At 43.0% G+C, this 144,179-nt stretch overlaps 2 protein-coding genes across 4 annotated transcripts in view; one reads left to right on the forward strand and one right to left on the reverse strand.

The window, feature by feature from the left end:
- The first annotated feature begins 35,299 nt into the window (after positions 1 to 35,299).
- Positions 35,300 to 100,178, forward strand: PDK3 (pyruvate dehydrogenase kinase 3). Its single transcript, XM_056861752.1, has 11 exons — positions 35,300 to 35,416; positions 65,978 to 66,119; positions 76,116 to 76,187; positions 82,229 to 82,413; positions 85,485 to 85,574; positions 88,522 to 88,599; positions 92,550 to 92,626; positions 93,460 to 93,561; positions 94,924 to 95,034; positions 98,832 to 98,945; positions 100,029 to 100,178. Exons 1-11 carry the CDS (start codon positions 35,311 to 35,313, stop codon positions 100,170 to 100,172), a joined length of 1,221 nt encoding a protein of 406 aa, XP_056717730.1. The 5' UTR covers positions 35,300 to 35,310; the 3' UTR covers positions 100,173 to 100,178.
- Positions 100,179 to 130,164: 29,986 nt separating this feature from the next.
- Positions 130,165 to 144,179, reverse strand: part of PCYT1B (phosphate cytidylyltransferase 1B, choline) — a 68,647-nt gene continuing 54,632 nt past the window's right edge. For all 3 annotated transcript variants that reach the window (XM_056861917.1, XM_056861918.1, XM_056861916.1), the window contains 3 exons: positions 140,516 to 140,658; positions 133,905 to 134,093; positions 130,165 to 130,384 (listed from right to left, as the gene is read on the reverse strand). In XM_056861917.1, the coding sequence (XP_056717895.1) occupies positions 130,172 to 130,384; positions 133,905 to 134,093; positions 140,516 to 140,658 (545 nt within the window). In that variant the 3' untranslated portion in view covers positions 130,165 to 130,171. The remainder of the gene's footprint in view (positions 130,385 to 133,904; positions 134,094 to 140,515; positions 140,659 to 144,179) is intronic.

Consider the following 144,179-nt stretch of genomic DNA (forward strand, 5'->3'; position numbering starts at 1 on the left):
GGTGTTCCATCCGGAGGGTTGCCGGGGGGAGGCTGTACCTTCAGCGCGTCCATGGCAGCTGCCATCTCACCCATCACGGCTTGCATGGCATCCATCCGCTCCAGCATAGCTTGGCGTTCCTCCTGCCAGAGCCTCCGTTCCTCGTCCATCAGGACCTCTTTACGCGCGGGGTCGTCCACGAGCCCCGTGCCGGACAATCCCAAACGGCGATGCTTCGCCTCGGTCCGGGAAAGCGACCAGCCCTTCGGAGAGTCCAGCCAGGAGTTGAAGGTGTTCTTGGGCTTCGTACCCAAGCCCGGTCCCGGGTGTGGGGCGCCGGGTACCTTCCGCCTGGCATCCTCCTCCTTCGGGTCCGGTTTCTCCGGAACCTCGGGTTTCCCCGGTGAAGCCGGGGGGGAAGAGGGATCCTCGTCGCCTGGCATCACTGTCCCTTAAGGTACAGACGCAGAGCGAAAAGGCAAGGTCTTGCAACTTAATGTGAGAGTTCCCAACTCCCTGGGCTAACTTCGCAAAATCACTGCTCAGGCTTGAATGCAGAAACAATAGATTTATTGAAGGCTTCAGACAGATGAGACAGACACGGATTCAAAGTTGCAAGTGAATTGGCATAGCCGGGTTACAAAATATATCTATTCCAGGGCACTAGGGTTCACACTGATGTTATGGGAAGTTACAAGATAGATTGGTGCAATACAAAACATCAAACGGGTCCCAGCAAGGCTGCTAGGGCTATCAGATCTTCAAGGCCGGACTCGGCCTGAGGGAGTGCTCACAGGAAGCGCGGTAGGGGAGGGCACCTGGGAAAGACAGCAGAGGCGCCGGGTTGCGGGGAGGTGTGAACCGCTTTTACGAGTTCAAAGAGATAGGCAAGGATCAAAGTGGGGAAGGGGAGTAAAGAATACCAGACCCTCACACCCACCCTATTCTGAGGCCTGCCAAATTCCCTTCCTTGACCTCCACTGCAGCATCCCCAGGGGCAGTGACCAGGGGGAGAAGTGTACCAATGGGTGAGAAAAGAGAGCAAGGACCCGCCGTCACCAGTATGGACGCGCCTCTACTCGGCACTGACCCTTGCGGAGCTCCAAGGCCCCACATCAGTGCACCACAGGTAGTGCACCACCATTGGTGAATGGCTGAGAAGATGAGAATGAAGAAGGGAAAGGTAAGAAGATACAAGGGTTGCCAGGAGAAGGGAAAGAGGAAATGGTGTGGGGAGGGGGATACAGAGGAAAGTGAGGTGCCCCCCACAAGTCCTTGAGGGTACCTAGCACGCAAGTGGGCCTGGCCCAGCAGCCATCACCACACAACTGGACCATAGATTCCTAGGCAGAGGCTGCTGGGAGGATGGGAGCTGAAGACAGGGGGCAGATAAAGGTAGGCTGGCTATTGGGTGGGAAGCCCTTGCGGGTTCCCACTTGATTAAGGTATTTATGAACATATTCATAACAATTCTTACATGCCTTACCAACAATACAGAATTTAACATAATCTTTAAAAAATCTACATGTAAAATAATTAAAACACATAAGAGAACACACAAAATGAGAACAAATAAAACAAACAAAAATGAGAGGCACACATACTGGATGGGGGATACACTCCTGGGTAACAGTGTGTGTGAACAGGATTTTGGGGTACAAGTGGACTGTAAGCTAATCATGAGCAGTCAGTGTAATGCAGAGGCAAAAAAGGCTAATGTGGTCTTGGGGTGTATCAACAGAGGCATAACATCCAAATCACAAGATGTCATAGTCCCGCAGTACACCACATTGGTCAGGTTGCACCTGGAGTACTGTGTGCAGTTCTGGAGGCCTAACTTCAAAAAGAAAGTGGACATAATAGAGCAGGTTCAGAGGAGAGTGAGGAAGAGGATCAAGGGTCTGGAGATGAAGCCCTAAAAGGAAAGGCTGAGGGACTTGGGAATGGAAAAGAGAAGGTTGAGGGGGGACAGGATTGCTCTCTTTAAGTATTTGAAGGGCTGTCAGATGAGAGCAGGGAGCTGTTCCTATTGGCAGCATAGGATTTAAATTACGGGAGGAAAGGTATCGGCTGGATATTGGGAATTTTTTTTACAGTAAGAGTTGTTTAGCAGTGGAATTGGCTGCCTAGGGACGTGGTGCCCCTCACTGGCAGTCTTCAAGCAGTGGCTGGATGAACATTTATCAGGGATGCTTTAGGCTGATCCTGCTTTGAGCAGGGGGTTGGACTAGATAGCCTGTATGGCCCCTTCCATCTCTCTGCTTCAGTCATGGTGAAAACCTTTTCACATAAAAACATGAGTGGAAATCATCCAGTGAAGAAGCTAGTCTAACATCCTCAGGGATGGATCCAACCAAACCAGAGAATGAGCTGATATGCATCCAATTAAATGATTCACTCACAACTACAGTAAACAGTGTGGGTCCACAGAAAAAGACTGGGATCCAGCTCAAGGATCACGTGAGGTCTGCACAAGGATTCCCAATCTTCCTTTCCCCCTGCAGCCATTTCTGACCACAGGAAAGTGTATTCCTAGGGACTTGTGTGCAGTAATAGCCCTGAAGATTGGTGTGGCTGCAGACAGGGGAAAATGTATTCCCTTCTTCCTCGTCTGTTGGTGGAGCTCCACGCACAGAAGAGGCAGGGAAGATTTATTTTTTCACTCCCCCTACTGCAGCCTCCCCACCCACTGGGCTATTACTTTTAAGGTTGCCAATGCTGGCTTGGGAAATTCCTGGAGGTGGGTGGAGTTGGCGAAAGGAAGGGGGCTTAGCAGAGATGTCCTTCCATAGAGTCTATCCTCTGAAGCTACCATTTTCTCTTGAGGAACAATTCTCTGTAGTCTGGAGGTTAGTTGTAATCCCTGGAGAACTCCAAGCTTCCCTTGAAGGATGGCAACCCTACTCTAGATCGTAGGAATAAATTTTCCAAGGTCTAGAAATGGTTGCTCAAAGGAGGAAAAAGCCAGGAAGACCAGTGGACATCAGCATCTTCTGCTGACAGATCATGGGATCTGCCTAATGAGTACTAGAATGAAGAAGAGCTTAAAGCAATTTATGAAGAGTGCCTAAAACATCTTGTACAGCAGTCTCACAGCCTTGTTGTAGAGCTAACTAAAATTAGGGTGCAGTGTTGGGATGCTCTAAATTGGGCCCATCTAATAGGCTATTTAACCGTATAAATCTTTCCCAGGTGTCGCGGTTCGGGCCGTTAAGTGCCTACACTCTTAGAAAGGACCCCTTCCTAAGAAGGGATATGTTATCTTATTCAGCGAGACACCACTAGACCGGAATCAACGGTTCCTAGAAACTTGTTATTGTTCCTAGGACATCTCTTGAACACGCCAATAAATTTATAATAATGGACAAGAGTAGAAGTATATAAAAAACACATTTATTTACATTATATAATATATGTTTTGGTTTCAAAGCCTTAAAATATCATATAAGGATAGACATCATTAGTCTTAAACATGTTTATGTAGCAAGTAATCATTCACATTCTCTATGCCTCCTTAAAGGAGTATTTTAGTCAGAATATACTCATAAAGTATCCTTAGTGCAATGCACCTTCATTCAGAATAAAAGGTTACAGAAATCCTGTCAAAATATGGTTAATTCTTTGAAGAAAGATTTGGTTAGAAGCATCCTAACTCAAACCATTCAAAACATCATAACATTTCTGTACAGAAGACACACTATACCTTGCTGTGTCATCTGGAGTCCTTTAAGAGTCTAAGCTCTATGAGAACATATGAAGTTATCCCAGAGCATCTGTATTTGCTAAGTCTTGAATCCTTTAAAGACTTCTATTAATATTCTTAACTGATCATAATTAAGATCAGGCATTGTCTATGTACATGCTATGCATGCTCTTTCTAGTTCAAGACAGTAATGCTGAATGTATAAATACTATGTGTTAGCTTAAGGCTGTTTACAGTCTCTTTGACTGTGCCAATCTGTGTATGTGCATTGTGCATATCTCACAGAGTACAGAGAGTCTCCTTTCCCTTCAGGAACTTCTCTGGGGAGAAGTTCCCTTCAGGAACTTCCTCTTGCTCTGAGGAGGTTCAGAAGTCCCTCTGTTAAGTAGAGGACGTTCTGACACAATCTCAGAGGTATAGCTATTAGCCCTGTATTCAGGATGCTTCTTAGCATTGGTAAGCCAAATAGGCTTAGTTTGTAAGAATCCATAAATCTGATGGACTCTCAGTGTTCCAATACATGGAAAGATCACTGCACTTAGATTCCCATTCAAAGAATAGGAATTCTAAGGGTCTCTATCCTCTTCTAGGAATAGAGCAGTCTCACAAGAAGACTGTAAGTAAGATATGTTGAAATATCCAGATCTTGATACTTCAAGATATCTGAGAACTACTGTCCACACAAGGACAGAGTTTCAATGTTTTACATCTCAAGCCTTTTGAGATGGAGAAGTGTTACTTCAGACAGCTGCAGTCTGTCAGTCATAACACTCTAAAGTGCCAGCTGTTCTGCAGCTGTATTTATGCTGTTTCTAGACCCATTAAGAGTGTTCCTTTATCCCCTCTTCCTTATCCTTCAAAAGGGTACCTTTATTCTCTTTTATCAGATACCAGGAGCTTAGTGGCATCTGCTCCTGTCCTCTGATATCTTATTGTCCAAATATGGACATCCTTCCCTTTCACTCCTCTGTGCTTAAAGTATAAACACTCATTTCTGAGTTACATGATCACGTTACATATTTAATTTCTATACCATCCTCTTCGTTAGGACAATACGCATTAAATGAGACTACTTAGAAATCTGTAGCACAACATTTAACTATATAACTCATGAAACACAATTATAGCTGACATTGTCACTTGCAAAGTGTCATTGTTTACATTAGTTAGCAGGATTGCCTCTAGCAAGATTACAGTAGAGCAAGGAAGCATATTACTCTTATCTTGAGAGATCTATAATGCCTTTAGGCTATATTAAGCACAATTTCAGCTATTAATGCACTGTTAGTACATTAAGATAACTTAAGACCTTGAAAAGGCCTTTGAGATTCTGACATCTGGCAGCTGAGTCAGAAAGGTGAGTTTTGCACACTTTATGGACAAAGTGCTTTACGCTGCCCCTTCAAGGGAAGGTGCTCAGCTCTGCCCCTTCAAGGACAAAGCCAGAGTAACTTTAGTAGTTAGCTTTGATAGAGCTAACCTTGAGAGTAGTCTGTCAGCCTGACACAGAGCTAGCCTGTCAGCATGACACAGACTTTCATTATACATTACACAATCCTCTATAGTGGCTCAGTTTGCATGATGTGTTTAAGCTCTATATGGAATTAATTCTGCACATGTTCACAAAATACCATGATCATGTCAGAGACTGCTACACAGGCTAGCCTGATCTTGTCAGATCTCAGAAGCTAAGCAGGGTCAGCCCTGGTTAGTATTTCAATGGGAGACCACCAAGGAATGCCAGGGTTGCTATGCAGAGGAAGGCACTGGCAAACCCCCTCTGTTAGTCTCTTGCCATGAAAACCCCAAAAGGGATCGCCATACGTCGGCTGCGACTTGAAGGCACTTTACACACACACATAGGCTATTTAACCAGATAAATCTTTCCTCTCGTTGAATACCCTGTGTGTGGGCCTGATCCAAATTGGCCTGCACACAGGGTATTTAAAAGGATAAAGGTTTTTACCTGATGGCTGGGATATGTTCCCTCACTCAGTTTTGTCTTCCCCCTCCAAATTTTGTCTTCCAAAACTTAGCAACTCTAGGGCTTCTGTGTGTGTCTAACAAAAAAGCCACAGAGCACCATATAGATTCTCTGTTCCAGAAAGACACCCAAGGCATCAAATGACATGGAAAATGATCTAGAGTTTTCATGTAGCCTCATTCCATGTGCATGTGCCCAGAAGCAAGTGTCACTAAGTTGAACGGAACTTACTCCTAGGTAAGTGTGAACAGCACTGTTGCATAAATGGCTGAAATGAAAGATGAATATTTCTTCTTCTGAAATGAAAGATGAATATATGATTTCCCCTACAGAACCCTGCCATGTTCAGCCAGCAAAGGGAGTGAGCTAATTGTTAAATTCAGTTCAACAAGTTCCTCATTAAGAACAAATTACCTGAGTTTGGAATCTGCTAATTTTCCAATCAGGGTGAGTGTTTGCACTTATGATTTGGAAATAATTACCACAATGTATAACATCTGAACCTATGTGGAGGCTAATGAGAGAGGGAGTCATTTCTTTGGGATGAGAAAAGAGCTGAAATAATCTACACACACACAGGCTTCTCATGCACTCGATCAGTTGTAGAGAGACAGTCATATAACTATTGCTTTGACCCGACCTGAGTCTCTTTAATACTCTGTTTTAGGTCCAAAGTATATGATCTTTAGTAAGCGGTCTTTTTTGTCCAATTTTCAAGACATTTGGGCCCATTTACATGTTTTGCATAACAGTGATTCCAAATCTACAGACTAGAGCTAGAGATTATAAATTGGGGGAAATCTCCTGAATATTCTGGCATACCCAGCGGCCTGATGGAATGGGTCAAGGGCAATCAATCAATCTATTATACTGCTCAGCTGATTTCATCCCTGGATGAAATCAGGCTGTAAAATAATATACCATCATCTGCAATCTCTCATGTGTTTCAAGTCATAGACTGGTCTTCAACAACCTTCCATTCTTTTCTGTCTTTTCAGGTTTGCTTTACACAGTTGTATCCAGATCTTCCTCTTGCTTTTCTTCCTTCCAATTTCCCTTCGTTTGTACTTGGAACCCAACCACCATTTCTCTGTGCTTGGTACAAATTTGTAATATGGTCCCACTTTCTGATTGTCCATGATCCAACCCCATGCAGAGAATCTCATGAATCATTTTTATTTTGTTTTTCAGTTACAAAAGTAGATCTACCACTGGCATTTACTACACTCCTTTATTTAAGTAGCACATTTATATCCTGCCTGTACAGATATCAGCTCACTAGTCCACATCTTTTTAAAGTCAGGAAACTAGATAGAACTTTTTAAATTGGGGGCAGATGTATTTAAGGTCACCAGCCTTGTTATTTAAGGGAAAACATGAAAAAACATAACATTATTCTTTTTATAATATTTTATAGATGGATAAACTTTCTTCTGAGTCTAGTGTGACTGAGGGTGAGGGTGATATCATTCCCAACTATTCTTTTTAATAACTAGATTATTAAATTATCTGGCTGTTTATTAAATTATCATTTGCCACTGACACAGCCTCTACATTTAAATTATTTTCATCTTTCAGTTTTGTTCATTTAGTTTTATATTTCATACATAGTCTGAGCCAAATTGTCAAAAAGAGGTGTATTTCAAAAATCTGATGAATTGACTGGAGTACTTGAACTTCTTTTAGTCCTCTTTGTTTATGATCCCACTTACATTTTTTTTTTGCTACCTTGATTTGTATTTATAATCAAGCATGATAGTATGGTACATATGTATTGAATTGTAGGGTGGCCAACCTCCGGATGGGAACTGAAGATCTCCCTGAATGGTAACTATCTCCAGGCTACAAAAAACAGTTCCCCTTGAGAAAATGGCTGCTTTAGTTTGTGGACTCTACGGCATTATACCCTGCTGAGGTCCCTCCCCTCCCAAGGCCTCCCTAGGCTCCATTAAGTTGACAGGAATGGACTGGCAACCAGCTTGAGATAGGGGACAGGGACATGGGGGTCCACCGTCAGTGACATTACTTCTAGGGGAAACCTGGAAGTGGTGTCATGCCTTTCTAGGAATCATCAGAAATTCTGTGGTAAAACCTAGAGGGGACTGATGTCCCTTCCAGGTTTTTCCCTTGAAGTAATGTCGACGACCATTTATTGCTTATTTTTCTCCCCCTGCTGCTCAAAGCTGAGAACAGTGGATCCCCTGCCAGGGGCTTGGCAGCCCTATGCTCAACCACCAAATCTTCAGGCATTTCCCAACCAGAGTCAGCAACCCTAATTGATTGTCCAAGGGACACTGTTGATTCTGTCTCCTTCTCTGAGATCTAGTGTCAGGTCTTCTGTATGTATTGTGGAGACTAGATGCCTGACTCATTTATTCCCATTTTATTTACATACTTAACTATTTTAATTTTTAATATCTATTGTGCACTTTCTCCACAAAATGTAGAGTCGAGGCATTAGTTTGCGGGGCTGTAAACCCCACCAACAGTTTGGACTGTTCTGTTCCTCTTCTGTTGCAGGTATATAATCTGGGAGTGGCTGGATTAGTGCTCTTGATCCTTGTCTCTTAGCTTCTGGCACTCCTTGGTCTAGAAGGCTGAGATATAACTTTGTTACATAAATATAGCAGTACTATGTACACCTATTTGAGATGGATTTTAAAAAAAATTTAGGTGATTTCTATACTGCCTCATAACATAAGGTCCCTATAGTGCTATTCAAGGATAGGATGAAAGAAACCAGAAAAGAAAGCATTCTCAGGCCCCTTTCAAACTGCCCTTATAATCCGTTCGAGCAGCTGATTGCTAATGGATTTTTGTATAATTTCAGACAACTATTTTGGCTTGTGGCTGTTAACAGATTTTTTTAACCTATTCAGACAAAGGTGCTTGAGTCCCATTGGCATCCCGGGGCTCAGCCATTTTTTTTTATAAAACTGCTTTCTCCGATTTTCAGTTCTTCATTGTACTTCTGAATTGCTCCAGTGTCCTGTTTAAAATATCTGGAGCACTTTTGAAAGAACCTCTTTCCCCCCCACCTTTTTTAGCAGCGTGTTCTTTATCTTCTTTTTTGTAACGTTCAAAGATTAGTGCTATAGTGCCATATAGCACTGAATTGCTATATCACCAGCATTCGAATACATTGGCTTGCCCTAATCTTAGAACATTAAAAAAAAAAGCTGAAAAAGACAATGCCACTAAAAAGGGGGAAAGGGGGTGCAGCACTGTTTGAAACGGCCAGAGCGCTTCAGAGTGCTTTAGAGACTGCTCACAGATGGATTAAAATGAGCTGTATGAAACGTCCATCCCTGTATTGCTTTTCTTAGAGTTGGGCCAACAACGGATAACATCCTGTTTAGAACAGTAATCTGAAAGGTGCCTCAGCAAAAATAATCCGTGAAGCAAGCAGCAACAACAGTGAAACACTAAATGTTACGTGTGTGACACTTGCCTGTCGAGAATGAATACCACAATGCTGTGAGTGGGACTGACTCTGTGGGTCCTTTCAAACTGATTGACCCCCCACTGAAGAATTTCTACAGAAAAATTCATGGTACTGTAATATAAACTGGCATACAAACATATCACAGACATTTTGCCATTATTTCTAGGGCTGCTGCAAGCTTCACATTGAGCATGTTAAATAGGCAAACATAGCATATTTCACAGCCGTGTCCCACATGACTTGAACCTCTTATCTGTCTGCCATCTGCCTTGAACAGCTGTTGGACAGCTTTGCAGCTGTGCAGTAGCTGTGGTAGTGGAGATGCTTTCCTTGAAGGCTTGAGTTCCTTTTCCTGGCCTTGCAGGGAATTTTCTGTCTGGGCAGTAGGTGAGATGATTCTAGCCAGGGGCATGGATGGATGGGTTAGATCACTGGTTCCCAACCAGGGGTCCGTGGACCCCCAGGGGTCCGCGAGAACTAAATTGAGGCCCGCGAAACAAAGTTATAAACCCATAATAAATTAATATTTTCAATTAAAAGTTCTCTATATTAAAATATATATATTCAAATATTATTCTAAGTTTAATGTTTAACTAACAGTTATGATTAAAGTTTATTTTCAAATTCTCAGAATTTTTATTTTGAACCTTGGGGTCCCTGAACCGAACAAAAAAGTCCTAGTGGTCCCTGGTCAAAAAAAGGTTGGGAACCACTGGGTTAGATAAACAAATGATGTGAAGTGAGAACTATGCCTCCCATAAGACAGTATGAAAATGCACACGTGCAAAATAACATTGATAGCAAAGATTTAACACAAACACCAAGAAGGTAAGTTGGGTTGTGTGTTTTATTAATGGAGTGTATATAATTGTGGGCTGATTGAGTGATTTGCCCACTGTTTACTTATATGACTGGCTGCTGAGCATGCAGTAACAGCAGGTCTGTGGAGGGGTGGGAGTGGGGAATGTGGGACTCCCATCAGACTGTGTGAGAAACCACATGTTTGAAACACTGCCTGTTGTACTGTACTGTACTGTTAGAATGTGAAAAGTAATCCAACTAGCAACTTGAACTGTTCACAAGCAACTAAACTGATTGACAAAAAACATCTCTCTGTTGGCAGGCAGAACATGAGTTGAACTGGACGGTGTTTAAATATCCATAATGACTTTAATCTTTAATGCATGTGTCTCTGAGAAAATGAAACATCTGTGAAGCTGGAGCTTGGTGTTGTTGTCATGGTCAGTACAAATGGTATATAAATATCTTTGGGCACACAGTCACCAATCATATGTATGCATGTCTGTCAAGCAGCAATAGTGCTGTGCGAGTGGCAACATTAGCTAGTTTTATCTAACCACAGAAATTCTCTTACAATGTCTTGTGACCCTCAGCTTCACTGACTCATTATCTCCAGATTGTTGTTGGTCCTTGGATTCAGCATTCCAGTTCCATTATCTTTTGTCTATCACATTGTCACCATGTGCCTACCTGCTGCTGTCAATGGCAGTAGCAGCCACTACCTGTGTACTATGTACAATAGAAATCTTTCATATGTGATTTGGTTGCTCTGGATACAGGCAGTTTGCTATGTGTTGAGTCCCTTAGAGCCGTAAATTAAAGTGCTTTTTTGCTGTCCTGTTGTTTTTTTTAAGCGTAAACATTCTCTCTGGCTTTATGCAGCGCATCCAGCTTCAATGAACCTTCCGTACTAGCTACAGCTCAGATTACAAATATGTGTCAGCTTCATGGGTGAAAGAACTGAAACATAATTTTATTTTGATAAGGGTTTTCTTATTCTTTTGGTCCCAGCAGGGAAGAAGAACCAGTGACAACTGACTTCAAAGGTAATTTCACTATTCGATGTTTAGCTGATGAAATCCATCTATGAGCTACTGCATAAGTCTTCATGACATCAGCTATTTATTTACAAATTTGTATTCTGTTTCTTCAAAACAGTCTGAAGTGGCTTACAATAGATCAAATTAAAACTAGGAAATATTTTTAAAATCACATTAAATCTAAAACCCATGACCCAGTCTAATCTCTAATCAACATTTTCCAGTCCAGTTTGAAACAGAACACTTTTACATACTCTCCAGAATAACAGGAGGGAAGGAGTAATCTGGACTTCCTCTGAAAGCTGTTCCAAGGTGAAGAGGGTGTTACCACATCCTCACAAACACGTTAACATACATTCAGACTAACGTGGGGAAATAGCTTGTATTTTTGTGCAAGGAGTGAAAACTGGAGTCTTTTTATCTAAAGGGTGGCTGAGAATAGCAAGTTTCAACAGGAAAACAATTACAGAAAACTGATTTAAAGATTTAAAAAGGAATATATGGATAAAAGTGTAAATGTGGAAACAATGGCCGTTTATGCCATTGCTATTCATGCATGGGAGGTTTGGCCTTGGATTTGCTGCTCTCTAGATGCACATTTTCCCCATCCAAATTCTCAAAACTAAACCCCCATGCAGAGTTTTGATAATTTGGATGGGGGAAATGTACATCTAGAGAGTGGCAAATCCAAGGCAAAACCTCTCATGCATAAATGGCCAATGGGGAAAAATGATAGAGAAGTGGGTCTGTTGGAGTAGAGGTGCACAGTCTTCCAGATGTGAGGCCTAAATGGCAAAGAAGAGCAAAGTGCCAGCTCTCTGTGTGGTGTAGTTTGGAAAATAAAGGGAGATAGATATAGATGGGGGGCAAAGATATACCTTTCTTAGTCTGTGTAGAAATCAGATGAAAGGAGGGATCCAGTGTGTTGGAAGCCTGAGTTGCAGTCCAGTTTGTAGCCAGAATCAGACTCAAATTAGTGCCTCTAAATCCAGGCTAGATATATTGTTTTAGACAGGTTTTTTTCAAGAAACAAAAAACTGCAACAGAGGATAAAGGAATATCTGTGATTTGGGCAACTTATCAGAAGAAAATTATAGGACTGATTAAATTAACCAGGGGAGGACAGCTGGAAGGGAAGATTTTGATTGTATTATAATTACAAAACAGAAGACATGATGCCAAGTCATGTATTCAGTAACAACTTTGGAGCCAGTGGGATGATTTGAATCAGAGGTTCCAGCTGGTCACAGAGCATTGTCCAAATTATGTTAATGGTCAGTGATCCCAACACAATATGGGGAGAGGCAACTTTGTCTTCTAGCTTGGCATGGCTAATTGCTTTCATCCTGTTGGCACTCCCTGATTTCTCCCAAAAAGGCTTCCTTGAAAGCTGAAGTCACTGCAAGATCATTGCTGTGTTTGTTGCTGCAAGATCCATCTGGAGGCACAAGACATGTTGATTGCTGTCCATGTTCTGTGCTTGCCGTGTGGGACTTGCTCACAGTGTTGCACATGCAGTAAATATATTCAGGCTGAGAGTGTGTGTGAATGAAAGGGGGGGGGCTGGCAACGGTGAAGGAACAAGCCTTGAGTGAGGCAAAAACCCACTTGGTGGACTGATGGAATCACAGGATATTTAATGGCTGTCCTATATTGGTGAGCTCTTTTGTCTTTTTAGAAGTAAATGATAGTTGAGACTTGAAAAGAACTGTACTTATGACAATATTGTCATAAGAAACATCTCTCACTAGAGCTTACTTTTTTGTCTTGACCACTCAGTAGATTCTGATCTTTCATCAGAGAGTATATCAAATATGTTCTGCAATACTTAAATAGCTTCCTTAATGCATTCCTAGACTATTACAAATAATTGTTGGTACACTAATATAAGTTTGGGGTTTATCTTTGGAGAAATTGTGGCCTTTCCAATAAACCAAGTGAACAGTTTTTCTTGTTCTTTTCAACTTACAGTGCAATCCTGAAGGGGTGGTGGTGGTGTTATGTATGTAAGGCTCAGATTGAGTTTGCCATTTCCCTCCAGGCTCCTTCGCACATACTTCTCATTGGACCATGAACTCTAGCCGCCCAATCAAGGACTTGGGGTCGTGGCTCCTGGTGGTTGGGATTGGCATATAAGCAGTTGTTGAGCATTGGTGGTTCAGTTCAGTTCTAGGTTGTTAATAAAGCAGTTGTTGTTGGAACTCTGTCTCCGGTCTCGTGTATCACCCACGCGTACATAATAGGGGGCAAAAGGAGTTTGAAGGTGGCGTGACCCCTACAGCGCCCTAAGTCCCACTTGCATCATCCAAATGGGCACTGATGTCACTGCAGGGCCACCTACGCTGGTTCTGGGGAGCTGCGTGGCAGTGCAAGGCACAGGCGCCAGCACAGCCTCAGCAGCAGCATTTCTCCAGCACAAGGGCTCGCGCCAACACCAAAGGGGGCATTCCCAGGGCCTTTTCGCTCCCGGAATACTCATTTTTGCCGGTGTGAACTTGCACCAGCAAAAATGGTGACCAAGACTTATGAGGAAAGGTTGAAGGAGCTGAGTATGCTTAGTCTGGAGAGGAGACGACTGAGGAGATATGATAACCATCTTCAAGTATTTGAAGGGCTGTCATATAGAGGATGGTGCTGCGTTGTTTTCTGTTGCTCCAGAAGATCGGACAAGAACCAGAGGGTTGAAATTAAATCAAAAGAGTTTCCGGCTAACATTAGGAAGAACTTTCTAACAGTTAGAGCGGTTCCTCAGTGGGACAGGCTTACTTGGGAGGTGGTGGGCTCTCGTTCCCTGGAGGCTTTTAAGCAGAGGCTAGATGGCCATCTGTCAGCAAAGCTGATTCTATGACCCTAGGCAGATCATGAGAGGGAGGACATGCCCAGGGTAGTGCCAATTGCCACTTTGGGGTCAGGAAGCAATTTTCTACTAGGCCAGATTGGCCAGGGATCCTGGAGGGTTTTTTTTTTGCCATCTTCTGGGTGTGGAGTAGGGGTCACTGGGGGTTGGGGTGGGGGGAGGCAGTTGTGAATTTCCTGCATTGTGCAGGAGGTTGGACTAGATGACCCTGGTGGTCCCTTCCAACTCTATGATTCTATGAACTGCATAGGCTAGTTTCAGGGGGCTTTTGGGGATTTTCACTTTCGGCTTGCTGAGCTTGGAATAGCAAACCTCAGAAGTACCCATCCCAGAAGTACCCCCCCTTTAGGATTGCTCTGCCAGATACTGGTAAAATGACACACAAATCCACAATAAAACTCAGCGAACACCTAGTTCTAAATATGCCTTCGTGGAGATAAATCTGTTGATTTACGTGGAAATTTCCTTCAAAACCACAACAACACATGCAAGACTGTTCATATGGAGGAAAATCCAATGCATGTTTACTCATCTCTGAGTATGTATTCAATTGGGCCAACTTTCAGTTTCGTATGAACTGGATTGCATCCTTTTTGTCCTGGTGAGAAAAGTCCTTTTTCTTTTTGATAGAATAAAAATGGTTCTGAAGAGCACATATTACTTTAACCAAAAATTTATGGTTTTGAAGAGGGACTCATTCTCACTTGATTTCCATATAAATGTATAGACAGATTTTGAAACAATGCTGTTCTTCAGTAGGAAAGCATGTGCAAATTTCTGCTGCTTATAGCTCATGATTTTTTCTACAAGATCACATAGATTTGTTATTATATGTTTCCACTTGTAGCTCTCCAGAAAAAAAAGGTCCACTGGAATTGTCTCACGGTATATCTCCACCTTCAGCTTATGAGACATCCTGAAAATTAAAGCCTTATTTCATTCAGTAATTTGTAGTGCAATCCTAATCAGAATCATTATCAGAAGCATATATAATTCTCAATGTGTCGCCATCTTTGGATACATAAATCCAGAGACTGAGGCCGTGGATGGACAAGACATTTCTTTCAATAAACCCAGGAAAAGGCCCAGGTTTGCAGAAAAACCTGAAATCTTTTTTTAAAGTTGGGGATCAATCCCCTCAAACAATAGAAGTAGCACCTGTAGCTATAAGAAACTGATACTCTCAGTGGCCATTACTAGGCAACCTTTCTATTTGTTCTCCATTAAACAACTAATAACTCCTGTACAGTATCAGTTATAAAAAAAAGTCTTATTGTATTTACCCATTAAGGAAAGGAAAACGACACTGAATATAAGATAATCCCCCTTTTAAAAAATTAATACATAATACTATATGTACCTGGAACTTGTATGTGATTTTAAAATAGCCTTCTCTTTTTCTTGGCATCACATGTGTAAAAAAGCGTACTCAAAACTGCAAGGGAAATGTGTGTGGGCTCCCTTACGATATAAATGGTCACTAGATGGCACACTAAATTCACCACTGTAGATTTCTAGAATGCTTCCACCATAGAAACCCTCTCAGCAAACCAAATGTAGGGGAAGTAAATAGGTAGGAGGCCTTATTACTGACAAGTGTTTATATTTGGTTTTGTTCTTTAATTGATAATCTGTCATTTCTAATTAATGCACAGCCTTTCTCTTCGTTTTAGAGAGACATTTTCCAAAATCTCTGAAGGATACCAAGATTAAACTTTTTATGGAAAAGGTACTCTTTAATCCCAAAAATCTTGGCCAGTTGTATCAAATTTAGCCTTTTCTGGGCAAAGTGATTAAGAGGCTGAAGGTGCAGTGACCAAGGTTTCCTGGATAACACCCATCAGGCTGGCTTCAGGCCTTGTTTAGGAAGAAGGTGTTAGCTGCTCTGATGATGTCAATTTATAAAGGAAATGTACAACTTCTGATCTTGACCACTCCATATTACTGACATGCCTTGTAACCAGAGTAGGTATTAAGATATGAAGATGGTGTCGGAGTGGTTTCAGCCTCTTTTAGCTGTAAATACTTAGTATCATCAGGGACTCTGAGTCAGCAATGTGGGATTTGTCCTGAGCGATTCTATGGGAATCAGTTCTTTCACTAATACTTTTCAACAGTCTCAACCTCTATATAAAATTGTCTGGGTGATGGCGGCTTTTAATATAGGAGTTGGGTAATAGGCAACTCAAGCCCTTTACAGATGCTAAGAGGTTGTAAAATGCACATGAGAGTGGGGAGAATGTGATTGGTGTTCGGTCCCTGACCTGTGCATATGCAGTGGAATGTGTGCACAGAGTCTGGGCACATAGAGATGAATGTGTGCAGGGTAGTCTCTGCCCAATTGGGAATCCTCCTTTTTTTAGCATGCAAAGAGAGCTCTACTCATGTACATCTGTTCTATGCATATGTTCTAATGAATGAATGTAAATTGGAGGTAGAGTTCACTGCCATGGTCCCACTTCCCTCCCATATGCACATTAATGATACACTTTCCACATTGGAAAGGGCTATCATATTCTCACTAGCCAGCTAATTATTTTTGTACTCGTAGGCAAGATTTTCATCCTTCTTCTACCTTACCTGCCTATACTGCCAATAACAGGGCTTCTGAAATTTGTTAGATACAACTAAAAAACCCAAAAAGGTTAGATGTAAGTGGTGCTCCATCTTCCACCTTCTACCTATTGTTTCTGGGCTTCACATGAGGTAGGTCCAAATAGCTCCTACTGTGAATGTAGCCAACCAACAGATTCAGAACCTTATGGACTGAGCAGTGTATAGTACAAATATCTGCACAAGCACAGTGTAAGCGAGGTGGGTGGACCCCAGGCTATCTGGAGCAGTAGGGAGTGCAGCAGACTAAGTGTTGGGCATAGCCCCCTCTCATCTCTGTCCCACAAACTTCTCTCCAGTGAAGTTGCAAGAAAACAGTTTGATTAAACAGTTGGAAAGACTAATCCAGGTGTACATAGAGGCTTCACATTGCCTCACATGCCTCATGAGTAGCTTCCCTCCCTCTCTGTCCGGGGTAATGCTGAAACCACGCCCAGCTCACAGGTTGCTGCCTGAATTTTGGTTCACCTGTCCTATCTCTGTTTTCACCATCTATACCACTATCCCTTCTACCCCAGCTGTTGTCTCCACTTGGCTGGCCGGCTGGTCTCCCAGGCTCCCCTGGCTATGCAGAGTCTACATGCAAAATTAGTAACTAATTAGTAAATTAGTCCTGATGACTGCAGTTTTCTTTTAACTATGAAGATAGGCTTGACCAATTCAGTGGACTCAGAAGGGTGTAGCTCTGCTTAGGAATGCAAACACTAATTGTGTCCTTGTGTTCCTTCCTTGTTGTCCTAAGTAGCAGATGCAAAAGAAATATGTGCGAGTTAATCAAATGTCCATACATTTGTTCTTGTTCAGTTCATAATATTTATATAATTTCTAGAATCCATTGCCTCATCTTTCCAGCCCCAACACTTGGCTGCCTGAGGCTAGTCCATCTGCTCCTGGCCGTGTGAGTGTGGGTGGCCGTATGGCGATGGAGGCGGTGGCGGACAGGCGGGTACAGAGTAAGGATCAGAACCCTCCGCCTGTCGGACAGTGATTGCCTGGACCACTTCTGACTGGACAGGGCTGCCATTCAGAGGCTCTGTGAGGTGGGTCCTGCCTTGCAGGGTCATCTCCATCACCCACATCCCATTCCAGTCCTTCAAAAGGTCCTCCTGTCACTGCGATATCTGGCAGCCAGAAGCTTTCAGGGGGTCATTGCGGACATCTTGGAGGTTTCCCCCTCCTCTGCCTGTCACTGCCTGCATGCCTTCTTGGACGCTAAGGTCGCCAACATCTGATCCCATGTGCAGTTTCCCACCAAGGAAGGCCATCTGGCCTCCATCCAAGCACGTTTCCAGGCCATTGCTGGCTTTCCGAATGTTGTTGGGGCCGTGGACTGCACACACATTGCCCTCCTAGCCCTATGTGAGGATCAACATGTCTATTGCAAATGCCACCACTTCTTCAGCCTCAGTGTTCATGCGGCATGCGACCACCATGGCATCTTCACCAACCTGGTAGCCAAGTTCCTGGGCAGTGTTCACGATGCGCAGATATTCAACGCCTCTGGCTTGCATTGCCTCCTAGAGACCTGGCCAGAGGGGAAGGGGTGGCTTCTTGGTGAGTGGAGCCCAGGGTTGGGGGATGTGGAGGTGCCCTCCACCTGGGGCCAGCCTGTAGGTGATTGGGGATACCCTCTGAGGTCCTATCTGCTGATCCCCTATTCCGCCACCAACCCCCCTAATTGCGCCATCTACAACCACACCCATTGGAAAAACCGTCTCATCATTGAAAGGGCCACCAAGCAATGCAGCTGGAGCGCTATGGGCAAGCTGTTCATGGTGTGTGCTATGCTGCACAACATCGCCATTCGACAAGGGCAGCATGCCCTTATCCCAAACCCCATGGAGGGCCCACGGGGTCCCAGATGAGGAGACCGGTAAAGTCGCTCAGAACCTCCCAGGACAGCTCATTAGAGAGCGTGTGCAGGAGGCATTGTGGTAGGAGAGCCAGGAGAGCCTTACCTCCTGTGAGCCCACTGCCCCGGCCATGCCCTGATTGGCCAGGATTGGGCATTGCCCACCACCTTCCCAGGGTACACGATGGGTCACCCCTGCCTTACACCGCTGGCTGCCTGTGGAGCCTGGCCTGGGCTGCCATGACCCCGCACATTTGCTGGAGGCCAGGAGACAGAGGGGGAAGGGGCTGGTGGTTGTGGGGGAGTGACCAGGCTAGGGGGACAGCGGGATCACTGTCATAAATCAGGGGGCTGGGATTGGCTCTTAGCTGTTGTGATGAGGCGCATGGGTCCCGTGGTGCTGGGACACCTCTGGGAGGGAACAGGTACCCTCCCCAATAAAGGCCTTTGATAGCACCTACCCGGCCTAGTGTGTCCAGTGCTCTCCTCAACCCTGGTATGGACTGGTTTCTGTCGATGGCTATGATAGGGGGCATGCAGTGCCACAACCAGGGCGAAGTGCAGTCACAGCAGCGAGCTGGGGGGAATGGGCAGGGTGATCAGCTGGCAAGATGATTGGGCAATTCTCAGTGGGGGTTTGCGCCCATTCCCAGCACGTTCCCCCGACGGCCATGGCAGCCGCGAGGAGCCATGCAAGGGGCCGATGTCCACTCATCAGCTTTGACATGCCCCTGACCCAGCTCGACCCCAAACCTCAGGAAAGGGCTGTTTGTGTGCTTTGTGGCTAAGTGGAGATTTGAACTCTGGTCTCCCCAACTTTAGACCAACACTCTAACAACTACACCACTTACCTACTGGATACTCAGTACAAATCATCTAATGCATCTCAAAATCCACAGTAAATACTGGATTCCCAGATATCCTGACCTGAAAATATGAGAGGATGTGATTGGTTGAAGTAGGGTCCAGGACAGCAGAATCACCTCACTTTCCATATTTGGGGAACCAGCTTTATCTCTCCCCCACCCCCATGTACAGATATACAGAGACAAAAAATGCTAAAAAGAGAAATATTCCCGTCTCTTCCTTACTGTTATATATGCAGCAGGAAGCTGGAAGCATGTGAGCTTGGAGTCTCTCCAGTCTCCTGCCCTTGCATGTTCTAATTGGTTCAATGGGTTTGCAGCTGCCCAATCATGGACTTGGGGGACGTGGCCCTGGGCGGCTGGGTTGGCATATAAGCCAGGTTTGTTGCACAGTTCCTTCGTTCAGTTCTTGGTCACCTAATAATGCAGATGCTGTTGGAACTCGGTCTCTGGTCTCGTGTATCACCCAAGCATACATAATACTTTTTTCTCAAAAGTTATAAGTCCTATGATACCAAAATCACCTTAACTTTCAGTATTTGATCCTCAGGCCTCTGCTTTCCCCTCCCCCCAACACTTATGGCTAAAGACATAAATATTCCCAAATCAACCGTTTCTTTTTTTCTAAAGCTGCAAGCCCTGAGATACCAAAATCACTTTAACATCCAGTACGATGTCTGTTTCAATAATCCACAAGTCCAACAGAAAGAAAAGTGGAGCTGGCAGCCTCTGAGCAAGTAGAGGATGAGACAGCACAGTATTGGCTGGCAGAGCAGCGATAGTTATAGGATCCAGCGAAAGAAATAAGGTCCAGGAATTCAGGATGAGTCCAGGATGAGAATCTACGGATTTCCAGGCTCTGACTGAGTTATTGGGGGAGGGGCTTCACAGAAAAGTGCCCAACGTTTTACTTACTCATTAGCATTGCATTCAGGCAGGGTGGACAAAAAGGCTGGCAGGGTGGATGCTTCACCCGTGCCTGGAGCAGTGAATCAGATTCCTGCCCAAGGTTTTACCCACTCATTGGCATAGACTGGGGAGAGCCTTGACCTCACTTTCTCCAAAGCAAGGCATTGCTAGCTTCTAATGTGGCTGCCAAGGCAACTTTAGCCAGTGTGGAATCGGGGCAGACAACACACATCTAGGTAGGAGGTCCTTGGTAACACTTCCCCACATCCATAGCTAAAGATAAAATGGAGTTGGGACCATTTCTTTCTCTAAGGCAGAGCCACTAGGACACAGTAATAATGTAATTATTAGTAACCCATCTGTGAAGGCAAACCATAATTCTCTTGATCCATTACTTATTTCAGGTATAAAAGAGCAAGAGTCCAGTAGCACCTTGAAGACTAACAAAATTTCTGGCAGGGCATGAGCTTTCATGAGTCACAGGTCACTTAGAAGCTCATACCTGCCAGAAATTTGGTTATTTCAGACAGTTTCAGAAGGTAACTCTGTTGGCCTGCAGTAGAACAAGTATAAGGGTATAAGATTTTGAGAGTCAACGGTTCCTTCATCAGATATCAACAAAGGAAGCTTTGCGAAGGCTGATACCCAAAAAATCTTGTTGCTACTGGACTCAAATCTAGCTGTACTTACATCAGAGTTTGTGTTGCAGGCTACAGGAAATACATTCTTCTGTCCAATCACTGAGGACTCCTGATTACTAGCTGGATTGAGCTTTCCCATCCCCCTTCCAATGCTCTCTCTCTCTGTGTGTGTGTATTGCTTCTTCATAGATAGTACTGTCCACTGACGGTTCCCTCCCCCTTTTATCTTTACAAAAACAAACAAACAAACAAAACCAACCTTGTGCCTCCAAGGAACTTGTTAAGTTGCTACAAAGACAAACAGGACTGACTGAACTTGACCACCTGAATGTCTGAGCAGCTTCATGATGCTACGTGGCAGCCCCGGGGGAGAGCATTGCCCCTGCTGGGAAATCCTGGGGAGGCTTAAGCTCCATTGCCCTCTATACTTTATGCCCCTGATTGTACACGATGAGATGCAGTCATGCTTTATTTTTAAGTTATCGCCCTATATTTAATTCTGAACCAGAACCTATGTGTGTGGATCATTAAATCCACACACTGGGGTCAGGCAGAGTATGGGGGATGTTTGTCCAAACCTTTCAGACCTCACAACCTACCCACCCCAAATTAATAAGAATAGAAGTTTACATTACAGGTGGGAAAAAATGAGATCTTATGATGCTATGGGGGTAGCCTCTTTTTGATGGTGGGTGGATGAGAGGAATATGCTGGGGGGGACACCTGTTTAATCTTTTAACAGGAACTCTCTCTTCCAGAGTTGGTAAGAAATAGTGCATAGCCTACAGCTATTTTTTTTAATGGTTGGGGATCTCTGTGGGGGAGGAACCTGAAAGAAAAGACAAAATTCTTTAAGATTTTAATTGAAAAATTATTGTCACAGAATAAAAACTATTGAGCACCCAGGTGTTTTGATCATACATTTTCTTAAGGGCAATGGGATCTGATATCATTTTCTTGAAGTTGTTCCTCTTCTTTCTATGTGCAGCATCCCTCCCACCTCCCCCAGGGCAGATCCTGAGAGGAAGGAGTCTTCCATGTATTTGCCAAACCCACCCCCAATGCACAAGTGTTTCCACTATCATAGTAAAGTGGGAGTGCTTAGTATGTAAAATAAAAACTTTAAAAGGCCAACAAATAGCAAGCAAAGAAAATGAGTTGGACATCACGAAGGATGTCATAAGCTTTAGTAACAGGATGCCTTTCGTAGTCACACAGCCCCAATAAATGTAGCACTCCAAATGGCAAAGGACATGCTAACTGTGGGGAAAATTGCATTTTGCTAGTGAAAAATATTGATGTTTAAGTGCTAGGAAAATCTGAAAGAGATGTATTGGCTGGGGGGAGAGTCATTAAGATAAATACTAACAACTATATATTTGTCGCACAATAAAGCAATTACCTGGGGGAAAAAACACCTAAGACTCCCATGCAGACTATTTACTGTAGAACCTCTCTGTGACTTTGCACCTTTCCAGTCACTTATCTTTTCCTACAGGAGATAATGTTTCTCTTTGTTAGCACCAAACTAACATCAGCCACAGCTGGTGACATTCCTATCCCTTTGAAATATGCCATTTAAAAAAATTACAGGAGGGCTGTCTTTGGGTGCAGGAAAAGCTGCGTGCACAGCCCCAGGAGAAAAAAGGCAAAAAAAAAACCATTACAAATTGTGAGCCACTCTTCATGTAATCAGCACCATCCAATCACTCCTTATGATGCAGGTGCAACCACCAGCCCCACAAAAAAGTAATATCAAAGTAAACATTTTGTATGACAGTGTTTCTTCTGACCTCTCCCTGTTTAAACTAGAGCTGTTTACACTACGATAAGAAGTCAAATTTCTGGTGAATTTCTTCTCAGAAGTTGCCCTGTATTATCTGAAGGGGGGGAAAGTGAGATGGCAAGAACAGATCCGCAGGTCTATGCACAATTACTTGGGGGTAGGGTTGCCAATTCCATATTAGGAAATTCCTGGAGATTTTTGGGGGGAGGCCTCAGCACATTATAATTCCATAGAGTCTGCCTTCCAAAGCAGCTATTTTCTCCAGTGAACTGTTGTTCCTATATGCACAAACAACAAACACCATCATATTAATTTTTGGACACATTATAACGTTTTGGCATACATAGCACGCTTGCTAATTGTGTATGCGTTGAAACTGAAAATTTTGGCACAAGTTGTATGTTACGTGATACTTTGTATCTGTACCCTTGTTTATACTTGGGTCTGTCTACTTCTGTAATAGAGTTCACTAGTACTTTCATATCCGTTTGGCCACTGTGCTGTTTGTATTTTTTGCTTAGCCCATTTGGCACGAATACTGCTTTTATTACCCATATGGAAGCTGGCAACCCTAGGGAGTAAATCCCATTGAACTTAGGGTAATTTTAAAAAAGGTAAAGGTCCCCTGTGCAAGCACTGGGTCATTTCTGACCCATGGGGTGACGTCACATCCCGACGTTTCCTAGGCAGACTTTGTTTACGGGGTGGTTTGCCAGTGCCTTCCCCAGTCATCTTCCCTTTACCCCCAGCAAGCTGGGTACTCATTTTACCGACCTCAGAAGGATGGAAGGATGAGTCAACCTTGAGCCGGCAACTTCCGTTGGGATTGAACTCAGGTCAAGAGCAGAGCATGGACTGTAGTACTGCAGTTTACCACTCTGCGCCACGGGGCTCTTCTAGTGTGATTTACATCTCTATAAACATGGATAGGATTGGGATTCATGCTAACTAAGTAGGTAGGTATAATTTTGTCAATGAGAACTGAAACAATCATTTATTTATTTATTTGCTTGCTTGCTTATTTAATATCCTGCCATCCCCAGCAAAGCTGGGGAATTTGCAAATATTGCACAGTTTTGTGGGGAACATTGAAACAAACTTCAGATTTTCATTCCAAATGTGAGCTGTCCAAAAAAAAACTTCAAATCTGAATGCTTCAGACCTGATTTATTTTGATTTGGGCAGACTTCAACTATGAAATCTCATAGGATTATCTTTTGCCAATGTCCACTGCATCCTATATACATCCAGCAAGAGATGGAGCTACAATTCTCCCTGTCCATAAGAAACACATGTACAATATTTTTTCTCTCACAAAGGTAGAGTTATGGGGTGTACATCTTGGTAGGGAAAAGTACAGCTGTCTTCCAGCTCCTAATCATAGCAGCACACAGATTGGGGAAAGGTAGTGTCCCAAGCTGCTTTTCCCAGACAGGCACAGTATCTGAATACCCATGAAGGGCAGGCAGGGAAACTGGTTATCCATCTCATAGAAAAAATGCAGCAGTGTTTGCCTCTTTTTGCACTTTGCAGTGTTTTCTCTATTTTTCACATATAGCTGGATAACTCTGAGTCTGCGCAGGGATCCATCAGAACAACTGAGGGCATCTTTTTAAATAAAATCCTCAGAACTATAATAAATTTGATGTTTTCTGTGCTTTTGGAAAGCCTATAAATAAATACACTCTATTGACCATTTAAGCTATTTTGACTTCTTATTTTCAAAGGAAACATTACATCTTTTCTCTTTTAATCTTCTGTTTTGTTTGAAATTAAAAAAAATACCGTAAGTTTTCTTTTGTCTGTGAGGAAAAACCATTTCAACCTGCATGTCAGCTGGATGTTTCAACTGTAAATCTGGAGAACAGTGATTAAAAAATACGCCCATGTTGTGTTACCATTGAAAAGATGGCAGGAGGTGTATTTAAATTATACTGCTTAAAGGCTCGACAGCTCTTCTGTCTCTCAGTAATGCTAATATTTATATTCTTGGTTATTTTCTTCTTCTCTAGCAATTCAGTTCTTAGGTAAGGAAGAATGCAAATCACTCAGCAAAATTATGCTCTTTAGTTAAGAAACTGAAACAGAAAACAAAAGAAGTGGACAGAGAATGTCATAAATATGGTAGGTTGAATAGTAAAGCTGTCTTCAGTTGCTGAGTTCTGTGGGAGAGAATATACAGGTAACACAGAGCAAGAATACATTCCTCTAACAGGGCAGGGCCTAATCCTGTGGATATTTCACATTTCGTTCTATAACTAGTTGCAAAGGGTGTGAAGTCGCAAGTCTTGTTCTTGGTCTTATTGTATGTACAGGGTACAGCAGTGATACTCCTCAGTGGCTTGGGAAACACCAACGACCCTCTGACATACCACCTGTGGTCCTTCTAATCACCATTCCCCCATGTGGCGCCTACCCCTTGTTTCAGGAAAGCAGGCAAACTTTTGCTCAGTGGGGCTTTTGGTTGGTTCCCTGACGTACAGGCCTCATGCCAGGGATAGAAATAAATGTTACTCTTCTGGTTGATGGTAATTGAGCCATACAGTGGCTTTCATTGAGCCATAGAGTGAGTACCGTTGGTCTACAGGATGGTGCCTGGGAAGCAAGGTTATGGCCTATAATAAAATGGGAACTCATCTCTTTACTTCATTTCCAGCCAGACATAAGTCGCATCTACAATGAGGATCTAGAAGCTTCACTGTGTATTTATTATTATTTTATCTGAAATTTCCTCTCAGTATCCTGCCAGTTTTTGAAGCATCATAGACAAAGCGAAGAGTGACTGAAAACAGAGATGGGTTTTAAATTTGGGAGAGCATAAATAATGACATCGTCTCCTGCCTTCAGAAAACATACAAGAAATGATCTCCTGGTGGCTCTTATACCTTTTGACCATCTATTGCTATAATCCATCTGGAAAGAACTGTACTTTTCCTAGCAGCTTGTCATAGAATATTGTTGAGGGGAAAAATGAACACTGTGAAGATATAATTTGTAAGAGATAGATGTTCCATGTTTCTAAAGGGAGGACAACTGTATAATTCCCTGGTATCTGTTTCTCTACCTCTTTTTCTGTAATTTTGAAAAATGCCATTTCAAACTATAATTCTTTCTCCTTGGTGGGAATATGTCCCTTCCCCTCACTTCCATGCCCTGTTATTGGTCAGTATTACTAATTTTTCAAATGTATTATTTCTATTCTCATTATTTGGCAGTCTGAATTTGAAAAAGCTGTAGAGGAATTACAATAATGTAAGTGCAGCCTTTTATCAGGAAATGATGAAATAAAAGAATTAACAAGAGCCAGAGTAAAATGTTTACAACAGCATCTTTGCTTTAGGGTTTAACTACTATTTAAAAAACGGTAACTGGAAAAGGGAAGGGGCAGATACTTGCGGCATTACTATATATATTACATTTTCTTCACAACCACCCTAGGTCTGCCCCAAGTCTTGTCCATCAGATGTGCTCTATGAGCTGCATGCTTGGAACTCAGTTCCCAGGTCCATGGGGGCCCTGATTGGGATTGGAGCAGACATACAAGGAACTGACATACAAGCTTAAGCCTTCGCCCTGCATTATTTTCCCAAACTGAAATGGGCCTGGGGAGCTGCTATTTTCCCCATCGGGCAGAACCTACCCTCTCAAGCTGCCATTTCCTCCAGGAGAACTAATCTCTGTAGTCTGGAGATCAGTTGTAATTCTAGGAAAACTCTAGGCCACACCTGGAAGTTGGCAATCCTATGCTAGACAGAGAAATGCCATATGTTTGGAATGGATAGAGTGGGACGGGGAAAATGACAGGTGGGATAATTTCTTAACAGACTGTGCTGTTTTTAGATATATTAGTGTCATAACAGCAGAACTAGAAGCAGAACCGGCTGGGAGATGTAGCATGATAAAACACGAAACAGGAAGTAGAAGGGAAAACTTTTGGCCTTGGTTTTCACTGACTTACTGAGTGATGCAACAGTAGTTAAATTTGTTTAAGATCTACTTAAATTGTACTTGGTTGCTTGATACAGCACTGCTGGTGGTGGTGGTGGGAAAAGCCCAAATGACCCAATGAGGACTGCTCTTCCTCTTCCCCACCCAGAGCGATTGTGGTGACTGAGATGTCTCCTTCCTACCCTTTTCTGAAACTTGGGTCCTTGCTGCTGCTCAAAGGAAAGGGCAGAGGACGTTTCTGAAGCAGTTTATGTGTATTATTACTGGTGCAAAAATCAGTATTTTAACCACAAAAAAGGATATTGGTGAAACTGATAAAAGATTTTTCCTATGTTTTTTTTAAAAAAACTCTTTATTTTAAGTATATTTTATAATAACATCATCAACAACAAAATAAAAATATAACAGTAGGTTAAACATTGCACAGTTGATATGATTCAATACCCGGTTCCAATATATGTTCCAATATAATACATTGATGCTTTTTACAGAAATCATACCACTTAGCAGAACTTAATAAATGCAAATCATACTATATTTTCATGGGCATTGTTTACTTCTTGATGCCCCCTTTTCCACATATTCTAGAAAAGGCAGCCATCTATTTAAAAAGTTTGTAGAGTAAGATAAGTTATTTATTACTTTGAGTTGTGAAGATACCTTATCTAAAATTAAAAGGTTCCACACCTTCTCATACCACTGTCCAGTAGAAGGCATCTTTGCTTTTTTCCAGTATGATGCAATCAGAAATTTTGCTGCCAGTAGCAGTATTGAAATCAGTTCCCTTTTTTGGGTAGAGAGTTGTTGGATATCAAATTTTCCTAGCAGAACAATTAAGGCATCATGAGGGACTTTGTATTGCGTGATTAATTCTCTCTCGCAAGATCTTGTCCCAAAATAAACTAACTTTTGGGCATGTCCACCAGCAGTGTAGAAAATTAGCTGAGTTGCCACAGTCTTTCCCACCTAATCAAAGGAATATTGTATCCCAAAGTCTGTGCCCAAGTTATCATCGTAGGTTTTATTTGTTCTTGCTCTGTATATAATATCAGCAGGACCTTGTACATCTTTGAAATTAAATGTTCGTTATTTTCCAATAACATTTGTTGTAAAGTTGATTTATCTTTGTTAAAACCTACTTTCTTGTCCTGTAGATATACCGATTTGACTTGATGATATTGAAACCAAGTCAAATGTTCTTTTAAATCGTCATGTTCTTTCAGGGCACATTTATTATCTTGCCATGTCAGAGGTTCTTGGTAAGTTACAAACTGGGATGGTCTCAATGGTTATAACGTTAACATTTCTTGTGTAGAGATCCATAGAGGTGTTCTGGTTTCTAAAAGATGCTTATACCTTAACCAAGTTTTTATCAAAGCAGATTTTACAATATGATGTTGAAAAGCCGTATAAATAACCATGCCACCCGAATCTATTATCAAAACCTTCTAAGTCCAATAAACATGTGTTCTTTAGTTGTATCCAGTCCTTTAGCATACCAAAGCCGATGCTTCCACATACAGTTTAAAGTTAGGAAGAGCAAATCCTCCTCTTTCTTTGGAGTCCACTAGATATTTATAGGCTATTCTAGGTTTTTTCCCTTGCCATATAAAATTCAACCTTTCCTCCACACATCAAAATATTTTGTTTGTGTAACAATTAGTAAATTCTGAAACAAAAACAACAGTCTTGGTAAAATATTCATTTGTATTATTGAAATACGACCCAGAAAAGAAATACTTTTATTAAACCACAATATCAAATCTTTTTTAACTAGTTCCCATTACTTAACATAATTATTAACTAAGGTCTTTACTTTTATTTGTGATCCAAATACCTAGATATTTCACTTTATTTGTTTTCTCCAATCTTGAAATATTTATAGTCATTTTGTTCTTCTTTTGAGAGATTGATTCAGGTCATTCAAAATAAGTAATAAATCATCAGCAAAAGCTCTCACTGTGAATTCTTGTTTGTTTACTTTAAGACCGTGGATTGCATCTGTATCACGTATCTTACAACATAAAGTTTCCAAAGTCAAAATAAAAAGCAAAGGAGACAGCGGGCATCCTTGTCTAGTTCCGTTTTGTATTTCACAATTATCTGACATGGATTCATTTACTAATATTTTGGCTTTTTGCTTGCTATAAATAGCATCGATACCTGTCCGAAATCTTACGCCAAAATTCATTTTTTCCAAAACTTTTTTCATATAATCCCAAGAAACCATGTCAAACGCTTTCTCAGCATCCAAAAAGATAAAAGCTGCTTTATGTTGATTATTTTGTTCATAATATTCCAGTGCATCTAATAAAATCCTCATATTGTCTTTAATCTGTCTTCCAGGAACAAAGCCCACTTGGTCTTCATAAATCAAAGTTGTAATAAGTTGCTTTAAACGATTCGATAATATAGAAGCGTACATCTTGTAATCCACGTTCAGCAAAGAGATTGGTCTATAATTATTTTTGGTTTATAATTACTTTTCCCAGGTCTTTCCGTTTTATGAATTAAAGATATGAATGCATGAGACCACGTCTCAGGAGAGAGTCCCGTATCTAATATCGTATTGCACACCTTCAAAAGAGGGTTCTTCAAATCATCTTTAAACAACCTATAAAACAAAGCTGTAATTCCATCTGGGCCAGGTGTTTTATCTGTCTTTTGTTTAGATATTGCTTCTTTCATTTCTGTTGTTGTAATTGGGGCATCCATAACTTTATGTTGTGCGGAGGTTAACTTGTTGATATTTACCATTTGCAAATATTTATCCATTTTTTCTGAAATGATATCTTTTTGATACAGTCTAGTGTAAAATGATACAAATTCTTTCTGCATATCTATTGTAGAATAAACCGGTCCTTTGTCAGTCTGTATTTTACTGATTATCTTCTTCTGCTTGGAGTCTCTCAATTGACTGGCCAAATGTTTACCTGGATGATTTGCATGTTCAAAATATCTCTGCTTCACATATTTCATTTTTATTCATTTATTCCATTACCACCAGGTTAAGTTGATGTTTAACAATCTTGATTTTTGTCAAAATATATTTCCTTTGATCTTCTGTAGATTCCAAAATAAGTTGTTGTTCTAAATTTTGTAATTCCCATAGTATATCATTTGTTTGTTGTAATTGTTTTTTCCTCCATGCAGTATTCTTCTGAATCATAAATCCTCAGCACAGCTTTAAAATCATCCCAAATTATATTTAAGCTAGTTTCTCCATTCATATTGATCTCAAAAAAGTCTTTAATAAGAGTATGAACTTCTTTTTTATATTATCCTTGTAAAAGTTTATCATTTAATTTCCATCTGAATGCTTCTCTGTTGTCCCATTCAAAGGAAACCGGGTTATGATCTGAAAAAGTTCTAGGTATAACTTGCACCTTACGTAATTGTGTAAATATAGTTCTACTTGCCCATATCATATCAATACGGGAGTGTGAATCGTGTCTTGCAGAATACAAGGTGTATTCTTTCGATGACGTATTCATTGTTCCCCAAATGTCTTGTATTTTAAATTCCTCAGTAAGTTGAAAAAAAGTCTTAGGAAGGCAACCTTCCTTATCATCTTTGGCCTTTGATTTTTTGTCAATCGCACAATCTATAACTCCATTAAAGTCACCCATTAATAAAATTTGTTCTTCTGCATGTTGCAGTAAAATATCATGTAGCTGCTTATAGAATTGTACTTTTCCCTCATTAGGTGTGTAGATCCCTACCACCAATGTTTTTTGGCCTAATATTTTGGCTCTAATTATAAGTATTCTGCCCTCTTTGTCTTTATATACAAGTTCTGGAGCAAATGAAGCATGTGCATAAATAGCTACTCCTTTAGTTTTTGTATTTGATGAAGAGATGAAGATTTGCCCCAAGGAGTTTCGTTCTAGGTATTTCTTGTCTTTCCTAGCAATGTGAGTTTTCTGCAAACATATTAAAGAGTACCTTTGTTTTTGTAAAAATTTAAAAATCCGTCCTCTTTTCACCTTTTCATTTAAACCATTCACATTCCACAAAATAACTTTAGCCATACTGTCAGAATATTAAAATGTAATTTATAGTCCACCTACTGCTTCTTTCTCTGAGTCATCCTCTTCTTCTTGACTTGAGTCTTGCTTTTGGTCTGGTGTAAGACCTTTTAAGGTCCTTTCTATATTTCCTCAGAAATTTCCCAACATCTTCCATTGTAGTGATGGTATATTTCACTTCTTTGAAGGTCAATGTTAGTCCTTGTGGTATTAACCATCTGTATCTTATTCCACTTTTCCTCAAAGATGCTGTAAAGTCTTTAAACATATTCCTTTTAGTCATCAGGTGTCTTGGTATGTCCTTGAGTAGTATTAATGCATTGCCTTCCAAAACAATTGGGTCTCTGTAGTGTTGTTGCATAATTGTGTCTTTCATCCTGGCATCATAAAAGGATATCATGACATCTCTTGCTTTTGCTCTCTTCAATTTAGAAGGCAAGGGCATTCTATAGATTTTATTAATTGCATGGTCTAATTCTTGTTCTTCAATGTGAAATAAGTCAGCTAATGTCTTCACCAGTGATTCTCTCGTTGCACCACAATTTCAGGCAAGTTTCTCAAGCATAGGTTAGATTCTCTGACTTTCAAGTCCATCATTGCGGTTGATCTTTCGTGGTTTCCTCCTGTATTTGCAGTTTTTCCAGTTGTTTTTCATGTCCTTCAACTTTTTTCCTCACTTCTTTATGTTCTTCAGTCATTTTCTTTACTGAGGCATCCATAGTCTTCATATCAGCTTGCAGTGAAATAACCTGTCTTCACCTCCATCACTTCTTTTGTAACAATATCTGGTTCATTTGCTTTTCTTGTTGTTTAGACATCTGTTCCATTTGTTTAGTAAAAGTGTCAGTTTGTTTGGCTAAGAGGTCTTGCATCTTTTTGTCTTGTTTCTCCATTATTGTATCTGTAGAGGGTTTTGGCAATGCAGGGCTATGGAATGATCCAGAGCGTTGCCGTGGAGCAGACATAAAAAAACTAGCAATAACCTTGGTATAAAGGCAGGTCTCCAATCTTTTAATCCTTCAATAGATTAATTCCAATATAGTCTCCCAGCTAATTCGCCTTTCTTTCTTGTTTTTTGGCCTTCTAATTTGTAGTAAAAAGCAAGTTTTTAATATTAAGGCACCATAGAATATTAGGACTCTCTAGGTCGGCTCCCAGGACAGGAAATAGGAAGTACCGCAGACCTTCTGTCATCTCCTTTCTATGATCAAGCAGGATGGTAATACCTGTTACACAGGGAAACGCACTTCCGGTCCTACGGTGTCGCTTTGCAGCCGGTATTCTCTGTCCACGCTAATTGCAGGGTGCCTCTATCTTGCAACATAACCGAAAGTCTTAGCGATGGAGGCCATTTACTAAGGGTGGGACTTCTTGGACTTCCTCCTTCTCTCCCGATAATCCCAGCATTTTTATTGGAGGTTAGTATGCCATTTCAAAAATTCATTTGTTTAGTCTATATTCAGATAGCGTTGAAAACCTCCTGCCGTCTTATTCAGTTGATTTAACAAAGTCCAATATAATTATATTTTAGGGTGGGAAGCTAGAAATCCATAGCAGTTTGTTGCTCAAGTTCCGTTTATTTTTTCAGAGTAACAAAGGGTTTTTTGGCACTCACTCAGATTTCGGAGGATGAGGCTTTCGTTTCTTAGATGTTGTTGCTTAGATGGTATTGAGTAGGGGAGAGCGAAGCCTTATTCCAAAGATACGTCTGCGGCGATGAAAATCCCCTCAAGCCGACGGGACAAGCATCCGAATCTCCGGGAGTCTTAAAAAAGCACTCTCGGAGAATTCAGGAGTCAAACCGCTCTTCTTTGGCAGCAGGAGCATTCCTATCACCCGTTCCACTGTTTAGGAATGGGGGGGGCACTGCCCCCCCCCCCGATTTTTAGATGTTTCTTGGTTCTCCGCCGGGAGCACCCGGGAAGACACTGTGCTTCGGTCAGCAACTTTACCGGAAGTCTCTTGAAGGCCGAGGCCTTGAGGAGCCTGTTAAGCCCTTCTGAAAGTTTAGGATTGTCCCTGGTGTAAAGCTGTATGATTTTTCTGAGCCATACTATTGAGGCTCTGGCCATAATTGAAGTTGCTGAGGAGGCTTGTATGGCCAAAGCAGAAGCCTCGTGGACTTTCTTGGATAGGATTTCCTTTACTGTCTAGCAGATCCCTAATAGTCCCCACCCCATCCTCAGAGGGAAGGTCCGGGGAGTGAACCACTGCTACAGGAGTGTCTATGAGGGGCAGTTGGAAAAGAGCCATGGCCTGTGGTACCATGGTGTAAAGCTTTTTAGTGCTAGCGGGGAACTGCCTATTGGCCAAAGGCTTGCACCTGAGTGCAAGTTCGGCTTGCACCTGAGTCTCAAATAATTCCAGAAAGGGAATTTCCCAGATACGTGGTTTAGTACTTGGGAAGAATTCCTTGGTTCCCTTTTTCCTGGATTTGGGTTTGTCCTCGGTTACGGGATCTGGGTCCTTGTTAAGGTCCAGGGCTATCAGGGCCTTGTTTAGTAACCCTTGGAAATCCTCTGCCAGGAAAAGGCAAGGATGTTGCTCCTCTAACAAAATTGGGGTGTCCTCGTTGGAATCAAATTCCTTCTTCTCTGCTCTCTGCATCAGAAACTACTGAAGAGTAGTCTTCTGCAGGCTGAAGGGGTTGAGAGGAAAATTGAGCTTTTAGGGCCGCTTTGGTGTGCCAATGTGAGCCAGTACGCCCTTCTTGATTCCCCTGGGCCCTGCTGTGGGGTGGAATGAGGGTGACTTGGATCGTTGCCCTGTATAATAGGAGCAATGGAGTCCCTAAAGGCATTCATCATTTGAGCCTGTTTGTCTAAAACACCATTAAATAAGGCAAGCATTTCGCTCCGCGTAACAGGAGCCTCAGGCTCATTCTGAAATACATTACCCCCCTGTTGTGGTTTGATCACAGATGAGGTGCCTTCCATCAGTGGGTTCCTTGGGACAGCGGGTGCACTAGGTACCGTTTTGTGCTCTTCGCCGCTCTTCGCGCCATTATGAGGCGGCTCATCCAAGACCGCCTTCTTTGCTGCGGTTGGCCCTTCGACGCCGCATGCCGTGGAGCCGCCGCTCCGCCCGTTAGCGTTCTCCCTACGACGTCACACTGTCGAGGCGACGAGGGCTGAGTCGTGGTCCTCCTTGGACAAAAGGTCCGAATCAGAGTCTCTCCTGCCGTCCACCATCTTGCCCAGCGGGGCGAAGTGGGGGGGGGGAGAGATGAAAGGCAGGAAAGGTTGAGGCATAAGAAAGGCGGCCGCGGCCGGCGGGCGGTAACGAGGGGGGACAAGACAAACGAGTGTAAGGAAATGGGGAAGACACAGCCAGAAATACACAAGGAAAGATTCCAATTAGACGGAGTTCAATAGCGAAGCTGCCACCCTAACCAAGTCAGGACGGAAACTGGGTTTCCCGCCCAGGGAGACGGGAAGCGGAAGAAAAAAAGATTTGGTCCTGCCTCCCCGGGCACGTGATGGTAATACCCGCGATTGACAAGAGGCCCTTCCACCCAGAACCGAGAACACTAACATGCATTGATTTGAGAGGCGCATCGTATGTATTTGGACTCTGTTGGGAATAAATAGTATTGTCGAAGGCTTTCACGGTCAGAGTTCATCGGTTCTTGTAGGTTATCCGGGCTGTGTGACCGTGGTCTTGGTATTTTCTTTCCTGACGTTTCGCCAGCAGCTGTGGCCGGCATCTTCAGAGGAGTAACACTGAAGGACAGTCCTTCAGTGTTACTCCTCTGAAGATGCCGGCCACAGCTGCTGGCGAAACGTCAGGAAAGAAAATACCAAGACCACGGTCACACAGCCCGGATAACCTATGAGAACCAATAAATAGTATTAATAACGGGGGGAACCCCGGCAACTGCGGACTGCCCAGGTCTCTGGTGCAGCAAAGCCGAAATTTATGTAAGGCGCAGTAATGACCGCTTGGGGGAATCTTCCCCGCTCCTTTGGCCTGCGCGTTGTTCACTTGCTCTCCTTTCTGTGCAACATTGGCCGAAGACGCACGGCCGCTTGAGCCTCCTTTCTCCCCTGTTCCAGCCAGGATGCAGCCAGGATTGAACGCACGGCCGTGCGTTCGATCCTGGCTGCATCCTGGCTGGAACAGGGGAGAAAGGAGGCTCAAGCCACCGTGCGTCTTCACCCAATGTTGTGCCTCAGGAGGCTCCTGGGCGGCCTCGGAGTACATTTCCAGAGGGCCATGCAGGCGCCTCGAAGGCCACCGATGCAGGTAGAGGTTTTGCCTTGGCGTCGCCCCTCCCTAGGTGCGCCTTCCCCCCATCCAAATCCTTACAACTCAAAAATAACCCCCCCACCCCCATGCAGAGTTTTGAGACTCGGGGGGGGGGGAACGCGCGCCCACAGAGCGGCAACCAACCCACGGCCAAACCTTCCACGCCCGTTTCCTTCCGGTCCTCCTGTAGGCCCCGGGGTGAGGCCGGATTTCCGGAGGACCCCTTCCGGCGCCCGCGCGCACCTTCGGTCGCCATGGTGACGGCGGGCGAGCGACGGAAAGGGCGGGCGGGGCGGTGGGGGACGCCGGCTGTTTTGTACCCAATCAGGAGGCCGCGTCGGTCCGGGAGGCGGGCGCTGGCGGGGACGAGTCGGGTTGCTGCTTGCAGGGGGGTCGGTGCCGGCCGCTTTCCGCGAGAGGGGGCGGCCGCCGCTGCCGCCCACTGGCCTGGCCGCCGGGCGCTGGGCGGTGGTGACAGGCGCCTCAGGGCCGCGCCCGCCCCTCCCCCCGCCCAGGGCCGTTTGTGTGCGTGAGTCCCCTCACGCGCCAGGCGGTTGCTCGGCCGGCCCGCGCTCCTTCCCTCCGCCCTCCGTCCCTCCCTCAGCCCACCATGCGGCTGTGCGGGGCGCTTCTGAAGAGCCCCATCCCCAAGCAGATCGAGTACTATTCCCGCTTTTCCCCGTCGCCGCTCTCGATCAAGCAGTTCCTGGACTTCGGTGAGTGACGGGGTGTGTGTGTGTGTGTGTGTGTGGCGCAAACAAGCCCCCCCCTCCGCATCTCTTCCCCCCTCCGCATCTCTTCCCCCCCCTCGCCTTTCCTGTGGGGGGGGGGCTGAAGAAGAGACCGGGGGGAGGGGGATCCAGGTGGGGGTGCCGAAACGGGAGAAGCCGCGGGGGCTTCCAGGGCGAACAATCCAGCGGGGCCTGCTGAGGAAAGAGGCGGCCGAGGCCCCGTGGGGAGCCTCCCCTAAAAAGAGGGCTTGAGTGGGGATCTACCGCTAAGGAAGTTGGGGGCGTGGCTTCTCTTTCCTTTAACAGCTGTGGGGCTAGGCAGAAGTCCCACCCAGGGGGGCTTTTCTCCACTGGGGGGAGGGGTGACACCTGTGGGTGTTATTGTAGCGCCTTTTATTCCCTATTTCCTCCAAGGAGCGCAGGACGGAACACGTTGTTTTGCGTTCTTTTATTTTTATCCAGGCCACAACCCTGTGAAGCTTAGAGTGACCGGCTCAAGGTCACACAGCAAGCTTCTTGCCAGTGTGGGTGTGGGTGGGGGGTGAACCTGGGCCTCCCAGATCCTAACTCTGACATTCTAGTCAAAAAGGGCAAGAGTCCAGTAGCACCTTAAAGACTCGCAAAAATATTTTCTGGCAGGGTGTGAGCTTTCGTGAGCCACAGCTCCCTTCGAAGTGTTAGTCTGCCTGCAGTAGTAGAAAAGGGCAAGAGTCCAGCAGCACCTTAAAGACTAACAAGAATATTTCCTGGCAGGGTAGGAGCTTTCGTGAGCCACAGCTCACTTCTTCAGATCTGCAGTAGTAGAAAAGAGCAAGAGTCCAGGAGCACCCTAAAGGCTAACAAAGATGTTTTCTGGCAGGGTGTGAGCTTTCGTGAGCCACAGCTCACTTCTTCAGATACAGCTAGAATGTGAATCCATCGGTCTTTAAGTAGAGGAACAGTATGTCAATGTGAATAGCAGGCTTGATGGGATTAGGTGTGATATGCAGAAGAGTCTGTGATGTCCAGGGGAGAGATGGGTGTGGAGAAATCAGCATTGGTAATGGGCCATGACTGCAAGGTCTTTATTCAGCCCAGGTAAATGCATTGACTTTAATTTGAATATCAAACATTCTGACATTCTAATCACTGCAATGTGCAATTGTTAGTGGGAGAGGGGTCCTGTCTGAAAAAGGTGGCCAGCTTCTGTGGTTCCGTTCACATGGTATATTCTGGTCCTTTAAATGCCAGAGGATTGGAGTCATTCCCCAATCTAGTGTGACACCCCCCCTTTTTTTTCTGGGTTTCTGATAACCATAGTTTGTTATGTTGCCTGATTGGGCAGTACAGTTACTGCTAATCACCAACCTGTGATTTAAAACCATGGATTGAAGTGGGACTGTAAAACATGGTTTGGAGATTGGCATGAACCATGCTTGTGCAATTTGGATGTCATGGCAGATGAGAAGAAAAAGTTGGAACTGAAGCAGTAATTATTTATTTAAATAATGCAAACCTGGATTCCTTGAACTGAGTCATGGGCTTCCTTCCTCCCTATTTGGAATATTTTCCCAAAAGTGTAGATTCCCATAGGATGAGAGGGCTCTTATTAAAGTTCCTTGGGACAGTTACCATAGAATAGGAGCAATATTGCATCTTTCTGTAAAGCTAATTCTATTGTATTTCTTTGTCCCTTCCTAAAGTTCCTTTCCCCCCTTACATTCCTCTGGTGCTTCCACAACTCTCTGGCCCAGTCTATACTGCTACACTCTTGTCTAGCAAAGTCCAGTGTGGTATAGTGGTTAAGAGCAGTGGACTCTAATCTGGTGACCTGGGTTTGATTCCCTGCTGCTCCACTTGAGCAGGGTTGGTTTCCCCACTCCTACACATGAAACCAGCTGGGTGACCTTGGACTAGTCACCATTCTCTCCAAACTCTCTCAGGAGATTGTAAGCCAGTTTTATTCTCCTTAAAAGGTAGAGAAAGTAGGCATATAAAAACCAACTCTTGTTCTTCTTGAACACATGAAGCTGCCTTATACTGAATCAGACCCTTGGTCCATCAAAGTCAGTATAGTCTACTCAGACCAGCATTGGCTCTCCAGGGTCTCAGGCAGAGGTCTTTCACATCACCTACTCACCTAGTCCCTTTAACTGGAGATGCGGGGATTGAACCTGGGACCTGCATGCCAAGCAGATGCTCTACCACTGAGCCACAGCCCCTTCTTCTTCTTTTTCATCGCCACTCAATCCCTCTAAACCCTATAGGAACCCTTGTAGGGCAACTCTGCTTAGAAATTCACTGTTATGTTTGATGGTCTGTGGAAATTATGAAACCAACCTTTGTTTTAGTTTTTGACAGTTTGGATAATGCACACAACTTTCTGTGCATATAGATTTTTACTGCATTGGCAAGAGAAGCTGCACTACCCACTAAAATGACCTCCGAAAAGGATTCTAGAGATGTTGGTATAGAAGGAAAAACATAATGTGCAGTGAGATGAGAAACAACTGGGCCTTCAATATGTGCAATGAGAACTGAATGTAACCAACTTAGTGGTAGGTTAGGTGGCCTTTTGCTAGCTGTCTAGGAAGCCTAGCTTACTAAAGGCAAGGATATATGAAGTTCCTACCAGTTTCTAAGGCAAGTGCAGCCTCTGTTTGGGTAACCCTCCTATAAACTGATTGGAAATTGTTGCTATAATTTATGATGATGCCCTGAAAGACAGAGTGGGCTTTAGGATTATCAGCCTGTGTTGGGTAGCAGTGTGTAAAACAGATAAAATGTTTAAAGGTATAAGATTGTAGATTTCAAATAATTCTGTGGTTCCATAATCTGTTTGTTTAAAGGCTAGCCCAAATAAGTCTTGCACCAGTTCGGAAAAATACTTGACTTTGAAGAGCTACCAGAGGAAATTCTGAATAGTTCATCTTTATAGAATATGCCATTCAGATTTGGCACATCGAAAAGGTGGTCAAAATATTTTCTAACAGATAAAGGGAGGAGGAAGTTATTCAGTTAGAATGAATTGTTTAAGAACTGGTTCGTCAGTTATTTTACAATGGCACTGGGAAATAGTGCAGAGTTATTTCGAAGGAACATTCTTCTAGGCTTTACATCCAGATTAATCACAAAGGAACAACCTTGGAAACAGCAAAGGTACTTACAAGTGCATGTTGCATAGATTACAGTGCAGCATGGTTCTGAGCCATCTACTCAGACTTACTAACCATGTCTTGATTGAATTGGAAGCAGGTTTTATGCAGCTTGGACAAGGTGTTCTTCTTGAATGACCAACCAAGCGGCAAAGACCATGCCTGAGTAACTTCAGTAAATATATATACATAGATTTTTCATCAAGTTACCACAAAACATATGCCTGTAAGAATCCCCTTCTAATATATTGCCCTTCAAAACATTTACAAAGGTCATTCGTTCTTTGGGGAAGATTATATAGTAGCATCTTCAGACTTTCAGGGCAGAAAGTTCCACATTTAGACCATTTATACTTGGGAAGTTTGCGTTCGGTTTTCCGCTCTCCAGATGCACAGTTTTCTGATCCAGATTCTCAAAACTCTATGCATGGGGGCTTTTTGCATCCCCACACGGTGCTTCTGACTCCCTCCCACCTGACAGCGTTGCTTTGTGATTGGCTGTAGTGCATTTTTTGAAATACATCATCTGCCCCCGCCAGCCCTGCAGCCGGCTTCTTGAATTTGTAATTAACTGAGTGACCATTTTACAGCCAAAGCAGAGAAGGAACCCACCACCAATTAGTTTCTGGCTATTGCACTGCAAGGATCCTAAGAAAACTCCTGCTGTGAAACTGACCAAGGGGGGAGGGAATCAGCCCAGCTCTGCTCAGGGATGACTGCAAGCATCATGTGAAATTGACCAAGAGGACGCTTAGGAGGATTTGGGATTGAGGCAAACTTTAAATTTGTGGCAAAACAGGTTCCTGAAAATGCAGGACAAGTATGCAGCGGCTGCAAAGTGACTTCCAAAGATTGGAACAATCATGAATAACTTTGGTGGTTGCGTATCAGGGGCAATAGAGACGATTAGACTCGTAATGTCAGCTCTGGGTCACCACCTAAATCCCACAAACGAACTCCTAGGCAGGTTTTCCATAGGAAGTTGTTTATTGAGAAAATAAGCACAGTGGTAAGCAGAAAGTGACTTGGGAAAAAGCAACGAGTCTAATGGGGAATTACTGAGGGTGCAGGAAATATAATAGAAAGCAGACTTTCGGAACGGCACTTGGTTGCCACGGCAACTCAGATAGGCCCCTTCTTCCCAGGGCCAAGTTTCCAGAATAGGACGGAGCACAGACATAACAATACAGACGATGTACCAACAACATAGCGACCTTGGGGCTAGCACCTGGCAAGCCTCTGAACAACAGGCCGGTGCCTGACAGTATGCTTCCAGTGAATATCCACAATGTGTTTCTTGTGTGAACACAAAAGTAGCAAATACTTGATGGTGGGAAATATGTGTAGTTATTTGGTTTTAAAATATACCCTATATACACACAAACCAAAACAGTAATATGACGTCAGAATAAAAGCCCCATCAGTCCATGTATTGATCTAGCAGGAATTCAGTTTTTCATATTTCACCATGGATGTCATGGTTGCCTGTCATATGCAACAAAAAGCCATGCACTGATTGTTATGGGAATGAGCCTTGAAAATTCTCAGGCTTGCATATTCTCTCTCCTCCTTCCTTTCCCCTTTTGGAAATTAATCACTTCAACTTTCATGGCAAATTGTAGTTTATTATTTCATCCATAATTTGAAACCATAGTTTAATCGTGGTTTGGAGGCAAGAGGGCCAAGTGTAGTTTAGAGACAACAAGCGTAGTTTAGCTTCCTGAGCTTCCAAGGAGGTCAAGGGGATCTCCTGTCTGCAGACGCGACTCGCAGCACAGTGGGGAGCCCTCTGTTAGGGCTGGCAGCAGCAGAGCTAATGGTGGCCATACTTGCCCCGCCCACTTTATCCAAACAGGCCAATCAGGGCCCACCAGTATTGCTGCCTCCCGGCTGGCTTGCAACTGGACCTGAGGTTTTCACTCAGGTCCGCCGGCCGGGGATATAAAGCTGGCCTCCTTCTCCTCCTGCTCAGTTCTTCACTTAAGCTTGTCCCACCCACCCTCCCTATATTCTGCTGGTTATTTCAGTTCAGTTCAGATACCTTTATTGGCATATCCAACATTCATCCAAGTACAGTAAGGACATAACATAATTTATTAAAAGGAAGAGCGAATTGCCATCACACCAACAAAAAATTAGCCACAATTTCTATGATTTTAGGGTCCTGGTTATTAAGAAGGGTGAGAACCTTTGAACAGTTAGAAAATCCCTCCAACTGAATCAGACTAGTATTTAAGAGTTTTAATCATAATCTGTGATACAGAGGGCACCGAAGAAGAACATGTTGAATAGTTTCCGTCTCTTCCATAGAGCAAGGACACAGTCTATCGGGAAGGGGGACACCAGTATAATGGCCAGTTAGTTAGGCTGATGGTAATACATTAAGTCTGGCTAGAGAAAAAGCCCTGCGCATTTCTGGAGTATACAGTTGATATAAATATGTGGCAGTTTCACCAGATTTAGGGAATATTCCATGGTGGAGAGGTGAGCATGTCTTAGTAGCAGACTCATAATAAATGGAGCTCATGTTGAAGTAAATTGGCTCTTATAATTGAAAAGGCCGCAGATTCAGTAAGTAGAAAAAGGAACTCTATAGTGATGCCGATGGACCTTATTTTTGATTCTATGTAAGAGATCCAGTTCGAGTCGTTAGAGTCTAAGAGGAATTGAAACACATAACTAGAAGGATTTGAGTGGAACAGAAGGCGAAGCCAATACTTAATAGTAATAAGCCACATTTTAGTTATTATTAGATTCTATCCTAGGCAAAGAGCCGCATAGGGAACACATGGTGGTACTCCAAAAACTTTTCTCAAAAAGTATGATTGTGATATTGTCAAAGGCTTTCACGGTCAGAGTTCATTGGTTCTTGTAGGTTATCCGGGCTGTGTAACCGTGGTCTTGGAATTTTCTTTCCTGACGTTTCGCCAGCAACTGTGGCAGGCATCTTCAGAGTAGTAACACTGAAGGACAGTGTCTCTCAGTGTCAAGGGTGTAGGAAGAGTAATATATAGTCAGAAAGGGGTTGGGTTTGAGCTGAGTATTGTCCTGCAAAAGTATTGTCCTGTAAGTATCAAGATAATGTGCTAATGAGGGTATGGTATGTTAATATGGAACCATTGTATCCTGAAGTGATCTGTTAATGTGTGTAATCCAAAACTAATCTGTATGGCTATTGTTGAATGTTGTCTTTGTCTGGAGGTTTTTCAGGGCAGGAAGCCAAGCCTTATTCATTCTTAAACTCTCCTCTTTTCTGTTAAAGTTGTGCTGAAATTCATAAACATCAGCACAACTTTAACAGAAAAGAGGAGAGTTTAAGAATGAATAAGGCTTGGCTTCCTGCCCTGAAAAACCTCCAGACAAAGACAACATTCAACAATAGCCATACAGATTAGTTTTGGATTACACACATTAACAGATCACTTCAGGATACAATGGTTCCATATTAACATACCATACCCTCATTAGCACATTATCTTGATACTTACAGGACAATACTTTTGCAGGACAATACTCAGCTCAAACCCAACCCCTTTCTGACTATATATTACTCTTCCTACACCCTTGACACTGAGAGACACTGTCCTTCAGTGTTACTACTCTGAAGATGCCTGCCACAGTTGCTGGCGAAACGTCAGGAAAGAAAATTCCAAGACCACGGTTACACAGCCCGGATAACCTACAAGAACCAGTATGATTGAGGTTGTTCTATGGATTTATCAGATGCTTGGATCCATATAGGGGCACCATAAAGTAATTGTGTCCCTATTTTGGCATTAGAGACTTTTAAAGCTACCAGAATATACTGATTTCCTCTTCCAGAAAAATAAAATTTGGAGATTGCTGTACTATTTACCTTGGCTGTGTTAATGGCCCTTTTCCTGTGATGAGTCCAGGTAGCGTTATATTGGTAATGAACCCCAAGATATTTAAAGAATTTAACCTGTTCCAAGAAATGTCCCCTAATTTTCCAGTTAAAAACATTTCAAGATTTGGAGAAGACCATTATTTTGGACTTTCCATAATTTAACTCTAGATGGTTGGCTATACAATAATTGCAGCAGCAATATAATAAACGTTTAAGGCCCACACGGGAAGAAGATAAATGAACCGCATCATCAGCATAAAGTAATAAGGGAATATGTACAGTTCCTAATCTGGGGCTGTGGCCATCCACAGTGGACAAAAAAGGGGCAAAAACGTTTACAAAAAGATTAAAGAGATGAGGTGCCAATAAACATGCCTGTTTCACCCCTTTATTAATTAAAATCATTGGGGTAAGTCTCTGCTGGTTACCGTATATACCCCTGTATAAGCCGACCCGCGTATAAGCCGAGGTGCCTAATTTCTCCCCAAAAATGGGGAAAAATTAGGCACCCGCGTATAAGCCGAGGGTCGGCTTATAACCCCTCCCCCCCCCCACAGGCTTACCTGACAGGGCTCTCCAGCGGCGAGGGTCTGGCGGCGGCGCGGCCCGGGGGGCCTGGGCAGCCTTCCTGCGACAGCAGGAGGCTGCCCCAGGCCGCTCCCGGCGGGATGAAGCGGCGGCGAGGCCCAGGGGGACCCGGAGCAGCCTTTCTGCGGCTGCAGGAGGCGGCCCAAGGCCCCTCCCGCCCGGGAAAAATGGCGGGGGGGGCGGGGCAGCCATCCTGCGGCTGCAGGAGGCTGCCCAAGGCCCCTCCCGCCCGGGAAAAATGGCGGCGGGGGGCCTTGGGCAGCCATCCTGCAACTGCAGGAGGCTGCCCAAGGCCCCTCCCGCCCGAAAAAAATGGCGGGGGGGGCGGGAAGGGCCGGGGCAGCCATCCTGCGGCTGCAGGAGGCTGCCCAAGGTCCCTCCCGCCCGAAAAAAATGGCGGCGGGGGGCGGGGGGGGCCTTGGGCAGCCATCCTGCGGCTGCAGGAGGCTGCCCAAGGCCCCTCCCGCCCGGGAAAAATGGCGGCGGGGGCGGGAAGGGTCGGGGCAGCCTTCCTGCGGCTGCAGGAGGCTGCCCATGGCCCCTCCCGCCCGGGAAAAATGGCGGCGGGGGCCGGGGGGGCCGGGGCAGCCTTCCTGCAGCTTCAGGAGGCTGCCCCAGGCCACTCCCGGCGGCAGGAAGCGGCACGGGCCCGGCGGCGGCGACGACGGTGGTAAGTTTCCCCCCTCCCTTCTTCCTCCCTCCTCCCTCCCTCCCCCCGTATTGACCCGCGTATAAGCCGAGGCCGGCTTTTTCAGCCCATTTTTGGGGCTGAAAAACTCGGCTTATACGCGAGTATATACGGTATTTGTTTTCTTGGCACAGTTTTAGTGGTAGGCAGTTTGGGCATGGGGCCTGATCCAGTCTGGGGCTAAAGCCTGCCTGCGCATCCCCTTTTCCCCACGATGGAGACTCTAATAAGGGGGTTTGGGGGAGGCTTTGTTTGGTCCAAGCCCAGCTCGGGGGCTGCAGGTTTGGCCTCCTAGCCAAGTGGCAGTGGACCACACAGCAGGCTTCCCTCCACGTGGGTCCCACATACTGCCATCCCAGGGCTGGGTTGTAAGAGGTTTTCAGCTGACAGTCGAGTCATCAGATGCCTGGATCCTGCCCCATGCTACGCCAATGCCTAATTATGTAACCAATAAAGTTGTGGCCAGTTTTCTCCAGCAAAGACTCTGTGTGTTATTCACTAAAGCATAATCGGACTCTGGTCTTGGGGGAGGGGTATGGGTGCATACCGGTTAACAGGATTGTTTGCCAGGCATGGCTACCTATTCAGCACTGGGCCTACAATAGCTCCAGTTAGCACATAATAAAATAAATACATAGACCCATCCAATTGTATATAATCAGCAATAAAATCATTTTAACATAACTTTAAAGAAACCTTTGCAACACATCAAGTTATTTCTGGGTCAGATATTTAGATAAAATAAGAGCAATCCAGATAGCCCTGGGTGCAATCCATTTATCACAGAATAGAAACCGGTGGTCTATCGTCTCTATTGCCCCTGATACGCAACCACAGAAGCGATCTGAGAATGGAATCTTACCAAATCATCCTCTCAGTTCTGCTGTCAGGGCATTTAATCTGGCGAGCATAAAAGTGCGCCTATGACTAGGGATTGTGAGGAACTTGGCCATCTTGGCCATCTTCTGGTCACTAGGTGTGGGGGGGAGGTAGTTGTGAATTTCCTGCATTGTGCAGGGGGTTGGACTTGATGACCCTGGTGGTCCCTTCCAACTCTATGATTCTATGGTTCTATTCTATGAACTTCAAATATGAAGGGAGGGTAATTGGAGGAGAAATTCCTTGTGCAAAAGTCGAGCACACTCTCCTTGCCCGACTCAATGTACTAGCTTGGTCAAGGTCTATCCCCCTCGTATTAATCAACTTCAGCACTTCCTGGATATCCATATTCCTGAGGGTTGTAAGGGAAAATTATCATCTGTTATCATCTATGCACTTTACCCTGGCACTTCTAAAATTGTCTTCCTTTAAGAGGTGCAAAAGTCCCCCATAGTTATTGGGTACCGCAAAAAGAACCTTCATTCTCAACTTAAAAGCAGCAACCCAAGCCCTAGACCAGGGGTCTGCAAACTGCGGCTCTTTGGCCCGTTGAGTGCGGCTCTTGGAACTTGGTTCGGAGCCCCTGCTCTTGCACCTGCTCGCGCCGTCAGCCGGGCTGCGGAACCGGCACGCCTGAGAGAAAGAGAGAGTGGGCGAGCGGGCGCGCTGTCTCACCCCCCCCCCCCCGCCATGGAGAATGGCCGGGTCCCCCTTTCCCTTGCCCTAAAGCCTCCCCTCCCCTCTAGCCGCGCAATTGCTGGGTGGGCGGCTCGGCGGTTCCTGCCCCCCCCCCCCATCAGCTGTTGGGCGGGGTGGGCTTCCTTTGGTAGACCTGGCCTCCGGCTGAGTCCCATTGGGAGGCCATGTCTACCCACTGGTTTTCTTGGCGGTAGACCTGGACTCTGAGGAGGGGGGAAAATCCCTCTTCAGAGGCCAGGTCTACCAATTGGCTTCTAAGGGCCTGCGGAGGCCAGGTCTACTGCCAAGAAAGCCAATGGGTAGACCTGGCCTCCCAATGGGACTCAGCCAATAGGCTTTTATGGCGGTAGACCAGACGAGGACTCCGGACGGGGAGGGGGAAATGGCAGGGACTTACAATTTAATTTTTATCAATAAATAAGATCACTATTAAGTATGATATCAAGTTTTATTCAGTGTACCTATAGCTTAATTAAGACTTAAAACTTTAATTAAAGTTTATTAAGTTAATAAACAGTGTACCTACCTATATAGTTTAAGTTTAAGAAATTTGGCTCTCAAAAGAAATCTCAGTTGTTGTACTGTTGATATTTGGCTCTTTTGACTAATGAGTTTGCCGACCCCTGCCCTAGACTCAAATGAGCGCTGTGCAAACGCCACCCAAAGTGCTGTTCCTGCAACACACTAGGGACTCTTGCCAACTTCCATAGGAACTGGAGAACTGTGTGGACCAAATACTCTGAAACTCCACCTATCCAAATTCCTGGCCCAAACAGAACCTGAGGGATTATTTTTTGCATTAAAAGCCTCTATGGCTGCAGGCCACCTTTTGAATATTGGCCACCTTTTGAATAAAAAAGCCTTAGGAGTGCATTTGCATTAATCCTAGCAGCATTAGTTATTGAGCGTACATGAGCTTTCCGATGCCTGCTTGCCTCCTCGCGGCCCTACCAGCCCCGGACTCCCTAGTCGCACCCACAAAAATGGGCTAGAAGTGAGTCAGAGCCCGTATTTATCATATTTCATTGTTTATATTTGTAATATGATAATGTTCTAAGTCCTTTAAGATTTTATCATGTTTTAATGTTGTTTGATCTTTTATGTATTCTTCATGCTCAAGATCTTTGGCCATATGAACTTAATAATAAAGAAAAAATGCTTGGTGCACAGCAGGAAAGGTGTTGGTGGGCACCATGGTGCCCATGGGCACCACGTTGGGACCCCTGGGCCAGATGAGTGGCAGCCTGAGAAAGGCTTTCTCGGTCATGACACCAAAACTGTGGAAGTCCCTCCTGAGGGAGATTTGTCTGTCTCCCTTTATTGGTGTCTTTCACCAGCAGGTGAAGACTTTTCTAGTTTCGTTTGGCATAACCCCAGTAACCATCATTGGCCCTCTCCCTGGTTCTGGTATAGTTTGTGTTTTTATTGAATTATTTTATATGTTAAATGTTCTTTTTAATTGTGCAAGTGTTTTAATGTTTTTATGTTCTCACTAGCTTCTCACTAATTTGTGTTTAAATTTGATTGGCATGTAATGATTAAATATGGTGAAAAAAGGAGGAAGTGAGGAATGGAATGGCAGGGGTTATAGTGCAGGGCACACACAAACATGGGTTTTGGAAAAAGATTTTTCAAAAAGTTCCAAACAATTATTTAAGAATCTAAGTTATTCCCACCTTCAGCATTTCATGTTGCATTGCAACTCACAAACAACTTGGACATGTTTAGTTCCATTTTTCTTTTTTTCGCTGTGTTAGGGAGGATACGGCCAGAGCCCTGCTGAGATCTCATAGAACTGAATAAGACATTTCTGAGACTGTTCCTAAATAACTGGCTTGAAATAATTGACTTTACAATATACTTATTTCTGTTGATCTTTTTCTTCCAAAATTTACCAGTGTACAATACATACTATGGATTAAATTAACTGGACATTTTGTAGAAATTACGTGATTTGAAAATAACTCTTGAGCATATTCTGTTTGGAGTCCTTTTGATTCTACTTAATCCTTACATTCCAAAATAATTGCAGCAAAACGAATGAAGCTTTTTTCGTGGATTAATGTATTGGATTGCAGTCTGAATGTCTGTCCTGAGTAAAGGAAAAGCAATAAAAATACAGTTCCTCTTTTGTTCTAGTTTTGAAATTACCTCCGTTGTGTTCTCAAAATCAAAGTCATCAGCTAGAAACAAAGCTTCACACTCAAATGTGTAGTGAACAGCAACAAAATCTATTCTATACTCTCTAGATGATTGAGTTTTTGTGTTTATAAAAGGGTGAATAGCATATGTCAATGAGCAGTCAGATTGTGTAAATAACAGTGTGTATCCTGGGCTTGTTGTGGGAAAAAATGGTATAGGTTCATCTTGTTCTTGTGACTAGCATCTGGGAGACTTAGGTTTGAATCACCAATCTGCTGTGGAAGCTCACTGTGTGGCCTTAGGCTGAGAATGTGTGACCAGCTCTGGGGTCTCCAACGTTGTTCCCCTGGGTTCTATGGCACCCACCAACACCTTTTCTGGTAGCTGCCAAGTGTTTTTAGGAAGTGAGTGGGGCCTGTTGGACTTGTGCCCGGCAAGGCTTCTGATTTGCTATGGAAGATTTGATTGGCTGTGCAGATTTTTTAAAAAGTTGTTTTGGCATCAGCTGCCACCACAGCACAAGGATCTCCACTGTGTTACTGAAGTTAAGCTGTGGCAATCAATTTGTGGCTGACTCCGCCTCCTGTGGCAACCATTTTGTTGCTGCACCCACTATGCTTTGTCAGAATTCCAAATGTGCTTGCAGGCTCAAAAAGGTTGGGGACCCCTTGACTCGCCCAAGTTAAATGGAGAAGAGGACAGTGATGTAAGCTGCTTTTGGTCCCCATTGTGGCGTAAGGTAGGGTATAAATAAAGTAAATAATAACTGAAGATGGGGGGGCAGATTAAAGGTAGGTAGGTAGGTTGGGTGGCAGGTGGGAAGGAGAGAAGGAAGCAAGGAAGGTTAAGGATATGGGATCCGCCAGGAGGAGGGAAAGAGGAAATAGTGTGGGAAGGGCATAACAACATGCTCCCTCAAGTCTTTGCAGGTTCTCTGTGCAGTCCTTCAAATATATGGGTCCCAGGTTGTGAAGGGCTTTAAAGGTCATAATCAGCACCTTGAATTTAACTTGGAAATAGACTGGCAGCCAATGTAGCTGTTTCAAAATGGCCAACATATATTCCAAGTAATCCTGCCAGTAGTTGAGCTGCCGCATTCTGAACCAGTTGTGGCTTCCAGGTTTCTTTAAGGGTAGCCCCACATAGTGCATTGCAGTAATCCAGCCATGAGGTTATAGAAGCATGGATCAGTGTGGCCAGATCAGCTGTGTCTAGGTGATGAGGGAGCTGGTAAATCAGCTGATAAAAGAAGATCCTGGCCCCATGCCAAACAGCTTTTCAAAGAGCAAGGCAGGGTCCATGAGCACCCCTAAGTTCTTAACTTGCTTAGAAAAAGTCAGTGGCACTCCATCTAGGATAAGTGGATTCAGTCCTTCTTAGAACACCAGCCATCCTGACCAGAAGACGAAGAAGAGTTGGTTTTTATATGCCGACTTTCTCTACCACTTAAGGGCGATTCAAACCGGCTTACAATCGCCTTCCCTCCCCACAACAGACACCCTGTGAGGTATGTGGGGCTGAGAGAGTGTGACTAGCCCAACGTCACCCAGCTGGCTTCGTGTGTAGGAGTGGGGAAACAAATCCAGTTCTCCAGATCAGACTCCACTGCTCCAGCATTATCTCTGTCTTGTCTGGATTTAGCTTTATCTTGTCCTGCCTTTGCTTCCTGACCACATTTTGTAACAGTGACTCCTATAGCAACGTTTATTTAAAGTACCGCTAGGAACATTTTGAGCATATTGGATTGACGTTTAGTAGGTTATTAGTTTACTAAGGCAAGGACAGATTGGGGATAGCAGGCTATATACTTAGGATACAATCTAGTCCAGAGATAGATATACCTAAGCCCAATGAAATCAGTGGGTTTAATCAATACTGAGCCCTGCCTGGATCATGTTCTTGGTATTTCAAGCACTGTTGCTATTTAATTTCTTGAAATGGAGAAATCAATAAATGTGCCATTTATCTTGTCTTGTGCAGTGTGATATGCTGGTCAGATATGTTACTTTCTAAGCCGAAGCCACAAAACTACTCTACATTTGCTCCTTGTGCGGTTTCGTGTTACTTTTGAAAGAAGACTGTAAATGTATGACCTGATTGACTTGCTCTCCTTTGCTGTGCCCTTGACAAGCATGGTGAATCAGAGAGAGCAACAATAATGTGTATAGTACTGATAATGACTCTCTTAACAGTATTGCTCCTTACTGAGAGCCAGCTTGGTATAGTGGCTAGAGTTTGGACTGTGATCTGGGAGACCCAGGTTCAAACACCTGCTTATGCCATGGAAGCTTTCCTGGGCGACCTTGGACCAGTCACACACAGACACTCTCAGCTGAACCCACTTCACAGAGTTGTTGTGATGATAAAACCGAGGAGAGGAGTCTACTTTGAATCCCCATTAGGGAGAAAGGTGGTACTAAGTAAATAAACAATAAATATCAATAATTAGTTACAATAGCTTTGTAAGTTAAGAAATATATGATAAATTATTAATAAACACATTGGGATGCATATTTGCAATTTTTTAGCTAGTCAGCAGCTTTCTGTCTCTGGGTAGGATTCTCACTTAAAGATATAATAGCAGAAATAACATAAATTTGAAAAAGCAAGCAGAAGAATGTAAGACATTGAAGAACGTACCGCACATACTTGCATTGCATTAATTAGTTTCTATGGGTTAGATATATTAATGAGCAATCAGTTCTCACTAGAAAATCAAATAGCCCATTTGTGTTGCTAAAAATGATTACCCATATTTAGTTGTAATACATGCCAGCTCCTTAGATGGTTCTGCTATTGCACCTTTTAAAATTTGGTTTTAATTTTAATTTTTAATTTATATAACAGTAATTTTTTGACCACTCTTGTCAAGAGAGTGAATTGTTTGTAAAAAGCTTCATTGCTGTATACCAGTGGTTCCCAAACCTTTCGGGCCACCAGCCCCTTGGTTCCACAAACTCAACCCCAGCATCCCCTACCCTATCCTATAAAATGCATTATTCAAAATAGGAGTTTGCATGAGTCACTAAAGAAGATAATAACAATAAAATGTCAAAACAGTAACAAAATCAAATTAAAACTTTTTAGTTGAAATTTATTCCCCAAAACTTGAGGAACTTGATCCAGTGGTACCAGCTCTTCAAAGTCTGGAAAAAAATCTGATGGTTTCCACCAAATTTGCCAGCATGGTGCCATAGCTTGATCTGTTGTAAATTAGTGAACAACAGAGTTGAAGGGGCCCGCCTCTAGCGCCCCCTGCTGCCCTCTTGCCTCTTAGTGTCCCCCTAGGTAATCCCACTGCCCCCCAGGGGGTGGTACTGCCCATTTTGGGAACCACTGTATACAATGTAGACAGATACTGTGTCTAGTTGTCATGCAGTGAAAATGTAGGGGGGTGAAAGCAAAAAACAATTCTCCTTTTATTTCATTTTAATTTCTTTGCCTATATATCTGTTTTTATTAACGTTGGCTGTAGTGTAGAAAATGTTGAGGGTTTTTTGCACATGCTTACTCCCTATCAAAGGGGTTCCCAGTGTGGCTCGCATGGGTGCCACGGAGCCTGCTGACACTTTTCCTGACACCCACCTAGAATTTTTAGAAAGTGGGTGGGGTCAGATGGGGCTTTTGCCCAGCAGGCTTCTGATTGATTGTTAGAGATCTGATTGGCTGTGCAGATTTTTAAAAAGTGTTGCAGCTGCCACCACAGCACGTATCTTTACTGCATAACTGAAAATAAGCTGTGTATGTATGCAAGAAAATGCTTTAACATAACAAAGTGCAGATGTACTAGAGGTTCTAATACTAAAACTAGGTGTATTGTAAACATTACACAACTACAATTAACCTTAGGGCATTCGTTAGTAGAGAATAGAATACAGGTGAGAACATGTGCAATATAAATACAATATAAAATTGTACCCTCATAAATAACACTGGTTGCCTGTGTGGAACCTATATTTGTGAGGTTTTTTGTCACTGTTGGTGTGTAATAATAATCATATAAAATTGTTCAATCTTATCAAAGTGTGTGCTGCAGTATCACTTTGTATGTCTGCCATATTTAATTCTGGGCATACTAGGAAAGGCAACCCATTTTAAAGAAAAGTTGCCCGCTTCCTTACATATAATTCACAAATCTGTTCCTTGAACCTCGCCTTTTTTTCAGTGATAGGTACCTTTTCACTTACACATAAGGGAAACTCTGGAGTTGAGCTTTGTTGTAGCAGAGGTGAAATGCTGTCTCTTTTATGAGGAAGTGTGTGAAGAATACATGAATACCATGGATCATGGTAGAAAGTTTTCATCAAAATGTGCCTGACTTGTGAAAGAGGCGACATAGTGGCGGTATTGTCTTACTTGCCATCTTGGTCCTGATGAATGGAAAAGAGCATATTGGACAACTTTATATGATATTTTAATTTTCTTTTTTTTTTAATCTGCTAAAATGTTCTGAATAATTTTACTTTAAAACAAGCAGCTGGTTAATTGATTTAGACCACTGGTTCCCAACCAGGGGTCCGTGGACCCCCAGGGGTCCATGAGAACTAAACCAGGGGTCCTCGAAACAAAGTAATAAACCCATAATAAATTAATATTTACATGGGCGGCATGGCAGCAGCTCGCAGGCACAGAGTTCGGCGGCGTGTGGTGGTGACTCGCGGGAGCAGCACGTGACAAGTAAGGAACATGCGGGGGTGGGGAGGCCGGGGGAGGGTGCAAGCGAGTCTCACACAACCACACACAATGGGAGAAACATTCGTCAAACCTTGTTTGATGATAGCTGTCAAAGAGGTTTTAGGGATGGAAGCCAAAAAGAAAATACAAGAAATACCTCTATCGAACAACACGGTAAAAGCTCGAATTGAAATTATTTCAAATGACATCAAGGAGCAACTTGTTTCGAAAATAAAAAATTTGCCATGTTTTGCTTTGCAGTGTGATGAATCGACAGATGTTTCTAATTGCAGTCAGTTGCTCGTATTTGTGCTTTTTAGACAACAACACTATTAAAGAGGAATTATTGATTTCGTGGAAACTGGAAACGACGTCAAAAGGTATCGACGTCATGAATATAATAGCGGAGTATTTTGAGAAACATAGCATTATGTGGGAAAAGCTCGCCGGCTTCTGTACGGATGGCACTCCAGCCATGTTAGGATCACGCTCCGGTCTAGCAACATTAATAAAACAGAAGAATCCTTCAGCAATAACAACTCATTGTATCATACATCGTCAGGCGTTAGCTTCCAAGACTCTTCCTAAAAGCCTTGTTAATACCATGGAAATGGCCATAAAAGTGGTCAATGTTATTAAAAGCAGCGCCTTAAATACACGCCTTTTTAAAAAACTGTGCACTGAATTGGACTTTGATCATGAGACTCTTCTTTTCCACACCAAAGTTCGTTGGCTATCGAAAGACAATATGCTGGGAAGGTTATTTGAACTAAGAAAAGAGGTTGAGCTGTTTCTAGCAGAGAAGAAAATTAAAGATTTACTAGAGCTATTTTCTGATTCGAAAAGTCAGATGCATTTGGCTTATCTTGTGGATATTTTCTCACATTTGAATAAACTAAACTTACAGTTGCAAGGTTCTGGAAACATAAATTTAGCAGGTGTGGGAAACATTTTTATGTTTGAAGACAAACTGTGTGCCTTTATTTGCAAACTTCAATTATGGGTAGGCGAAAACAATTATTCTGCGTTTGTGACGTTAAAAGCACTGGTCTATGATAGTAAAGATGACATGATCACTGCAAATATACAAGACAACATCAGAAATCATCTGCAAATGCTGGTCTATGAATTCCACCGTTACATCCCGGAATATAACCAGACAGAATCAAAAGATACCCAAACGCTGATTCGCAATCCTTTTGGTATTGCTGTTGAAGAGGTTGCAGAAGAAATCCAGGAAGAGCTCATTGAATTCCAAAATGATAGGCACTGTAAGGATGCGTTTGAATCAGTTTCTCTTGAAGAGTTCTGGTGTAAAAAAGCAATTTCATATCCTACAGTTCGGGGATTCGCCTTGCGATATCTTATGCTCTTCTCACAACTTATTTATGCGAACAAGGGTTTTCTGCTTTGCTTATAATTAAGAACAAGACCAGAAATCGATTGGAAGCAAGTGATAATATTTGTATAGCTCTGAGCAACAGTATTAGCCCCAGAATTGCCCAGCTTGTAAAAAGGATGCAAGCTCAAAAATCACATTGATTTAAAATTAAAAGTTCTCTATTATAAAAAATATATTCAAATATTATTCTAAGTTTAATGTTTAACTAACAGTTATGATTAAAGTTTATTTTCAAATACTCTGAATTTTTATTTTGAACCTTGGGGTCCCTGCACCGAACAAAAAAGTCCTAGTGGTCCCTGGTCAAAAAAAGGTTGGGAACCACTGATTTAGACTGAAGACATTTTGTAGAAAGAAAATTGGCAATGTAATGGATTTTGGTGCATCCACAAGTGCTTGACAGATTTTGTTTGCTTATCATAAAATAACAGTGATCATGTTTTTATGGGGAGTAGCAGCCTGAGTTAAGAAAGGGAATACTGGAAGAGAAATATACAGAAAGGCTGTTGGAATATGTATGTATTAACTCAATGGTCTGTCTTCCTTTTCTATACTTTAGTTTTTACTGACTCCCTCTGTGACAGACAAAGCCAATTCAGTCCCCTTTTCCAGTATTTTCCAATACCCTTTGTACCCTGGTGGTCTGGAGACAAAGCCAGAAATGATCAATCAGGACCCTTGGAACATTTGGAAGGGGAGGGGAGGAACAGCAGAAAATGAGCCATTTAATGGAGGTGTCTGTCAGGTAGGATTTAGAGGTTCCTTAAACAGGGCAAGGATCTTGCTCTGTCTCCAGTCACTTGTGATGAAAGTGGACTGTTTAGTGCGGTGGCCTCTGGTATAGCACGCATGGGTATATGGATCTCATATGCAGTCTTACTACTTTGATAGCTGTTGGGACAGGCTGAGGTCAGCATTTTAAAAAGGCTCTAGTTAGGGATGCCAGCCTCCAGGTGGGAGCTGGGGATCCCCCAGAATTACTGCTCATCTCCAGACTACAGAGATCAGTACCCCTGGAGAAAATGGATGCTTTGAAAGGTGGACTGTATGGAATTGTACCCCACCAAGGTCCTTGTCCTCCCCAGGCTCCATCCCCAAATCTCTAGGAATTCCCTAACTTGGGTCTGGCATCCCTACCCCCCCATCCCCCACCAGTGCCCAGGGGGGACCTGGCAACCCTAGCTGTTGTGGTCATCTGCCGGGTTAAGAAACCTGAGGTGAACTTGGCAGTTCCTGGCTAATTCTCTCTATTTCAGTAATATGTACAAAGGTATAATTAGATTTTACCAAGGCAGGGTAGAGGGTACCTCAGGAACGCAATCAGAGTTTATCTCTGGGATGACTATTATTAAATAAACATTGCTTTGGCCTCTTTCACAGGTGTGCTTGATGGTGTGATGGGGAATGTGTATGGGCAGATAGTCCACAATCCCAAAACCTATATGTGCTGCCATTTTGGGGACAATGGCACTGGGCTATGTGGGGGTTTTCCTGCCAAAAAATGTTTTAGTGACTGTTCCTGCCACACTCTCATGTTGCCATATCTAGCTTGCTTTTGATGTGATTGTATTTTTTTATTTGTATGTGATTAGATTATTTTTATGCTTTTGTAAACTACTTTGGGACGTATTTTAGGTAGAAAAGCAGTATCAAACTCTATAGAATTTTAATGTATGAAACATATTTATTTTTTAAAAAATACAGAGTTGTTAATTATGTTTCCTAAACACACCTGGTTTCTGCTGGGGAGGGTGGCTAGAAATATAATAAATAAGTCTCTGTACATTTCAGGGAATTATAGGAGGCTAACCGAAGCAAATGTCAGTTGGTATAAAATATGGCAGTGAGACTCCTGTCTGGGGCCATCAGCTCAGAACATTACCGCTCAAGTGCTACGTGAATTGCACAGGTTGCCTGTTTGCTTCCAGATGCAATTCGGAGTGCTGGTTATTACCATTAAATTCCTTTGGAGCCTTGGGCCCTCACACTTATCAAACTGCAACTCCTGGTATATACAAAACAGATAAAAGGAAGTATTTCTTCCCACAACACATAGTTAAATTGTGGAACTCCCTGCTCTAGGATGTGGTGATGGCTGTCAACTTGGAAGGCTTTAAGAGGGGAGTGGACATGCTCATGGAGGAGGGGGGTATTTCATGGCTACTAGTAAAAATGGATACTAGTCATGATGCATACGTATTCTCTCCAAGATCAGATGAGCATGCCTATTAGGTGCTTTGGAACACAGGCAGGACAATGCTGCTGCAGTTGTCTTGTTTGTGGGCTTCCTAGAGGCCCCTAGTTGGCCACTGTGTGAACAGGCTGCTGGACTTGATACACCTTGGTCTGATCCAGCATGGCCTTTCTTATGTTCTCTCCCACACCATCCTTAGGCAGCCATCTCCTTGTGGTGCCGTCTCTTGGGATTGTGTGTATAGCAAGAGTTAGGTTAACGGCATTCTCTGCGGTATGCTCAGTTCTCTGGAATTGACTACCAGAGTAGGTGCAGAAGGTGCCTTCACTGGCTGTGTTTTTAGAAAAATTGCTCTGTTTCACAAGACATTTGGTGGTGGGTTAACTATTTTGGCAGATCTGGCTGCATTTTTAATCTGTATGTTTTTTGTTAGTGAAGTCTTATATAATTGTGTCCTTGCAACATGTTGCTGCATTGTTAGTTGCCTTAAGTCTAAGGAAGTAAGGTGGAATATAGATCTTTTAAATACATGTTTTAAATAAATGCATCCAAGTTGTTGGGGCAGTCATAGGGGCAGTGCCCAGTGAGAAAGGGAAGGCCATTAAATGGGGGTTAAAAACACAGGGAAAGGGCAGCTCTGAGGACAAGCTGAATACCTTCCTGGTTGTTGTAGAGACGGGTGATCTGTTATTCTGTATATGTGGTCCTGTGTCTGAGCTGATCTTGCTGTTCTGATGCCTGGGCCATATTTGTCCTCTGTGTGATCCTGCCCTGGAAGTGCCAGAGCTGTCCTTGCTGTTTGGTGGTGGAGGAAAATACCTTCAAGTCATAACCGACTTGTGGCAACCCTGTAGAATTTGTTGGAAGACCTGAAATTCTAGTGGAGAGAAATCATAATCTTTAGCCATATAAGTGGTTCAGATAACTGTGGTGGAAATTTGGCTTCTTGTCATAATAAGAAATGTTTTCCCTAACTCAACAAGATGGGCAACTTGTTGAATTTCAAGTCAGCTGTGCCAGAAAAGTAGAGACAAATGATTGCAGACAGCTCTGGTCTTTGAGGAAACTTCTCACAGATTAATTACACAGTAGAATAGAGCTTCCATTTTACATCATTTACTAATTCATGACAAAAAAAACCCTCTGGCAGAAAGAATATGTACATATATGCAGGTGAACAGGCAAGGGCATGCATCAATAAAATGCTTGCAGGATCATATCTAAAACAAAAAAAATACTGAGCTATAACAAGCCATTGTCAGGCATGTATTAAAGGAGCAAGAAAAACTGAGTACTTAAGGGGGGGGGAACTGATTGGGCTCTATCCTGCCAATGTACATTATCTGTGAACAGATGCTGAATGATGTGCTGTTGAACTGATTATAATGGGACTGCCTTAAAAAGTATGACCTTGATTGTGCCAGTTGCACTACACTTAAGGATTTTTCAAATTGCAAATCTTAGTTATTATATGCATAGCAGTGCTTTTAACATTATTTCCTGGGCTGCATGAACATAACTTAATCAGTACCTTGCAGCACTTGTTCATTTTGCAGGCGGTTGTCTTTTGTGACCATGACTAACACATTTGCAATCTTTCTCTTGCCTAAAGTGGAATACTGACAGCTCATTACAGGTAAAACACAGGTCTGCGAGTTTACCTGGCCTTTTTGAATATTACTGTGGAGTTGTCTGCTCTTAGGGAGGGGGTCAGAAAAGAAAATATGTGTAGTCTCTAGTCTGAAGCATAAATGTCTGACTGCTGGGTACTGTCTAAAACAGCCAAGTTGTTTTAAAATACTAGCGAATGAGCCTTGACCAGAAAAAAAGAAATAAATAATTTGAAAGCTGCTTTACTGAGTGCCTGAATTTTTTATGCTAGAAAGTGTTCCTAGAGTAAGGGTGTAGTGCGATAAAAGTTGGCCCTGCAAAGTCTCACTGAAATCATTAAGTAGTATGTAGTTCAGTGCTTTGTTTTTATTGATGTCAGTGGGAGCAGCCCACCTCAACATAGTACTCTTTTATCTTTGACCTACCTTTCAGACATATTCTTCCTCCCATTCCAGAATCAGCCATTGTACCACAGTAATGTGTATAAAGATTGTTGCACATAGTTGCATGCATGCAGTCTGCATAGTGGTAGGTCCACGGCTCAGTGGTAGAGCATCTGCTTGGTGTGCAGAAGGTCCCAGGTTAAATCCCTGGCAACTCAGTTAAAAGGATCAGGTACAAAGTGATGTGAAAGACATCTGTGCCTGAGACCCTGGAGAATGGCAGCCAGTCTGAGTAAACAGTACTGACTTTTATGGGCCAAAGTTTGATACTGTATAAGTATTTTACAATTGTAAAATATTCTAACAATCATTCTCTAATAAAGTTATGTGTATTTTAATGGCAACAGCGCAGAACTTGGCAGTCTGGTGCATAAGCTGAGGGTCTTCTTCTAATAGGAGCTTCTTTGCCAAAAGCTCAACTGACTCTTCAGGGAATTTACTAAGTAGGGGGGAAATAAGCTTTGATCTAACTTCGTGGTAGAATGGGCAACATAGTGCATGTTCGATGGTTTCAGTGTCCCCTGTTCCACACGGACATAACCTCTCTGATCTAGGGATCTTCTTATATTTCCCTTCTAAAACAGCCAATGGTAGGGCCTGGCATCTGGCAAGGGTAAAGACCTTCCTATAATTAATAGACTCAAGATGATAAAAATAAGCTGCAGGTGAGACTAAGTATCTAGATTTATCAGGTACTAGGAAAAATGGTGATTTTCCAAGGTCTGCCTGGTGTTCAATGTCTTCCACCCTTTGCTTCAAGAAACTTGATGCTTGGTCTACGCCCATGGCTAACAGGGTAGGTGGAGAAAGGCCCAGGCAGGCCATTTTATTAAGGACCGTCTTTAGCCATGTTGACTGGAACTTATCCTGTAGAAGCAGGGGTAGCAGTCCTTGAGGGATAAGATTTAATTTAAGCCAAAGAATAATGGAAGCAGTACAAACCCTTGCTCCACCCTCACCAGTCCTGCCTCCAATCTAGCAGTAGCATTTGCTATACAACGAGGTAAATGGAGGGCTGCTCTCAAGAATTTAGATTGAACCTGTTCCAGTGGGACAAAAGTAGATGAAGGTGGCCCAAGTAAAGTCCCATATGTCAGTTGTGCCAGTGTTTTCACTTGGTAAAGCTTAAGAGTGGCTGGAAAGTAATGCCCTCCCTTAGTTCTTTAAAATTTAATGATGTTTAAGGCAGATTTTTGCCCTTTCTCTGCTGTGTAATCGCTGAACTGTGTTTTTTAGAACCAGAGGTTTGTAAGACAACTACTAAGTATATAAACTTGAGAACCTGGAAAGTGTCACTCATTTTGGATGGGGTTGCATTTCTCTTGAGGGAACAGGTCCATAATCTGGGGGTGTGCTTGGACAGGTGGCAGCTGTGTCCAGGAGTGCCTTTTACCAGCTTCAACATTAGCCAGCTGTGGCCTTTCCTGGGCAAAAAAGATTTGGCCACTTTGATGCATGCCCTGGTTATATTTGGATTAGATTACTACAATGCACTCTACATGTGGCTGTTCTTGAGAAACATTCAGAAACTCCAATAGGTACAAAATGCTGCAGACAAGAAGTTGACTGGAGTGGGTTGTAAGGACCATATCACTCCAGTTTTGGCCCATCTACACTGGCTCCCAATTTGTTTCCAGGCACAATTAAAGGTGCTTGTATTGACCTTTAAAGCCCAGTATGGGAAAAGGGCCTCAAGAGGAACCCTGGCCCATACGACCACCAGTTCGGGCCAGAGCAGCTACAATGATGAGCCTGCTCCTCCGGAAGACACCTGTTCGACCTAGTTGCCAGCATCGGAGCTACAGAGGGGTAACTTGCAGCCACCTCCCCCAAGGCTGTGGGTGGGTGGCCATCTTGCCATCAGAATTAATTGAAGTGGTTAGACAGGCCTTAAGGGAAGAGCTACAGCAAATTCAAGGGCACTCTTCCCCATCTTCAACCCAGGGGTCCCATTACTCCCCAGCAGGATTACTGCCCCAGCATGTCTCCATGGAAAGGTCCAGACCAACAAAAGGACAAACCACTTCTTATAGAGATGAGTCCTATCAGTGGCCCACCAAAGCAGCCAAAAAGGCCCTATTCATTAGCACTAGCCACTGTTCAGGCAATGAGACATCCTCTTCATTGTCAGACAGTGAGAGAGAGGAAGGGGAGTTTTCTTCCAAGGAGGAATCCATTGTAGAAGAGCAACCTTCCTTTCTTTTTAATGGGGATGACTATTAGCCATTATTTGCTAAGGCCATTACAGCAATGGATCTTTCTGAGGAGCCTGACCAGGGAGAGGACATAAAAGGGGGCAGAGATCCCGTCCAAAAGGGATCAAGGAATTTCCCCCTAGACTGCCTTGTAGAGAGGTCGGTTCCCTTCCCTGAGTATTTCAAGAGGCTAGTGAAGGCAGAATGGGCCAAGCTGTTATCTAATAGGCAGTTTTCCAGTGCTCCTAAAAAAGCTTTATTCTCTGTTCCCGCATGCCATGGTTTCCTTAGTGGATGCTCCCATAGTGGCACTGCAATCCACAGATTTGCTCTCAGAGGATGGACTGGGGGATATTAAAGACTCCCTAGACAGAAAAGCAGATTATGCAGCAAGGAAGGCTCATGAGGCCACAGTGTTGACTATTAGAGCAGCAGCCATGACAGCCTTGATCTCTAGAGCCTCCACTGTACGGGCCAAAAAAATGAGTCAGCTAATTCCCAGTGACAACAAAAGAGCATTGGAAGGAGTGAACCGTATCCCAGCAGACGCATCCCTAGACTTCTTGACATTTGCAGCTTGCTCAGTGGTGGCAGTTTCCACTATTAGATGTGCTCTGTGGCTGAGGGCCTAGCAAACAGACCTCCACTCCAAATCCGTCGTGATGGCCTACCCCTTCCAAGGCAGAAGATTATTCGGAGATAGGCTGGACAAGATCCTGGTGGAGACTGGAGTCAAAAAGAAGGTTATGCCCTAGAAATCTATGGAAGGATGACAGGAGGACGTTTCTGCCCCACTTCTTTTGTTCCCATCATACACTTTCATGATCCAGACCAGATCAGAGGAGAGTACATTGGCCAACTAATGGGGTCCTTTTGAAGAGGATCCCACTTCAGCAGGTCCCCTCAATTCCAGCTGTTCCAATCCAACCAATCTGATTGATCGGCAAAACAAGGAAAACAGTGGCACCAGGCACCTGCCAGTGGGGGGCAGGGACGACGACTACAAGCGTTTCTAGCACAGTGGTTGCTGTCACAACCAGACCACTGAATTCAGCAAACCGTACAGCACAGCTATGTCATAAGTTCATCAGTCTTCCCCCAGACCGGGTTTTTTCCACTTCCCAGATCTCTGCAAGGAAAAACACAAGAACCTCAACAGCCATAAACCATCTATGTAAGGTAAGATCAATAGAACCTATTCTTCCTGGCGAGCGTCACTCAGGAGTCTACTCTATCATCTTCACCTTTCCCAAGAAAAAGGGGAACTGGAGAGCAATTCTCGACCTAAATTACATCAGCAGGTTCGTGGCACACAAGCATTTTCGAATGGAGACCCTCCACTCCATCACAGAAGCACTAATACCCGGATATTAGGACTTCAGTAGACCTTAACAAAGCATACCTACACATTCCTAGCTATTCAGGACATTGAAGATTCCTTCAGTTCTCTTACCTAGATCATTGTTTTCAATTCAGAGCCCTCCCTTTCAGGTTGGCATCAGCTCCCTGAGTCTTTTCCAAAGTGCTGGTGACACTTGTGGCACTGACTCGAAAACAGGTCATCTGAGTTCACCCTTACCTGGATGAACTTAGGAGTCATTATAGACACAAGGAAGATGTTATTTCTTCCAGAGGACAAGGTGAGCAAGATATTCCATATGGCCAAATCAATAGCCAAGGCCAAATCTGTCCTCTAGAACCATCTAGAGTCAATTGCGGCCAGGCATATTCAAGGTTCCCTCAGCACTCAGGCAGACTAGCTGAGCAGACAGAAGATCGATGAGAACAAATGGTCTCTCAAGTGGGAGACCTTTCAGCAGATTGTAGACAGGTTTGGACAGCTGGAAATGGACCTCTCCGCCTCTGCGTCCAACCATCAAGTAACAGTTTTTCTCCAGGTGCCACCATCCTAGCTTAGAGCAGGTGTATGCACTGACATCTCAGTGGCCTAAAGGCCACTTTCTGCCGTTACCAGTGATTCCAAAGGTCTTACGGAAGATACGCCAGGAATGAGTGGAAGTGATATTCGTGGCTCCAGAGTAAGAACATAAGAAAGGCCATGCTGGATCAGACCAAGGTCCATCAAGTCCAGCAGTGTGTTCACACAGTGGCCAACCAGGTGCCTCTAGGAAGCCCACAAACAAGACAACTGCAGCAGCATTACCCTGACTGTGTTCCAAAGCACCTAATAGACATGCTCTTCTGATCCTGGAGAGAATAGGTATGCATCATGACTAGTATCCATTTTTACTAGTAGCCATGAATAGCCCTCTCCTCCATGAACATGTCCACTCCCCTCTTAAAGCCTTCCAAGTTGGCAGCCATCACCACATCCTAGGACAGGGAGTTCCACAATTTAACTTACGCGTTGTGTGAAGAAATACTAACTTTTATCTGTTTTGAATCTCTCACAGCTTTAGCAGATGACCCCGCATTCTAGTACTTTGAGAAAGGGAGAAAAGCTTCTCCCTGTCCACTCTCTCCATACCATGCATAATTTTATAGACCTCTATCATGTCTTCCCTTAACCACCTTCTTTCTGAGCTAAACAGCCCTAAGCGTTTTAACCGCTCCTCATGGGGCAGTTGCTATTATCCTGATTTTAGTTGCTTTTTTCTGCACCTTCTCAAGCTTTGCAATATCCTTTTTTAGGTGTGACCAGAACTGTACACAGTATTCCAAGTGTGGTCTCATGATAGATTTGTACAAGGCAGTATGATAGCAGCAGTTTTATTCCTTGTCTAATTATGGCCACCATGGAATTTGCCTTTTTCACAGCAGCCACACACTGGATCTTCATCGAGCAATCCACTACCATCCCAAGATCCCATTCTTGGTCTGTTGCTGTCAGCGCAGATCCCATCAGTGTATATGTGAAGTTGGGATTTTTTGCCCCAATAAGCATCACTTTACATTTGCTCACATTGAATCCCATTTGTCATTTTAATGCCCATTCCTCCAGTTTGAAGAGATCCTTTTGGACCTCTTCACAATACGATTTTGTTTTAACCACCCTGAATAATTTGCTGTCATCTGCAAACTTGGCCACCTTGCTGTTTACCCCCAATTCCAGGTCACTGATGATCAGGTTGAAAAGCACCGCTCCCAACACCGATCCCTAAGGGACCCCACTGCTCACATCCTTCCATTGGGAGAACCGACTGTTGATTCCTACTCTCTGCTTACTATTTTTCAGCCAGCTCTCAATCCATAAGAGGACTTGCCCTCTTATCCCATTACTATGAAGTTTGCTTAGCAGTCTTTGATGTGGGACTTTGTCAAAAGCCTTTTGGAAATCTAAATACACAATGTCCATGGGCTCATTCCTGTCCACATGCATACTGACACTTTAAAAAAAACTCTAAACTTTTAGTGAGACAGGACCTACCTTTACAAAAGCCATGTTGGGTTTTGCTCAGCAGGTCTTGCCCTTCTACATTCTTGACAATTCTATCTTTAATAATGCTTTCCATTAATTTACCTGGAACAGATGTTAAGATAACTGCCCTGTAATTTCTCCAGTCCTCTGGCACAGAGGCTGATCTAAGGGACATGTTACATATTATTATTAGAAGTTCTGCAATTTCCCATTTGAGTTCTTGAAGAATTCTAGGAGGTATACTGTCTGGTCCCTGTGATTTGTTAATTTGCAGTTTGTCTAGACATTCCAGGACCTCCTGATTGTTACCCCAGTTCTGTGTTTTGCAGTAGCCATATGAATGTCAAGGAGTTTGTTAACTATTCTTCCATTTACAGTTCTTAGAAAGAGGCAGGCGCCAGCAATTTGTAGTTTTTCAGGGGGTAGCTTTGTAGAGCATATTACTTTTCGTTCCTTAAGTGTATAGGGGTGGGTGGCCAGCTCTCCTTTCTCCACAAAAAGATGTATCCTGTATTACAGGAATCTGTTGTAAAGTATTTCTAGACAGAGCCTACAAATCCAGGAGTTGTATTAAGCTACAGACAAGTTCTCAGGAGTGGAAAGACTACCAACATTAAGCCTCTCCCATCTCACAGATGATAGAGGACTATGTGCCATCATTGCTCCTCTTTTGTCAAGACTCAGTTCAATCCCCCTTCACTCAATCATTATTTTCAGGCATTGGTTGAAGACTGAATAGATTGGAAAAGGAAGATTCAATCTGGTGTCATAATCAGAGAAACTGCCCATCAGGCATATAAACAGCAAAATCTGTGGAAATAGTAGAACAGCCTGTAGGAATCGAGCGCACCTTGTGGGAAACCATCTTTTCCCTTTTTCTAGTAATGAAATTCTTTGCAGGTTGACATTATAATCCCACTTGGGATGCAGCAAATGACAAATATTTTTCATATAAAGGTAATAAAATTGATGCGCACAAGGGTAAAATCAGGAAGATTAGTTAGACTCTAATTAGTGCTCTTACCTAATGGACAGGAAGCACCCTTTGGAGTTCTGGGTTAACAGTGTGTGTCAAATGTTATATGTGTGGTTGACATTGAATTCTCACTGACTTGATTCAGTGCAGATTTAATAGACAAGTATTGTGTATTGCTGATGATACTCTGTTCAGTTGGTGTGTATGTGTATATAATCATGTCTTGGTTTTTGAGTTTATTGTTTGGTGCATATTGTAAACCACCTTGAGCGCACATTTGTGGGTAAAGGAGGTTTAGAAGTATTGTAAACAAACAAAAAGGAAATAAGACAAGCACAGTCTTCCTGGTCCAGTGTGATGCAGTATGCAATACATTTTTCATCATACTTGTTATTTATTTCTTATTAATAGCCCTCCCTCATTCCCAGTCAGACTGGATAAAATCTGAACAACTCAATCCAACAGTGTAGTCTCCTTAAGTACTTGGGCGTTACTTTTAAAGAGACACTAAACTTGAATGCTCATATAGCCACAATCAAAGCGTCTGCTCTTCGGATTGTGGGCTCTATTGTGAGGTTTTACTATTCAAAAGGGGATTTCCTTATTGACCCAGCAATAAATTATTTAAGAGCAAGGTCATCCCTCATGTGCTATATGGCGTGGAAATATTGGGGTGGATGGACACTACCCTCCTTAGTATAGAGGGAATCCAAAACTACTTTCTTAGGTGCATCCTAGCCCTTCCGAAAGGAACCCCAGCAGCCCTGATGAGAGCCGAAACAGGTCTCCCATCTCTCAGGGCCCCTGCACATCTCGCTATAATAAAATATTGTAAAAAACATGGACTATCAGGCCAGACGGGTTTGGTAGCAAAGCTTTTGATTACTTACTGGCAAAAGACCAAGCCCGCCAGAGTCTCCTTAATAACATTTACCATTGCAGCTCTGTACCTGATGATCTTTTAGATGCTGCTTCAGATAAATCTTTACTTGGTGACTGGGTATTTAGGATGGATGCCTTAATTGACAAAGTAACAATCCGAGAATCTAATTTCCCCCCGGTTCCATAACTATAAGAAAGACCATCTTAGATCTTCCTATTTAGTTAATCTCACATCTCAGAACCTTAGGGTGGCTTTCACCTCCCTAAGATTTCAGACCATACCTTCAGCCTTTCTGACAGGGCGGTATAATAAAATCCCAAAGGAACATTGCACATGTATCTGTGGATCTTTATTACTGGAGGACATTTTTCATTATGTGCTATCATGTCCATTGTATAGTGAGCCTAGAGCCAAATTCTAGGATGGAATTTTGAAGGGAGTAAATTTTTGTTCTGAAATTGATAAAAGAATTTTTTAATCTGACTCTGATTTGCATGTCACCTTTAGAATGTCTCAATTTGCTATAGCAGCCAGGAAGATTAGAGCTCTTGAAGCTATTAGAAAATTTTTGTATAGGAAGGCAAATGAGTGCGATCTTTGTTTTAATAGAGATTTTGTATGAAATAGTTTTTATCCAGGCAATGTATATTGATGCAATTTTATCCCTTTTTTGGTTTTTTGTACATATGTAAGGATATTTTGTAATGGCCTATGGCTGAACAAATAAATGAATTCTCAGTCAAATCTGAAGTAAAATCTTTTAGTTAATCTGTTTTTTTTTCTTATCACAGGGCGTGATAATGCATGTGAGAAAACATCATATATGTTTCTGCGAAAAGAACTTCCTGTACGGCTTGCTAATACCATGAGAGAAGTAAATTTATTGCCTGACAACTTGCTGAATAGACCTTCGGTTAAACTAGTCCAGAGCTGGTAGGTAAAGGGAATTGGTATGATTCTGTGACTTTGGCAAGTAAGAGTAGTTCTGCAGCTTGGACAACTATAGTGGCTCCTTGTCCCTTCCTCATAGCTTCTCTTCCCATCCCCTTGTTCCAAATCTATTGTCTTTCCTACTCTAGTATATGTACCAGTATTTCATCTGAAACGAGGGGTACTTCATGCATGAGGGTAGGGCGAGGGGGGCAGAGTTAATTATTCAACATTATATTGCATAAGTAAGCATTAATACTTTCATCCCATTTTACAGCTGAAGAACACTGAGGCACAGCCATAAGTAACTAGCTAAAAATCACTCTGTACATCCATGGCAGAGAATTCTTGAGCACAAATAAATTTAAGTGTCCTTGAGCATATGCAGAATTTCCCCCCCTCATCGCTGAGCAGCTGCAGCTTTTCTCTGTCCACCAAATTTTGAAGTAATACATAATTATCATCACCTTTATTAGGCATTTACCACACCATAGTTATAAAACAAGATTATAAAAACCAAATAGTCTATAAAAGATTTAAAATAACTTTATTAATAACATTATCTAGGGGTGTGTATAAGCAGTTCGCATATCTTTGATACAGCTAGCAGGTATCTGGCTACTTGTTGAGTGATAACAGAATTTCTGTCTGATAAAAGATACACCACCAACTGCTGGTCTGAGAAACTGAGCACTCGACAACAAATGTCTGATATAAACCTCAGCCTCAAATAAAACTTACAATGGAATAACATATGAATTAAGTGTTCAGGTACCCCAACCATGCACGGACAACACCTGTCACTGAGAGGAATTATATCTACCACGTAAAATGGTTGGTGGAAGAATATTAAACCTGGAATGCATAAATGCTCTGCGGACATCAGGTGATTCCAAACGAAATAAGTAAGCAGCTACAGTTCCATAATCCGGAACAACATCATGAAACATGGGAGAACAAGGTGTATTTGCTAAAGAAAATAAAGTTTGCATTTCTATATCTAGCAAGCACTGATACAGCAATCTAAAGGCCTGCTCTTTTCCAATACCAATAGATGAAATAGTGGTGAAAAAGCTCTCCCTGGTAGCTATTTTAGGTTCAAAAAGCAGCTCCAGACTACTGTAGCTCAGAAAAACATGTAGCATTAAAGGAAAGACAGAGATTAATATACAATGCATCACTAAATAACAACCTTTAAGATACATAAAACCACAAAACAATTTAAAACATTAAAACCATAAACCAGGTGGCCTTAAAAGCAACTCAGATGCCACCATGTAACCGTGTTTCAGCAGGTCAACCCCCCACAGATGTCAGTAGTGGGGGAAAGGATGGGGAGGCCAGCAATGATGGATAAACCTGCGGTTATCTATTGAGTTCTGTACAGGAGGCCCAGAGGTTCCCAGCTCAGAGTCCTCAAGGTAGTGGCTGTGTATCTTGTCCCTGTGTCACTTAGCAGTAGCAGAGGGAAGAGTAAAGATGTATTCTTTAAGTGGAGAAAATTTGCTGTCTGTAAGGGGTACCCCTGAGGAATTAGGCAAGATAGAGGGTGGTAAAGCTGGAGTGGGACTGGATAGAACCACCTCTGCATTAATCGCTACGGGTGTGCAGGGCTGAGGCAATACAGAACTACTGTCCTTTATTCTCAGGAGTCTGTTTCAATTGCTCCAGTCTGCCAATGATCTCCATTTGCTCTGCAGCAGAAAGAGCTATAAAGAACTAACCAAATCCTACTCAATGTTGTCTTCGAGAAGGAGACACTCTTCCTCTGTAGGGGCAGGTGGATCAGCCCAGCTAATTAAATCATGGTGAAGGGCTCTGGTTTGGATTCCCTCAGGAGGCTTCTCCACTGCTGCCGAACCAGAAGGGTATGATGTTTTCAAATTAAGAAGCAGAGCTAGCGTTATATTCTTAAACACCCATGATGGAAAAATTCCTTTGGCGTTTAGAAGGCGTTTCTGCTGAAGAAGTAGTGAGGGGATAGTTGACAGTCAAAGGTTAGTAACAGTTTGCGTGCCTGGTGTTAAGAGTCTTGATTGATTTCAAGTCCAGGTGTCTAATTTTGCTGCCAAGTAGAGTTCTCAAATGCTGTATGGCGTGGAGCTTTGTATTCCAAGGAGGAATGCATCCGTTGTGCCGGTGGATGTTCAGACAGATCTTACGAGGCTGTAAAATTAACTGATAAGAATCACCTGCTCTACCAGGTTGGAGTGAGCTGGAACTCGTATGACTCCATGGAGCAATTCCTTGAAATGACTCAGCATAACTTGGGTCTGGGAAACTCGGGTTGTTAGGCTTTGTTACCAGCTGAGTTAGGTGGTCAAGCTTTGACAGCACTGAATTTAGTTGTTCAAAGATACTTTCCACGGTTTTGGCAGTCAGTAAAGAGAGCTCTTTCAAGGTTTTGCTAGAGCTTTCAACGTTTTCCTCATCTTCCCGTGCAGTAGCATTTGGATCTCCACTTTGATCTACACACATAGCATTTAAGTGAAACTTCAGTGGTGTTAGATAAGACTGCAAAGTGGTTTGAAGTAGGTACTTAATATGTGAGGCTATTAGCAGGAGCAAAGTATTCTCCAATCTAGCTTTGCTTACACACTGGAGGGGAGATTGAAAACATATGTTTGAGCCGGGAGATCCAAACTCCCAGCTTTTGCACACCTGATTTTACACACTTCAAAATCTCAGAGACTCAGGCTTCAGACCTCAGTGTTCTGTCTGACGCAGGTTGCTGAAGCCTTTATGAGGCCTAATTTGGGGGTTTGATGAATTCACACTGGTAAATGCCTCTAATATAGTAATGGAATAAATCAGAGCAGCTCAGGAGACAGCAACAGATATACATTTTTGCTGGGCACAGGCACTGACAACTGGATGCAGCTGGATGCGGCTATCGACAAGTTTTCTTGCCCTAATTACAGGAGGCTTGGCGATAGGCTTAGAGATAACACCAGCATCTATGAATCCCACACAATTGTAAACAAGCTGAATTCATAAAACAACAACTTACAATTAATTAGACTGTCCTCCATCTCGTAGGCAGGAAACTTTCTACAGAATCACCGCATCCTGGGAACTGATGATCTGGAGCTCTTTGTTTCCCAGAGAGGAACCTCTCTTAACACAAATTCTCAACATAGCCCTCTCTTTAGCTACTTAAATCCAGAGATTGGGGCCATGAACTGATAAGACAGATCTTTGTACAAACCTAAGAAAAGCCCAGATTTGCAAAAAAAATCTGAAATCTTAAAAAAAATATTGGGAGGTTAAACCCCCTCCCCAAATAATAGAACCATTGTTTGTAGCGTCAAGAAACAAATTCCCTCTCAATGGTCATTGCTAGGCCACCACTACAGTGTTGCCAGCTTTCAAGCCTTGGTTTCACTCAGTAAAAGGCAGGGGGAGGAGGCAGGGGCCTCTTCAGGGAGAACTTATTAGGAGCAGGCATATCAGCAACTACCAGGTGACTTGCTATCACTCAGCTTGCATGACTAACCCAGGTCCTCACCTAGGCCTGGCTGCTTGCTACTGTTCAACAGCAGCCACTTCATGAAAGCCAGTGTGGCACGGTGGTTAGAGTTTCAGACCAGGATCTTAGAGACTCAAGTTCTAATCCCCATTCTGCCATGGTGCTCACTGGCACTCCATCTGCAATTTGTTCCATACCAGTCCAGCAATTTGTTTTCAGTACCAGGATTGAATTTATTGTTAGTAGTACCTTTGAGCATGAGCAGAGTGCCTTTCCCTCCCCACTGAATATCAAGGAAGGTAGGGTTGCTGCACAGGTATTGCAAATGTCACTGTGTGTGACAGCAGCTAAACATCACAAGTTTCAGAATATGGAAAAAATAAGAACTATATGAGCCCTCATAGAAAATATAACGGGGGGAAAGACTTAATTGGTGATTTTGTAAAAAAAAATAAAGCTACATATGCTCTTAAGTAGCCAGTTAGTTATGCATAACTTCTGAGCTTGCTCCTCTAATAAATTTCCCGTTGATGTCTTAACATTTTGAGGAACAGATCTCTTGTTCTATTTCTAAAGAATTTACCATTTTGTTAAACAGGAGAAACCTGCAGAAGGAATGAAGCATAGGGGGAGATTTTTAAAATACCAGTTTATTACCCAGTTCTATTGGAACTGTTGAAGGAATGTATTGAGAAAGCTATGACAGAGTTTCACTTTACTGTTAATAAATGTGGGAGATGAAATTTAGAAACGTAAGCTGAGTACAGGTTCTTTTGTGCCACGAGAGAGAGAATATCTGCAGTTATGGTAGATACACCATTTAATAGTTACGGCACATTGTGTGCACTGTCATTTGTTATTTTTCTTCATATGGTTATTTGTACTGCTGTTTGATGAGAAGAAATTAATTGAATTAAATTTGAATTAATTGGTTTGACTGTTGATTTGACAGTTATCTTTTATTATACTTAAAATGTAACTAATGTAATAGGCAGTGCTGAACAAAATTTAAAATATCTGATCGTTACTGTATTTCAGAAATATGTGATTTAACTAGGTTGCAGCCCCATGGGTATTTTTGCTCTGTCTTTGCTCTCACACTGGAATTGTGTTTTTCAGAGGATCCCTTCACCTTCGTCCTCTAGTCATCCACTTTTCAGGGTTTCTTGTGCTTTGTTCTGATCTTTCCCAAACCTGCTTTCTTACAATTTATCTTGAAATGTTACCATATTTCCTGAGAGATCACAATCCAAGCAGGTGTGCATAGGGCATAAACAGGAAGGTGTGCATTTTTTAACCTCCTGCCTATGTCAACACTATATTACTGTGATTATCCACATGTGGCTGCCACCACCCCTTATGCCACTGCTGGGCTTTTTGCTAGCTTTTGAAATAATTGCTAGTTGCTGTAGCGTTATACTGATATAGCAACTATCAGTGTTTTTTAAAGCCAGCTTATTGACTTCTGGTAGTGGGGGTGGGATGGTGAACATGAAGGGGTAAGTGAGTAGAATCATAGAGTTGGAAGGGACCACCAGGGCCATCAAGTCCAACCCCCTGAACAATGCAGGAAATTCACAACTACCTCCCCCCTCCACGCCCCTAGTGACCAAAAGATGGCCAAGATGCCCTCCCTCTCATCATCTGCCTAAGCTCACAGAATCAGCATTGCTGACAGATGGCCATCTAACCTCTTCTTAAAAACCTCCAGGGAAGGAGAGCTTACCACCTCCCGAGGAAGCCTGTTCCACTGAGGAACCGCTCTAACTGTTAGAAAATTCTTCCTAATGTCTAGATGGAAACTCTTGATTTAGTTTCAACCCATTGGTTCTGGTCCGACCTTCTTGAGCAACAGAAAACAACTCGGCACCCTCCTCTATATGACAGCCCTTCAAGTACTTGAACATGGTTATCATATCACCTCTCAGCCTTCTCCTCTTCAGACTAAATATACTCAGCTCCTTCAACCTTTCCTCATAGGACTTGGTCTCCAGACCCCTCACCATCTTTGTTGCCCTTCTCTGGACCCGTTCCAGCTTGTCTGCATCTTTCTTAAATTGTGGTGCCCAAAACTGAACACAGTACTCTAGCTGAGGTCTAACCAGAGCAGAATAAAGCAATACCATCACTTTGCGTGATCTGGACACTATACTATTGTTGATGCAGCCCAAGACTGCATTTGCCTTTTTAGTTACAGCATCACACTGCTGACTCATGTTCAGTGTTTGGTCTACTAAAACCCCAAGATCCTTTTCACACACCCTACTGCTCAAACAAGTCTCCCCCATCCTATAATTATGCATTTGATTTTTCCTACCTCAATGCAGAACTTTACATTTGTCTTTGTTGAAGTGCATTTTATTAGTTCTAGCCCATTTCTCCAGCCTGTCAAGATCATCCTGCATCTTGGCTCTGTCTTCTACCGTATTTGCTACCCCTCCCAATTTAGTATCATCTGCAAATTTAATAAGCATCCCCTCTATTTCTTCATCCAAATCATTTATAAAGATGTTGAACAACACAGGGCCCAGCACAGATCCCTGAGGAACTCCACTAGTCACTTCTCTCCAAGTGGACGAGGAACCATTAACTAGCACTCTTTGGGTACGATCTGTCAACCAGTTGCAGATCCATCTAACAATAATAGGATCTAACCCACATTTTCCCAATTTGTCAACTAGAATACTATGTGGAACCTTATCAAAAGCCTATGTGGAACCTTATCAAAATCTAGATAAACTATGTCTACAGCATTCCCCTGATCCAGCAAGGTAGTAACTTTCTCAAAAAAGGAGATAAGATTAATCTAGCATTACTTATTCTTGAAAAACCCATGCTGCCTCTTAGTGATCAGATCCATCCTTTCTAAATGCTCAAGGACAAACTGTTTGGTGATTTGTTCGAACACTTTTCCTGGTATAGAAGTCAAGCTGATGGGTTGGTAGTTACCCGGATCCTCCTTTTCCCCCTTCTTGAAGATGGGGACAACATTTGCCCGCCTCCAATCTTCTGGCACCTCACCTGTTTGCCAAGACTTTTCAAAAATAATGGACAGAGGTTCCAAAATTACATCTGCAAGTTCTTTGAGTACCCTTGGGTGCAATTCATCTGGCCCAGAGGATTTTGTTTCATTTAAAGAAACCAGGTGTTTGTGTACTACCCCAACGCCAATTCTAGGCTTCAAATCCCTTCCCTCATCACATGTTCTGTTTATGCCATGTTGAGCACCACTTCCCTCACAAGAAAAAACTGAGGAAAAGTAGGAACTGAGGAGTTCTGCCCTCTCTTCATCTCCTGTTACAATTCCACTTTCCGGTAGACGCAATGGGCTTATCTTGTCCTTGTTCTTACTCTTACTCTGTACATAGGAAAAGAACCCTTTTTTTGTTGTGTTTAGCATCTCTCGCTAGCCTAAATTCATACTGAGCTTTAGCTTTCCTAACACTGTCCCTACAAGCACTAGTTATTTGCTTATAGTCCTCTTTGGTTATAAGGCCCTCCTTCCACTTCCTAAATGAGTCTTTTTTATTTCTCAACTCTTTAAAAAGCTGTTTATGGAGCCACCGTGGCCTCTTTAGGCTCCTCCCATTTTCCCTTCTCATAGGAATGGTTTGGGATTGTGCCTTCAGTATTTTATTTTTAAGAAATGCCAACCCTTCTTGAACTCCCTTCTGCTTAAGTATTTCTGACCATGGGATTCTACCTAGCATAAGTTTAAGTTTGTTAAAATTTGCTCTTTTGAAGTCCAACCTACATTGGTTCTTGTGGGTTATCCGGGCTGTGTAACCGTGGTCTTGGTATTTTCTTTCCTGACGTTTCGCCAGCAGCTGTGGCAGGCATCTTCAGAGGAGTAACACTGAAGGACAGTGTTACACTGTCCTTCAGTGTTACTCCTCTGAAGATGCCTGCCACAGCTGCTGGCGAAACGTCAGGAAAGAAAATACCAAGACCACGGTTACACAGCCTGGATAACCCACAAGAACCAATGAACTCTGACCGAGAAAGCCTTTGACAATATTTCCAACCTACATGTTTGACTACGTACAGGTTTTCCTCTCCCCAAGATTGTAAATTCCAAGAGTACGTGGTCACTACTACCCAGGATGCCTACTACTGTAACCTCATCGACCAGTTCTTCCCTGTTGGTGAGAATCAAGTCTAAGATATCAGACCCCCTTGTTTCCCTGTCCACCTTCTGGAATAGGAAGTTGTCAGCAAGACAAGTCAGGAATTTATTGGATCTTGCATTTTTAGCAGCGTTGGACTTCCAATAGATATCCGGGTAATTAAAATCTCCCATGACCACCATGTCCTGTCTCTTTGAGAACTTTGTGATCTGGTCTAGGAGCATCCTATCCAAGTCCTCTGCCTGATTTGGCGGTCGATAGCAGACCCCCACGAGAATATCACGATTATTTCTTATTCCTTTTATGTTTACCCATAGAGTCTCGACTGCACTACCATGCTCAGATTCATGTACTTCTTCACAAGTGTACACATCTTTGACATACAGTGCTACTCCTCCCCCTTCCTTATCAATATATCCATTTTAAACAAGTTGTACCCTTCAATCTTAATATTCCAATCATGAGTGACATCCCACCAAGTTTCAGAAATGCCTATTAGGTCAAAATCCCCTTCCTGTATTAGGGCTTAGAGTTCTTCCTGCTTGTTTCCCATAGTCTGCGCATTAGTGTACAGACATCGGAATCCGTGGTTTATGTGCCCCGTGGTTTTCGTTTCTGTACTTAACTGTGAGTTTATGATTCCTTGCATACATGCCACTCCCTGCAAATCTTTATTGTTCTCGTCTCCAGATATTATCAGCATACAAGGCTTTAAATTGTTGTCTCGCTCCCCCATAGGATTTAGTTTAAAGCCCTCCTGATCAGGTTTGCAAGGCTCTCACCAAACACATTTTTCCTACCCTCGAGAGGTGTAAACCATCCCCCGACAGAAGAGCTTCTTCTCGATAGCCTAAGCCATGGTCCAGAAATCCAAACCTTTCTTGACGACACCACCTACGCAGCCAGTCATTAATTTGGAGTATTCATCTTTCCCTTCCTAAGCCACGACCTTCAACAGGCAGAACTGACGAGAACACAACCTGCGCCCCCAAGTCCTTCACCTTCTCACCCAGAGCCATGTAGTCTCTTTGAATACGTTCTGGGCTGTGCCAGGCAATATCATTTGTTCCCACATGAACAAGAAAGGGTAATAATCTGTGGGCTTGATGAGTCTTCCTACCCTTTCTGTCACATCCTGGATGCGTGCACCCGGTAAACAGCAGACCTCTCAGGACAAGTCAGGTTGGCATACTTTAGACTCTACCCCTCTCAGGAGGGAATCCCCAATTACGAGAACACGCCTCCTCCTAAATTGTGGGGCGGAAGATCGAGTCCTCTCATGTGCAGGAGCCTGAGGAATTTCTTTCATGCTTTGGGGGGATAGCCCTTGTTCCAGTGGTCCAGAATCAGTATCTGTTGGGAGATCCTGGAACCGATTGCTGAGCAAGAGAGGATCTGGATGTGTCCTGATTTTCCTACTCCTGTGGGCCACATTCTTCCATGCATCCTCCTCCTGTGTTGCTTGTACCTCCACTTGTTCAGATTCCTTACTCTCCTGCTCCTGTTGCTCGCTAAAGAGAGCTTCATGAGTTCTGTCCATGAACTCTTCACCTTGCTTTAAAAAATGGAGTGTGGACAAGTGTGCCTCAAGACCCTGTATCTTCTCCAGCAAGGCTACCAACTTATACTTGCTGCAAGCGTAATTAATGTTACCCTCAGGTAAAAAGACAAACATGCTACAGACCTTGCATGTTACTGCCTCAGCTCCCTCACTAGTCACAGTGCTGTGATCTATTTCTGAAGTTTCTTTCCTAGGCTACTCTGATAGTTTCCCTGGCAAACCTTCTTTCAAGGCTCCCTCCTTGAAGAAGTAAAACACTCAGCACATAAAAAATATATATTACAAAGCCCCCAGGCCAGACCCCCAGGCCACTCTCATACACACAGCAACCTCAACTACTGCTCCCCAGCCACTGAGGAAAACACAAACTTTACAGTAAAACTTTCACTGACCGTTCTCTAAGCTCCTCCTCTGTCTCTCTCCCAGCTGCTCAGGCCAGCCTCTGGCAAGCAGAGCCTATTTAAATACTCTCAGCCCCACCCTCAGCAATCAACAGCACAGCAATTACCTTCAGCCAGCTACAGCTTTCTCTAAGCTCCTCCTCTGTCTCTCTCCCAGCTGCTCAGGCCCAGTAAATCAAGGAGGAAACTTCCACGTGGACACTTTGTTGCTACTGAGAGTTTTTCCGCATTTGCAGCTGCAACCTATCAACAATTGAGAATTGTTGCCATGTGGATACAGCCCTAGTCCATTCTTTGCAGATTTCATTAACTCCATAGTTTCAGGACCATTTTTAAATAAAGGACAAACAAAATCTCCTATCTTGCTTCTTTGGGAAATTATTTTTCATGGCTTCTCCTTGAATAGTTCTATGTGAAACGTTGTATTCCTATCTATTTCAGGTATATGCAGAGCTTTCTTGAGCTTTTAGAATATGAAAGTAAAAGCCCTGAAGATCCACATGTTCTAGATAAGTAAGTGATTCTTTTTTAAAAAATTAAAGTTGGGAAAACAATTTATTAATCTACTGTCGTATATCAGTTTCCGAAATTATCTGTGGTTTTAGGAATATTTTAAACTGGGAAATGATTTTAGGTTTGTCCTAAACTAAAAGGCTGCTGGTTTTCCAAAAATGTTTTACTAAATAACATATTAAGTAGTTTCTGTTTTTCATGCAAACCTAAAATAGTTTAAAATGTGTGCGTGGTCTTTCCCTGTACAAGCCCAGGGGGGCACCCTAGCACCTGATCTATCAGGCAGAGATGCACATTCTAATCTCTTATCCTGGATTAATGGTGGAATGCAGAAGGAGCTCCAAGCTTCCGTTGCTATAGTCATGGCTAATCTTCTGGAGCAAGCCATTCAGTCTGTCCAATCTAAAAAGCACAAGAAAAGATAAACATAAATCTAAAAGCAGAAGCTTTTCACATTCCCTAGTAGGATCCCACAAGACGCATAGAGGGGGTGACAGGACTTCCTGTTTAGCATTACATAGTTTCACCCCTCAAAAAAAAAAAAAAAATATATATATATATAGGGGCCTAAGGAGTAAGAGTCCCATTCTAGGCCAAAATCCAGGAGCCAAAACCCTCTGATGGATTGAGTCTCAGGTATCAGAGCTCTCTGACTCTTTCTCGGGTAGGGAGGAGGGGGAACTCTTAGAGGATGAGTAACCCATTGTGACTATTGTGCAAACTCGCCTTTCCCCCCAAGAATCTTTCCTAAGGTCTTTTTCAAAGTTCAGTGGAAATTCCCAGCAGTAAGAAAGAGGCAGAGGAACCTGATCCCTCCTGTCCAGCAGTTTCAGTAAGAGCCTTCCCGACCCTTTGGTACATCTTCTTCAGGAATTCCATTCCTGCCTGAATTCAACAAGGTGGTCAAGTCAGTGTGGGAGGCACCAGCTCGACCAAAGGCCAACCATCAAATCATTTTACATTTTTATTCACTGGTCCCAGAAGTGGTGAATTACTTGAAGTTCCCAGTGGTAGACATCCTAGTGGCAGATTTGATTTCCAACACAGTGAGTCTGAAGCAGACAGACTCTCTAGGGATCTGTGTTACAAGAGAATTGACCTGGCCCTGCACAAAAACTTTGAGGGCTTGGCTGCAGTTCTGTGAGACTTAATAGTGGGCTCCTTTTTCTCCAAGGTGGTCGATCTCTGGGCCTCAGATCCCTTGATGGCCAACAGTCACATCAAAAAGAGCTAATTTCCCTGGCTGCACCTTTTTTCTGATGCATCCTTGGACTCTCTTCAACTTTCTGCCAGAGCAGTGGCATAGAATGTGGCACTTGGCTCCTCAGCTTTTTGGGGATGGCAAAGACAAATACCCTGGAGAGAACAATAAAAAGGTACTGCTGACAAGCAGGAAGAAAAGTAAACCGAAGAAGAGGCGCCACTCCTTTCATGAGGCTGGACCCAATACCTATCCTTAGAAGTTGTGTGCAATGCAGCAACCTGGAAGTCTGGGCATGCGTTCACTTGCCATTATCATGCTGATAGTGTGGCCAATGCATCCTTTTGTAAAAGAGTCAGCAGGCTCTGACAGAATGACATGTCAGTTTGTCCACCCAGGGATATACTACTTTTTTATATCCCACCCTGGACAATGGAAAAATTGTTCACAAACTGTGAATTTTTCTTCTTGGTGGTCCTAGGGTGAGGCAATGTTACCTGCACTTGTTGGGAGTCCAGGAGGGAGAACCTTGAGGCAGCCTCTAAGGGGATATCTGGTCTGACTCTTCCAAGTTTAGTTATTTTGAGCCTGAAGGGCTGTACCTGTGTCTCTCTCCATGTGTTCTTTTTTCTCCCAAGTTTGGTTTCTTTTTTTTAATGGCTGTTTGGAGCTTATTAGTGAGTTTGGGGGGAGTTGGATTGCTTCTGGACCAGTCTGGCTACTTGTGGGAGAAGCCCTGGTCATCTGGAGTCACAAAAAAAGGTTAGTAACCTTGACTGCCTTCAGGGAGAGCTTCTTCCTATTAGTGGAGACTGCCCGACTCTGGAACCACCAAGACAGTAATTCACTGTAAGTGAACAAAATTTCCATGTTGGTGTCTTCTACCAAAGAGTTGGTCTTAATGGAGACCAACTACCTGTCTTGAGTCTATGGTTCTCCTTCTAAAATACTGCCTTCTGCAATTTCCTTTAAAAATCTAGCAATAGCTTACAGGATAAGAAGCCTCCAAAGCTGGGAGGGGGATGATGACACACCCTGGTAACAATGTTTTAAAAATAATAGATTGATGTGTTAATGCTAAATAACATTTGCATTATACATTCTTTTCCAATTGTTATGAGTTCTGTGTTTAAGATGTAAAATTGATTTTAAGATGAAGTGCAGTGGTATTTTCAAGGGATGCAGTTTGGATTGTTACTAGTGAAAAGGGACTAATTGGCAACTTTATGAAGTTAGTATACCACTGATTATATCCCAGCTTCATATAACACTTGGTTATAATATATATAATAAACAGTTTACAAAACTGAAGTACAACCCAAACATGAAAAACATTGATCCTAATACACAAATTCAGTTAATCAGTTTTTTTCAGTATAGTAGTCATATACAAACAAGCAATTAAAGCAAAAGAAAACTCACCAAATCAGTACAAAAATCCAAATATAAATAGTGTTTGAAGTGATAATTTACAAGTCAAACAGTCCCACATTCAGCAGCTTGGTCCAGTAAAAACTGATGACTACGTTTGATCTTTGGCCTTCATCACCTGCTGTTATGTGAACTTCCACTTTCTTAGTTATCACACTCCAGTGACCAAAACCCCTTCCATGATACTGGTTTTGATATACTGGTAATTTCTGCTGTCTGAAGTGATTTTGATTATTGGAGTGTGACTTCCTTGCTTCTGTCTACAGCAGAAAATGCTCCTTGGGATACTGTTTCTTGGAGACAGGGGATTCCCAAGAACAGCATGAATGGGAGACAAAGGTCTACAATGGGAGGAGAAAATTGGTGAAAATCACCCCTCCACCCACACACACACACACACACACACACACACACACACACACACACACACACACTTCCATTCACAGAAATTCTTTGATAGAGCCATACCACTGAGCACAATATCAGTACAGTATAATGTGGTCTAGAGGCCCTCAGGCACACAAAAGGGTCTATGCAGATAAGAAAAAAGCATAGATTGCATTTGTGCTGATAGAGTTTTTAAATATTATTTGTAAATGACTGTACAATCTTAAACAGAGTTATGTCCTGAGTGCATTGGCCAAAACAGATTTAGGATGACACTATTAATTCTCTTCACAATGGTAGACATCAGGTTTCAGTGAGCATAAAATAAAGTATCCTCTTCCCTGATTCATACAAGTATAGTTCACAGTCTAGTAACAGGCAAGGAAAATGCTATTTTTGAGTGATATGAAACCCAGAAGAATACCTATGAGGCCATTAGTAGGATTAAGTCTGCACTTGAAAGTAAAGGAGGTAGAAATGGAGTTCTGAAAATAAGCCCAGATTTCCTTGTAACACAAACTGTCCACTAAAAACGATAAATTTTCATATTCTTTCTTTTTAAGGAAGGCCTAAGTAGAATGTCCTTTTAATATTTAGATCTCCTCACATACAAAAAGATAATTTCCTCATTTGAAACTATGAAGTAGAGCAATGGACTTCTCTTGCCCTTAACTCTCAGATCCTCATAGAATCAGCAGGATCTAATCTAGCTGAAGCTTTAGGCATTAAAATAATTTTCAAGAAGGGGTGCTTGTCCAATCAGCAAGGTAGGTGAGTAGGTTAAAAACCCTCCTTGTGCAATTTGAAGGTTTTGAGGTTTGGGATTAGGTTGTTACTGTTCATATTTCTCAGTTATTATTGTTAGACTAACGGATCATTTGAAAACTGCATGATGAATTTGCAAAAGTGCTTAAGCATTGCTGATTAGACTGGAAAAGGACAAGTAAAGGTGCCTTTAAAAGAGGAGTACTCTTTCACAATCAGAAATGTATGTTAGAAAAGTACCTGCAAAGAAAATGGATCTGATTTTATTACTTGATAGAAAATGTTATATTTACTTCTCAGCAGTTCTATGAACAAGAGTAACTTCCTGACACCAGATATAGAAAATGAAACACATAAAAATGTATGGAGAGTTTCCATTGTTAATAGAAGTTAAAAAGAAAATATATTTAAGCATTATTTTTCTCTTGCATCCAATATTTATTGTTCTTAACAGAGTTCATAAAACATGTTATTGAAAATGAGAATACTTGCTGCTAAAGCGGACCTTCAAAATGGAAACATATAGGACCATTTTTTGCTTAGAAAAATGGATATAGTAATATGCATCTTTCATTCAAATCAAATTTGTGCAGGTTTTCTTTTTTTGAATAATTCTGTTCTGGAAGAAGGCAAAGAGCTTCCTGATCACATTTTTTCAGCAATATGAGCAATAAATGAGCTGGAGAGGTGAGGGCTAGGTGGTAAGCTATTAGATTATATGGCAAAGTAAAAGGTACTGTATTTGTTCTTTAGAATCCAGCCCATAATACATATTAATTTCACAGATGCCTTAGGTTGACTCCAGAAGTCATTTTCTACCACCCCTCTCACTTCATCCTTATACAGTAACTGTAGGTCCCCTTTCCCCCAGGAGCTGTATTTTGGGAGGTGCAGTGAGCTGCTGCTGGAGTGGGAAAATGGGACAACTCTGTTCCGCTGGGGCAAGTGCCCCTCCATCAGGCAGCAGTGTAGCAGCAGAATTAAGCTGGAGGAAGAAGTAGAGACCTGGTGGATGGGATTTCTACTCCCCATGAGTTCCTTGCAGGGCTTTGCTTACTTTCATTAATTGTGGCTAGCAACGAACCTCAATCTGCAATCATGATTAAAAGGAGTTTACTGTGATAGCAAAAGTCCTGGTGAAAACATAACATGAACTGACTATAAAAATGAAAGGTAGGATAGGTGGTTTCAGACATTAGTGGGTTAGTCTGGCCCCAAGCTTGCTCAGAAAGTTTCATGGTTGGACAGGGATTTTTACTCCAGGTTTCTCTGTACCAAATCTAACACTATATTATATTGGCTTTTGGTGGCTTTCTGTGTGATACAGGACGTCAAGTAGTGTTGTTCTGCATAGATCCAAGCTCCTTGACTGCCAAATTCTGTTTCAAGGAAATGAAGGAAAGCCATTATAGTGGCTTGAAAAGAGAAAGTGCACTTCATATGTGTCTTGCTGCTAAACAGAATATCATAATAAATTTCTTCCCCATGGTACCAAACTTGGATCTGCAAAAGCCCCTTTTACACTGTTGAAGTTTGGTCAAATTGCCTGTTTTGAAACAGCTGTGTCCTTCCCCCAGGTGAGGAATGCTGGAGGCCCAGAACTGAAGTGTGACGAAATGTTATTTACTGCTCTTACTTACTGGGTGCAAAATTTTTGCAGTTAATTCAAAATATACGTATTAAGTCTTCAAGTACCTGAAATGTTTAGATTGACATTTTGTGAATATAGTACATTCCCTGGCATATGTATAATGTATTGCACTATATAATGTGCTGGCAGGTGGTCTCTAGGTGCCATTGGCTGAACTGCTGAGATCCTAGAAATTGACAGGGCAGTCAGAAGGCTTTAAGGAAAGAGGGTGTAGAGGGCCTAGGAAGGTCGCATACCCAGAGAAGCATGCAAGCTTTAGGAAGGAGGACTTGGAGTTGTTCAGAGGGATGTCAAGGCAAGAAAATAAAGCCTCCAAGGAAATGGTAGATGAGAGAGAAAATGGAAAGGGGCCCAAGGCATACCTGACCCTGAATTATAGAAATGAGAGAGGCTAACATTCAAATAACTATTTGAAATAACCAGCCAATGGTACTGAGTGGAGGTTTTGAGACAGATTTGTATTATGAATTAATATTTTAAATTCTATATGTAGAATTCCCATTTTTGGAGAGGCAGCATATTTATAAATAAATAAATAAAATTTTAGTCTCACATGGAGAGATTTTAGTTAACTGTAACATTTTCTTTCTGACTTTTTTCCTTCAGTTTCTTAGATGTCTTAATTAAAGTCAGGAACAGACACAACGATGTTGTTCCTACCATGGCCCAAGGAGTGATTGAATATAAGGAAAAATATGGCTTTGACCCGTTTGTGAGCAGTAACATCCAATATTTTCTAGATAGGTTCTACACCAACCGCATCTCGTTCCGCATGCTTATTAACCAGCACAGTAAGTAATTACTTTTTAGTTTACCATAAGAGTGCTCACTAGAGTGGTTGCTTATAAGATGAAAGAAACAGCGCTGGCCTAGCTTTTGTCGCAGCAAAACAAATTCTATTATGGTATGTGTTAAAAAGGCACATATAAAATTGTGCAGGGGTTCTTTTACTTGTGTGCCTCTTGCTTTTCAAAGTCTTGCCTTTTCCATTACAATGCAAAAAGTTAGCAGAGTAATCAGACTTAGGGTGTTCGGACCAACATTACTCACTTAGAAACATTAGATTCACCTAGTTGGAAGGGGCCGTACAGACCATCTAGTCAGTCCCCCTCTCAATGCAGAATCAGCCTAAAGCATCCCTGTCAAGTGATCCAGAACTATACACAGTATTCCAGGTGTGGCCTGACCAATGGTGGTGTACACGGGATTATGACATCTTGCAATTTGGATGTTATGCCTCTGTTGATACATCCCAAGACCACATTAGCCTTTTTTCCTGCTGCATCTCACTGACTGCTCATATTTAGCTTACAGTCCATCCATACCCCAAGATCTTGTCCACACACACTGCTACCCAAAAGTGTATCCTCCATCTATTCACCTTGCCTATGCCTGTTGTCTTGCAGTTGTGGATTGTTCTGCTTGTGAGACAATTGCTGTGGTATAGAGCTTAGGGCTGCGGGACCGAGATTCAAATCCCCACACTGCCATGAAGCTCACTGGATGGTGGTGGGCTATGGTCCCCTAGCATAACTCATCTCGCAGGATTGGATGAGGATTAAATGAGGAGAAGAGAACCATGTATGCCATTCTGTGCTCCTTGGAGGAATTGCAGAGTTAAAATGTAGTTGACAGATTCTGAAAGGACTTGACTGAAGTGTAAAGTGGCAAAAAGGTTAGTAGGAAAGAAGGATATGAGATTTCATATTGCAAAGTGAAGAAAGCACTGAAGGACTAGCAGATATGGAAAAAAGACTTTCCCTGAAGATTTCTTCCCCGCTGCTGGGAGAGGGGGCAGGGTGGTGATGGTAGTAATGGTAGTGATAGGAGTCCAGAAAACAGTTGCTTCAGAAAGCAACTGAACAACAGAAGGTATTGATAGAAAATGAAACAAGTCTGCATTTGGATTTCTGCAGCCACTGCCTGGCAGAGTCACAAAAAGATACCTAAATGGATGTCTCTGCTTAGTCTGGCATGTAGTTGTTGCAACTTGACATTTGGCAGAGAGCAATACCACACAAGGGAGTCTCCAGGATATGTCAAAATAGTACTCAACAGGTGGTAAAAATCAAGCCATCTGAGCCTCATCTTACTCACTGCCCATCAGTTCAAAAAATTTGGTCTGCTTTGTTTGGTCACTGTGACTAGTTTTTTAACCTATTTAACAAATACACAAAAGAAACTATTTTTAATGCCATAGAAGTGGCTTTTGCTGATCAGAAGATCTATATCACACTTTTGACCTCAACTGCTGAATTTATTCTGTTCAAATTATTCACCATTTGCTTCATTCTCCAACCAATTAATCTTGTCCTTGTTGCTGAATCATTGGTGGCACTTGCTATACATGACAAAATGTACATTATTAGTCTGAAACTTGCAAGTTGGAGTTTCCTTCTTTTGATGAGATTGGGTGTGCATCTGAGAGAACCAAGGAAACTGCAGGAGTGGTTGAGCTTATCCAGACTGACAGAAAAGAACTGTAGAATAACACATTACAGGGGGCCAATAATGCCAAGGATGTGGTCCCCAACTTATCACCTACCATATTTCCAAAGGGAATGGAAGAAAGCCAAAAGCCCAGGCAGAATTTGCAGATCGACCTGAATTGGCGTGGTCTGAGGAAGGCTGCATGGCTAACTAGAATATTTTGTTGAACTTGCGCAGGGCTGCCAAATGGCAACAGATAAGGAGAGAACATTTGTGGATGGTAGTGATCAGCGACACATAAAGGCGGTGAGGAAGATCCTGGCCCACATATCAGCTCTGTTATGCATCATTAATATTAACTATTTTACTATATTCTTTTGAGTGCTGAATTTCCTAAGGCCAGTCTTTAATTTTTCAAAAGGTGACATAACTATTAGTCTGGATAAAGGTAATAGAAGTCATACAAATATTTGCAAGATGCTTCTAACGTTGACTAATACATTCTTTTTGAGTTTTTAAATATTTTGTACTGTTTTATAATATGTTGCAAACCATAGGATACATTAAAAAGATGTTCATTCAGTTACTTTTCGTAGTTCTCTTGGGGTAGTTGACATCCAGGGCTTAATCCACTAGTTGCATTAAAGTACTTTTCCCAGATAAACTATTAGTAGTATTATTTCCCTTTTGGGAATGCATTTTGACATGCTGTATTTTCTAGAGCTTAGCCATTGGTAGAAGGAGGCAGCAGGACATGTATTTCATTGTCTTAAAATAGGGGCCAGAGCCCCCTATTTTTTTGCTGTCCTGTACCAGTGAAACCACTATAGTGCAGTGCAGCAAAGCAGTGAACACCAGCCTGGATTTCCATCTTGTCTCTGTCCATACTAGATTGCTCTCAGTGGGCTGTGCATTTAATCACGCATTCTGATGAGCATTGTGGTGTGACTAGAGCTGAATTAGGGCTTTTAAGTGAGGGCAGTATAGCACTGACTGCTCTCATGGATATCACAATATAGCCAAATCCGATTGGTTCTCTGACATCTTGGCATCATCACATTCACTATGTAGTACCTGATTGGCTTTCACTAAATTAAGCTGGTCCCATGGGCTCCCATGCAAAGGACCCTCATTTAGCAAAAGCGAGTCCTTGAATCTAACCCATCATGAAAGAGAAAGAAGAATCTCTTTTATAGTTTTTTTAATGGCCCTGCAAATTGAGGGAATGGTTGCAAACCAATAGAACAGTGCAAAAACATGGAAGGGGTTTCCACAATATCTTTGCCTTAAAAATTCATTGCTTTATTTGCTCCACCTTGTGAAAGGATTTTTAAAGAAGCCAAGTTTTACCTGTACGTATTACTAGTTTCTCTGTCCTTTGCTGTTTAAAAAGTAAAGTTACTTGTATTCATTTCTGCCTTTATTTCCATAGCCCTGCTTTTTGGTGGAGTTACTAATCCTGCTCATCCCAAACATATTGGGAGTATTGATCCTACTTGTAATGTGGCTGATGTGGTTGAAGGTAAGGAGAAATATAAGAATGCTTTTGTGCTTCAAATTAAGCACACACACACGTGTAATCTCTGGACCATCTCCAGCAGTAAAGCCAGTAGATAGTAGTTCCCCTCTCCTATCTTTGTTGGTTCTAATCTTGGCTTAGCATTGCATCTGTGCTAATGCAAACCATTATTAATACTAATCAGATTTTTATCTGAACCAAAGTTAGCACCCCTTGTGCAAAATCTGGTTAAGATGGGAACTCAGGTTAGTGTTAGCCATAGTCAGTGGCTATACCGAAGCCTGCTGAGCTATGGTTAAAACTGACAAAGGAAAGACGAAAGGAATTTATTATGTAGGCAGCAGACCTGTGAGGTGATGCAAAATCTACCAGTCTTGACAATCATACCTTGGCTTCCTCTCTACTTCCGTATCTGCTCATTGTTGATATTTGTAGAGTTTCCTTTCTTCTTTCAATTCTTTATATGGGCAAAAACTACTTTTCTAAGATATAAAAAATGCTTAGTTCAATGATCATGAAGATGGCTAGATTCTTTATTGTGTTGAAAATTTTTGTCACTAGATGGAGATATAACACAGTTAAGCCATCAAGCAATGTAATCTTCAAAGCATTCCTGAAATTATTTTGGTTTTTTAAAATTCTGCTACAAAGTAGTATATTGATAGGAGACAAGAAACTTAACCACTTTAATTTTTAAGTGCAGCACTAGCATTGATTTAATATTGGAAGCAAGCTTAGTTGTACATTTGCTTGTTCAAACATGCTGAGCCTTAAAATGCTTATTTCTATAGATGCTGCCCTACTTGAACTCTCAGATTGTGAAAAAGATTGCAACAGTTATCCAGTGTACAATGTCCAAATTATCTAAATGCAGCACTTTAAACTTTTGCAGGAGTTGACCTAGCAACATGGGTAACATATCTTTTAGTTATGTGTTTAAATTTTGGGCCTGAAAATTTCTCCCTAAATTTTCTGGCCAATCCACATGCTTTGCTTTCTACCTAGGAAATATCGTAGCTAAGTTTTCTATTTACTTTTTATGCAGAATTAGCAAAATAAAATAAAATGTATAAAAGGGTGGATCCTGTACTTTTGTTCTGTTGGGATGAGAGGTTCAGGGCTGAATCATTTCACCTGCTGTCTCATCCCAATTACAGCTATCTGTGTCACCTGGCCATGAGGGACCCCCAGCATTGCAGGAGTGGCTGCTAGAGAAAGGCAGGAATGATCTGCCGCCACTCATGACTTCTGCTAGTTCCACTATGGCCTCCTCTCCACTTCCATATCTGCCCATAGCATCTAGATTTAACCCAATACGTTTGAAGCAAAAGTTTTAAAATGAGCAGATTAAAAGTAAAATTCCACTTTGAGCAGAATCTGTTTGTTTAGACATTTTTAAATAATTAAAAGAATAACTTCTTCATTTATGAAATTTGTGTTTTTAGATGTAATTGCACGTCTGCAAAAGTTAAACATTGCCTTTTGAATGGTATCTTCTATAACAGAGGAAAAACCACAAATTCTTGCCCTGTGATTAATATTGTTCTGGAAATTGTACAAAGGTGTTCAAACTCTTAGGGGAAAAAAGGAAGATTAGTACCATTAACTTTCTATTAAGAGGGTTTCTTTCAAAAAGGAATCCCACCGCTATATTGTATAGATGACATTTAATACAATTATTTAAAATGTCACAGACACTGTCTAAAATAGAGAAATACAAGTTGGGTGCCCAGAAGGAATGGCTGGGAGGGGGAAGAGAAAATAAACATTTCTGTGCACCCTCTCCAACTCACATCTTCTGCTAAACTTCTAAAAGTTTTTCCCCTGTCCTTTTTACAAAGTCATATATTTGTTTTCCTGAGGGTAAAGAAGAATGAAGGAAGCAAAAGGGGGGGAGGGATGCACCCTCTTTGCAAGTTTCTTGTGGGTCCCCACTTGTCTTATATTCTAATAGTGGCCAAATCTTTGAATACTTAAATCTGGTGACTGGAGCTGTGAACAGGCAAGACAGGTCTTTCTACAATCCTGAAAAGGGCCCAGGTTTGCAGAAAAATGTGAAATCTAAAAAAAAAATGTTGTTTTTTGTAAAACCTCAAAATGATACAAGGAGTGCCTGAAGGTTTAAGAAAAGGATTTCTTCAGTGGCTGTTTCTAGGCAACCACAGTTTTCCAGGCTTAGTTTATGTGAGCAAAAGGCAGGGGGAGGGGGGCAGGGCCCTTATTGGGGCTGTTTTGGCCTTTGAGGGAAGACTCATTGGAACCAGGCCTGGCAGCAGTCACTGGGTGACTAGCAGTCACTGGCTATGCTTCAGCAGACCCCACCCTATGAAAGCCAGTGTGGTGGAGCAGTTATAGCTTCAGAGTAGGATCAGAGATACCTAGGTTCGAATCTCCATCTTGCTGTGGAAGTTCACTGGGTGATTTGGGGCCAGACCAGTCACATACTTTCAGCCTAACCTACCTTTCAGGGCTTTTGTGAGGGTGAATAAGGAGGAGAGGAGAACAGTGTAAGCTGCTTTGGTCCCCACTGTGGAGAAAGGTGAAGTATAAATGAAGTATAAATGATGGGAGGCAGATAAAAGGTAGATTGCTGAATGGCTGAGAAGGTAAGAATGAGGGAGGAAAGGGTTGCAGGGTTACCAGGAGGAGGGAAAGAAGAAATAGTGTGGGGAGAGGGATATAGGGGAAAGTGAGGGGGACCCACCACAAGTCCTTGAGGGTTCCCTATCATGCAAGTGGGCCTGACCCAGTGGCCAGCACCGCACAATTGGTCCATAGTTTTCCTAGGTAGAGGCTGCTTGGGGGAGGACAGGGAAACCTGAAGACAAAGGGGCAAATGAAGGTAGGTTGGCTGTTGGGTGGGAAGGGGAGAAGGAACCTCCTTCAAATTCTTGCAGGTTCCCACTTGTAATTATATTATTATGTGTGTGTGTTTTTCCCACCTTCCCAGATGCTTTTGCAACTGCTAAAATGTTGTGTGAGCAGTATTACTTGGTATCACCGGAACTGGAAATTGAAGAATTCAATGGTAACAATGCTATTATGTGTCTGAAGTTTTGTACAGTACTGTCAGTTTAAAAAATTTTATGTAGCTCATTTACTTTTGGTCAAAAGCCATGCCAAAGATACGACTTTTGCAGGATGCACTATTTCTGTTTTCTGACTTGCCTTTCTTTTGGACATAATTTGAATAAACTGCTTTAAAAGCAGAAACCTCTGGAAGTATAATTAGGTAGTTAATGTCTCCCATTAAGTCTGATGTTACTGGGAGAACCCCTTCTGTTAGTAACTCTCCTGTAGTTAGCCAAGCATGCTATTTTACAGGTGGAGAATCTGAGCTAAGCACAGAAGGAAAACTGGTATAGAGGGCTAAGGCTGTGATTCTGTATACATACTAGGGAGGAAGCACCACGGAGTTCAGTGGGAATTATGTTCAAGTAATCATGCCTAGGATTGTGCTGCAAAAGTCTTACAGCAAGTCTATAGTGAAAGAATAGAAGGTTAATTGCAGCCTGTCTTCACTTAGCTCATTCCTGAGGTTGGGGGCTGAATGTGCTTAGGGGGCAGGGAAGGGCTTGTGCCAGCGCAAATGCCACTTGCACTGTCTAAACCGGCACAGGCACCAACAGAAGAGGAGTTAGGATGGGGCGGTGGTGAGCACTGTCATTGGAGCGTTGGCGCAACTGCCGCACTAGTGCCAGAACAGTTCTGGAGCCCCCGCCATCATCAAAAGGGGCATCCCTGGGGGCGTTCCCAGCAGTAGTCCCGTTCGGCCAAGGATGGCCCACTTTTTGCACTGTAAAGTTATGACAGGTATTTACCTGGCGCAGCCCATAGAGCCCCATGCAGTCGCCTCCCGAGGGGAAAGCTTGCCTCGGCGTTGCCTTTCCCACAGTTCCCTGGAGTTTCTGGAATCCGGCCAAGTGACTGGCCAATGGGGGCACCCTGGAAATGACCACACACCCCTGGAGGCGGCCCCTGGCTTGATGGGTAATCCCTCATAAGCACCACTTCACTCAAGCGTCACCTCTGACAGCTAAGGTTCGCTTGGCTTAAGATGCTGTTGGTCAGCTCCCCGAGGTGCGGACTTAGAGCTATCGTGCCTCTCCAGCCCGGGCGGCCCCACCAACAGTAGTCACTCCTCTCTGGCTGCACAAACCGACAGTTTTCAGGTTGCTGCTCTTGCTTTGGAGGGGCTGGCCGGCCAGGCTTCAACAATCGCGCCTCCAGGGATGCAGAAAAGGCAGGAGTATCCTGTCTTCTAGAGGAGTGGAGCTGGGCCCCAAGGGAGTGGCCTCGAGGCTGCCTATGGCTGCGGGACCAGTCCTGCGGGGTTGTGGGAGCACCACCATCCCATGCAGAGGCCATGACCAGGAATGCGAGGGGTTGGCCCGCCATTGCCAAGAGCCAACCAATCTGCACATCATCTCACCGCCATTGACAACCACCCCAGAGAACCTCAGTCAAGGCTGACGGCCAGTCAACCCACAAAGCCAGCCATCATGGCATCCCTAAGGACGCGCCATCAGTGTATTGGAGGATGCGATGTCAGACTCCGGTGACAAGGCCACAACGGCCTGCCCACTTCTGGAGCTCCATCCGACCCGGCTCCATAAGCCTAGAATTGTCAGCTCCCCCCCTCCCCAATAAATCCCTTCAGTCTCAAGGTCTCGCATCCATGTCTTCCAAGATGGGCAGGTGGGGGTTGGGGAAGGTCAGGCCTGGTGCAGAAGATCCCAGGATAACGTGAGCAGAGAGTGTTGGTAGGGTGGCAAAGCACCCTCCCCTGCAATTGTTTCATTGGCCATGGCTGCCAAGCGCCACAACACTACTCTTAAGAGCACCATCCGGCTTGACCCATGCAATGTCCTGTCTCAGCCCCCACTCCTCCTGGTCTTCCCCTCGACATGGGGATGCCCACCTTTGGGCAGCCCCTGCGAGGGCAACAGGGGTGTTGGGCCCCGGCACAGCCTCATGGACGGCTGAAGTGCCATGGGGTAGTGAGGGGGCCGTGTGTGTCCTGGAGCGAGTTCTGCTCCTCAATGGGTGGTGGGCCATGTGGGCCGGGTAGCCCCATGGTCCATGCTCAACACCCACCAGACATGGCCTGGCCATCCTGTTGTCAGCAGTCCATATAAACCACTGCAGTTGTCTGTCACAGAAGTATCCGGACCCACTGAAGGCCCTGTGCTAGCTTCTGGGAATCTGACCGACTACACATCAGGGATTCCCATCAAGCCGCGAGATTGAACGGCCAGACCTGTCTCACAACTTGCTTCTAGCCGCTTTGTCGGCTCAGAGGCCGTGTCCCCCCTTCTATCTTTGACAGGTTTGGGTCAGGCCCCATATTTGGGGCCCTGGTGAGGTTGGGATCATGCTACCAGAGCCAATTTGGTCAGACCAAACTATCTGTCTTCATTCAGTGGATTGATCTGGATAGGTGGCTGACCATTTAAAAGATGGGGCTAACTCAGGCCAGTCCAGAGGGGTAAACCCTCCAACTAAGAATAGCAGCTTTTACCGCTGCTATGATGGCTTCTGAGGAGGACTTCTCACCTGTGCGGATGAGGAGTCTCCCTCAAAAGAGCTGCCTTGGTTGTAACAAGCTGGCTCCGATATCACAACCCACCCTCACCCCAGGTCGATCGGCACACAAAATGACAAACACCTTGATTTGGGGCTTTCTTTCCCCGCACCATGACCACTTGTAATCATGGATGGACAGCAACTTGTGAAGGTCTGCTCGCGGGTAGCCATCTGCCACCACTAGAAGTGTTATCTTTGCCCTTAATCCCTAGTAATTAAGACGGTTTTCTCAATTGGGGCGCTCATTTACATGGACATCATGCCATGAGAGGCAGAGACTGACAGACACGCCAGACTTCAAGGTGCCAGACTGCCAATCGGCTCTGTCCACCAGCCTTTGGCTACGCTGACCTTCTCACCCCAAGAACCAGCTGACAGCCCGACTGCTGCCTGTCTCTACTGCCTGGGGAATGGAGGGGTAATCCTTGGCAAAGTATCAAGGTGGACCCCCTGCCTCTCCAAACTTTTGTCTCCGTCAAAGAGAGTCCCTAGTGTTGGGGCCGACCTTATGGTCAGTGCAGCGCGAGATGTGCCCCTGCCCCAGTGACCTGAAATGAGATTTCTCAGACCACTGTGTACCTCTCCGATCCTCTGACAAGTGGCAAAGCAGCCGCCTTCCCATACCCTGACATGCTGTCTGGCCATCAACCGGACGTCCAGCCGCCAACTCTGGGCCAATAAACAAACTCGAGGGCAACATCAACCTCACATATGCACATTGTGCCCTGGCCACCCTTGGTCCCCTGAACACCATTCAGGTGAGTGCTTAGGGACTTAACAGGAAGCCACTGTCACTGGGGCCTCGTTCGCTCTCTCTCGGCAGATGAGGTCCCATGCTGGCCCCTTAGGAGGTAACCGGCGCTGTGCCTGTGGAACGGCTGCCACCTTCCCTCCAGCCTCAACTTCTTCCATCCATGCTCTCTGGCTTGGGGGTGGATCTCTTGGTCGGCTGGCTGCACTCCTCACTCCTCCCCACCACAGCCTGAACCAACCCTTGGATGTCTGCCTCCCCGCTCTCACACCGCCTACTCGGCCTGGCCTCCTGCTTCCTGGTGTGGCCACACCATCAAGCTCCCCTCGTGTATTTTCAGCATTTTGATGGTATTTCTTGGTGGGCCACCACACTCCAAACTGCCTAGGAGCCAGCCCCGCTGTACCTCTGCTGCACTACTCTTAGCCCTGGCGTAGCTCCCTCCCCCTCAGGAATGAGCTGAATGTTTTCACGTTGTTAGGCACTTGAAATGAAAGGAAGATAAAAATGCTGTGAGGTTATATTGTATTTGTTTCAGGTTTATTTCTTTCAGGTTCTATTTCCGGGTTCTACTGTAAGAGATGAACATTATTTTTAGCCTGAATTTTAAGTTAATAAAACATTTCATCTGTGTTCTTTAGCGAAAGCACCAGGCAAGCCTATTCAAGTAGTCTATGTACCGTCACATCTGTTCCACATGCTTTTTGAGTTGTTCAAGGTAGGTAGAAGCATCTGCATGAAAGGAGATTAATTTAATTTCCCTGCTTGCATGTCTCCCTCAGATTGTGCAGAAAACACTTTTCTGGGCTGGTTTTGGGCTGTGTGGATTTGGCTCCTCATGGAATGTAGTGGACCTCAAAAAGGCTTGTGTGTGTTAACTGTGTCTAGTCGTTATTGTGGGATATCACCCCTGTACCTTGAGTTGCACAAATGGATTCACTGTAGAAAAGTAAAAGGTCATTTTCAGTCTCCAGTGCAGTGCATGTCTTTCATATGTATATATGTCTTTCATATATCTTTCACATATATAGTTGCTATAAGTGTTTTGCAAAATTTTGAGGGAAATAAAGTAAAGTTAATGTATGTTGTGTTTGAAATGCAGAAGGTGAGATTTGGCTAGTTAGATAGTTACATTTCCTTTTTCTTATTTTGATCTCAGTGTGACATTGTTCAGGGCTGAATTGCCCATGTGAACAATATCATTAAAGTAATAAAGGAAGCCACGGCCTTCAGTTTGTAAGACCTGAGCAAGCCTGTTAAGGATAGGACATTTTGGAGATCATTAATTCATATGGCTGCCATGAATTGGAAACAACTTGACAGCACTTAACACACACAATCAGGGAAGCTTACATTTGCCAGAAGCTATTTGTATACGTTGAAGATAGTCCCCGCAAGTAACCGAAGTATGAAGATACTCAAGGTCACAAATGTATTTGTGCTAGTCTTTTTAACAAAAAACATAATTGTGGTCAGAGATATAACAGCTATTCTTGTTAATATTAAAAGATAAAAATATTTGATTTTTTAAAAGTTCCTTTTAAATTTCAGAACTCAATGAGAGCTACAGTGGAATTATATGAAGGTAAAAGTGAAGGCTATCCACCGGTTAAAACATTAGTCACTTTAGGTAAAGAAGACCTCTCAATAAAGGTAAATAACTTGCTAAATAATATCTTGAACTAGTAATACCGTATATACCCATGTATAAGCCGACCTGCGTATAAGCCGAGGTGCCTAATTTCTCCCCAAAAATGGGGAAAAATTAGGCACCCGCGTATAAGCCGAGGGTCAGCTTATAACCCCTCCCCCCCCCCCGCAGGCTTACCTTCAGGCCCGGCGAAGGCGGTGGCTTCCCCCGGCCCTTCCAGGCAGTGGCCGCGCGGCCTTCCAGTGGCCACAGGAGGCTTCCCCTGGCCCTTCCAGGGCTGGGGGAGCTGGGCGTTTTCGGCAGCGGCGGCCACGCGGCCTTCCAGAGGCCGCAGGAGGCTTCCCCCGGCCCTTCCAGGGCGGGGGGAGCCGGGCGTGCCCGGCGGCCGTGCAGCCTTCCAGAGGCCGCAGGAGGCTTCCCCCGGCCCGTCCAGGGCGGGGGGAGCCGGCCGTGCCCGGCGGCGGCCACGCGGCCTTCCAGAGGCCGCAGGAGGCTTCCCCCGGCCCGTCCAGGGCGGCGGGAGCCGGGCGCTCCCGGCGGCAGCGGGCGCGCGGCCTTCCAGTGGCCGCAGGAGGCCCTCATAGGGCGCTCCTGGCCGGGGGAAGCCGCATGGGCCCTGCAGCGGTGTCGGCGGCGATGGCGGCGGCGGTAAGTTGCCCCCTCCCTCCTCCCCCCTCCCCTCCCCTACAGTATTGACCCGCGTATAAGCCGAGGCCGGCTTTTTCAGCCCTTTTTTTGGGCTGAAAAACTCGGCTTATACGCGAGTATATACGGTAAGTATTAAAAAAACAGTTACGTATGTAACATAAGGCAAGAATTTATACAGCTGTGCAGTGCAGCTTGGGGGTTAGTTTGTCAGAGGCCAAATTCATAGGCAAAGGTTTCACAAATTGTCATGACTAGCTGAGGATGGTGGGTGAGAAACAAAAGGACTAAAAAGTTTTGCTTTTTGGCAAAGAATTTCTGTAAATCTCTTTTGCATTTCACTTTGATTAGAGTTTTCTTTGGATAACTTTTTATTTAACTGTACCATGAATTGAACAGGCATTCAGACATGTTCACATATGCTTTCTCTTTACTGTATGTTATAATCAGAATAATGTTGGTTAACCTGTAAAGTCTAGTATAGTGCATAGACTTTTAAGTTCTGGAATAGTTGGTTCACTGTTCACTTCCAGCCCTAAGAGTTTCTTATTCTGTTGCTTGGTAATATTTCAGATTTTGCTGCTGCTGTAGATTGACTTCTTAAAAACCGTTGTTATTAACGCCAACTGTTAAATAATGGTTTCTCTGATTCAAATGATATAAACTGCATCAGGTCCTTGGAGGACCTGTTTAAATGAAACCTTGATTTTGTTCTGTAGATAAGCGATAAAGGAGGTGGTGTGCCTCTGAGAAAAATAGACCGCCTATTTAACTACATGTATTCAACTGCCCCCAGGCCTAGTTTGGAGCCATCAAAAGCAGTACCTTTGGTAAGTTCTATTGTGTGAGCTAACATTTCCCCCAACTTTATATAGATTTAGTCTGTCTTCATTGTTTCCTAATGTAAACTTGTCTAGAAACAAGATTGTAATATCACAACTTCTCTTTCATCGTCAGGGACATAATACATGTCTAGTGGGCCTAAGTTAGATCATGTCAACAACCAACTGAAAACATTTTGCCTATGGATATTTCCTGGAAAAAAATATCTAGCATATAATTTGACATACATATATCAATCCAGTCTAAAATTTGTGGTTTGTTGTTGTACACATTTTACATTTCTATAATAAGGACAATAAAAAGTTGGCATTTAAATCACCTTTACTTGTTATACTGAGATCACTATCAAGGCTTTACTTCAGTTTTCTGCTCAGAGTGCTTTGTGTAGAGGATATCTCAAGGTACATTATCTCAGCAACTCTAACCCAAGTTTGAATTTGCCAGATTACAGATTAACTGGTGTCAAGAAGTTGAGATCCCTCAATTTCTTGGGTTTCATGATTTTCTTGGTTCAGGCTATATGCCTGTGATTTTTGTGAAATTGAAACAGTAAAAATGTTTCCTTTTGAAAATTGCTTCGGTGGAGGGAGCAAGATAGGCCCCAGCTGGTTCTCGTTAAGGCTTTCTCTCCCTTTTGGACTGCAAGGCCGTGCGTTGTCACGGTAACTAATCGGTCAATCGTTGTGACGACATTCAGGTGCAGGGTGTTCTGCAGGCTTCATCACCTGAATACGTCAATTAGTGAGTCAGCATTCTGACCAAGAGATTAATTAACAGGAAAATTACTTTCATTTTCTGATTGGCCTTTTATGAGCTCATGCCATTGAGAAAACGAATCTAAAGACAGACCAGTCTTGAGCCATGCATGCACGCTTTGGGGTACAGCAGGAGAGCTGTGCGGGCGACATCAGAACCCGTTTTGATTTTGGCCCTGAGGGGAAACTCTGGTCGGATTGACCTTTTGGAGAAACTTTGGACAGCTTTTAGAACTCTTGTATGCTGAAAGAACTCTTGAAACTGGTAAATATCTGAACATTGCTTTGAGAAGCCTTGCCAATCTCTTGAACCTTAGAAACCTAAATGTGTAAGTTAAGCTATGCTAAACTGTTTATTATTTTCTTGCTTAACACTCCATGAAACTTTTTCTTTCCTGTAACCAGCATAAATCTTATAAAATAAATCATTAGCCTTTTAATTGACTGTGTCTTTTGCCTTTGGGATTCCAAGCCTAAATCTAAGTGCCTTGTGAGTGTGAGACCACCTACTAAAGCTCTAAAACTTTTGCTGGTGCAACTCTCACCTGGCGGGTCCTTACCCTACAGGAGAGGCGTGTGCTTTAATTTGGAGCCAGCAGGCAGAGGCTGCCCTTAACCTCTGCCTGGAGATACTGGATGTTTGAATTGAGGGCTGGTGGCAGCAATACCCATTGGGCCGGGGAGGAGTCCTGGGCCCAGTGTTCTGGTTTTTGAAAGCAACTTTTGTTTTTGGGCACATTTCATAAAGGAGGTGATCCTGCCCAGCTGAGGCGGGTAGGCTCACCCCTTGACAACTGGCACTAGAGCTATGGCATATATATAAGGGTTATTGGAGAACTCAAAAGTGAAACTGCTGATCTCTTAACAAAAGATGCATCAATAAAATTGTCCTCCATACTGGCAGATTGGAAAGTTGCCAGTCTAACACTAATTGCTAAAAAGGAATCCAAAGGGTAGCTGGAAAATTAAAAAAACTATCAATCTGGCCTCCATAAATTGATAGCAAACACTATTGTAGATAGGACTGTGCTGGGGGAGGAGGTGTCATGGGTCACAACAGGGTGGGTAAGGGCTTAGGCCCATTGCTGTAGGCCAGTAGTTTCAAGAACAAACAAACATGGAGCCTAGAGTGCTCTTATAGATTGTAACTGGTTAAAGAAAATGATCAGTAGAGAGGCATTCCTTTATCCCTGTGAAGACAGAAATTGTCTACAAGTTTAGTTTAGTTTATTAGATTTTTAACCTGCCTTTTCCCAACCAACGTCAGGCTCAGGGTGGCTAAAGTGCCATTAAAGCCATCTCTATCCCAAACTCAGGCCTGAAGCTGGCTTGAAAAGGATCTGAGGCAGATGTCTCATCCAAATATTTCTGGAGTTCAACAACCTTTCCTGGAAAGGGCAAGTTTGAGACAGGTCTATAATTAGTCAAGACATGCTAATCTACAGACACTGTCTTGAGTAAAAACCTGGTAACAGCCTCTCAGTGGATTCTAGACTGAGAATAGAAAGTACTTCCTTACAATGTACGACTTATGGAATTTATTGCCAGAAGGTGTAGTGATGAACAATAATTTCTGTTGTTTTCAAAGTTGAGGCAAATTCATGGAGAATAGGACTTTCAGCAGCCATTAGCTAAAAAAACAGCCTTGGCTTCAAATGTAGTGATGGAAGAAGGAGCTTAGATGATTAAACAGTTGTCACTCTGAACCCTATCTATCACACCTCAAAGCCCTTTCCAGTGGGGTGAGATGAACAAACTGTTCCCCATTTCTGGAGAGTTGGAAGCTGGGAAAACATGCACATCACACATCCTTAGGTCATCAGGTAGCTACGTTCCAGTTGCCTTGGTGACCACAGGATGAGGCAACAGGCAGTTGGGTATAATCGCCTCACTTTCTTTGAAAGTTGTCTCCGGTAGCCTTTTTTTGGTTGTTTATTTGAAGGGTGTGTTGTTCTATCAAACATACTTGGTGCACAGTTAGGCTTCTATATATCTAGTATTACTTTTCGGTTGATAAAATTGCAAGTCTTATTTTCTCCACAACTTTTCGTCTTTCTTTCATTGCTTTGCGCTATCAACAATAATTGATCTAGCAGAGTGGACTAACTGAAGGATGCAGTCCCAACTCTTGCTCTTTTTCACATTTCCTATGTGCAAAGACTGCTGTGAACAACAATCCTGGGTAATAAACTACCATCAGGAACTCAGTACCACTGAGCAGAGGCTGGGATATTGCAGCACTAACTGCTGTTGTGGAGAGTTCTGAAAGACTATCAACCTCTTTGGGTGGCTTGGGGATCACTGTCAGGGCTGCTAATGTAACTGCATCCTTGGGGGTACAACAAAATCCACATAGTCTTCTAAAGTCTCTGCAATCCGATTTTCTATTCATTTGTGCATGTTGTCAGAATTGTGACAGTGGGGTTGTTATTTTTCTGCCTTGGTCAGGATAATACATTTTCTGTGACATGAAATCTTTAATGTTGATGCTTATATAAAGTTTGTCAGGGAAAAATACTATCTTTTAAAAAGCAGAATTTATTTATTTATTGTCTCCTTTCCATATAAATGTTTGAGCAAACTAGCAAGCAATTAAATAAAACCAACAGTTAAAACGCCATAAAATCAAATCCAAACCCCCCAGCAAAGTTGTAATGTCAATAAAATAACCATATTTAAAGCCAGCACAGGCTATAAGACTTCCATTGTATTGACTCGGAAATGCTTTTACAAATAAAGTATTTTATCTTATACATAACTAGTAATAGAGACTGGCAACTTCTGCGGGGAAGATGTTCTGTAAAGTAAGAGCCACCAGTGATGATGCTCTGACCAATGCTCTGTTGTTATAGTTAGGATGGCACAAAGAACAGAGAATCATTCCCATTTCTCAGAAGCTCAGGGAGGAATATGTGGGTGAAAGCAGTATAAGGTATATTGGGCCTTGGCTTTGTAAGACTTTAAAGGTAATAACAGAATGAGAACATTTTGATTTTAAAATCTCATATTAGTCCTTTTTTCACCTTTAGGCAGGATATGGGTATGGTCTGCCAATCTCTCGTCTTTATGCCAGATATTTTCAAGGTGATCTCAAACTGTACTCAATGGAAGGTGTGGGGACTGATGCTGTAATTTATTTGAAGGTAATAATTTGGTTGTTTTATAAGGAACAGTAGTGGTAATACTTCATGTTTCTCCTGCTTGAGTATTTAGTTTAGTTTATTGTTACGGTCATAGACCAGCATATGCTCCTGCTTGAGTATTAAGGCCTCATAATATCAGAATGCTCCGCATCTATGCAAATATTGTATTCACTGTTTTAATGCGATATATGTTTTATTGTGTTCTTATGGGAAGCCCCAGGTTTTTCCTCCTTACAAGCAATTTTTAACAGACTTGTACTATCCTTGAGTCAGACTAACACCATCCAGGTCAGTAGGGCTTGAGTCTCAAATAAGGTTAGACTATATGGCAAGAGGACGTGAATCCACATCCCACAGTGGCTACGAAAACTATTTAATGAGCAGGCTGTGGAATAGATGTTTCTAGCTTCTAAGGAACCAAGGGGGCGCCCCTCCCGAATGAGTGCAACAGTTTTTTCCTGCTCAAACTGTCACGTGCTCTGGAGGCATGAAGCTCTCTTCCCTCAGTTCTTTTCTTGTCACTGCTGGGATAGGAGCTTCTTCACTTACCTCTTTGTCTTTTGTGCCTATTCTTTGTTGTTGGTGTTTTCGATCCTTGATTCTTCTTGAGTAATCTAGTCTCCATAAGCATTGTCATAGCTGTTGTTCGTAGGACCCTGAAGTATGTGTCAGGATCAGGCATCTGTCCCTAGCATCCCATAAGCAAACTCATCCAGGCAGGTAGCTCTGAAGCAGTAATACTTTATTAGGAGCAAAAAGACAGATTAAAGGACTGACTGCCTACAGGCAGGTGAGGCTAGTAAAGGTGAACACAGGCAGGTTACATGCTTAAGACACTAAGGACTGAAAAAGTAAACATTGCTAGGCAACCCCAAGATAAGCGATTCCCAGGAAGACAGACTAAACATTATCACAGCTGCAGAAAACAGGATGAGCGAAACTGTACACAGACATTCATAGGCATGAGAACCAAGGACTTGGCGTGTGGCCAGAACCTGGCCTAACTCATGTCAAGAGCCTTTGCTCCAGCTAAAAGGCAAAGGCCTGCCAGTATGATCTTTAACTCTGCTTTCTTTTTTTTAGGCTCTTTCCAGTGAATCATTTGAAAGATTGCCAGTTTTTAATAAGTCAGCCTGGCGACATTACAAGACCACACCAGAAGCTGACGACTGGAGCAACCCCAGCAGTGAACCCCGGGATGCTTCCAAATATAAGGCTAACCGATAACTTGCCAACTTTTTTCTGTCATGATGCGTTTGGAAATGAGTCTCTGCTTTGTTCCAAGTTCCTCTAATCTCAAGTAGCCAATTATTTCCCTAGAAAGACTTGTTATGGGACTGAAATAGCAAGAACAGAGGGAACTGTAAAAGACTGACATTAAGCATTTTTGGTGTGACTTATTGTAACTAGTTTGCCAAAAACGTGTGTGGTGAGTTGGGTCACAAATGACAAAAAGGATTGTTGCACTGCGGGCTGCACTTAGATTATACAGCTGTATAGCAAAAGGGTGGGGTACTATTTTTAAAGGTGAGTTTCTAGTCTTAAGTAAGAACTGGCAAAATTGTTTTTTAATTCCTTGTTTGACAGTAGTGTCCTACACAGCAATATGATATAACAGAAATCCTAGCGTAGTTTAATGTGTGCTTAGAAAACTCTCAATGCTGCATTTTTATATGACACAATGTAATTATATTTTAAGAAAACAAGGAACACTCTTCTGGTCTTACCACCAACATCTCTCCCCACCCCTCTGTGGGTGTGGGTGTAACACACACACACACACACTATGTTCTCCATATTGTTGTAGCAATTTAAAGTGGGGTATTTTTTGGACATTTCAGAAGGTAATACTGCATACACAAATCATTCTTGTAAAGCAGTGAAACTTTCACTTTGCAGTAGGCATTCTGTGATTTTAAAAAAAATCACCTTAATTATGTAGTTGAAAAATTCTTTTCCTTCTAAGCCAACTTCAGGAAGGAAAAATATCAAGTGAGTCAGATTCATATACTTGAGCGGGAAATACAGTTGATAAAGGTGGATGAGAGTTCAGGTTGCATCAGACAGAGAAGCTCACCAAGAAAACAGCCAGCCAGTATAAGAAGTAGTTTGGTTTTAAGATACTGGGCACTGCAACCATTTATTATTTAAATGGAATAATTTTCAAAATGATCATAAAGTAAAGTTGGTTTGAAGAGTTTGGCCCCCAGAACACTGAGTTTAGTGAGGCGTTAGCTTAAAAAAAATCTGTCTATAAAATTTCATAGGAGAAGGAAACTGTGAACTAAGTGGAAACAAAGGGTTCAGGCTAAAAGTTCGGGGGGAAAGTGATTAAATGAGCTTTTGACTCCTAAACTATGGCTTGGGAAGCTGTCAGGGAAATTCTGGTAAAATCTCTTCACAGTAGTGAAGCTGAAGTTGGGTAGGGGTCAATGGAACACTAAGGAACACTTCTCCATATCCTTGTATTGTGTTTTATGTGAGGTTTGGACAGTATGAACAGAATTTCTGTTGGGTACAATTTGGTCTGTTAGACAAAGAGAAAGTTACAACTACTAAGATACTTTAAGAAGACAGTTCAAGCTTCCCTACCATTCTTTATTCAAAAATAATAAAATTCTTTATTAGTATTCAGAGTACCCCAATTTGATTTGCACACCTTTATGTTACCAGACATGTGCATGAGTCCTAACCATGTGTGTAAATGTTTATAGTGTTGGCACCTATATATGTATGTCTTTCTAAGTAGCAACTTCAATTTTTGCACTCTGAAAATCAAATTTGCATGGATGGAATTTATCTGCATTTTCAGTGGCTTAATTATTTCATTAAATGGAAGTAAGTTTTATGATGGAGGTCAAACTAATAGAATTGTAAAATGTCATAACTATAGAAATGTGACCAACACTTAAAACTTCCTATTTGTCTAGAGTGTAAAGGCTGCCACATTCTGTCATGGCACCTCAGTCTAATTATAAGATGGATAGATGCATCAATAAAACATCATTTACCTGCTGTTAACTTGGAAAGGATAGGATCTGAAAATTCCGTGGTATGTTCATTAAAATGTACATGTAGATATAGTTTAATTTGGTAATGATGCAGCTAGATCAAATTATGTGTGTCCAGTTTAGAGGTGTCTTGTGCCAGCTTGATGATTAATGAGTTATACTGCAATCCTAAGAACACTTTTCTAGGAATGTCCCATTGAGTCGACCTTCTTAGGGTCGCTTGTTTAGTTTGTTAAAAACTGATCACTTTATAGAAAGAGGTGTCTAAATAAGAAAGTGTGTTCTTTTGATTCTGTAGCTCAATATGTTTTAAGTTTATGTTGCCAGGGTTTGATATCTATAGGATGTAATTCATACCACGCACCCTGGTCTAACTTGGATGTTAAGACAGAGGGGCAGCCCAATCCTAAGGCAGCTGCACTGTCTCCTGAGAAGCTTCCCAGCTGGAAAAAAAGAACTAAAAATGCCTTTTCACAAAACTCCTGTGAAACTCTCCCACGGAGTTTCACAGGGCTAATTTGCAGGCGTATCGTCATGCCTGCAAAATAATGTGTTTCCGAGGTGAAAGGGCTTTGGAAGCTGCCTAAAGGTGGCCCCAGCCTCGAGAACACCCCCCTGGATGCCAGCACGGGCACATATTCCGTGAAGACGCTGCTGGGGAGGCAGCGCTGGCGCACAAGGCTCATGCAGCTGTGTTTCTCCACAGAGCTGGTGGAAGTCGCCCTGCACCAGTGTCTGTGCCACTTGACTCAAATCTTTTTTTAAGAAAATGAAAACCTGCTTCAGAAGGCAATATTACAAACAGGGCAGAGAAGGAGAGACTGCTTAATCTTTTCCCTTGAAGGGAGAAAAGCTTCTCCAGCAATTTAGAGATGTCAAATTTCCAGAAATTTTGAAGCCATGAAGCAGTGTGTTTCTTCTGGGTTTGGAGGGTTATTTTGCTACCCTCAAAAAATAAACCACCAGAAATGTTGGGGAGAACTGAATATACATGTAATATTTACATACCTGTCAAACCAAAACTTATTTTCCTGTTCTAACGACATAAAATGGACCACTTATAACTTAGTTACTGTGTAAAGTTGTACTATCTGGCATATTTATGGAATTAAAAAATATAAATGACAAAGTTTTCTACAAGCAAAGTTACAAATATACCCAGTACTCAAAGGAGAGCTGCAAACTGCAGCACTTTAAGCTACCTTTGCACATCTATCTTCATTTTTGTCATCTGAGAGGTAGGGGGGAAAAGAAAACATAAAACGTATTTTTAACTAAACAAAAGAAAGTGTGATATTTGGACTGAAGCCACTTATACAGTCAGAAAAGGACTACCAGCATATATTTGGGTATCAAGTTAAACTTTATAACATTGAAGACATTGAACTATTTAGTATTAAACACATTATAGCATATTAATTGTTGCAAAAATTATTCACATTTAACATGTGATTGCTTGAAAATATGTTGTATATGTCTACAGTATATATAGGAAATTATTGATATATATAGGAAATGATTGATTCTTGCATACAAAATACATGCTACACATTTTGAGTGAGTAAACCCTTGTTGTAAAAAGTATGCAAAAGAGAAAATATTTTGTACGAGTTTGTTTCAGTAGTCTCTGACATTTCCCAAATTTTCCACTGAATAAACTGAGAAGTTCAGGGGGAACTTCCCCCCTGAGTTTTTCAAAGTTTTTGTGGGGGACTCCACATGTCAAAGTGGGTTGAGTTCAGTGAACAAACAGCAGGAGGGGAAAAGCTGAACAGTCTTGCCTTCATCATTCTTCCACTGTCAATCACAGCCGTCTGATGCTTCATTTAAAAAAAAACCAGACAGAGGAGCAGATAGAAGAGACTATGGAACTTCCTGTTAAGTCTAGTTAGTCACTAATTGATTGAATCCAAAAGAAAGGCAACCTTCTAATGATAGAAAACTTCCGAAGCATGACGGGATAGTTATCACTGAATCCTATCGATGGCAACTAAGGCAGGGTTGTATAGGAAAGTGCTCATTTCCAGGCAACCATTCTGGCTATATCTGACCAATGCAGTATAGCTTCCCCTTAATTAAAGAGACAAAAGACTTCTTAACTTAAAAATGTAAGAAGCCTGTTGGATTAGAGCAAAGGTCCATATAGTCCAGCATCCTGTTTTGCACAGTTGCCAACAAACAAGGCCTGTTATTTCCCCCTCAGTAATTGTTATTCAGATGTGCATTGCCTCTTGAGTGCCCACAAGTTCTAGTATTATGGGAGATTGAGAAAAAGTTATTTCTATCTAGTTCATTGTCAGTCTTCTATGCAGCCCCACTGTTTAGATACAGAGGGGGTGCCCCTCCCCTCGGGAAAGAGAGCGGCGGCTTGCTCCCACTCAAACCACCATGTGACTTTTCCGCCGTCGTGTGGTGTGGAAGTAATTGTCGTTTCTTCTGAATTTCATGAGTTTGTTCAATCCTTTAAACCTGAGGCAGTTCAACTGGCCTAGGTCTCTCTTCGCTACATTTTTTGTAGTTATGGCTTCAAAGCCCCTCTTCAAACTGTGCATGAAATGCGACACCAAATTGCCGCACTCAGACGATCATGGGCTCTGTCTCCTATGCCTGGGAGAAGAGCACATTGTACGGGCCTGCTCTATCTGTATGAAGTTTACTAGTACAGCCCAGAGAGACGGATTTACGACTAAAGGCTGCCCTCTGGAGGAGGTACCTAGAAGCTGCTGCACTCGCCCCCCCCCCCACAAAAAAAAGAGAAAGAAAAACTAGCAATTTCGACGCATTCTACCCCTGCCCGTTCACCAGCTCTCCTTTTTGAAGCGGCCTCAGTAAATCCCGCTTGGATGAGCACTTCGTTTGCGCCTGCCCCGATCTTGTTATCCTCCAAAAGCTTGCTTGCACCTCGAACCCGAACCCGAGCAACTCCTCAGTTCCGGTCTCTTCCACTCGGTCGGGCTCGACCCCCACAATCCCAGCCGGCATGGTTCCATCAACGGTTCCAGCCCCTTCGGGCCCAATGAATGCAGGTCCAAGCGGCTTGGTTCCCGCCGGCTCGGACCCAGCTGTTTCGGTTTTGAAAGCTTCGACCCCGACTGTCATGGTCTCAGTACCATCGGGCTCGACCCCATCTTTCGCGGCCGCTCCCCTCGCCGCCCGGGGCGGCAAAGGCTCGGCCGCCGGATGGCACCCACAGGGGACCTTCCCCAGCGGCGCAGCCGACCCCCACGGGGGGCCGAGTGCACCTCTGACAAGTGAAAGAGCTCTTCCTCTCAGGATGAGCCTACCACCAAGAAAGCCAAGCATAAGGACAAGGATAAGGACAAATCCTCGAAAAAGGAGAAAGGTTCCTTAAGAACGACTAAGGAGACCTCAAGGGTCTTTACTACTACTACTCCTAGGAACCCCTCCTTGGGGTCACTTGCTCGTTCTGTGCTGGACCAGGACTTTAACTTCCCCTCACCAGTGGGTTTCAAACACCGGTCAGGCTCACCTCCACCACCACCCCTTCAGTGGCGATTCTGTCAGCATCCACAGCAGATGCTTATCTCCCCAGCTGATATGCCAAGCTGGGTTGTTTTTTGCCGGGTCAAGGGACTGGACTTGTCTGAACAACCCATACAGCAGGTGATGCCTTTACATCTGACTTCCCGTGTAACAGCCGGGGTTTCAGCACTCGATTCATCATCCAGATGAGGCTCTTGAGGGATCTTCAATTGCTGCTATTGGCTCTGCTGCCACCTCTGAGTCATTTTCTGACGACAAGGTCAGGGACCAAGAAAGTTCTTCTCCTATGGAGGACTCCCACATTCGTGCGGATCAAATGTTGAGAGTGGCTGCTGCCCTATAATTGGACGCCACCTCAGTTGACAACAAGCCAAATGACAGGATTTTAAGCAGACTGCATGCTGACTCTGCTGATCTGGTCCTGTTCCCGATTTTAGAAGGGCTTGAAGACATCCAAGCCCCTATCTTCAGCAAACTGGCTTCTACCCCAGCTACTACACGGAGGGTAGAGAACTTATACAGAGTGAAACCAGAAAAGTGCTCTTTTCTGACAGCCCCCCTCCTCTATAGTCACAGAGGAAGTGCAATCCAAACAAAAGGGGTTGTATTGTCCTTTGGAGGTATATTGTTGATTTATTTTTGTTCTCTGGCATGCCAATAAAGGTTAATGATGATGAAAAGGGGGGCCAACACGCATCTCCCTCTGACAAGGAGAGCAAGAGACTGGATTCTTTAGGCAGGAAGATCTACTCCTCTGCTGTACTAAAATTCTGGATAGCCAACTACCAAGATGATATCCCGGAAGAACCCAGTATGGCGATCCAACAAGTTCAGTCAGAAGCCATGAAAGTTTCCCTACAGGGGATTGCCACAGGGAAACATGTGGCCGATGTCTCCACTCGGACCTTGGCCTCAGCCATAACTCTGCGGAGGCACTCCTGGCTCCGGAATACTGCACTCCCGATCAAGACCAGAGCTAGAGTAGAAGACCTACCCTTTGAAGGGGAGGCACTTTCCTTCGACCACTGATGACTATCTCGAGGAAAAGAAGGCTGACTGACAGATGGCTAGGTCCTATGGAGTCCTCCCTTCTACTGGTGGGAACAGAGATCATTTTCCATCTCAGAGGAGGCAAGGTACTATCCCCCTCCTTTTACAGGCCTCCCCAACAGCAGCAACAACAGCAGCAATACCCTCGCCAGTTCCATCAGTACCAACCCCAAGGGAACAGGAGGAGGCCTAATAATTATGGTAGTAGTAAGGACCGCTCTGCCTCGACCCTTCCAACTCAAAGACCAGCATCAGCAAGGTCGTAAATTTTGACTGTCCCAAGTCCAGGAAGGAGACCAGTTCTTTCTGGGCAGACTTTACCAGTACCTCCCACAGTGGCAGGCTATCTGTCAAGATGATCGGGTCCTTACAATTGTTATGTTCGGGTATTTTTTGGAAGCTCAAAAGCTTACCCTCGTTACATCCCCCTTCCTCAGCCATCGATAGCCCGATGGAGGAAGTTGTGACTCAGTTGAGAGTTACTTTCCTTTGGGGCAGTTCAGTGTGTTCCCCCCTCTTCCCAAGGTTTGGGTTTTTACTCAAGGTCTTTCCTTGTTGATAAAAAGGATGACAGCAGTAGGCCTATTCTGGATCTCCGAGATTTGAATAAATGTTGTTTGTTTCAAAGTTCAGAATGGTGTCTCTTCCAGGGGTCATGGAGTTACTGACCTGTGAGGCCTGGTTTGTAGTGATGAACCTGAAGGATGTGTATGTCCATATCTCCAGCCACCAGGCCCATAGGAAGTATTTGAGGTTCAGGCAGGGTGCAAACATCTATGGGTATACACCCTCCCTTGGATTAACTACAGCCCCCCGGGTCTTCACCAAGACCATGGCTGTGGTGGTAGCATATCTCAGAACCCTGGGTTGCACCATCTTCCCCTATTTGCACTATGGGCTTCTTACAGCCACTTCCCCCGAGACCTTCGAGAACCACGTCAGTGTGGTTCTGTCCACGTGTTTACGGCTGGATCTAGCTATAAATTGGAAAAAGTCCCACTTCTTTTCTGCGCAAAGAGCCTCCTTCTTTGGGGCTATTCTGAACTCTCACCAAGGTCTGGAGCTACTCCCGGAGAGAGAGCTGTAGCCATTAAGAGACTGGTCCGTTTGTTCAAGAGAATAAGAGGGCAGACCGTTTCATCGATCCAAAGGTTGCTAGGCCTCAGGGCCTCAACTACTGCTGTAGTCCCTATGCTGGACTACACAGGAGACCCCTACAGTTATGGTTCCTCGGCTGTTTCAAACCTACGCTTTATATGCCCATCCACCATTTCTCAATCCCTAGGGTTGTCCTCAGGTCCCTGGATTGGTGGTTAGAGGATGTACACCTATTCAAAGGTATCCCTTTTGGGTACTGGTCCCATGAGTTGGTACTAACCACAGATGCTTCCCTGAATGGATGGGGGGGCACTTTGTGCAGGCCATGCTGTACTGGATTTGTGGACTGAAAAGCAGTCTACCTTGCATGTCAACATGCTAGGATTGATTGCTATGCGTCCAGCCCTTACCTCTTTTACAGATGTAGTTTGTGGTTCCAGGGTGCTCCTGCAATCAGGCACCATGAGTACGGTCTTCTACGTCAATAAGCAAAGGGGCACTGGACCCAGGTCCCTATGCAAGGAGGCCATCAGAGTTTGGGGGGTGGCCCTATCCAACAACGTGTTCATCAGGGCTATCCACATTGCGGGATACAGAATACATGGGCAGATACCCTCAGCAAGGGCTGTGGTACCAACCACTAGTGTTCCATGCAGGACAAATACCTTCCTACCGATTTTTGCAACATGGGGTTTCCCAGAAATTGACCTATTTGCCACGTGGGAGTCTACCAAAGCTCCAGATTTTTGTTCCCTGGCAGGGAACGACAGGTTGTCTCTGGGAGATACTTTCACATCAAATGGTCCGATCGTCTCTGCTGTGCCTTTCCCCCCTTCCCGCTGTTGCCCAGGGTGTTAGGCACGTTAGTAGCGGACAACGCTTCCTGCATTCTCTTTGCCCCCCGCTGGCCCAGACAAATCTGGTTCCCAGAATTGATCAGACTACCAAGGGGCCCTGAGTGGTGAAGTTCAAGGGATCCTATTACAGGCTAGGAAGCCCTCTACCAGGGACTCCTACACCAGGAAGTGGGTAGAGTTTGAAAATTGGGTTTCAGAGAAGGGTATACCCCCTTTCAATTGACCCTTAGCCGTAGTTTTTGAGTTTTTTGCTCACGTTGGCACACAAGGGCCTAGCAGTGCCCTCAGTGAAGGGTTTTCCTGGCTGCAATTTCCACTCACCAGGACCCAGTTGAGGGGTCTATGGTTTTTCCCTCATCCCCTCTCAAAGAGGTTTATGAAGAAACTGTTGAATGTTTCCCCCGATGCCTGTCCTGGTGCCCCATTGGTCCCGCCAATTAATTCTCCTTAAGGTTACGGAGGGGCCCCTTTGAACCTTTGGAGTGGGTTCCCTCTCTCCCTTTCGTCTAGAAGGGTGACCTTTCTAGTGGCCGTTACCTCAGCCAGAAGGGTGAGTGTACTGGCTGCTTTGCGGTCAGATCTGCCCTTTCTAGCAGTTTTCAAAGAAAGAGTTGTCTTTCACCCTAGTTTGGAATTCCTACCAAAGGTGGTTTCCAGGTTCCATTTGGCACAGAACCCTTCCTCTGAGGCTGGATGGACTTTACACGCATTAGACTTTAAAAGGACTATTCTTTATTATTTATATAGGACTAGACACTTTAGGGTAGATAAGTCCCTGTTTGTTTGCTATGCTGGACCCAAGAAGGGAAGTCTGCTTCTTCCCAGACAATATCCTGGTGGGTCGTGGCTGCTGTCCGGTCAGCATAGAAGACTGCTGGTAAGGAGTGCCCACTGGTCATCAAGGCGCATTCCACAGGAGGGTCCCTCTGTTAGACATTTGCAAGGCAGTGACCTGGTCAGCTGGTGACACGTTTGTTCGCCATTATGCTTTGGACCTGCAAGCGAGAAAGGAGGCTGATGTCAGAAAGGCAGTGCTTCAGTCACTCTTCCAATAGTTCGCCTCCCCACCTCCTACATTGTGAGTAGCTCGCTAAAATCCCATATGTGGGGCTTCACAGAAGACTGACAATTAAAACAGAGTTGCACTTACCAGTAACTGTTGTTCATTAAAGTCTTTGTGCAGACACACATCCCTCCCTCCATCCCCGCTGTGGCTCACTATTGTCTTGTTATCTTACATAGGAGTTCACAGTGGCTTACAAGAACTGAGGGAGGAGGGGGCGCCCCTCCCATCGGGTCACATGGTGGTTTGAGCGGGAGCAGTCCGCCGCTCTCTTTCCCGAGGGGAGGGGCACCCCCTCTGTATCTAGGAGACTTGAAAATCTTCCACCGAAGGCAGGCCTGCGCAGTCCCATATGTGTGTGTGCACGAAGACTTCAATGAACAACAGTTACTGGTAAGTGCAACTCTGTTTTCCTCTAGTTGTGCTGAATTTTATTATAAACCTTTTCCTAAACTGAATCTTCCCCAAAACTTCAATTCATCCTTTAGAAAAGGTGCTCCAGTCCCTTGATCATGTTGGTTATTCTTCACATTTTTCAGCTCTGCAATCTCCTGTTTGAGGTATGCCAAGCAGAACTGTAACAGTATTCCGAATGCAGCTGCACCATAAATCTATACAAGGGCGTTAGGAAACTGACCATTGTATTTTCAGTCTTTTTCCCCCTAATAAGTTGCCTCTTTCTCTGTTGCTGCACACTAATCCAATATTTTACTGAGCTGTCCACCACAGTCCTAAAATCTTCCTGATAATTTGCTATCAGTTCATACTTTACCACTGTAAGTTGAAAGTTGTTCCAATGTGCATTGCTTTATATTTAAATAGATCCTTGCTACATTGTTGCCCATTCTCCCTGTTCGGAGAGATCCTCTTACAATTCGTTGACATTCACTTTGGTTTTTGCCATCTTGAAAGTTTTTGTATTGACTTCCGATTTGATCATTTCACTGCTTACTCCCAATTCCAGATTATTTATGATTTAATTGCAGTGGTTCGAATACAGATCCCTGGAGAGAACACACTGCTTGTTTCTGCCCATTATGAGAACCACCCATTTGCAAACACTCTTTGCTTCTTGGTGAGTAAAAAGGTAAAGGTAAAGGTCCCCTGTGCAAGCATTCCTGACCCATGGGGTGACGTCACATCCCGACATTTTCCAGGCAGACTTTGTTTATGGGGTGGTTTGCCAGTGGCTTCCCCAGTCATCTTCCCTTTACCCCCAGCAAGCTGGGTACTCATTTTACCGACCTCGGAAGGATGGAAGTCAACCTTGAGCCGGCTACCTGAAACTGACTTCCGTCAGGATCGAACTCAGGTGAGCAGAGCTTGGACTGCAGTACTGCAGCTTACCACTCTGCGCCACAGGGCTCTTAAGTGCGTACCCAGTAAATAATCCACAAGAGAACCCTGTGGCTACTTGGTTTATTAAGGAGCGTTTGATAAGGAACTGTAGATCTGTGTAAGAGTATCAGCCTTGTTTCTGCCAGTGGTACACGTTTGTAGCAATTGAAAGCAATTGACTTTCCTAGGACATATTATCTCACACTATGGATCCTGAAAAGGTGCAAGCGGTGCTCGATTGGGAACCACCCTCTACTCGTAAACAGGTCCAAAGATTTCTCGGGTTCGCAAATTTTTACAGGGCGTTCCTCCCACATTTCGCTCAGATTGCACTACCTATCACGAACCTCCTTAAGACTAAGGGAAAGGGGAATACAGCCACCTTACCCAACGCCTGGGTGGAGTGGACCCCCCAGTGTCAAGCCGCCTTCGATAGTCTTAAACAGCTTTTTACCTCCGAACCTGTTTTGCAGCACCCGGACTGCAATCAACCATTCGTAGTGCATGTAGACGCTTCCGACGTAGCGATGGGGGGTGCGCTCCTGCAGCGGGGGGAGGATGGGCACCTACATCCGTGCGCTTATTTTTCTAAAAAGTTCACTCAATCCGAACTCAATTGGGCCGTTTGGGAAAAGGAAGCCACTGTGGTAAAGCATGCCCTGACAGTGTGGAGGCAGTTTTTAGAAGGCTCCAAGGTGCACTTTGAAATGTGGTCCGATTACAAAACCTAGAGACCCTAACGGGGGCACGCAAGCTGTCCGCGAAGCATGTACGCTGGGCAGACTTCTTTGCCCAATTTCGATTCGTCCTAAAATATGTACCAGGGAAGCAAAACCTTCTGGCTGACTCTTTGTCCAGACTTCCCCAATATCCCACCAAGGTTGATCGGCCCACAGAATCGCTCTTCACCCCTGCCCAACGAGGTGTGTTGCCCACTTTGGCCATACGGACCCGATCCCCACCGCCGCCGCCTTCAATTGGGGGGGAAGCCCCACGCCTGGCTGACCTGGCAGCGCTGCCTGCCTCGCTTCCTCCTCCCCCTGAGTGACTGACAGCCACAGTTCCCGAGGTGCGGGGGCCTGAGCGCCTGTTCAGTCGCTCCCTGCACCTGTGTTGGCTCCGTCCCCGGTCAAGCTGCCCGACGACTCCTCTCTGGAGGGGGTGGAAGGACTGACTGATTCCTTTAAGGAGACTCTTCTTCGCAGTTATCAAGTGGAACTTTCCTCGCAGGCCCTTCCAGCTACTCTAATTAAACACGGGGAGTTTTGGCACAAAGATTCTAAATTGTATGTTCCGAAAGTATTGCGGGGGGAGGTTTTGGGTTTGGTTCATGGCGCCAAGACCGCCGGACATTTCGGATTTCTCAAGACATTGCATTTGCTACGGAGACAGTTTTGGTGGGCGGGCATGTGGTCAGATGTGGACTCCTTCACCCGCAGCTGCCCCATATGTGCAGCGACCAAACGATCTCAGGGAAAACCGCCCGGACTTTTACAACCGTTAGAGACTTCCTCCAAACCATGGGAAGTTATTGCAATGGACTTCATGACGGACCTACCCCCTAGTGGGGGAAAGACAGTTCTTTGGGTGATTACTGATCTATTTTTGAAACAGGTGCATCTTGTACCCTGTGCAGGCATCCCTTCCGCCCCGAAATTGGCCCGCCTCTTTGTGTCACATGTCTTCCGACTACATTCTTTTCCGCGCAAGATAGTGACGGACAGGGGGTCAACTTTCGTGGCCAAATTCTGGAAGGCTTTTCTCATATTGGTCGGAGTAGAACAAGGACTATCTAGTGCCTTCCATCCCCAAACAGACAGTCAAACTGAATGGGTGAATGCGGTGTTAAAATGCTATTTGCGCTGTTACGTTAATTATCATCAGGATGATTGGGTAGACCTGTTGCCTTTTGCTGAGTATGCTTATAATAATGCGGTTCACCAATCCACAGGGTTCAGCCCTTTCCAGGTTGTCCATGGTAAAGAGTTTGGCCCCGCTGGTCATATTGATGTTTCTGAGGAGGAGGGGGGAGCTGATGTGGCTGGATGGGTACATTCAATTCAAACAACCTGGCCATGGCTGGTTAAAAATCTAGAGCGGGCCAAACGGCGTTACAAGGCTCAGGCTGACAAACATTGCTCCCCCAGTATGGAATGCAAAGTGGGGGATCTTGTCTACCTGTACACCAAGAATCTACGGTCCACCCGCCCGTGTGATGAACTCAGTGCCAAGTATGTAGGTCCGTTCCCCATTTCCCGGATTATTAATCCAGTGGCTGTGGAACTCTCCTTGCCCAAGTTCCTACGAAGAAGCCATCCTGTGTTCCATGTCTTTTAAAGCCGTATGTTCCTTCCCAAAAATGGCATCCTGAACCACAACCTGAAGTGCCTGAAATGGTGGGGGAGGGAGGAGCATTTTGAAGTGGCTAAAATACTGGATTCCCGCATTTGCTACGGTACCCTTCAGTACCTGGTCCGCTGGAAACATTTTAGTCCCGCCCAGGACAAATGGGTGCGCACCTGTGATGTCTCCGCCCCCCGCTTAGTATGAGATTTCCATGCCGCCTACCCTCACAAACCCACGGTGGGGGGGTGGGGGGGTCTTTAGGGGGCAGAATGTCAGGAGCAGGCCATCGGATGGTATGCTGTAGTCTGATTGTACTGCTTCCAGGTGCTGTTGTGCTGTTCTGTCCAAGGCCAGTCTATGCCCCGTGTTTAGTCTTCATAGATTCCCATACTGTGGGAATCGCCAAGTACTCCTTCCTGCCTCTGGGAGGGGGGGTTGCCTGGGTTACCAGTTATCTCCTTTTGCTCTTCCATATATGCTGTGTACCTTGCCTGTGCCCCTTACTAGTATCCTTTTGAATATGGCTTCTGAAACCTGTCGATTCTAACCAATAAAACTGCTTTCGTGGATTTGCCGTCTGCTGGAATCTGTTTATGGGTTTGCCGCAGGGCTAGAGCTTACAACCACTTAACTCTGGAGTAGGCCTTTTTTTTGTAACTTAAGGACCAGTTTGCTTTAATATTACATTACAGTGACATCATTTGAGGATTGCAGTATACAATATTCTTTTACATTTCCTTAATATTCAGTGGCATTTTAAAGTTTTATTAGAACTGATCTGAGGGAGGGGCTTTCTGCTGCATTATTTTCTCCAGAGTGGCATGAAAAATTGGTTCAAAGTAACTGGAGAGGGGCACAGCACATTTTGCATGGAGGTCTCTGGTTCAATCCCTGCTATGTCAGGGGGGATCCCTGGTAGGTGAGTTGCAAGACTTCTCTTTTGGAAGTCTCTGCCAATTAGTCAATACTGTACAGTAACTATCAGTGTTACAATTTAATAGGTCAGCTTCATATGAGTGTGGAAGAAGACAAATGACTTTTCAAATGGTTCCAAGTAGATAAGGTTTGGTTCTTGTAGGTTATCTGGGCTGTGTGACCGTGGTCTTGGTATTTTCTTTCCTGACGTTTCGCCAGCAGCTGTGGCAGGCATCTTCAGAGGAGTAACACTGAAGGACAGTCCTTCAGTGTTACTCCTCTGATGATGCCTGCCACAGCTGCTGGCGAAATGTCAGGAAAGAAAATACCAAGACCATGGTCACACAGCCCGGATAACCTACAAGAACCAATGAACTCTGACCGTGAAAGCCTTCTACAATATTTAGATAAGGTTTCTTCCTTACTTTCTGTAACTTGCACAGGAATTTCAAATATACAGTATTTGTCATTCTTTCATTGTAAATGCTTCTTCCTTATTGTCCGTTTTCACTGTTCAATAAAAAACCCCTTAGAATTATACTTTGTTGTTTATGTAGAATTTTGGGGTTGAACCCCTAAGTATATTAAGATTCTTGAGTGGTTCTGTCCATTTGCTTTACAGAAAGGTTTGACTACAAGGGGATGCATAATGCCACAGAATAGGAAGATGATGTATTCAAGCAGATTTATACCAGAGAGCCTTATGTATAAGGCAGGTCTAAGGGAGAGGCATATAGCCTTCTTTATACCTCCCTCTGGATGGATTGTTCACTTCATTTATACCCCAACTTTCTTGACAATGGGGACTCAAAGCAGCTTACCCTGTGAGGTAAGTTAGGCTGAGTGTTTGCGACTGGCCCAAGGTCATCTGGCAAGCTTCTGTGCAAGAGTGGGGATTCAAACCTAGGTCTCCCAGAACATACACTCCCAGTACTACACACACCACAGTGGCTCTCTTGGGAGGCAGAATAGCAGCCCATGCTTTGGCAGTCAGCGCAGAACAAGGGGGGGGGGGAAGCCCTATAAGCCACATCCCATGTGTTGAGTGTTAGCACTACCATCAATGTAACTGTTTTCAAGGGTTTTTGTTTAAGTGCAAGAGTCTTCAGACTTTTAAGGTAGTCCAGTTGCATTTTTTTGCTCCCCCCCCCCAAGACAGGCAAATCACCCACTCATCTTTTTGACATAACAATACATGTGGAAGAAATTATTTTTTAAAAGAGTGAGAGTGAAGTGTCAGTTCTTGATCCAAAAGGAAGTTTAAACTAAAGTCACAAACTGCTAGCAAGAAGGCAAAGTTCACCTTTTGGCCAGCAAGAGGCCAATCAGCAGCAAAACAGAAGGGTTAGTCCAGAACCCATGCCTCACACACTCAGGACAGGAAGTACTATAGAGAGAATGTTGTTGTTTTTTTTGCCGTCAAGTCACAGCTGACTTATGGAGACCCTGTAGAGTTTTTAAGGCGAGAGACCTTGGAGGTGGTTTGTCATTGCCTGCCTCCGCGTCACAACCCTGGTATTTAGGGGGTTTGCCCTTGCCTGCATCTGTGCTGTGGCCCTGGTATTCCTTGGAGGTCTCCCATCCAAATATTAGCCAGGGTTAGGGCTGAGAATGTGTGTGATTGGCCCAGCAAGCTTCCATGGCGCAAGTGGGGATTTGAACCTAGGTTTCCCAGGTCCTAGTCCAATACATTAACCACTACACCATGCTGGCTTTCTAGAGAGAAGTATAGCACAGTGGAAATACATGGATCTAGAATACCCAGGGTCTGAGTTCAAGCCCTGCATACAGATAGCTGCCACCTAGCACTAAAAGGAGTTCCAACCACAGCTGAAATTTTTGTACCACCAGACACAATAATTTAGGATGGGCGGTTCATGCTGATTGGCTACCCTACACACTGATCATTTTCTGCAACGCTCCATGCACCATCCCTCTGCTGCATTCACGGGGTTTGAAAATACCTGGAGATTTTGGAGGTGAAGCCTGAGGAGGGTGGGGTTTGTGAGGAGAAGGACTTGAAAGGGGTATAATTCCATAGAGTCTACTTTCTAAAGCAGCCATTTTCTCCAGGTGAGCTGATCCCTGTTGCCAGGAGATCAATTGTAATCCCAGGAGATCTCCAGCCACCACCTGCATGCTGGCAACCCAGGAGTTTAGGAGGTGGGTCAAGGCACAGAAATGACTTTGTATAACATGCTAATATCACTTTGCAATGAGCATGAGCATTGCCTCTCAAGCATCGCCTGATGTGCTGATGTCACATCACCTGAAAGTGCCAGCAGCATATCATGCACCATCATTTCCACCCCTACATTTTTCTCACTGGCCAAGAAGAAAAGGTTGGTGGGAGAACCCACACTGGGAGGTTGCCTGCCCCAAAGTGAGCAAATGATAAGCCTACCTGCAAAGCCTATTTCACGTCTGAGAATTAGTGGTCTGTACAGAACATTAGAAGGATGCTAGAACTGTGCATAATTGTGGAATGTAAAGGAAGGTTACCCCAAAGACTCTTGCATGTAAAGACACCTGAAGGTCCCCAGATTCAACAGGGGTGCTGATGACATAAAACAGCACAAGAAACCTGGTAATCAAGCCAACACAAGCAGCGTAGAGTGGCAAGGGAGCCAGATATGGTTATAGCACAACATCCTTGAGGGGTTCAGATTGCCAACAGCCCTGGAGAAAAGTGTTCTTTGCATAATGGGATGTTATTTACTCCATGATGTGAAAGTGCTGAACTGCCCATTTCCACATTCTTAAACTTCTGTTAAAGGGACAGGATTTTTTTCCCAGGTCTGTTGGCAATCCTATGTTAATGCCTCTGTCCCCATCCCTGGTTAATATGTTCACACATTATGGTGAATACATGTACATCCTGCATACATATGTATGTAAGAAAGTTCCAGTGGATGTTTACAAATGAAATTGGGGATCAGTACCCCCAGACATATATGGATTATTAATCACATTCAACTGTACTTGCATTGAATGGAACGTGAGAATTACTCAATACATGTGTAAAGACAAATCAAGTGTACACTGTACACAGATTAGACATTCCTTGTAACTCGTAAACAGGGCTACTATGGCAAAGGGCTGGATGGGTCTAATGAAACAGTTTGGGTCGCTGGGTTGAAGATCCATTGGATTTACCCCATCCTGAGCTGCTACTGAAGCTGCTGATTAGGTAGCTGTGACTATGTATGCTTTACAGTCCCAGGATAATTTAGAAGAGCTAGATTCAAGTCCAGTAGCACCTTAGAAACCAACAGGATTTGGGGGGGGGGGTATAAGCTTTGGAGAGTCAAAAGCTTATACCACCCCCCAAATCCTGCGGGTTTCTAGAGCACTACTGGACTTGAATGTAGCTTTTCTACCACAGACCAACAGTTACTCTCTGAAACTTTCTAGAATAATGTAGGTAGCTGAACTTGAAATTAGAATGGGCAGGAGGGTAACCTGGGAAGTAAAATGAGAATTGTAGGTCTAATTCAATTGTATTTGCATGTACTGTTATTCCTTTGCTACCATGTAATCAGTTTTTATTTGTTACAATACAGTTGATCTCTCTGTCTTGTCTACAATTTCTGCTTATGATTTCTATGAGTTTTTTTACTCATTCTTTTAATACACAACTTATGTATGTTTTTTTACTAGTCCAGTCTACTGAGGCATCATGTAAGGGTCTCATTTGCAATTACTATGATTTTTTTGGCAGTTATGCAAAAACATGATGCCAACACTGGGGATGTGGAATGAGCTGGGAAGGGGGAGTGGATGATACCAACCAGTGAGCAGCTTTGCTCTTCTCTTTGCACTGGCTCATCTGCAGATACTCCAGCATATCTCCGAGTCAACATCAGTAGACAGTTACCATCATTTGGGGATAGGGTTTAGGATAGTACTATAAAATTGTAAAGAACTTGTGGAAGTGGTTGTGCTTGTTATTTTTAATAAGCCAATAATTTTTAAAAGACTGTAGGGGCAAAACTGAATCTGAAAATGCTTTTCCTGTTATCATAATTAATTTTGGTGAGGTTTATCAAGCTTAATTAGATGCAGTTAGACTTTTGTCAGATACTGTAAATCAGAATAAGATTTTAACTACACAGAAGTTAATATATTCTGATGGAATGTTTATTAAGTACTTCTATTGAGAAATTTGTCTCATCATAGGGTTTTCAAGGTAAACGTTGGTCAGAAGTGGTTTACCAGTGCCTTCTTCTGCGCAGTACTAACCAGAGTTAGCCGTAGTGGCACTGCCGATGTCTACGAAAGATCTTCCGCCAGTGTCACCTTCCACTACTGCTGCTGCCCAGTAGCTAACCTTCAGGGATTCCTCTACCCCCATCCCCATTGGAACTGTCTGTTCTCTTCTGCGGATGTGGCCATTGATCCCTTAAGGGGGTGGATGCATCTTCGTCTGGTGTCTCAGCTGTGACCATTCCGTCTTGAGTGACTCTGCTAGGAGTTTAGTCTCTTGATAGAGTCTAGACCCCTTATGGTATTGCTCTCAGCTTCCCTGACACTCACAAACCCCCTCACCACGTTAAGGTGTGCATCCAGAAGGGGGAGATGGATCCAACAAGAGATGGATTGACTCAATAAAGGAAGCCACAGCCTTCAATTTGCAAGATCTGAGCAAGGCTGTCAAAGATAGGACATTTTGGAGGACTTCCATTCATAGGGTCGCCATGAGTCGGAAGCGACTTGACGGCACTTAACACACACACATTGAGAAATAATGACTGAAAATTTCAAACCCAGGAAGGTTAATTGCTGGGCATGTTTAATGGATTATTTTTCATGTCTAATTTTTTTTTTGTTTGGATGGCTGGATTTGAATGGAGAAGCATTTTGGTTTTCCTTGAATTTATTGCTTTCATGTGTCAGGATATGTGTGCAGTGCTATGATACTGATATATAAGCCAAAAATTTAAAAAGTTGTTTATTTCCTAATTCTGTCTGGTTGCACCTGCTTGATTTATTGCACTTTTGATAGCCTGTAGTTAGTTTTTGGAGCACTAATATATATACAATTTTTATTAATCATTTCTAGATAAGCAAGCAATAGCTTGCTATTGAGTTAGTGTTGTTAGGAGTATCTTTCCTATATTTTTATGTTTAGATTTTACTGATTTGTTGTGACCTAACAGCTTTTCTGAAGGCAACCCTCCGGTGTCAGGAGTATCCCATTTCATTAGCTTCTAAAACCGCTAATTTTTTACAGTAAAAATTTGCTTTTTCCTTCCCTAGTGAGTTTTCTGCTCTTGGGGGCGTTATGAGAAACATGTTTTCAGGAGCATCACAGAAAATATCTCTAGTACAGTAGTGACTGTGGCATCATGAGTGATTGCAAACCCACAACCCCACACCAGCTCATTGACAGCACAATTTTCTTTATTATACTGTATTACTTTTTTGCATTTTAATGTCCATTATAGATTCTAGCTACTGATCAAGAGTGTGTGCCACTGATTCTGTGTTTGAAACTTGCTTTAACATGGAATATTGTCTTTCAATGGCAGAGTATTGAAAAAGAAATGAATTCGACAAACTGGGTTCTAGGTACCGCCAAATAATTAACTTCACATCTGTTTGCTTATGAGACAGCTATTCTCAGTTCAGGTAGTCACAAGCATCAATGTAAGCGATCTGTTAGTTGTACCTAGTCCTGCAAACTTTTCAACTATAAGTAATCCTTTTGAAACTTTGGTACTATTTCTGTACATTAACTGCTTTTAGCAAAAATTTTACTGTGATTTGCATCAGTTTGACTTACAGAGAGCCTGATTAGGTTAATGATCATCATTATGCAAGAAGTCTTTCACTGCTTTTTATTTATCTACACATACAGTATGAATATTAAAAATACTCTCCTTGTTGGTTATGTTCCCAATAATATTATGCACACCTGAGACCCTTCAGATACCTAAATCAGAAAAGTCAACTCAGCATAAATCACCCCAGTAATGATGAATAGCTTTACATCTTAAAGTATTGGATCATATTTGTTGCTAGATTTGCATAAATAAGATTTGTTGACACTTATTTGTCATTTGCAGTGCCCAAATTTCTGAAATGTCTGTAAAAACTGATAATCCTTGACATATGCATTGATTGGAGATAATCTTAAAATCACTGAAGGGCTGTGAAAAAGGATGCTGTCCATTGTTTTGTGTATTTGGAAGAAAATGTGTTATATTTAAGACACAGAACTGAATTATGTTATGAGCCATCAGCTTTTCAGAAATGGAGGCAGATGATAATGAATCTACTTTTCATAAGTGGATGATGGCTTTTATCATTACATTTAATTTGTTACACTGACTTTTTAATGAATTTGGGAAACGTGATTAGAGATTGATATGACTTATAAAAATTATGCCATTTGCTCCACAACAGTTTGCTTGTTTTCAAAATCTGTCTTCCTTGCTGTTCTCTCCTCTGGAATCCTGATTCTGTTTTTGAAAAGCAAACAGAACTGGTGGATAAATAAATGTGGCTAAGGTGTACATGTGGAAGTGGCAAAGCCTAGTCTAAGCCTAGACCCTGCCGCCTTCCTGATAGACTGAGGATTTGAACCTGGGACTCCTAGTCACATTGGATTGCACCTCAAATGAGTAGAAAACCACAAAAAGTGCAGGAGCTTTAAATATGTGTGATCAGATAGCCCCAACTCATTTTGAACTAAAGCATTCCTTCTCTTAGGTAAATACTGGCTGTCTCCTTTAGGTAAGCCACAGTTTACAACAACATGCTTCAAAGTCTTTAATAAGAAAGGCAGAAAGGTGCAACAAGAACAGAAAATTATAAAAAGGGCACAGATAAATTGTGGAACTCCCTGCCCCAGGATGTGATGATGGCTGTCAACTTGGAAGGCTTTAAGAGGGAAGTGGACATGTTCATGAAGGAGAGGGCTATCCATGCCTACTAGTCAAAATGAATACTAGTCATGATGCATACCTATTCTCTCCAGGATTAGAGGAGCATGCCTCCTCTAATATTAGGTGCTGTGGAACACAGGCAGGATGCTGCTGCAGTCATCGTGTTTGTGGACTTCCTAGAGGCACCTGGTTGGCCACTGTGTGAACAGACTGCTGGACTTGATGGGCCTTGGTCTGATCCAGCATAACTTTTCTTATGTTCTTATGATGGAATTTGAGCAAAGGTTGTGGAAAAAGACATTGTGAGGAATGTGGAAGTAAGGAGAGCTTCTGTACATTACCACTGAAAGTGTTCCCAACACAGGCCATCAGTTCCCTACAAGTGTTCCCAAATACAGAAATGCACCTTTTCTCTGCAGTTCACAATAAAGTGATTTGGCTTTCATCATAACACAATAGCCTATCTATATTATATATTTATCTAAGCATTTTAGGTGGATTTCTTCCTGTTATAGTAGTAGAATTAAAGCTGTTCAGATCTCTTTTCTTCTTCAAACTCCTGCGGCATTCCAACACAGAAATATATAAAATCTTATATAGTACTGAAAATGCATGAGGCAGAAGAGAGAGCAGGGAGTACACAGCATTCACACATCTTTAACAACAAACAAAATGTTGGCTCTGATTATGTAAGAAAATCCGGTTGAACGTGGCATCGTTGCATATTACTCGAGTGGAAAAAATGTACATTAAATTCAAAAAATGATTAGGCAAAGACTGACTGTTGAGGTCTCAAGATTTGACCAGTGCAAGGTGACAAAACAAATCAGGGAACAATATGGCCAAACAGAATCGGGAAGAAAGGGAGTCCCTCCAAGCATTGTAGTGAACCTGCTTCAAAGAGCCAGAAAGCAAGAGAAGCTGAGGTATATGTGTAAGTAAGAAATGAGTTACAAATCCAATAAATTCTATACAAAATTCTAAACAAAATACGTAACTATGTTTTGCTGTCTTATTCTCCTCCCTACCCCCCCCCCCATTTTCAGCATTCCTTCCTGGCCTCCCTCAGACAGCCTCTCCCATGGAAAAGTCTGGGCATATTGGTCATCTCTGAAGTTAACTTTAAATTCTGAAATGATTGAATCAAGATTGTGGAAATAGAAGAGATTTAAATAGAAATAGAGAGAGAGAGACAGCGTGGTGTTGTGGTTAAGAGCGGTGGTTTGGAGCGGTGGACTCTGGAGAACTGGAGTCTGGAGAACTGGGTTTGATTCCCCACTCCTCCACATGAACAGTGGACGATAATCTGGTGAACTGGGTTGGTTTCCCCACTCCTTCACATGAAGGGTGACCTTGGGCCAGTGACAGCTCTCTTTGAGCTCTCTCAGCCCCACCTGCCTCACAGGGTGTCTGTTGTGGGGAGGGGAAGAGGTTTGATTCTTCCTTAAGTGGTAGAGAAAGTCGGCATATAAAAACCAACTATGCTTCTTCTTCTTAAATGTGTATAAAAATCTCCAAACATTTAATTTTATCTGTTTGGTGAACCTTGTATAACCAACATTCCTTATCCAAAACTCCTTTTGACCCTTTTAACAACATTAGTTCAGATTTCTGTACATTTAGTTTATACCCAGACATTGTCTCATAATCTTCAAGAACCTTTTTCAACACATTAGATTTTTCTGTATCAGTCAAGAATAAGATTAAATTTTCAGAGTATAGATTTAACTTAAAATTATTGTCCTTGACTGCAATACCTTTGATTACAGAAGACTGATGTATTGAAATTGCTAAGAAATTGCAATGGCAGAAAGAAGGGCAGAAAGTGGACAGCCTGCTTAAAACCTCTCAAAATTTTCACAGGTATAGATAATAGGACCAGTCTAGCAATAGAGACAGAGTAGATTATTTTAGCCCAATCGATGAAACAATAGCCAAAACCAAATGCATTTAAAAAACCATGACAAAGATGGGTCAATGTAGTCAAATGTTTCTTCTGCATCTAGGAAATGAAAAGCTGCTCTTCATTTCTTATTATTTACATACTGCATCAAGTTATATATTTTCCGAACGTTGAAAGTCAAAAAACCATTAGGAATAAGCCTGGTTTGGTCATCATTAATATATTTGGCTATTATTTGACTCAGCTGCAAAGCTAGTGTGTTACTTAATACTCATAATAATATTTTAGCAGTGTTATAGATTTATAAGACCATAATCTTTATTGCCTTTCCCTGTTTTAAAAATTAACGCCACCTTTCCAGTTGACCATGACACAGGTAATTGTTTAGAATTGAAAATTTCATGTATTGCCTTAAAGAATGGGATAATTAGTGGGATAATTAATATTTCTCTAAAGGCCTGATAGTATTCAGAGGTGAAGCCATCAAGGCCTGGTCCCATGAGTCCTTCCTCAAAGGTCAAAATAGCCCTGGAAAGGGCCCTACACCTTCTCCATCCCTTTTACTGACAGAAACCGAGGCTTGATGGTTGGCAATACTGTTGTGTTTGCCTAGTAACAGCCACTGCAGACATTCATTTCTAAAAGGCACTGCTTCTATTATTTTGAGAGGTATTAACCTCCCAATGTATTTTTTTTATTTCTGATTTTCTGTAAGTAGTTTTGTGAGCACCTTGTGCTGCAAAACAGTGAATACATATTTCTATAAATAATAGGAAGGACGATAAGGAAGTCTTAGTAATTTCTGATCTACCGCCCGGTGTCATCCAAAAAAGAAAACAATTTGACAAATTGAGATCTATTCTTCATAAGAAAAATATTCGGTTCCGGTGGATAGCCCACTACACTCTGAATATCTCCTTACTATCCGGCAGAAGGATCGTAAAGAACAAGGAGGAGGCAGATCAACTCGTTGAAGAACTAATCTAGCAGCATTCTGACTATCCAAATAGAAGTAGAGAACAACAAACTGCAGCTGAAGAAGAGAGGATTGCAGAAGAACTCCAACGCAGAATATGTCTCTAAAGACAAGGGCTGAAGGAAACTATACATCACCTAGCCCAGGTGGACCCCCAAACACTCAGGCAATAGCATGAGCAACTGGAAGAATTAGTGGATGCCTTCAAACCTTTTTTGTCTCCGGAATAGATACAGGAACTAAAACAAGGTAAAGGACTCACACAAGAGATACTTCCCACAGAGTTACCTGCCATAGAGCATCTTTCACCAGTGGAAGAGGAGGACTTCAAACTAGATGAAGCCATGGCATTAGATTAAGATGGAAAACTTAAAGATCACATTGATAAACATTAATGGTCTAAACTCTCCAGCTAAAAGATTTTTTTTCACAAATTGTTGAAATTATCATCGGCTATAGATGATATATCCAAGAAACTCACATTCAAGAAACTCACATTAAAGACAGTCATGAAAAATTTCTACAATGCAGCAAATTGGGCTCCCTTTATTTCTCGTCATCCACAACAACAAAAAAGAGAGGAGTGGCAACTCATGTTAAAGGCACCAAATTTACTGTAATCGACTCATTGAAAGACAAGAATGGAAGATATTTGATTCTTTTAACTCAAGGGGCTAATGGAACAAAATACACGATTGCTAATGTGTATGCACCAATTCAAGCCACAGAAGTTTTTCATTGATTTCTTTGCAAAATTACAGGATTTCCAACAAGGAGAAGTGATTATAGTTGGCGATATGAATGGTGTAATGGACATAAAATGGGACAAATCGACTAAGTATAAAGGTGGCAAATTACCAGCGATTGTCTTCAAGTTTTTAAAAGACTGGCGCCTGATAGATGCCTGGAGATTTAAACATCCAAATCAGAAATTTTTTACCTTCTATTCAAATAGACACAACTCTCACTCTAGAATTGACTTACCTTGGATTTCCAATACACTGGTTAATAATCTAGTTGACGGTATCATATTACTTGCAACGTTTGCTGATCATAATCCACTTCAAATAACATTGTAAAGTGGAAAAAAGGACTGAGAAGGTGGCCATGAATGACAACCTGTTACTTCAACAAGACATCCTTAAACAATGTCATAGTGAACTTAAAAATTTATTTGAGCTGAACGTCACGCCAGGAATGGCGGCTAGAACCATATGGGACACCAGCAAGGCCTATATGAGAGGAAGGCTCATTGCTATCACATCTAAAATTAAGAAAGAAAAAGATAGTACACTTAAGAACCTGTATGAAGAATTACACCAGGCAGAAGAACATCATCAAAAATTTAGCGATAAGAAGGAACTACAGAAAATTTACAAACTAAGACACCAAATTGTTGCGATAGAGACAGAAGAGATGCATAAATGATTGAGATTTGTCAAACAGAAATTCTTTGAGCATGCAAACAAACCGGGAAGAATGTTAGCAAATACATTAAAAAAATAATTGGAAAGGAGGCGGTCTATAAAGACAAACACCTATTAAATAAACAAGATGACATTCATGAGATTTAAAAAAAGTTTTATACTGAGCTCTACAAAAATAAGTCTCTTCTCAAACCAATATAGAAACATATATACAAACAGCCAATGGATTTTCAGAAGAGGATCGTCAAATACTCAATCAGAGAGTCACCATGCAAGAACTCAATGATGCCTTTAAGAAATTAAAACTAGACAAAGCTCCAGGGTTGACATCTAGTTACTATAAAACATTCGAACATCTGTTGGCACCTCATCTTCAGCAGGTCTTCAATGACTTATTGAAAGAAGGCAAAATACCAAAATCATGAGAGAAAGCTCACATTTCGCTAATTCCAAAAGAAGAACAAGAGGCTCATCTTCCTCAGTCTTATAGACCTATTTCTCTACTCAGTGCTGACTATAAAATCTTTGCATCCATTTTGACAGAAAGGCTGAAGAGATGCATCATGAAATTAATTCATCCTGACCAATCGGGGTTTATCCACAGAAGAAAAATGAAAGATAATGTAAGAGTTGTTTTGGCCGCAATCAATCATATCAAGTAAAAAAAGATTAAATCAGCAATGTTATTTTTGAATGCTGAGAAAGCATCTGATAATGTTTCATGGAACTTCCTATTTAAAACCCTTCAGCATATAGACTGTGGCAGCCAATTCTTAAGGGCAGTTAAGGCTATCTACACGACACAGAGAGCGAGACTATTGGTAAATGGAATTCTGACAGATACCTTCTATATTGAGAAGGGCACTAGACAAGGTTGCCCTCTATCTCCCCTGTTGTTTAACCTAGCTATGGAAGTATTGGCTAATAAAATAAGAATGAATCCTGACATTAATGGCCTGAAATTTGAGGATCAGGAATTCAAAATCAGAAGTTACACGGATGAAATGGTGTTGATTTGCCAAAACCCAAAGGCGTCAATTCAAGAGATCAAACATAAAATTGATTTGTTCAGCTACTTTTCCGGATATAAACTGAATAAACAAAAAACTAATACGATCCTATACAATGTTCTAAACAAAGAGAAACAAGAAATTCAGAATATTCTGCAATGTCGAATAGCCAAAAAGAGTGTTAAATATTTGGGAATTAAGATTCCTTCAGCAGGGGAATCACTGTTTGACTTGAACTATAATGCTCTATGGGTTAAAATTGAAAAGACTTGGATAGATGGAACAGACTTCAAATTTCGTGGTTGGGCAGGATAGCAACTATTAAGATGAATGTTCTGCCAAGAATTAATTTTCTATTTCAGACATTGCCAATCTCCATCAGCTCTGTAACCATGAAAAAATGGCAACAACAAATTAACAAGTTTGTTTGGAAAGGGAAAAAAACCAGGAGTAGATTCACAGTCTTGCAGGATGAAAAGAAGAAAGATGAGCTGGCGCTCCTGAACTTGAAACTTGATCATCAAGCGGCTTCTTTAGCAATGCTGTCTGACTGGATACTGTCTCCCGAAGACAGAAAGATCAGATTAGAAAAAGCAGGATGGAGACAAGGATTCCACCATGCTTTATGGAAAGAGAGACCCAAACTACCTGGGACTTCGGGTCAAGAAGAAAATTCAGCAGGTCATCTGTTGAAGGTCTGGGGAATCTTAAAACCGATACTAAGTCCCTCTCCATCAACTTTAATGTCACCAATGGAAGCATACATGGACTGTGGGACAAGGAAGACTAACAATTACTTAACTTATCAGGACTTATTGAAAAAGATCAGAGAAAATTAGTATGAGATGTTTTACAGGTGGCACTTGGCACCGAAAGACCTCCAACAGATGTACAAGCCCAGTCAAGCAAATTGTTAGAAATGCTCTCACTCAGAAGAAACTTTCTACCACCAGTGGTGGACATGTAAAAAATCTCAACAATTCTGGAAAATGATTCATGAAGAAGTTCAAGATATGCTCCGGACTAACTTTGACTTAAATCCCAAATATATGCTGCTTGGAATAATTCCACCCCAGATAAACTTGTTCCACAGAGAATTGTTCCAATATGCTATCACGGCTGCCAGAATCCTATACGCGTCTCATTGGAAAACCAAAACAATCCCCATTGCAGTTAATGGACTGCAAAATTATTTGACTTTGCGACAATGTCAAGGCTAACTAATCTGATTCATAGAAAGCCGCTAGACGAATACAAACAGAGATGGCAACCACTCTTTGACAAATATATGTGATCTAAAATCAATTAATCTCCTCCAATCTTAGATAATTCTAAGACACAAATAAATGATAACTGTTAGTATATTTCTAAGAACTCAAAAATTGCTTGCTTTTATAAGATGTCAGAATGTCTTTTTTTAGATATTACTTTAGGCGGACATACTATGTACTGCGGACATAATTAACATAGCAATAATGGATATAGCAGTCAAGCAAGATTTATTTTATTCAAGTGGGTATAGTAGTGAGCAGCGGTTAGTAGCACTCTTCATTAACTGTGGGTTCATTTGATAATGGTTTAGATTAATTTAGTTTCTTTATAAGCAGTATTTTGGGCCTATGAGTGACCTGCTGAGCTTGAGAACTGCTAACATTTATACTATGTTTTTCTTCTCCCCTAAGTGTACTTCCCCCTTTTCCCCTTCTGTATCCTTATACTGAAAAAATAAGAAATTAAAATTAAAACTAAATAAAAATAAATAATAGTACTTACATTGTGTCTGGGGCCAGCGTTTGACCCATCCTCAGCCAAGGTGCTATGGCAAAGTTGGGGACTTCTTCAACACTGCAGGAGATGAGTAGGCACACCAACCTCCCTTGAACCTCAGTCAGCTACCATTAACTCAGCCAGCCACAGCAACCAGACATGCACTGCTTTGGAGGGTGAACTGTGTCATTATACCCTGCTGAGGTCCTTCCCCTCCCCAAACCCTGCCTCCCCACAGCTGCTTTTTTCTTTGTTTGCCGTGTGCAGCATCTTCTGTAAAAGGAATAGCTAGTTTATTAATCTCTGGGGCAGGCTAACACAGTCCACCACATGTTGTTAGGTGCCAGATGTCTAACAACTCCCATGCAGTTGCATCCAGGATAGGGAGCAAAAACTTTCTGGAATCACTAGCGGGCCACCATCAATAGCTGTTGGGCAGCATTTGCTTCATAGATCATATTATACAGGCTTGCTTCAGGTTGCAAATAATTCATTTCTGAAAGCAAGGTATTTGGAAGGCTGGTGGGAAGTGCTTCAGATATAATCGAATGAGTCAATAACAGCCACTCCTTATGGAATGATGAAAACTGGCTATGCGGGAACTCCTGTTCCAGGTGATTGGGCTAAAGAGATGGTGGCTTGAATACATAAAAAGAGCCACCCTGAAATCTGATGCCTTATATACATTGTATATATGAACATGCTGTGAAAACCCTCCAATAACCTTTGATCTCCATGCATTTACATTACAAGATGAACTTCTGAAGTTTGGCTTTGGCATTTCGCGACTAGTTGTGGATACTCCAGTGACCCAAGCTGCTATAACTGCAGAAAAGAACCCAAGCTGGGTCTATACAGTTTCTTCAAAGCACTTATGCACTGCATAAATGTGTGTATACAGTATATAGCATGGACATGCTTTCATATTATGAAAAACATTTTAAAAACAGTCTACTGGATTTATACTACACAAGATGGAAAAAATGTAGTAGGGTGTACAGCTCACTGAAAAACTTATTCTTAAAAAATGTTCCCATCCAGAAATAAGCCTAATTAAGTTCAAGTTCTAACGTAATGGTTTGCATCCAGGGCATTAATGAGGGTGATCTCATAAATTGTCCCTGGTTGGCTCAAAGATTGTCCGAACAAGGGCCGAGGTTACCCATTTTAACATTCTTCTTCAAATTTGTATGTGTCTGTGTAAATAATTTAAAAAGCCAACCTGTGGATATAAAACATTACGTTAGGAACAGCCTAGACCTTGGACACTGTGTAGATAAATTAAAAATAGAGGGTTTGACCACTGCTTTAAGAAACAGTAACAAGGATACTGCTTTCTGTCCAAACAGCTTTCTGAGCAAAACCAAAGAAATCTCTGGCCAAAAAAAGTTCGCTTCTGAGGCACTAGTAAAACACAGAAAGAGGTGACCAAACAAATTGCGTCCACATTAAAGCAACCTTGCCCTATACAAAAGCCTGCTCAACAAGCAACATTCACAAACTCAATCAGATTTGAAGAGTGTCCAGTGTGAATGATAGGGAGCTCCGTTCCACTGGAGTGGTTTGATCTTTGGGGTTCTTATTCTCACTGTGGGAGCTTTTTGCTCCTTCCATTCAGTATTTCCTATTTGTTCTGAGAAGGTCCAGATTTTAGCAGTTGTGGGGTTCAAATATAGATCCATCTTGTTTAGCCAAAGGGACTGCCATATCTTTCCAAATACCAGCTTGCTTCCTCTCAAAAGCTGTTCAATTCCCCTTTTATGCAAAATTTCCCATAAATCTTGAGTGGCTTTAGCAGCAGCAACTACAACAGCACAATACACTGCTCAGAATGGTTGGTATGTAGCTCGGATATTTTGCATATCTTTTTCATCATTCACTGCTGGTCCAGCAACCCCCCCTTTCTGTAAGTACTTGTGCTGCAACTGGGATCTCCAGTGTCCATGCGGTTCCCCCTTCTTTTTTCAGAAATATCCCATGCATTGTTTTTCTTATTTCTCCCACTTCACTTGTGAATGAGAGTGCCATTTGTGTATTTTATTTCTCTTCTTTGTAATTTTGTTTTTGTTTTTTACTTTTCATCCTCATCTCCCTCGCTCATGCTGCTAATGGATGCTGAGGCAGCTTTTGGAGATGAAGGGGGTGATGCTTTCCTGAAGAGCCATGGAGAAGGGGGAGATGGAGACCGTGATGGAGACAGTCCTCGTGTTGGACTGCTTGTGGGACTCTGCCTTGGAGACAAGGCTTGGAGCATGCGGCCACTCCTTTCTTGAAACATCTGCTTCTGGAAAACAAAACAGTGGACAAAACAGGCACATGACACACTATAACAGGAGAGGTCAGCCAGCTTGGAAGAGGGAACAGCAGTTATTCAGAATGGACCTATATAGTGCAAAAATCATCAGCAGAAATTGCAAAATGTAATACCAAGATGCTATTCTTGGACATGTGATGATGTCCATTTTTCAATCAAATTCAAGTTTTACATTTGCATCACTAATATTATAAAAACTAAAGACTATTTAAATGCTATGTAAAACAATGGGACTGAATACTTTCTGCACCACAAATAATATCTGGTACAGGTATGAGTAGGTATGTCACATAAAGTGCACAAGACTATCTGTACTTTTATTTGATCATGCTATATAAATATAATTATTACAATTATTTGACGTCACAGTCCTTCCTTTTTAACACTTTTCTTTCTTTGTTTTATTCTCCTTTAATCTCACAGTCCTTCCTTTTTACTCTTTCCTTTTTCAGTTTTCATGTTCCTTTCTTCCCCTTTCTCACCCCTTCTGTCTCCCTATCCTTCATCCCTACGCCATGCCACTTCTCTAGGTGTCTTTGAAGTATACTAAAAGCTAACAGATAGAAGGATGTTGAATAAATTCTTTATTTAACTGTTGCATCAACAAAAAGAAGCTATTGTATTATTAACTAGTCATTTCAACAAAGGGTCTATTAGATGCAATTTTGATTTCTGTGCATTTTTTCAACTCAACACTCCTTGAGCGTTGACAGACAAATTAGTTCTAAAAGATTAAACACCTCCTTATTCTAACTTCTGCAACAATACCAACAGGTTAGAGTCTTATATCTGCCATTTTCTATATGGTGTATCATGACCCCAGTACCTTAATCAAGCTTTAAAATATTTATTACCTTTTAGAAGTGGAAACAGGAAAATATACTGAAATGTTATCTTCACCACAGCATCAACACAATGTAGCTATTGTAGGGTTAAATATTTATGTTCACACTGCAACAATTTTCTGTTATGTGTTGATGTCTTTACACACAGTGGTACCCCTCCCAGTTCACGGAGGGGTATATAACTGAATGAAATATCACAGGGCATATGAAGGGACAAGAGTAGGAGAAGTCGTTCTTTGGGGGTGAGGACTTTTGAGTTTACAGAAAATTTAATTTTTACAATTTATTTATTGCAATATGCTTGCACTTCACAGGCAAGTGGCTGCGTGTTGAGATATTTGTTCTTGAACAGGAGATTAGCCTGACTTCACAGGCAGCAACTTTACATGCCTGGCAAAAAGTCCGGGAATTACAGCAGTGGTCTACTACCTAGAAGGGGGAGTCCCTGATTGGCTCTCTAGCAAGTGAGAGCCAATTCCATTCCTAAATAGCAACTACAGCAGGGCCTTATTTTGATTAGTACTGTGGGACATGGGAAGGTTAGCTCTCAACCACACCCATGTTATCTTGACCTTAAAAGACTCCGGAAACTGTGATTTGTCCTACGAAGGCGGTGCCCATGTCTTCCCAGTGCAGCAAATACCAGCTCTAGGAGGGTAATTTGTGAATATAGCATGGGTTTATCCTTGTTAACCACAATCTCTATCCAAACTGGAGCCTCCCACTGCTGCTATTTACAATGGAGAAACACATTAGAGATTCAATTACAAATCTTCTTGCATCTTAACTGTTTTGGCCACCATACTTTCCACTGCTGAGAAAAGGCCAGTAAAACAGGGACTTCAAATAGAACTGGAGAAATTTCTAGTAATGGGTGATGAAGCCCTTACCCTACCTGTTAGAAATTACTCATGGGTTTCAAATATATTATTTCACAAACAATTATAATAATAGTACATTAATGGATACACATTTCTGATCTGAGAAATGAACATACTTGTAACTATTTCTGTACATCTAATGTCAACATTGAAAGCAATGTTTGATATGGGAAATCAGCGTTAATAACAATTCTGACTCTAATAGCAAGTTATCATAAAAAGCTCACTTTTTGAACTTGTTGACATGGAATTAATTATTCTCCCAGAACACCTCAGCTTTACTGTCATTAAGCTCTTCTTCAGAACAATGCCAGCTCAAATTTCACTCATCAGTGGATAATTTTATGTGGCTTGGCTCTGCAAAGGCCTTCATGTAAAATTGTTTCCAGTTTCCTGCTCTGTTGATGCGACTGTCACTCTTAATCACAGAAGAAACCAAAATTCTTCTCACTTTACATTTTCACACAGCCAAATCTGTAAAACTGAGCCAGCCCCTCATTTCAACTCATTTGTATGTCTTTTAGTTCTGATCATGGTCTTCCCAGCAAAAATTCCTTAAGAAGTTAACAAAACAAAAACAAAACAGTTAACAAAACAAAAATATTCACTTTAGAAGGGGAGGACCATGGAGGACAGAGGCCATGATGAGTACATGAAAATGTCATGTTCAGAGACAGAACCCCTCTGAGTACCAGTGTTGGGAGGCAATAACCGAGAGAGGTTTCTGACTCCATGTCCTGCATTGTAGGCTTTCCAAGGGCATCTTGTTGGCCACTCTGTGAAACAGGATGCTGGACTAGATGGACCGCTAGTCTGATCCAGTAGGGCTCTTCTTATGATAAAGACTTGGAAGGCAACACAGCTCAGCAGAACGCAGAAGTCCCCAGTTCAATCCCTGATATCCATTTCAGTAACATCCTTGGAAAAGATCTTATGTTGACATCAGGGTACACTCGCGATGATGCCATTTGCCCTAGTATGGAGAGCACATGTTCTACCATGTGTGTCCTCCTCCAGTGCTACTTAGGGGGTTTCTCTACTTTATCTTCCTAAATGGAGTGCTTTTTTTTTTAAAGGGGTGTGTGTGTTCTAATCATGCTCCAGCAACCTCTTTCCCATCCTCAGTACACTCTTTCGCAAACTTACCTTAGGAAGAGACCAGGCCAAGTGCCTACATGGGAAGATGGCTATTTTCCAGGGTCCCAACCACATTGGTGCCATTTTCTTTCTGTCAGTCCATTCCAGGTGCCTTTTTCCCCACTACAACACTGGAGGGCTTTTAACAAAAATATGCAATTGCAAAAAATGCTACAACACCAAAAGCCCCACAACAGTGTGTGTGTGTGGGGGGGGGGGGATGGTGGGGAAATGGCAGCTGAAAGAGGAGAATGCACAGAAAGCTCCAATGTGGTAGGTTTGTTGCTACTGTGAATACCTCTGCCCTAGAAAACAGGGCCTCCAGGTGACTGAGCAATATTGAGCAAAGGGCACAGGGCACAAATTTTAACCTTTACCCAATACTGGTTCTTATCTAAACCCCCATTTAAGAATGTTTAAAGAGATGGGTGATCTGAACACGGATTTCCAATATCTCATTCAGTTTGGTCCCAAGATTCATAGTGGTAATGCACGTAATATAAATCACCATGCAACTGTAATTATAAGAAGCATGTAGATCACCATGATTCTAGGCTCTGCTGCTGCTAACAGTGATGGAATAAATTACAAATGTATCAAAGAGTTTATAGAATGGTAAAGTTGTACCCAAGCTCCATCTGGTCCAAACAGCTCTAGGAAGTTGCCAATAAATTCTCTGGACTTTTCTTCCCATTTCTGAATGAGATCGTGACTTTTTTCTTCCACTCGGTTCACAAATTCTTTAGATTTTTCTTCAACATTCTTGACTTTTTCCTTCATTTTGTCTACCTGATTCTGAAAACGGTATTTCTTTTCCTGGTAAAATAACATAAACAAATCAAAAAGCCACAAAGCATGAAAAAAATCTTGACTGTGCTGAAGTTATTACCTAGCCAGGAAGTAAACTGAATAGCATTACTGTTAATTCTCAATATGCAATCTAAAAACGTAATGGGATGGCTGAATTCTGATAAGTGTAATAGTTTAATTTAAGAAAATTAAATGTATTTACCCATGTTTTTTTTTCTTTTGTTCTAAGGGAGAAGTAGAGTTGATTTATTAGATAATATCACTTCATTTTATTACAACAAACAGGTGTGTGGAATCAGTCCTAGTTTATGAATTATATAGAATAAGGCAGGAAACTGAGGGAGGGAATACCAGATTGTCACTTCAAACTACAAAAATGTGTAGTGCAGCCTATCAAGGTTTAATGTAGCCCTCTTCCTGGAGTATTAATTTACTACATACATGGAGGGTGATTGTATTTGTGTGTGTGAGAGAGAGTGGGAGAATGGAAAAATTTGACAGCCGGAAACAATACAGCTCACAGTTCCTCTCACTCAGTCGACCATCTTATTCTACATAATAAGCAGAAAGGCTTGGCCATTGGTGAAAATATTTATCAGCTGCCCTTTATTTTTTGTGCCTTTAGGATGGCAATTCAGTGTATGGTTTTTGTTTTGTTTTTTAACTTCTGGTGCTAGCAAAAACGCACCCGGCAGAAGGGTTTGCTGGGTTCCCACAGTGGAGTAGCAAAGTGCTATTTCCACAACCGTTAGGTGGAGGAGCCGGGGGAGGGGGGACAGCATAATGAAGGCTGTCTGACATAGTAACTGAGCTGGCTGACATAGTAACTGCCTATTTTAAAATTTAATTTATTAATTTAATTTATTTTAGCCCATCAAAAGGCGTGTTTGAATAGCAGGAATCTTTTTGGGTGGGAAGGGAGTGATTTGGGGTTTGTTGTTTTATTTTGCTTTTAACTTATAGTGTTTTAACTATTATTGTAAGCCACATAGGGCCAAGAAGAAAGGTGGGTATAACTATTTTAATAAATAATAAAATGTTGTGTTTTCTTCGTTTTCCCATCCAGCTAACCTGGGAGCGATAGAAGAATGGGCTACTATTGTACAGATGGGGTAGCTCTTAGTAAGAATCAGTGAGAAGAATGAAAATGAGAATTTTTCTTGGGAGGCGAGAACACAATGAAAGTCTGGGAAGGGTTAATGAACTAAAGAGTGACATTTGGGTGCCAATTGCATTTGTCAGGGTACATTAAGTGCAGGTGAATTGATTTAGGGGGATCTGGTAAGGAAAATAATTTAGAAGGATTAACAAAAGTAGAAATTAATTGGGAGGAGCAAACTGATGCTTGAGGCGCAGACAAGTACTCTGTACTCTGCAAGTACTGAGGAAAGCAGCAAACTGTTCCTATCAGCAGCAGAGGATAGGACTTGCAATAATGGGTTTAAATTACAGGCAAAAAGGTACCGTCTGGATATTAGGGGAAAAATTTTTACACGGAGAGTAGTTCAACAGTGGAATCGACTGCGTAGGGAGGTGGTGAGCTCCCCCTCACTGGCAGTCTTCAAGCAGGGATGCTCTAGGCTGATCCTGCACTGAGCAGGGGGTTGGACTAGATGGCCTGTATGGCCCTTTCCAACTCTATGATTCCAAGTCAGTTGTCTCCTTTGAGCCCAGTTCTCTAACTGTGCTAAGCCAAAGGCGTGTGGGAAGTCTACAGGGAAGGCATGACGGCAAGAATCTTTTCCCATTATTTGACCCTAAGCACGTTCATTTAACTATTATAGGAGAGCTGGAATCAATAGCACTAGAAGCAGTTTGTAATGGAAGGGGCTAAGTGAAGATAAGAACATAAGAAAGGCCATGCTGGATCAAACCAAGGTCCATCAAGTCTAGCAGTCTGTTCACAGTGACCAACAAGGTGCCTCTAGGAAGCCCACAAAAAAGACAACTGCAGCAGCATTGTCCTGCCTGTGTCCCAAAGCACCTAATATAATAGGCATGCTCCTCTGATCCTGGAGAGAATAGGTATGCATCATGTCTAGTATTCATTTTTACTAGTAGCCATGAATAGCCCTCTCCTCCACGAACATGTCCACTCCCCTCTCAAAGCCTTCCAAGTTGGCAGCCATCACCACATCCTGGGGCATGGAGTTCCACAATTCAACTATGTGTTGTGTAAAGAAATACTTACCTTTATCTGTTTTGAATCTCCCACCCTCCAGCTTCAACACATGACTCCGTGTTCTAGTATTATGAGACAGGGAGAAGAGCTTCTCCCTGTCCACTCTCACCATACCATGCATAATTTTATAGACCTCTATAATATCTCCCCTTAATCGCCTTCTTTTCAAGCTAAACAGCCCTAAGTGTTTTAACCACTACTCATAGGGCAGTTGCTCTAGACCCCTAATCATTTTGATTGCTCTTTTCTGCACCTTCTCAAACTCTGCAATATCTTTAGGTGTGGTGACCAGAACTGTACACAGTATTCCAAATGTGGTCACACCATAGATTTGTACAAGGGCAGTATGATAGCAGAAGTTTTATTCTCTATTCTTCATCTAATTATGGCCAGCATGGAATTTGCCTTTTTCACAGCAGCTGCACACTGGATTGACATCTTTATCGAGTGATCCACTACCACCCCAAGATCCCTTTCTTAGCACAGATCCCATCAGTGCATATATGAAGTTGGGATTTTTTGCCGCAATATGCATCACTTTACCCTTGCTCACATTGAATCTCATTTGCCATTTTAATGCCCATTCCTCCAGTTTGAAGAGATCCTTTTGGAGCTCTTCACAGTCCTATTTTGTTTTAACCACCCTAAATAGTTTGGTGTCATCTGTAAACTTGGCCACCTCACTGTTCACCTCCAACTCCAGGTCATTGATGAACAGGTTGAAAAGCACCAATCTCAACAGAGATCCCTGAGAGACTCCACTGCTCACATCCCTCCATTGTGAGAACTGACAGTTGATTCCTACTCTCTGCTTCCTATTTTTCAGCTGGCTCTCAATCCATAAGAGGACTTGCCCTCTTATCCCATGACTGTGAAGTCTGCTTAGCAATCTTTGATGGGGGAATTCGTCAAAAGCCTTTTGGAAATCCAAATATACAGTGTTCACAGGCTCATTCCTGTCCACATGCTTACTGACACTTTCAAAAAACACTAAAGGTTTATTGAGACAGGACCTACCTTTACAGAAGCCATGTTGGGTTTTCCTCAGCAGGGCTTGCCCTTCTATTTGCTTGACAATTCTATAACGCTTTCCACTAATTTACCTGGAACAGCCATTAAGCTAACTGGCCTGTAATTTCCTGGGTCCCCCGAGAAACTTTTTTATAAATGGATGTTACATTGGCCTTTCTCCAGTCCTCTGGTACAGAGGCTGATCTAAGGGACATGTTACATATCACTGTTAGGAATTCAGCAATTTCCCATTTGAGTTCTTGAAGAACTCTAGGGCCATTAACACATGGCTGTTTTGTCTTGCAATTCTGCTGTGAATGCAGCGAATCTCCATTGTCTAAATGCATGATCCTCCCCATCCTGCGGCACCAACCCACTTCTGTTGCAAAACTTCCCCTGGTTTTCCAATCCCACTTTATCCCAATTAAAAACGAAGCGCAGCAATTGCGAGTGCTTGCCGCTGAGTTTCAGCGCTCGGGTCAACTCCTCTTCCTTCCAACACTCTCCCATTCCACTTTCCCCTCCCACTCCTCCTCCCACCTCCCTCTCGGCAAAACTCTCCAAAATGTCTGCCATCGCCCATAATGGCTGTACATCTCTGGAGTGGACGGTATACCAGTATACCAACGTATTGGTAAAATAGGGATGGGGGTCCTTCATGTTTCCCCCCTTTTCCCGACTGTCCTGTGAGAAAAGTCTTTGGTTTCATCCCCAAACTTCCTCAGGCAGCTGTTCTCTCAGTCAACTGGAAACTTGGGGGGGGGGGCTTTTTCGTTTTTGTTCTTTCTTACTCTTTGCCAGCAGCCACTGGTGTTTGGCTCCCAGAGGGAGAGGAGAGGGAGAAAGAAGCAGCAGTTACAAGAATCACTTGTGGCAGGGAGCTGTGCCATTGCTCCCCTATACACACACACACACACCTTTGCTGCAGCAGAGGCTGGGGTGTAGAGAAGGGGCACACACTGAAGAAACGAGAGAAGGCTTCTCCCCCCGCCAAACACAAAGAGGTAGCCATTCTCCAAGACTCCCTCTCACCATGGGAGCTCATTCACAGTCCAGGATCATCAGCGCCCACCCACTCGCCCGCCTTGCAGTACCCTAAAAGTCATGGCAACAGGCTATTTTTATTTTGCAAAACTGGCATCAGCAAATCACAGAGCACTGACAAAATAATGATCACTCCCCTACTATCCCGTGGCGCTTCACTTGGGAACTTCCCTCCCTGAGCATTTGTGGGATTGATGCAGGATGGAGTTCACCATGCATTCAATTTTTGGCTCCCAGGATAAAAAAGCGTGAGACATGACAGGGAGAATCGCAAGACAAATCAGCCATGTGTTAATAGCCTATGATTGTCTGGTCCCTGTGACTTGTTAGTTTGTAGTTTGTCAAGATGTTCTAGGACTTCCCACCTTGTTACCACTATTTGCCCCAGTTCCTCATTCTCTCCTCCCCAAAACCTCTGTTCAGGAGAAGGAATCTGCCCTATATATTCAACAGTGAAGACAGATGAGAAGAATTCATTTAGTTTCTCAGCAACTGCTTTATCCTCCCTTAATGTTCCTTTATTCCCATGGCACAGCTGCTTCCCTAGCTGGTTTGCTACTCCTAATGTACTTAAAGAATTTCTGATTGTTGGTATTAATGTATTTAGCGATATGTCCCTCAAAATCTTTTTTTGCATCTCTAATTGTTTGCTTGCATTTCCTTTGGGCAAGTTTGTGTTTGCTTTTGTTTGCCTTGTTTGGGTAATCCTTCCAGTTTCTGAAGGAAGCCTTTTTTGTTCTAATACCTTCTTTCACCTTACCCGTTAGCCATGGTGGTGACCTCTTGGACTTATCACCACCTTTCCTGACCTGCGATATACAATCTAGCTGAGCCTCTAGTAATGTGGACTTGAGTAACCCCCAAGCCTTTTCCAGAGATTTAACCCTCCTCAATGTTCTTATCAACTTCCTCTTTACCAGATTTCTCATTTTAGAGAAGTTCCCTCATTTAAAGGCAAAGATAATTGTGTGAGATTTCCCAGGCACTTTCCCACATACATATAAATTAAATTTGATAGAGTAGCAAAAGCCTGTGCATTGTAGATATTGCAGGCTCAAATGTGGGCATGTTATGCCTTCTTCCTACCCTGTCTCTCACTTCTAAGAAGGTGGTATTCAGGGAGGAAAATATGCAATGCTTCTGTAACCCCTTCCTCAATCTGTCCTGACATTTGTTGCTTAGATGTTGGAGTCTTTGGAGGAAATGTGGGATACTAGCAGAGCACAGGATATTCTTCTATTGATCTCTCAGGGCGAAGTTACATGTGATACTATAGTTCTGTGATTTGAACTCCAGATGCATTATTTTGGGCCTAAAATGAGGCCTCCCACATGGATTGTGGCCATTGTGCTGGGGGGAAAGGCAGTTAAGTTTCAGCTACATTGTTTCCTCAATTTAAAGTACCAAAGTACCGCTGACTGCTTTTTCCTGGCAGGGAAAAAGATAAACACAAATCAAGTATCTGTTGCTTTTCCCTATTGAGGCTTAAAGTAACCCAGGGGAAACTGTCTGTGTTGAGGTGTGGGTGGGGAAGAGCAATTAAATCTCTAATGGCATGGTCCTGATCTATATCCACACGAAACTGCTTCTTATGGCCAAATAAAACATCTAGAGTCTGAATGACGGAGCTCCAGTGTTATACACACCTTGGCCCTTGGAGCCCAAAGGAGAAAGGGAGGCCTCCAATTATTGTGTGTCCCAAAGCAGACAGATGATTCAGAACCTGCTGCATAGAGGTTTAATATGAAAGGAGTTGTAAGCTACATTCTTAACAGAAACCAAAGAAAGTTATAGAAACGAAAGACTGTGGAATATATATTTTTCCTAAATAGGTGTATATTGGTATATATTTTGATTTTTTCCCCACATGTGCACATACTGGGAATTTGCAGCTGGCAGTGGGTGGGTTCCAAACCGGTATATCCCTAAGCAGAACAGTCATAGATGTGATCTTAATATATGACGATGTTTTCCTCCTCCTTTTGTGTTCATAAAGACAAAAACATCACATTTGAAGCTGTCAAGCTGTAGAAGTGATATAGGAATGGGTAATACTGACTTCTTTTGAAGAGCACTAAAATAATGCCAAATAGAATCTGAAACATGCTCTGTTCCCGGCCACCATGTTAATTCTTCTAACCCTTTAGGGTTTGAACCTAAGTCCAAAGGAAGAGGAGACATATGCACTTACATTTATAAAACTAACATTCAGCTCTTTAGCAGTGTATCCTCTCTGAAGGTTACGACGGGCGTACACATCATAATCACGTACGATTCTGGTGATAATGTCTGAAGTTGAGATGCCTTCCGTTCTCTGAGTTGGTACAAACATTCCTGATTAAAAGAGAGAGGTAAAAGTGAGCTCTGAGAAAGTCTCCCACTTTCATACATTCTTCACTGTTTGTTTCTGAATGACTCGGTTGTGGTAGTTGATTTTTAATAAAAACATCTCAGTACTATGGCTCCATCAGAGCCCACAGGCTGTCGGACTCAGAATAAATGAGTTCTGAGCACAGAGCGGTGCCTTTTACAAGCCACGGATAGAAGGGCGTGGCATTTGTCTCTGTGTAAGGTCTAGATAACCATACACACAAAAAAATGTGTTTATCGACTTTGAATGTGTACATTATTATTATTATTATTATTACTATTACTAATATTACTAATATTATTATACTATCAAGTATTGTTAATTTTGAATAAGATACATTACTGATAAAATGAGGGGCCCTACCTATGATGAAGGCGCCTCAGCGTACTGCTAACTTATCAGTTATGTTCTTCTTGTTTGAGTAATGCATATTGAAACAAGTTTGTAATTTACCTCTTCTGAAACAATGGCCATATTCATTCTAAAGTTCTACCTTCTGCTTCTGGAATGTATCTTCAGGTCCTGCTTCCTACAGTTTATGATGAATTATTTTATTCAGGGCTGGATTAAGACATACTGAAGTCCTAAAGCTACGCCAAAGTTTGAAGCTCCACAGAATTACCAAAAATGTGTACTTTTAACCAATTACATAAAATTTAAAATGTAGGTTTTTTTTATTTAGAGGCTGCTCATAATCTAAGGCTGTAAACAGTAGCTTACTTAATTTATGTGTTAAATCCAGCACTGAGTTCTCCTTTTAAACCATATCACACTCTGTGTAATTTTCATGCTCCTGTGAGATTGATTTGGCTGTGTGTGTTTTGACTGGCCCAATGTTACCCAGTGAGCTTCCACGGCAAAGTGGGTGTTTGAACCTGGGTCTCCCAGATCCTAGTCTGATACTCGAACCACTACACCACACCGGCTTTTGTGGGGTGACTGCTATTGAATAGTAGCAAGCAGCCATGCCTGGGTTAGTCATGCAAGCTGGGTGACAGCAAGTTTCCCAGTGGTTGCCACTGGCCCTGGCGAGTGCACCTTCAAAAGGCCCTAACAGTCCTGGAAAGTGCCCTGCCCCCTCCACCAGCCTTTTATTGAGAGAAAACATGGTTTCACCTGGCAATATTGTTGTATTTGCCTAGTAACAGCCACAATGGGCATTTGTTTCTTAAAGCTACTGTCGCTGATTCTATTATTTTGGGGGCTTTTAATCTCCCTATGTATTTTAAAAAAGATTTTCAGATTTTTCTGCTTTCTCAAGGCTTTCTCAAGTTTGCAGAAAGATTTGTCCTGCCTTATATAATTTCCAGATTTAAGTATCTCCATATTTGGTCACATTGAGAATTAGATATATATATATATTTAATTGTTTAGACCAGGGGTCGCCAAACTCATTAGTCAAGAGAGCCAAATATCAACAGTACAACGATTGAGATTTCTTTTGAGAGCCAAATTTTTTAAACTCAAACTATATAGGTAGGTACACTGTTTATTAACTTAATAAACTTTAATTAAAATTTAGCAGAAGTGGAAACCAGTACAGCACCTACTGCACAGTGGGGTGGTGAATGGCTGTGGGGAGAGTGTAACCTCCCCCCCCCCGTTCCTTTTGAAAACGGCACAAAGTAGCAGGAAGAGGGGAAACCTGCAGTAATAGGCCAGGGGAGGGCTAACAATTGCCAGACAAAAAGGCCCACTGTTTTCTCCCCACCACCACCATCACCCAGTGAGGGTCCAGATGTCCAGGGATCCCAGGCACAGAGGAAGAGGCCAGCAGGTCCCCGGTCTGTGTGTGTTCCATGCAAACAAACAAGGGGGAGATGCACAGTCGATCCTTCCTTCCCCCCCGCCACGGACATGCCAGTTTCCTCCTGGCCAGAGGGAGGGGCAGGTGCTCACCCCCCCCCACCATTCTGGGACCGACGGGCTCCAGATTCAGGGCAGGCAGGCAGGGCCGCGCGCCCAGGCGGCTTCCACGGGGTGGGGGAGAAAGGAGAGTCCCCCAACTGCCCCTTCCTCCCTCCCTCCCTCGAGGCCACGGCGCCAGCCCCCTCCCCCCTCCCAGGGGCGGCCTGAGCACGGCCTTGGGCCCGCTCTGCAGCCCTGGGGGTGAGAGCGGCCGTACCGAAAGAGAGGCCCGCGCGGCAGGGAGGGGGGAGGTGGCGGCCGCCGGGGCAGCTTGCTCTCTGCCTCCCCCTCCCCTCTGGGCTGCGGGTGGCCTCAAGCGAGAAAGGCGCTGCGCGGGGCTTCCTCGTCCGGGCAAAGCGCATCCAAAGCAATGAGAATTTCTCTCGAGCCTTTCTGAAGAGGGACTCGAGGAGCCAACAGCAGAAGCCAAGAGGCAGCGGGTGGGCTTACCGTGCAAATATCGAAACAGCGGCTGCTCCCTCCGCTGCTTAAGAAACCCCCAATCCCCACAGCAGGCCAGCCAGCAGCAGCAGCACGTGGTCGCTCCTTTGTAATTCGAGTGCCTCCTGCGCAGACTTCTCCCCACAGCAGGCCCGCCAGCAGCAACGGCACGTGGTCGCTCCTACGTAACCCAAGTGCCTCCTGCGCAGACTCTCTCCCGCCCCCCGCCCCTTTCGCTACTCAGCCGGGCCCGGACATGGAAAGAGCCGCACTCAAGGGACATGGAAAGAGCCGCACTTTTGCGACCCCTGGTTTAGACTGTCAATATGCACAAAGTTATGCTCACTGTAAAGTCCCATATAGGAATAGTTTCCCCCATGATCACGCCTTCATGGAGAGAAGAGTACTACCTTTTGTCTTTCTATCATTCAGTTGTTAAAGGCACATGAAGAAAAGTGCCCAACCCTATACAGGATCATGGCTATAGATATTAGTGTGCAGTTTTGCCATATATTACTATTTATATCATAAACCTGAATGTACGGTTTCTTTTATTTTTCATGTTTGTATAACATCAGGTTATTTTAGACAAACTGATATATACCCAACAATACTGATATAAACTGATATATACTCACAAGCAAGCATACATGATGGACTGGATCCAAGGATTCCCTTCAGCTAAGTGAAGAAGGGGGCAGCTTAGCAGAAGGGAGGCCAATTTAATATATTTAAAGTTTTTTGTACCACATGGATACTTATTTTAGAACCAAATCTCTAAAAGCTGGAGCTGATAAATACCCGTATTACAATCAACTACTGATCTAATAGTTCCACCATCCTAAGAAATATTATTTTATATCAAACCAGTGTGTCACCTATTTGTTAAATAGTTGAAGCATGGATATTGGCCTTAGAGTGCTACATATGGAACTTGAGAGGGTTCTTGTAGTTTGAAGAGTTTCAGAGATGGAAAAATTCTGCCAGATGTTACATTTCCTGACATAGTAGGGTTTAGATTGGAATTGCTGGACCTAGTGATATTCACCTCCTGATGCAAACCTTTGTTGGAGTCTGGGCTTGGTGATGCTAACTGGACTACAGGTCCCAACTTCCTCCTCCAATTCAGTGAATA

This window comes from Euleptes europaea, chromosome 16 (assembly GCF_029931775.1).
Source record: "Euleptes europaea isolate rEulEur1 chromosome 16, rEulEur1.hap1, whole genome shotgun sequence".
Taxonomy (NCBI): domain Eukaryota; kingdom Metazoa; phylum Chordata; class Lepidosauria; order Squamata; family Sphaerodactylidae; genus Euleptes; species Euleptes europaea.

Excerpts from the sequence above, each read along its gene's own strand:
- PDK3 (XM_056861752.1), top strand. The coding sequence starts at position 35,311 with ATGCGGCTGTGCGGGGCGCTTCTGAAGAGCCCCATCCCCAAGCAGATC. Across the intron at positions 66,120-76,115 it reads GTTAAACTAGTCCAGAGCTG|GTATATGCAGAGCTTTCTTG; the intron begins GTAGGTAAAGGG and ends TATCTATTTCAG. Across the intron at positions 85,575-88,521 it reads TGTGGCTGATGTGGTTGAAG|ATGCTTTTGCAACTGCTAAA; the intron begins GTAAGGAGAAAT and ends CCACCTTCCCAG.